Genomic DNA, 144179 nt, shown 5'->3' on the forward strand with positions numbered 1-144179 from the left:
AATAGATAGATAGGTAGATAGATAAATATAAAAGGTACAATATGACAGATATATTGCTAAGGCACTAAATACTTTTTTTTGTTCCCAGGGTGAAATTTGGCTTTTTAGAGAAGCTCTTTAAATAAATACATAGATACAGAGCTTCTGTAAAGTTAGTGTCACCAATCCACCTAACCTGCTTGTCTTGAAGGAAACATTGGCAGACAAGGGGAGAACATGCCAACTCCATGCAGGGTGCACCCTTGATATTAACCCGGTCTCCTTACTGTAGAGAGGCAGCACTGTCACTCTCTACAAAAATATGAGATTATATTTTTTTTTCCCTCGCCTACCACTACAAACTACATGAGGTAACATTAAAAGTGTCTCACTTTTGGATGAAATATTCCTTTACATGTGTTATTTTAAATTGTCACGAACAGAAAAAATGGAACAACTGGCTTATCTGGTAACATCAAGTAGGCTTCACTCCTCTTTTTGTTAGGTGTGTTGTTCTTGAAGGCCCTTTATGGTTTTCCAAGTCACATAATTGCCTCTATGTATTCATCAACTTTAAAAACAAGAAAGAAGATAGTCTTTTAGTGATGACAGTTAAGAACAATGCAGCAAACAAAATGCACGCAACTTTTTTTTTTTTTTAAAAAGAATCATTTTTTAATAAATCAAAGTACAGGTATCTACAAAGCTGTAGATGAATAAGAAAGTATAATAGGATCAATTGTAACTTATTTACAATTTTGATTTCAAAATACAGTTCTGCCCACGAAGTGGTCAAGCCCAAGGAATGTCAATGATATGTTTTGTTAGAAAAAATATATATATTTATATAATTTTAACCAATAGTTCCCCCTGCCCACGGATGAGATCTGACCCCAATAGCGGAAATTCCACAGAGTCACTTAATAGCTTCACCAGGAGCTTGTTCACAACCCACCCACCCCCAAACATCTACTAAAATGGTGACGGGAAGGTTAAGAGAAGTGTTAGCAAGAACAGGGCATGCCCAATGTGACTTTCAGCACCTCCTGCAAAGCAACAAAGTGAAGAACATTTACAAGCATGAATGCAACTGATGGCAAACGTATTGCAGATGCCAACTGGCCAAGAAGAAACTGGTTGCTGTGCTTTATCAACTACCCATAATTCTTTTAAAAGCAAAACTCGTAATGAGGATATACAATTCTCCAAGTTATGTTATAACACTGCCCCCTCAAACTTCTTCAAGACAGCAAAGGGAGTATGAAATTGACTGGAATGGATTACTCCCCCCATTAGGTTACAGTAACACAAATACCAGGCAGACCCCAAGCTCTGCAGTGAAGAGTCTCCCAGCCTAGTTGCTCAGATGTTGTACCAATTTGGCTCCTAAAGCATCCCCAGGTATTGGGGTTTCACCTACTGAGCCCCAACGCCTGATCCATGCGTCAGCTTTACATCGTGTCCTATAAAAATGAGTGAAATCAGCGACCAAAGGCATGGACAGGGTACAGAATGTTTTGTTAACTGATCAGAATTACATAAGAAGAAATGTCTACAATCTGGTCTTTTAATTTGGGGTAAGACTAAAGAAAATTAAAAGTAGTTGAAATTTTCAAGAATTCAAGTTACTGTATGCTTTATTTTCAAACGATTCAATCCCCATCGATATGGCAAAAAAAAAAAAGTGTTTTTCTCCAGGTACCATGTGCTGATGATGTGCCCGTCACTGATCTTTACCCAAAATGATAAGAAGTCCTATGCCACTGGCTGTAAAATTGGGCAAGATGACTAAAATGGGGCTGTTGTCCTCCTCTGAGGTTTTTAAGGAAAGTCTGCCCTTCTGGCTGTGATGGAGGACTGAATGGTTTCCTCATCAGGTCACACAACTTAAACTCAGAACCACGAGCTAAGATGAGCAGTGGCTGGTAGCTGCTTGTCCACGTTCCACTTGTCAAGCATAACATGATGTTTTAGATGAATTGGCTGAGACATTTAGAAAAAATAAATACAAAAATGCCATCAAGATCCTAAAGTGCTTCACAGCACCCTGAATTATGACGGACAGTATAGCGCCCTGGGAACAGGTAACCAGCAGCAGAGGAAGACAAATTAAATGGAGAGGGGAATTTGGATATTTAACATTACAGCCACTCGCACCCCCCAACTAGGAACCTGCCACTCATTCTTCAACAGTCTACATGAGGGCACCTGTATTGGGTTGTGACTTCTGGTGTTCAAAAATTGTTTAATGGTGGTTTGCATATTGCGACAATGTGGTCCAGAAGCTGTCAACCCTGACCAACAGAGAGAACCCCCAAGTGTGGAATAAAACCAAAGACATCTGAGCACAATCTTAATTTGGGTTCAGTGCTCTAAAAGGATGATCTTAGCTATGGCTCAGCAGACTGGAAAAGGTTCTACACCAACACCAACATGGAGGAATGTGCCGTTTGTGTTCATTAGTTACATCAGACTACAAAAATAGAAGACTCTTGATCACAGCATAGACAAGAAAAGTAAGCCAGCCGGGTGATACCTGGGTGAATGTGATGTAAAAAATAGAAATACACTTGATAACCTGGTCATGATTGTCAAGACTAGCCATCCAAATTTGGGATAAAAAAAAACAAAAAAACACAAAAATGACTACGGCCTACAGTACAAGTAACAAAAGAAATGGCAGCTTCTCCGGCAGAGCCCTCAGTCGGTGCGCAGGAATGTTGTGGCTGTCCTCTTGGCGGGGGGTGGGAGGTGGTGGGGAGTGAGTGAGGGAAGGACGAGAGTTTGGGTGTGGTTGGTTTCAGACTGGTGAGAGGCAGAGTGCGCACTTGTGGGAAAGTGCAGATCCAGTTGGGAGGACCCCCAAAGGGGGGCTCAGTGTAAAGGCCGTGTCCCTCACAGTAAGGAGCATCGGAAAATGCTGCTTTTCTTCTGGTGCTCGGTGATCTTCACTTCCTGGTTGCTTCCCAGCGGGCTGTTTCCTTCCTGAAAAGCCAAAAAAAAAAAAAAAAGGATGTTAATAGTCATGCAATGGTCTCTGCTAAACTGGAAACTAGACAATACTGATGGGCTGAGGTGTTACATTGGACATTACCTCACTCCTCTGGCACAGGATTTGGAATTAATAGGACTTGAGGTTATCCACCAAACACGTAACTGAGATCCACCTGCACTGCACGCAGATTTACATTAGCAAATGTGTACACACCTTCCTGAAATGCACTGTGTGCTGATACACACAACATGATGTAGTGCCTTTAACCTCAATGGTTGTTTTCACGTTTTATCGTTACACAATGCAATCTCGGCAGAGTTTATTTGACTTTTTTCACAGTGATGCACATAAAAAGACTCTTTAATGTCAAAGTAAAAAAGAGATATTTTTAAAGTGGTCTAAATGAATTACAAATCTAAAGCACTAGGGTGTTGTACCGTGTTAGCCATTACCGATGTAATGAGAAGTCAAGCAAAATTACATCTTTTATTGGCAAACTAAAAAGATTACAATATTGTCAGCTTGCCTACTGTAATCTTTTTAGTTAGCCAATAAAAGGTGTCATTTTTGCTTGACTTCTCACTAAATCTAAGAGACAAAATTACTGATTGCGCAAGTATTCACCCTCTTCACATCAGTATTTGTTAAGTGGCTGCCACGATAGCCTTGTGTCTGTGTGCTCTGGTCTCTCTTTCTCTATCTCCACTCTGCCATTTCTCCCTCATTCTTTGCTAAACTGCTCAGCTCTGCCAGGTGTCATGATGATGGCGAGTGAACAGCCTTTATCAAGTCCTGCCTCAAGTTCTCCATTGCATTGAGATCTGGACTGTGCCTCTGCACGACATTCACATTGTTGTTTTGAAGCCACTCCAATTTAGCTATTGTGTTCTGCTTTGGGGCTGTTTCCATGCTGGAAAACCAATCTTCTCCCAAGGTGCAGGTTTCTTGCAGACTGCATCAGCTTTTCCTTCACATTTTCTCTGTCATTTTTTGCTTTCTTTTTCCCCCCTCGCAAGCCTTCCAGGGCCTGCTGCAGAGAAGCATCCTCACTACCTGACACTGCCACCACCCTGCTTCCCAGTGGGGACAATGTGTTTTTGAGAATGTGCAGTATTCAAAACCCGGTGTCTAGTCTGATGGCGAAAAAGCTCATTTGACCATTGAAGCTTCTTCCAGTTGACTTCACACTCTCCCACCTGCCTTCTGATTAACACTTGTCTAGATGTCATGTTTAAGTAGCTTTTTGCCACTCTCCCATAAAGCTGTGAGGGTTGTCTGCACAGTTTCGCCAGTGTCAACCACTGCAGCTTGTAACTCCTTCAGAGTTCCCAGATGTCTCTAGGTGACCGTTCTCTCTCGCAGTCTGCTCCATCACATTTCCAATTCTGCCCACTCTTTCCATTTCTTCAATAACTAATTTAACTAATTTGTTTTCTCTTCTCCAGCCACTCCCTGACTTGTGCTTTTCATAAGAGTTCCTTGCAGTGTTCTAGATAGATAGATAGATAGATAGATAGATGTGAAAGGCACTATATGATAGATAGATAGATACTTTATTAATCCCAAGGGGAAATTCACATAATCCAGCAGCAGTATACTGATACAAAGAAACAATATTAAATTAAATAGTAATAAAAATGAAAAAAAAATTAAAATAAAATTAATGTTTGCATTTACTCCCCCGGGTGGAATTGAAGAGTCGCATAGTGTGGGGGAGGAACGATCTCCTCAGTCTGTCAGTGGAGCAGGACGGTGATAGCAGTCTGTCGCTGAAGCTACTCCTCTGTCTGGAGATGATCCTGTTCAGTGGATGCAGTGGATTCTTCATGATTGACAGGAGTTTGCTTAATGCCCGTCGCTCTGCCACAGATGTTAAACTGTCCAACTTTACTCCTACAATAGAGCCTGCCTTCTTAACAAGTTTGTCCAGGCGTGAGGCGTCTTTCATCTTTATGCTGCCACCCAAGCACACCACCGCATAGAAGAGGGCACTCGCCACAACCGTCTGGTAGAACATCTGCAGCATCTTACTGCAGATGTTGAAGGATGCCAACCTTCTCAGAAAGTATAGTCTGCTCTGACCTTTCTTACATAGAGCATCAGTATTGGCAGTCCAGTCCAATTTGTCATCCAGCTGCACTCCCAGATATTTATAGGTCTGCACCCTCTGCACAGTCACCTCTGATGATCACAGGATCCATGAGGGGCCTAGGCCTCTTAAAATCCACCACCAGCTCCTTGGTTTTGCTGGTGTTAAGGTGTAAGTGGTTTGAGTCGCACCATTTAACAAAGTCTTTGATTAACTTTCTGTACTCCTTCTCCTGCCCACTCCTGATGCAGCCCCTTGTGTCTTCACTATGTTGGTTAGACTATCACATTGACAACCTGCAAGCTGGCCCTTCTACATTCTGGTGCATTTAGACGACAGTCAAGTGAAACACCAGACAGATGACCTCCACTGAACTAATTAAGTGGCGTCTAAAACCAGTGAGGATTTAAAGGTGTCGTACTAAAGGGGTGAATACTTATGAGATTTAGATTCACGATTAGATCACTTTGTAGAGGTCTGCTTTCACATTAATATTCAAGAGTTGATCACTGCCACAAAAGTCAGTGAAAGGGATTGAATACTTTTTATGGGTGCCATACTCTGTACATACAATGTATTGGAATTCATGTTGTTAAAGCGCACCCACAGTAGACATTTTATAGTGAAACTGACACTAAAACGCATGCAGAGTCTTGCATGTGGAGATTTAAAATGATTCATAACACAACATTCCCAGGCCTGTCTCATCCAATTCAAGGAGGTTGGAGCCTATCCCAAGACATGGGGAGTGGCCATTGCTTTATTTTTAACTGTCACTGCTCTCTTTAGTAACTTGCTTGCTTTTGCTGTGTTGCATCCTGTACTGTAACGTCATTATTTGTTTCTGCACCAGTGAGACAAGTGACAAATATCCTTCCATTGTGCCGCACTCATCTCTGCATTTACAAAGTACAATCTGTTTGTTCCTTATGCCCAGCTTTGTTTTTCAAGCTACAGACTTGTGGCACACAGGCACTTCTTAACATATGCCAAGGTTTTGTCATTCGACTGATGAACTGAATGGCTGTATTTAGAACAGGACAAAGGGTAAGCAAATCTTGGTGCTGCAATATCTAAAATGTCATAGCACCAAACACTTGGGGAAAAAAAAAAAACAAGAGTGTGGATTTCTGGTGGGCATCTCTGAGGTGTGCTGATGACATGAAATAGTCATCTGCAGAAAGGAAGGGTGAGGTATGAGTTCACTTTATTTTCCCCCCAAATATAATGCACATTTTTTGTACACCATAAGCAGAAGGCTTGAATGCCATTGTGTGAAACAGACATTAGTGTGCCAAATTAAAACGGCAGAGTCTGTGGGGCATTTATTTACAATTTCTCAAGAATACAACACAAATGGCATATATAAATGTTAACAGCATAGGGTCTTCCACAGTCACAGACCCTTATAACCAACTGAACATGTGTACAAATCAAAGTAATGCCAAACAGGAGCCAACTCTTGCACGCACAGCCTGATAATTAAAACAATAGTCGGTATGTCTGTTGAGTGATATGGCATATTCTGCTACTCAGAAGTGGAATATAAGATTTGAAAAATGGGTGGATCGTCTAATGATTTTAAGGGTTTATTAAAATCAATGAACCGTCTTTTTATTTTTCCCAGCAAAGCTATTTCATCATGATCAAAACTGTCTAACCTGGTCATAGGAACTCAACCAAGATGCATATTCTACTGTATATACAGCAACTATATAGAGACACCGACGGACAAGAATACACTAATCCTTTTATTAAGGTAGATTGATAAATATTACACAGAATACCAGTTTAGAGTCACACCTGACTAATCAATGTATTCAATGTTTTCCATAAATCTAAACTTAAACGGCCTGAAGAAGGGGCCTGAGTTGCCTCGAAAGCTTGCATATTGTAATCTTTTTAGTTAGCCAATAAAAGGTGGCATTTTGCTTGGCTCTTCCCTGCATTCATAATGGCTAACACGGCACAACACCCTAGTACAACGGCTTCTACTTAAACACTTGAAATTTGTTGCTAAGAAAACTGTAAATACACAACCTGATGTCTCTGTATGAATTTCTTTTAAAACCAAAAATTTTTAACAAAAAATATAAACCCTACTCACAAAAGTTTTCAAATAGACCTTTAGTACACTTTAGAGTTAGAAAATGTTGAAAAGCAACCAATAACACATCCTAATTACTATATACACTTTGCAAATGTTCATTTGTGGCATTTCTTCCCTTATTAATTAATATACTTGAGCTGATCAGTTGTGCTGTGAAAAGGCAGCAAGTATGTAAATAGCACTGTCTGGCAGGAAGCTATTGTTGTGATGTAAGATTTTGCATATAACTTGATAAATGTTTTGTATGTCTTTATTTATAATTTAGGCGAAGCAATGTAATTTAGGGTTACTTTAGTGCGAAGTATTTGTGCCTGCCCCCTCCTTTATGACTAATTTTACGACAGGATTTTGGGGGGGATGTGTTTTAAACCAGTTTGAGGAGTATTTCTTTGCTAAAGTCTTTCTCTAACCCCCCACACAAAGCCAGGTTAGCTTAACATATGGTCTTGGGGGGTTGCAGGTGTTAAGATGTACTATTTCCCCCATTGGTCTGAGATATGGCTGTCTGGATTGGCTGTAGGGGTTGGACAGAAAACCTATACATTTGCTTGCTCAACCACATTCTCTCTCTCTAACCAACATATGATGAAGCAGCATCTCTCTTGCTAACCTGTGATGATGTAGAAGTATCTTTCTCTTGCTAACAACTGAAGAAGACCATCACACCATGAACTGAAGGCAACACAATGAAGAGCACAGCTTGGCAGCCATTTTGAACAGACATGTGGCTAAAAGCTGAGCACCAACGATGCCTTAACTAGAGACATTAAGAAACTACAAGTCTGTGTGCCACCTGAATTACACTTCACCATTTTATCAGGTTGTATGGTTGCCAATATTCAAATGTACTTTGCATTTTGTTATTATTTATGAATATTATCAGTAATACATTATTTTATGTGTAACTTAACTCCTGCTTGTCTTTTTACTACATCTAATTGCCTGAGGTTATAGATACCGAAGGGAAGGTGGGGTTAAGTTATATACAATAATACCTTATAAACAGTGGTAAGTCTGTGAGATTAGGTATTCTAAGGCTACATATTAATAATACAATAGGGGTAAGTAGAGCAAAATATATTACTCTACCAAGATAAAACAGCTATTATTTCTGGTGGTTATAGTCCATGATATGGCAAGGAAAGCTCAACTTGAAAAGAGGAACAACAGTCTGTTATTGATTTACAAAATGAAGGTCAGTCAATCTGGAAAAAGTAAAGAATGTACAAAGATTCTCCAAGAACAGTCATTAAAGCCACCAAGAGCTATAAGCTATGAAAATGGCTCTGATGAGGACCACCACATGAAAGGTAGAACAACAATGATTCACCAAACTTGAGTTTTTTTTTCGATTTAATTTACTATTCAGTTTCACAAGTGAATTATTTCTTAAATGGCACTGCAAACACAACATGGTTTCCACTCTCAACATAATGGGACTTACCATTTTCTTGTCCATTTTTGCTTTGATATCTTTAGCTAGAGACAAAAATGCCTATAAAAATAAAAAGACAGAAAAAAAAAATTGTAAAACAAAAATAAATCATAGACATACCACTTACTGTTCATTTACACATTCAGTTTATTGTATGCCCTGTCTGTGGACACCGCAGTTTTTCTGAACACTGGTATTCCCCCCTCCTGGTCCTTGTGGCCCACTGTGGCTATGCTACTGCTGTTACTGCAGTCAAGTTATACACTGTGTGCACAATTATTAGGCAAGTGAGTATTTTGACCATATAATCATTTTTAATGCTTATATTCCAACTCCAAGCTGTATTAACTTGAATGCTTATTGGATTTAAGCACGTCAGGTGATGTGTATTTGTGTAATGAGGGAGGGTGTGGCCTAAGGAGATCAACACCCTATATCAAGGTGTGCAGAATTATTAGGCAGCTAGTTTTCCTCAGGCAAAATGGGCCAAAAAAGAGATTTAACTGACTCTGAAAAGTCAAAAATTGTAAAAAGTCTTTCAGAGGGATGCAGCACTTTTGGAATTGCTAAGATATTGGTGTGTGATCACAGAACCATCAAACATTTTGTTGCAAATAGTCAACAGGGTCGCAAGAAACGTGTTGAGAACAAAAGACGCAAATTAGCTGCCAAAGATTTGAGAAGAATCAAACGTGAAGCTACCAGGAACCCATTATCCTCCAGTACTTTCATATTCCAGAGCTGCAACCTACCTGGAGTGCCCAGAAGTACAAGGTGTTCAGTGCTCAAAGACATGGCCAAGGTAAGGAGGGCTGAAACCCAACCACCACTGAACAAGAAACATAAGTTGAAACGTCAAAACTGGGCCAAGAAATATCTGAAGACAGATTTTTTTCAAAGGTTTTATGGACCGATGAGATGAGAGTGACTCTTGATGGACCAGATGGATGGACCTGTGGATCAGTAATGGGCACAGAGCTCCACTCCAACGTGGAGGTGGGGTACTGGTATGAGCTGGTATTTTTAAAGATGAGCTAGTTGGACCTTTTGCATTGAAGATGAACTCAAAATCAACTCCCAAACCTACTGCCAGTTTTTCAAGACACTTTCTTCAAACAGTGATACAGGAAAAGACCATGATTTTTATGCAGGCCAATGCTCCATCACTTGCATCGAAGTTCTCCACTGCGTGGCCAGCCAGTAAAGGCCTTAAAGATGAAGGAATAATGACATGGCCCCCCTTTCTCATCTGACCTAAACCCTATCGAGAACTTGTGGGCACTTCTTAAACGCTAGATTTACGGGGGAGAAAAACAATACACCTCTCTGAAGAGTGTCTGGGAGGCTGTAGTCACTGCTCCACAAAAAGCTGATCGTCAACAGATCAAGAAACTGACAGACTCCATGAATGGAAAGGCTTATGACTGTTATTGGAAAGAAGGGTGGCTATATTGGTCATTGATTGATTGATTTATTTTTGAAATGTCAGAGATGTTTATTTGTAAATTTTGAGGTGTTTGTTTATTATTCTCACTATAACAGATGAAAATAAACAAGTGAGATGGGAAAATTTTCATTTTTCCTTTAGTTGCATAATAAATCTGCACACTAATAGTTGCCTAATAATTGTGCGCACATATGTATTCCCCTGATGATGTTCACACTCACATTTCCGTTGTGAAACATTCAGGTTTCAGGTTTATTAACATTTTGGATTGACTGATAGCACTGTGTTTGTTCTATATTAAAATTAATCCTCAAAAATACAACTTGCCTAATAATTCTGCACTCCCTGTATTATTCTTGGAACTTCTTGAAATGTGTCCTGTCCAGGGTTTGGTTCCTGGAGTCGGTCTGTTAATTAGCCAAAATTATCATTACACAGGAAATAACCAAGGTGACTCCTGGCCAAAGCAATCTGCGCAGAACTGCACTGATGAGTGCATCAGAAAGCTGCACGGCACAACTCTGAATACGAGCGCAAACATGAGTCAGACTCAGTCGACACAAACAAAGTTGAAGGCTAACTTGCAAGAAATATCACTTAGAATGTATTATATAGTTTTATTCACTAGATAGCAGCAAAGACCATGAGATAAAACGAGTTGCCATTCATTTTCATTACAGCATGGCATTAACTCCCAGTAGCTGCTCTCATTGAAAGAAATCCTCTGCCAGAGATGTGTTGTGTGTTGTCAATGACTCGGATGCTGCACTGTCACTTGAGGATTCTGAGCTGTTAGAGGAAAGTGACAAAGAGAGTGCTGCTGAAAAACCGTTTTGTTAGCTTTATGTTTTTCACATTCTAGGTAATAAAAAGGAGTTAAGACAAAACAAAAAATGAAGCCTCCAAAGAGTTAAATGTACCAAGTACATAAGTATTCAGACCTTAAATTTAGTACTTTGTAGAAACCCCTTTGGCAGTAATTCCAGCTTTAAGCCTTCCTGTTTGACTCTCTATAAGCTTTGCGCACCTGGACTTGGGCAGTTTATCCCATTCTTCTTGGCAGACACTCTGAAGCTCCAGTAGACTAAATGAGAAACCTCTATAAGCTGCCATCTTCAAGTCTCCCCACACATGTTCTGCGGCGTTTAAGTCTGGGTTTTTGCTGGGCTACTCAAGGGCAGACACAGACTTGATCTGAAGCCATTCCAGCCTTGTCCTGGCTGTATGCTTTGGGTCACTGCCATGCTGAAAGGTAAACCGTCGCCTCAGTCTGAGGTGGTCTGCACCCTGAAGCAGGTTTTCTTCAAGACCTTTCATGATTTGGCTGCAATTCATCAATCTTTTGGAGTGTCACACCAAAGGGTCTTAATAATTATATAAATTAAATATTTCAGCTTCAATTGGTGATCTGTCTTTCTGCGTTAACCGCATATTTTTTCATACATCTCAAACCAAGGGGACGCGAGGGTAAAATAAATCGGAAAGCGCGCGTACATACTCAGTGCACCCCCTCTCGGGAATCGAACCTCAGACGTTGGCGCTAGAGGCGTTCGACCGTGTCACTCGGGGAATCCTGTGGGGGGTGCTCTGGGAGTATGGGGTACTGGACCCCCTGATAAGAGCTGTTCAGTCCCTGTACAACCGGTGTCAGAGCCTGGTCCGCATTGCCGGCAGTAAGTCGAGCCCGTTTCCAGTGAGAGTTGGACTCGCAGGGCTGCCCTTTGTCACCGATTCTGTTCATAACTTTTATGGACAGAATTTCTAGGCGCAGCCAGGGTGTTGAAGGGGTCCGGTTTGGTGGACTCAGGATTGGGTCACTGCTTTTTGCAGATGATGTTGTCCTGCTTGCTTCATCAGGCCGTGATCTTCAGCTCTCTCTGGAGCGGTTCGCAGCTGAGTGTGAAGCAGCTGGGATGAGAATCAGCACCTCCAAATCCGAGACCATGGTCCTCAGCCGGAAAAGGGTGGAGTGCCCTCTCAGGGTTGGGGGCGAGATCCTGCCCCAAGTGGAGGAGTTTAAGTATCTCGGGGTCTTGTTCACGAGTGAGGGAAGAATGGAGCGGGAGATCGACAGGTGAATCGGTGCGGCATCTGCAGTGATGCGGGCTCTGCATCGGTCTGTCGTGGTGAAAAAAGAGCTGAGCCGTAGGGCAAACCTCTCAGTTTACCAGTCGATCTACGTTCCTACCCTCACCTATGGTCATGAGCTATGAGTAGTGACCGAAAGAACGAGATTGCGAATACAAGCAGCTGAAATGAGTTTCCTCCGCAGGGTGTCTGGGCTTTCCCTTAAAGATAGGGTGAGGATTTCAGTCATCCGGGGGGGTTTCAGAGTAGAGCCGCTGCTCCTCCGCATCGAGAGGAGTCAGATGAGGTGGCTCGGGCATCTGACCAGGATGCCTCCTGGACGCCTCCCTGGTGAGGTGTTCCGGGCACTTCCAACCGGGAGGAGGCCCTGGGGAAGACCCAGGACACGCTGGAGGGACTATGTCTCCCGGCTGGCCTGGGAACGCCTTGGGATTCTCCCGGAAGAGCTGGAAGAAGTGGCCGGGAGAGGGAAGTCTGGGCATCTCTGCTTAAGCTGCTGCCCCCGCGACCCGACCTCGGATAAGCGGAAGAGGATGGATGGAAATATTTCAGTTTTTAATAAATTTGTAAACCACTTTGTCATTGTGGGTTATTGAGTGTAGATCGAGGGGCAAAGATAGCAAATGTAAAACAGAAATTTAAAATTAAATACACAGCACATTAAAGTGTGCAGAAAACAAAGGGGTCGGAGTACTTTATGAATGTACCATACACATGATCTGAGGCACCAAGGTTATGTGAAAATGACATATTTCTCATATTAGGGAGATTTGAACTTGGTGGATACTGTATTTGTTATAGTTTTCAGTAACAGAGACCCTAGAGCCTCTTGTGCTCCAGTTCTGTTCCAACTAAGTTGTTAATTAGTGCTTGCCAGGTGATCGAACGTCTTATGTCGTCTGTCTTCCCATTTCTAAACTCAGCATATGCACATCCTACAGTGTGCTCATCTTCAGCAAGACATTATCAAATCTTTCACCCTGGCACGCAGCACTATATTCTAACTCTTTAGAGGTTTTATTAAGGCAGCTGTTTCCTCACTTTTGTTTTAATGCTTCTGCTAGTTACAATGCAGCCATTCTTTGACATAAAGACACTGGCACTTCAGGAACGGGATAACATTTTAGAACAATGTCACCATAATTAAGGAATCTTTCTCTCTCTAGTCTATTTTAGAGATGCAAACTATCCAAGGAATGTACGTGTAAACTGCTGGTTCCAGGGTATGTGTGAACAAAGCCAAAGGTCAAAAATAACCAAAAACCCAGCAGAGCCATGTATAATTCCTAGAAATCTAATAAGTCCACTAATGTGTGAACAAAGATGTACACCTGCAGAGTCAATCTAAAAAAACAGTCTCAAATCCGACATGCAGATATTCATAAGAACATTAGAACAATCTGGACAAGAACAGGCCATTCAGCCCTACAAAGCTTACCCGTTCTATCCACTCAATTCTTTTAAAATAACATCAAGTCGAGTTTTGAAAGTCCTTAAAGTCCGACTCTATGATTCTCTGTGTAAAGAAAAACCTTCCTAATGTTTGTGTGAAATTTACCCTTAACAAGTTTCCAGTTGTGTCCCTGCACTTAAACTGAAAAAGAAGATTAACAGGAGACCTGACTGAAGTGTTTAAAATTATGAAGAGAATTAGTGCAGTGGATTGAGACGGTGACTTTAAAATGAGTTCATCAAGAACATGAAGAGAGTGAAACAACTGTAAGAGACTCTGACAGTGACATACAGTATCTAAGTGTAGGCAAGTGTAACCATTCCACTAAAATTGGCTTGGGGACAGTTCACTACCTGAAAAGTGCCTTAACTCTGAAATAAGTCAGCTACCCACCAGTAAAGCCGGGGGTTAGGGGTGTGTGTGTGTGTGTGTGTGGGGGTGGTGTGTGTGGGGGGGTTGTTGGAACAGTCAGCCCCTTCATAGCCTCTTCCAGTGTCCTACAATCAGTGAAGGGAGAAGTGCATTAAGGCAGCAGCAAAATGGACAGCATGCTGTGATTGCCAGAAAGAAAATGACCTCTGCTCGTCTGACTTTGGCACTACTAACTTTTGCTTGCCCTTCCATAGTTTTATTTATGTCTCAAATGTGCCTTTTTCACTGTAATTTATATCTTAAATGCTTCTTTTTGTTAAGTATTTTTCAGGATCTCAAGTATTTATTTGTAAATGTCATGACTGAACTCATACTCACCTATTACACTACAGGGTCGTTTTCAAGCGTGCTAAAGATCAAATTCACAAGGAAGCCAACTGGTTTGTGAAAATGGTTATTGAGTCAAAGAATCCATCCATCCATTATCCAATTCGCTATGTCCGAACTACAGGGTCACGGGGGTCTGCTGGAGCCAATCCCAGTCAACACAGGGCGCAAGGCAGGAAACAAACCCCGGGCGGGGCGCCAGCCCACCACAGTGAGTCAAAGAATGCTAAATATAATTTCTTAATAAAAATTCAAAATGAAATGCAAACAGAGCAAATACAGTGCTTCTGTCCTTGCTGACTACTGGAAAAACAGAAACAAAAGTAAGCAAGCCATTAAGAAAAACAATAATAAAACTTTAGACACTGTGTGCCCACAATGACATTTCAAGGGGCTGACTTTCTCCCCTCAGTTTTAAGATTGCCTTTTCAGTGTGGGAAAAAAACAAACCAGCATGATGCCTGAATAAAAACTGAAAAGGATTTTCAGTTTTCTACTAGCGGCCAAAGGCAATGATGCATTTTTTGTCCACTAACATGAGGAATCAGTATATTAGAACAATCTAGATGAGAAAAGGCCATTCATTCCCAACAAAGCTCACCAGTCCTATTCACTTCATCCTTTCAAAATAACATCCAAGTTGAGTTTTGAAGGTGGGCGGCACGGTGGCGCAGTGGTAGCACTGCTGCCTCGCAGTTAGGAGACCCAGGTTCGCTTCCCGGGTCCTCCCTGCGTGGAGTTTGCATGTTCTCCCCATGTCTGCGTGGATTTCCTCCCACAGTCCAAAGACATGCAGGTTAGGTGCATTGGCAATCCGAAATTGCCCCTAATGTGTGCCCTGCGGTGGGCTGGCGCCCTGCCTGGGGTTTGTTTCCTGCCTTGCGCCTTGTGTTGGCTGGGATTGGCTCCAGCAGACCCCCATGACCCTGTAGTTAGGATATAGCGGGTTGGATAATGGATGGAGTTTTGAAGGTCGTTAAAGTCCTAATGTCTACCACACTAATGTACTTGGTCACTTATTTTATGTGCCTGAGGTTCTTTGTGTAAAGAAAAACTTCCTAATGTTTGTATGAAATTTACCTTTAAGTTTCCAACTGTATCCCCGTGTTCCTGTTGAACTCATTATAAAGTCACCGTCTTGATCCACTGCACTAATTCCCTGAAATAATTTTAAACACTTCAGTCATGTCTCCTCTTAATCTTCTTTTGCTTAAACTGTAAAGGCTCAGCTCTTTTAATCTTTCCTCATAACTCATTCCCTGTAGTCCTGGACTCAGCCTTGTTGCTCTTCTCTGGACTTACTGTAGTGCTACTATATCTTTTTATGCAGCATGGAGTATAACAGATGAGGTCTACCCAGTGTGCTACTTTTGATATTCGTTACATCGTATTAATCACCGAGGAGAAATGGTCTTTTTGCATTAGAAAGTTTCAGAATAACCTCCTGTGACTTGTACTCTATACATCAGGGTGTTATATAACCTAACAATCTGTTAGCCTTCTTAAAGGCACTGTCTAGAAGTTGATGGTGTCGTGTTCAATACAACATCTAAATCTTTCCAATAAGGTATTATCCTCTTCATAAGCCCATTAGTTTGTTCCTGGATATTTTTTATACAGTATATGCAAGAGCTCTTCCAAAGCAATTAGAACAAAACAACATGGCAGATAATTAAATAAATACAGAAAGGAAGTGGCACTCACTGTCTCAACATTTATATTGGACTTAGCACTGGTCTCCATGAACTTGATGCCGTATTCCAGTGCAAGCTGCAAGAAGAACAGAAAGTTCATGTTAAGGTACAGTAAATTATCCGTTTGTAGTCAGGACTATTCAATTATCAAACATTGTTAAAAGTATCTGACCAGTGTAAGGGTGTGGATGAGTGACCCATCCATGCCTTAGACCTGATGCTGCTGACATAGACTCTAGGAAACCTGCAATCCTGGCCGGAAAAAGCAGACTAGTAAATGGATGGATTAACAGCATTCAATAGAAAATATCGCCCCTGATTTGAAAGCAAGAAACGCAAAAATGATTAAAAAACTAAAATTTTCAACCTCCAAGTAGTTCTAAAAGGAGATTTTTAGAGACACAAATAATCAGATACACCATGGATTTTTTTAATACTAAATATATCTGCCTGACCGCATTTTTTCTGTTGAAATTGAGGAGCAAAGTACAGTCCAAGTACATGCGATGTAACGCTATTAACTCATCTTACATGCATGAACTGGAACTCTGGGAAGAGGAAGAAATGATGCACATACTACATACAAGGTTTCATTCCTACTACTTCATTACAAAATCAACTAAATCCACAGGGTCGGGGCATTACATGTTGATCATTCTCCCATTACCTGGATTTCATTGTTTGGTTGCCTTATAGTGAAGAAAGTTTTCAAGTAAATGCATGCTTGGATAGACTATATACAGTAGAATGGAAAGCTGAAATAACATTTAGAAGTTTCTTAAAATGCATTTTAAGATATCCAGAAAAGCATTTAAGATATCTTAAAATGAATTACAGATATCTAAAAATACATCTATTTCAAGCTATCTCAAATGCATTTTAAAATATCTGAAATATGAGGGGGGAGTCAAGCTAAAGCTGGAAAATAGGATTTATTAGAAAATGGAATGAACCTTCACAAAACTGATCATGTCATTTCTCAATGTAGTCTCCATCCTACGCAATGTACTTGCACAACCTGCGTGGAAGTGCTGGGATTCCAGCAGAATAAAAGGTTTCGTAACCACTCGTGCACCACTTTCTTCACGTCGTTATCTGTCTTGAGTCGACAACTACCCAGATGTTTTTTTTTTTTTTTAGAGGTCCAAAAAGGTGGAAATCACACGGTGCCAAATCTGGTGAATGAGGAGGATGTGGCAATACTTCAAGTGTCAGTTTCTCCAGACAAGTCTTGGTGTTCTTAGCAGTGTGTGTGTGTGTGTGTGTCATTGTCTTGCAGCAAAAGGACTCTCTGAGACAGCAGTCCCCCGCTGCTTGGATCAAACAGCAGGCTTCACAGTGGTCTCCAGCAAGTCACAGTAATCTGCACTAGTGACTGGAGTACCCCTTGGCATGTTAGGGGGGTGCACAAGTGGCTGCGAGGACAAGACCAAACCTTTTATTCTGATGGAATCCAGACAGGTGGCACAAATGCACCGAGAAGGGTGGAGACGGGCATTAAGAAATGACAGCACCAGTTTTGTTAAGGTTCATTCCATTTTCTAATAAATCCCATTTTCTAACTTTAGCTTGACTCCCCTTTGTAGATTTCCAGGTATTCTGACATGGTATACTGTTCGTTTTGAGAAATCTCACACATTTCAAGACATTTTTAAAAAAGACAGGAAGTCTATTTTGACAGAATAGGAACTTATACAGGAAATGATTATGAGATATCTTAAAATGAATGTTAAGCATCTTAAAATACATGCAAGGTCAATTTGAGATAACTGCCTCTGTATTTCAGGGTATTTTGAGAAATCTGAAAATGTGTTTGAGATATCTTGAAATGCATTTGAGCTACTTCAAAATATATGGCAGATACCTTTAAAATACCTTAACATTTAAAAGGAACATATTTTGAGCTATCTGGAAGTTTCAGATGTATTAAAATGTGACTTGTATTTTAAGATATCTGAAATTCATTTTGAGATTTATGCAAGTGTTCACTTGGCTTACCATAACCAGGGGTGTCCAATTCCGATCCTGGAGGGCTGCAGTGGCTGCAGGTTTTCATTCCAACTATCTTCTTAATTACTGACCAGTTTTTTTGCTGCTATTTAACTTATTTTGCTTAATTTTAAAGTGACTTGCTACTTAAGACTCAGACACCTTAACTGTTTATATAACATTTACCGGCATATGACCAGCTACGTTGTGTCTAACATGCAATATCTGACAGCAAAGAAAGCAGAAGTTCACAGTAATGTTGATCTTCTCAAATCCACAAAGCATTTTGACAGTGCTCTTAAAAAAATGAAAATCAACCATTTTGTTAATGTTTGCTGTGGCAGAATGAAAGCACCAACAAGCCATTGGAATTAAACAATGGACTTAATCAAAAAGAATCAGGTTTATATAAAAAAAAACTGGTGGGAATTTGAGCCCCCAACTTAGCTGGTCATCTTTTGGCTCACTTCATGTCTCTCATTTGTTTGGCTGCCATGTAAGAAAACATGAAACAATTCAGAGGAACAAGTCTTGAAAAATAATTAAAATGAAGGGAAAAGAATTCAATTAACTGCAGAAATTGGCCACCGATTAAGGAAGTGGCAGGAGAAAAAAAAACCCAACATGCCACTGCAGTCCTCCAGAATCGGAGTTGGACACTGATCTAAATAAAAAGTGACCCTTTTCAGGGATGACTACTAAAACCAATTCTGCACAATTTTTTCCAGGTAAAAACACAGCCGAAAATCAGGGTACTGTGTACTGAATAGAGACCCAAAAGCTTTGGGAAAGGGAAACAAATCACCGAATCGTAGAATGGAACAACAGAAAAGGATACCAAGATGGCTGGATGAGACAAATAATCAATGTTTATTAAATTCCCTGTACTTCACTGCTTTACAGATCAGTGTACCTTCTGTGGATTATTTGTACCATCAATATAAATTAGCTGTCAACATTTTGATTTTAGGTGGCATGGTCGTGCAGTGGTAGTGTTGGTGCCTTGCAGTAAGAAGACCAGGGTTTGTGCCCTGGGTTCTCCCTGTGTTGAATTTGGATGTTCTCTCCATGTCTGTGTGGGGTTCATACAGGTGCTCCAGCTTCCACTCACTGTCAAAATCGGCCCTAGTGTGCGTGTGTGTGTTGACCCCGTGATGGACTGCAGTGCCCAGTCCATGGTTTGTTTCTACCTTGCATCCTGTGCTAGCTAGGATAGGCTCCAGCCCTCTTTGGGACCTTGGTCTGGATTAAGTGGGTTATAAATTGACATGATATTTTGATTTTGGAATTGTAACAATTAAATTATTATGATTGGCTATACAGTATATATTTTGGTGTTCTTGTTGCAATTTGTTGGGTTTTTTTTGGAAAAATTGGGAGCTTTCTGGAAATGCATCTAGTAACTTTTAGTGAGTCCCCAAAATGCTTCGTACATTTACAAACTGTTTCTTAAAAGAAAGCTAACTGTTTCTATTGGATAGGTAAGAGGACAAGGACAAAAGAGTAAATGAGCAAAAATGTGATTTTAGATTTTATCATTTCCATTTCACTTACCAGCTGGGACAGTCCGGCTGCAAAGATCTGAATGGCGACTCACAAATCCCAGCATTCCGCATGTCAATTTTCCACTATAAGTGGCTTGGTGGCACAGAGGTTCGTGTAGCAGCCTCATAAAACAGCATCTCCCCACTGTGTGTGTCTGTGGAGTCTGCACATTGTTCCAATGTTTGCACAGGTTTTCAGCTACATCTAAAAGATGCTACTCTAAGATTTTAATGTAAATTGGATGTTCTGAATTGACCCTTTGTGGCTGTGGGCCCTGCAATGATGCCTCATTCAGAGTCGGCTCCTGTCAGGATATGTTTCAGCCCCCAGGAACACTGAATTACATTAAGCAGATTGAAATATATGTATTTTCACCATCACCATCCATACTTGAAACGCTTAAAAGCAGCGCAAGCTCAGTGACATTGACAACTGTTAATAAACATTGCTTACTGAATCAACACACTGTGTCCTAAATATGAGAAAGTTGTGACACTTTATTTCTTAGGGCTTGTTTATAATTCACCCTCAGAATGCGGACGCGCACGCATCATGGCTGCCACGCGTTAATTTGACACGTCCTCTGAGCAGGTCCTCAGAAATTAACGTGACACGTGCGCGAGTTGCAATACCGGCAAAAAGTCAGGGGGCACAGTGTTCTAAAAGTCGAAACGTGACGTCAGAGTCTCTGTTTACTATCTACATGTGACAGAAAGCTGCTTTGAGGATCCTGGTAAGACTGATGTGCGCGCTTCAATGTTTGATGAATGGTTCGATGTGGTGAAGCAAAATGCTGACACACAGATGCATTTGTGGTGCTTTTATATTCAAGAGTCGCATATTCCTGATCGTAATGACAGGATACCTTTAAAAGTCTCACATACCATCTTTTCTGCGGTCTTTTTTTCTGGGGCTTCCTCCTGACCTGACAGCAGCGGCAAACAGCAATAGATCACCACACAGAACACATTACATGTATGATATTCAAACTCTCTGCACATTTAGAATCCTTAGATTTATACTTGATATCACTTTTATGATGAAATGCATTAAAGTATGTATGTTACATTTTACAGATAGATCATTTATTTCATTTAAATGGTGAACACTGTTAATTACACACATGGAGATGACACGGTGGCAGAGCGGTAGCACTGCTGTCTTTGCAGGGAGTCACGTCGCTGATATTCCCTGCCTGGAGTTTGCCTGTTTTCCTACTGGGTTTCCAAAGTGTGCTCCGGTTCCCTTCCAAACATATGCAGATTTGGTGACACTAAAATGACGCCAGCGTGTGTATGTGAGTGCTTGTATTCACCTTGCGATGAGCTGATGCCTCGTTCAGGGATTGTTTCTGCCTTGTGCCCCATGCTTGCTAGAATGGACAAATCCCTGGATTGATGCGTTTAATCAATAAACATCCTTTTCAGAGATATTGCGGGAAGGTGTCATCAGAATTTAATTGGTGTTCTAGACAATTCACAACACAGCGAAGCCAAACCTGTTCTCACCGTGATGATATCTCGCACTGCCACCTGGTGGATTCCTCCACATTTACGTAAAGTAAGCACGCAAGTATAAACAGTAAAACGCTTGCGTAACAAGTGCGTCACCTGGAGCCTTGCATCATGTGAAGTATAAATCCGACATAAGTCTGAAAACTCATACTACACATGCCAGTGTCTCATTCCCACTAGTTCGCTTTATTACTTCCTTGCCTGTGTTACAATCGGGTTCAGATGCCAGTGAAGGAGCACACACTAGATTAATATGTTCTGATCTGATTGTGTGCGTGTAAAATGGGGAGGACCAGCGAGGAAGGCTTTTAAAATACGTTCAACTAGAGCAGGGGTGTCAAACTCCAGTCCTGGAGGGCCGCAGTGGCTGCAGGTTTTCATTCTAAAGATCTTCTTAGTTAGTGACCAGCTTTTGATGCTAATTAACTTTTGTCTTAGCTTTAATTAGCTTGACTCAGGCCCCTTAGTTGTTTTTTCCTTAATTACCAGCTGGACAGTAATGAGACATAAAGCAAGCAGGACATGAGCAGCTCACCTGTACCCATCAAACTAAATCTGAAAATAAAGATGAAGGTCTCCGTAAGGTTGATCCCTCAGGTTACCAAAACATTTTAGGAGTTCTTAGAAAAAAACGGAATAATCAACAGTTTTGGAAATGTCTGCTGTGGCAAAAAGAGAGCAGCAACAAGCCATGGAATTGAATAACGGGTTTAACTAACAGCAAGAATGAGCTTCTCATTAAGGAACTGGTTGGAGTTTGAAGCCCCAATTTAGCTGCTCATCTGTTGGCTCGTTTCACGTCTCATTTCTGTTTGGCTGTTATTTAATGAAGAAAAGAATCAATTCAGAAGACTTACTCCTTAAAAACAGGGCTATTAAAATACAGGGGAAAGGAGTTAATGAGCAGTGAAAACTGGACACTGATTAGGAAAAGGGTTAGAAAGAAAACCTGCACCCACGGCGGCCCACCAGGCCTGGAGTTTGACACCTGTGAACTAGAGAGTCTTTGAAGAGGTTGCTTGGTTGTTACACTGATTTGATTTAAGCAAATCTGATGGACAGAATCAGACTCCTTGTTAAATTGTAGGTCATGAAAGTTTATTTTCTTCGCAAAGTGCACTGTGATTTGAAGTGATGGGGTTCATGCACAAACTTTTTTTTTCTTTTTTCATAACCTGCTTTCAAATTGGTTAAATGTTTTTTACTCACACACCTGTGAAAAAAGGCAAGGAAGTAGGTGTTTGGATGGAATTCATTCTTAAACACAATTGAAACACAACCAGGGCGAGCCAAAGCTTTGTTGAAGATGTATACTGATTGACTGTAAAAGAAAGATAACACTGTGGTATTATGTTTAATTATCTTTAAATGCAGAAAATAGAAAAAAGAATTTATGCTGAATGAAAATCGGTGTATTTAAGCGACCATAGAAGAGAAGAGGTTTTACAAATGAAAGGAGACCACTCAATACATCAAGTTTGTTTGGTTAATAGAATTTTCCCAAAAGCTCAGATGCATTGTTTTTACACATTGTTAGACTTTCTATATAAAGTCAAGGACTTTTTTCTTTTCCAGATTGTCAAGGCACTGTTTATGACGATAAGCTTCTTGAGTTTAGTCTTTTTTGTTACAACCAGTGCTCTCACGTATGTGAATCGTTGTTTAATTGAAAGAAATCTGATGGATTAATTTTATCAGTACCGCTGGTAAAATTAGGTTGCCACACAGCCTTTACAGCTCTAGACTGAAGAAATTTAATTCAAACGGAACATATTGGCACTCTGCAATCTACTGTCCATAGTATTAATGTGATTTCTTTAATTTGATTAAAATGATCTGCTCTCTTTTTAATAAACTAATCGGAAGTAAAGTCCATCTTCATATTATTAACTAATCAGTGCAGATAACAAGCAAGCACATGCCACTGTGCTAAAAGGAAACCAAAGTGACAGTCTTGTTGCATCTTTTTGTGTCAACGGACTGTACATAAGGTGGCTATAAAACATGTAGCACTCGAGAAGTTCCTATAAACTGGAGTAATCAGAGAACCAAACAACAGCTGAAGCAAAAAAAGAATAATTCAATCTGCTTCATTGGCTCTAGAGTAGCTGCTTTCATTCATAGACAAACAAAACAATGACTCTAAGTCTGTTTTTAAGGGAAGAAAAAAGGGTGGGAAACTTTAAAAAAAAAAAAAAAAACGTCAATGCAACAAAGTCTGCACAAATTTTACAAAATCAACGTGAACATTAAAATCAGACGGAAATGTGGCATCAAACATTAAAAGAGCTCACTCGCACCTTTTCTCCTCGTTCCTTGGTCACTTGCCGTTTTTCATTTATATCGCACTTATTACCGAGGATCATCTTCTCTACATCTGCTGAGGCATGCTAGAAAGAAAGGAAGAAAAAAATATATATCAAAGTGTCCAGTATAAAAATGACACAAGGGTACAAATAAAGAGAAGCAGGGAAATGAAATAACACACCTCTTCTATGTTTCGTATCCAGTTCTTGATATTATCAAAAGACTTTTCGTTGGTAATGTCATATACTAACATGATTCCCTGGAAAGAGAGAGAGAAAAAAAGCATCTTTAAAAGAAAACAAAGTGATTCATTTCTGGAGGTAAAAACCAGGTTTTCAGATTTTCATTACACCATTTGACTGTGTGTGTGTCTTTATAAACATATACATACACACACACAGAGACACACACACATATACACTAGTGGGTTCCCCCCAGCTCGCTTCGCTCGCCAGCCAGTTCACATCTGTGCCGCTTGTGTTGTGAAGAGGAAGGCTGAACGCACCCCAAGGAGACGCGGTCGCTCATCCAAAACCCCTCTTAAACGGTAATACAATGGGAAACAAATAGGTTTTTTTTTTACATCCTCTCGCTCGATTAGCTGCTGGCTTGCTGCCGATGCCGTACCAAGTGATCTGCATCTTGTGCGGTGCTTCAAATATTTAAAAGCCTGTACAGAAGCTGTACTATTCTTTGTGTTTTATTTCCGGCCCTGGGTGTGGTTACATTTTTTTGAGAAAGACGCAAGTTCTTGATATTTTTTAGTTTAGAATTTAAAAATGGAATAAGAATCTGAAAATCTAACGATATCACATTAAAGTTTGATAAATTCTGAAAAGAATGATACCAAACATATACAGGTATATGTAGGTTTTAAAATAAGCCTGATTTAAAACTTGACAAAAAACGTGACACTTCCGTTGCACTTTCAGGCTTTTTTTTTTTTCAGGGATTTTACATAAATATACAGTAATCTCTCCTCGATCGCGGGAGTTGCGTTCCAGAACCCCCCGCGATAGATGAAAATCCGCAAAGTACAAACCATATGTTTGTGTGGTTATTTTTATATATTTTAAGCCCTCACAAACGCTCCAACACTGTTAACATTATTAGGGCTCTCTAGGCATAAAATAACACCCTTTAGTCAAAAGTTTAAACTGTGCTCCATGACAAGACAGAGATGACAGTTCTTTCTCACAATTAAAAGAATGCAAACATATCTTCCTCTTCAAAGAATGCGTGTCAGAAGCAGAGAATGTCAGAGAGAGAGAGTGCGAGAGAAAAGCAAACAATCAAAAAATCAATACGTGCTTTTGGGCTTTTAAGTATGCAGAAGCACCGCGATAAAGCAGCATTTTTTAGAGGAGCTTCCGTATCCTCTAGGCAAACAGCCTCTGTGCAAACAGCCCCTCTGCTTACACACACTCCGTCAGGCGCAGAGAATGTCAGAGAGAGTGAGAGAGACAGAGAAAAGCAAACAATCAAGCAACGCACGGGAAGCATATCGTATATCATTGAGGAGTTTTAGTTAATACGTAATACATGCTCTGATTGGGTAGCTTCTAAGCCATCCTCCAAAAGCGTCCCTTGTATGAAATCAACTGGGCAAACAAACTGAGGAAGCATGTACCATAAATTAAAAGACCCATTGTCCAGAGAATTTGCGAACCAGCGAAAAATCTGTGATATATATTTAGATATGCTTACATTTAAAATCCCGATGGAGTGAAGCCAAAAGTCGAGCCGATATAGCGAGGATCACTGTATACATACATATATATATATATATATATATATATATATATATATATATATATATATATATATATATATATATATATATATATATATATATATATATACACACACACACACACACACACACACATACATACAGTGCCCTCCCCATAATGCTTGGAACACAGACACATCTTTTCTTGATTTCCCCCTCTGTTCCACAGTTTAAAGTTATAAATCAAACAATTCAGATGTGATTAAAGTGCACATTGCAGACTTTCATTTAAGGGGATATGCATACATTTTAGTCACACCATGCAGAAATTACAGCACTTTTTCCCACCAATTCAGGGCACCATAACTTTTGGAGCATAGGAATGATGGGTATATTAAAGCAGTCAGTGTTGCGTATTCCTTGCATTCAATAACTGTTTGAAGTCTGCGAGTCACTGACATCACCAGGTACCGAGGATCTTCCCTGATGATGGTCTGACAAGTCTCTAAAGCAGCCATCTTCAAGCTCCTGCTTGTTTCAGGGGGTCTTGTCCATTTAAGTTTTCTCTTCAGTATATGGAAGACTTGCTCAATTGGATTTAAATCAGGTGACTGGCTTGGCCATTCAAATTTTCTATTTTATAGGTTTGATAAACTCCTGTGTTGTCTCAGTAGTATATTTAGATCATTATCTTATTGTAGGATGAAGCACTGTCCAATGAGTTTGGAGGCATTTACTGGAACTTGAGCAGATCAAATGTTCCAAAATTCATTGTGCCACTGCCATCGGCAGTCACATCATCGATGAAGAGAAGCCATACATGCCCAAGCCATAATACCCTCAACCACCATGTTTAACAGATAAGGTGGTATGTCATGGGCAGTTCCTTGTTGTCTCCACACTTTGCTCTTCCCATCATTCTGATCAGGTTCATCTTTGTCCTATCTATCCATAAGACCTTGTTCCAGAATTCTGTAGGTTATTTTAAGTATTTTCTTGGGCAAACTGTAATTTGACCATCCTGTTTTTGTGGCTAACTAGTGGTGTGCATTTTATAGTGTGGACTCTATTTCTGTTCATGACGTTCTCTGCAGAAAGCTGTCTTGGACATATCCACATCTGCCTCCTGAAGACTGTTTCTAATCTGTAGGACAGGCATTTGGGGCTTATTCTTTACCATAGTGAGTTCCTCTGTTCTCAGCAGTTGAGGTATTTCTTGGCCTACCAGTCCCTTTGTGATTACGGAGCTCGCCAATGTGTTCTTTCTTCTTAATCATATTGTAGTCATCCTAAGGTTTTACTAATGTCCCTAGTGGTTTTATTCTTGTTTATCAGCCTCCTAATGGCTTCTTTCATTTTCATTGGCACAGCTCTTGCCCTCGTTCTGAATAATGGCAACTGCATACTTCGAGGGCTAGAAGCAAGCCGAGGTATCTTATGAAACAATAAAACACACCTGAGGAACCATAAACACCTGTGACACCAATTGTTTGAAATGTCATGGTGCTCTTAAATGCAATTTTTGGGCATAACCATGTAGAAAAAGTCTTGTCATTTCTACACGGTGTGACTGAAATTAGGCTTTGATCGGGGCGCTTGAGTGACTGAGCGAGGAGTCTGAGTGTCTGGGCATGCGAGAATCCTAGATAAAAACCAATATCCAGGACACTTTAATGACCTCTTGGGCACAGCCATCAGCAGTGTGTCTGTCTGCGGAGAGAGCAGTGACCTCATCGAGAGGTTTACTTACCTCGGCAGTGACATTCATGTCTCTGGTGACTCTTCCTGTGAAGTCAGTAGATGTATTTGGAGAGCATGGGCGGTCATTAGGTCACTGGAAAGGGGTGTGTGGCGCACCCGATATCTATGGAAAAGGACAAAAGTCCAAGTCTTTAGAGTCCTAGTGCTTCCTGTCTTGCTATATGGTTGCAATACATGGACACTATCCAGTGACCTGAGACGAAGACTGGACTCCTTCAGTACTGTGTCTCTTCAGAGAGTCCTTGGGTACCGCTGGTTTGACTTTGTGTTGCTCAAGGAGTCCCGGATGAGGCACATGACCTGCATTGTGAGGGAGCGTCAGTTACGGCACTATGGCCATGGGGCGCATTTCCCCGAGGGTGATCCAGCTCATAAGATCCTCACTGTTGGGGACCCGAGTGGTTGGACCAGGCCAAGGGGTCGCCCACGTGACACATGGCTGTGGCAGATAGAGGGTCATTTCCGGAGGGTGGGACTGGATCACATGTCTGTCTGGGAAGGTTACCAACCGGGATCCCAAGCTATTTCGTCGTGCAGTGGGTGTGGCAACGCTCTGTACCAGTGCATTCTCCCCAACTTGACTTGTGACTGAAATGTATACCAATTCTTTTAAAAGAAAATCTGCAATCATATCTAAATTGTTTGATTGAACAGAGGGTGAAAAATGTGTCTTTGCTACAAACATATATACACACACACTATATACAATATAACTAAATATCCTCCAAATAACCCTCTTTGTCCTGATAGTTCCTCTTTTTAAAAGTACTTTCAGCTATAAATATAAAGCCCAATGAATCGTTATACAAGTGTGTTATAAAATTAAATTGCACTATTACTGCTTTAAATAGATGCAAAGTTGATTTCTAGGGAGAAATTACACAAATGTTTCTTATAATGCGTGATTTTATTCCATTCACTTAACATTGCAACAGTTTGGTCAGAGGTTTCCAACATCTTACAAATTGCGATCCACTTGAATAACTTTTAGTGTCCAAATATATGTATGTCAAAACAGTTTTGAAAATGAAATACGTTTTTCCTGATACCAGTAGTTTGAAAAAGACTAGAGTTTGCCTATTTAAAAGCTAATAATCATAATGAGAGCCATAGAAGCAATACAATAAAAACAGAAGCTAAAACTGGCTCTTACTATTACTTATCTGGGATTTTAAAATTGTCACTTTAATTTATAAATGTGATTCGTATTTTATTAGTTTCTGTCCCTATATGTTTTGTCATGATAACTTTAAAAACAAAATAAAATTCTAAAATTAACCTGAAAAAAGTAAGCTGGCACATAGCCATTACTATTCCAAGATTAACATTAATTATTTTTTCAGCACTAGATTAGCATTGGCATTATATTATAAGAAAAATCCTTCTTTGATGCCCAGAGCTTGGAATCTTTCTGTTCCCGGGACCTCAATAGTTATGAAACTGAGGATGGACTAGTGCAAAGACATCAAAAACAAGAAGACTGGCGTAATAAAAAGTGCATTGTGCATTTTATTCGAATGGACAGTGTGCAAATAAATAGTGAGGTGCAGTTCTTCAATCAAACAAATAATCCATAAAGATAAGTGCTCTTCACTTGCGTCAGAAATCAACAAATAGGTTTAAAAATCAAAAATCTGAAAGCAATCCTCCAGCCAGCCACACACAGGAACCATGAATGAGAAACATGGCAAAGCCGTCAGCAACCTTCCTCAGCCTGGGGGCCCCATTACCGCAACACTGTTCCCTGGTGAAGACCCCAGCAACTTCCGTCTTCTTTTGGCTCTCACATTCCATTACCACATCGTCTCAGTTCCCCTTCATACATCTCCAATACTTTTGTCAGTACCCGCAGAGTATGCCACAGGTTCTAGCAGCAACAATTCATCTTGTCCTGATCTTTAAAGAGTCTGAAGTAGACTCGCCCTCCTTGCTCCTACAGCAACCTGATCTTATCCTTTGGCCCTGCTCTGTTCTGTAACAATCAGCAGGACTAAAACTGCCTTTCCTACACTCAACTAGATGGACCCAATCAACCAATTCTCCCTTTTTTTGTTTCACATTCTTCCAATTTAAAGTCATCCTCTTCTCTGTCCTTCTTCAGCTCTTTATATTTTGTGGATGCAGGTACTTTGCTTAATGACCTGCCAAGTGTCAGTGAAGAACAGCTGAAACAATCACGCCTGCATTTTAAAAAGCAATCAGCTAGTTTACTCCTAGAACACACTGCGCAGCACAGTTTTCAGGCTGCAGTGCCACAGACCTTGAACAAGCTTTACCACACCTTCTGCTGTGAGAATGCTGCTAGAGTTTCTGCCCTTACTGCATACTAGACACACCACTCTTTCAGAAATGTGTTATTAAGATACGATTTCACACGGTCTGCCTGTAAAAGCTGTAAAAACTGTAAAAGCATGGCAAGTATCTGCTGTAAATGATGCAAAATTCAATTAAGCAAGTCCAAGAAAGAACATAGTAATAAAAGGAAATAAAACATCTGGTCGAGAACATTTAGAACATCAGGACAATCTAGACGAGAACAGGCCATTCAGCCCAACAAAGCTTGGCTAGTCCTATACACTTATTTTTTCCAAAATAACATCAAGTCGAGTTTTGAAAGTCCAAAAAGTCAATCTGTCTGCCACACTACTTAATCACTTATTCCATGTGTCAGTGGCTAACTGTTAGAAGAAAAACTTCCTAATGTTTCTGCAAAATTTGCCCTTAACAAGTTTCTAACTGTGTCTCCGTGTTCTTGATGAACTCATTTTAAAGTCACCGTCTCGATCCACTGGACTAATTTCTCTTCCTAATTTTAAAGACTTCAATCAGGTCTCCTTTTAATCTTTTGGCTTAAATTGAAAATGCTCAACTCTTTTAATCTTTCTTCATAATTCGTCCCTTGTAGTTTCGGAATCAGCCTAGTTGCTCTTCTCTTGACTTTTTCTAGACTATGTGTAGAGTCTGCCATTTTCGCCTCTGTGTTGGAAGGATTTTCAGGATCTGATGATGTTATCTCCCATCTGTCCGTCGGCTTCAAAAGGTGTGCCGGGCAATTTTTCATGGCTTTATACTCTTTTTTTATGTGAAGACCCCCACTTTCGAGAATCATGCTATTCCAAACAAGGCAAAGAGGATACAATTTCATGCTGAGTTTGCCACACAAAAATAGTATACAATAGCCCTCAGTGTGACTGCCCATTTTGTAGTTGTCCCTAACTTGTCTTGTCTTAAAAATGTTTGCCTAGCAGTTCTTATATGGTGAACTCCTGTGCTAAATCTGGCTCTGTGTCAACTGTGCATGTGAGCAGAAAAAGAGATTTATAAAATATATTTGCACATAGCACAGTGACATATTAAACTTATACACTTATTACACCTTGTTAAAGGCTTCTAAACACTGTCTGGAAGTTGATAGTCCACTAAGACTCCTAAATTCTCCTCATAAGATGTACTCACAATTTTTAGATATCCCACTGTGTTTGCAAACCTAACAATAATACTTTACAATTACTAACATTAAATTTCATCTGCCGAAAATGAAATTTCATTGGCAGATTTAAGTAAATGTAAAGTATTAGAGGAGCTCAGAGGTTGACGCGCTTACTGCTTCCTGAGCAGCTCTTCTTTTCGCCACCCTAGCGGCCTGTTTCTTCTCTTCTTTCGTTGGCATCTTTTCGCATTAAAATTGATTAAGTCAGTGTTTGTGTTGCAATTACTTAGTACGATTTCTTTAATTTTTCATTTAAGCTGGCACTTAAGTCTTCAATCTGCCTCAAGAATGATTGAAGATATGAAGAGGTAGGGGAAGCGACGCTGAAGGTGGTAGGGATGAGAACGGCGCCCATACACAAGCGCCACACAGCTGCCCTGCTGGCCGCTGCCGAGAGTTGATTCTACAATAAAATAAAAATAAAAAAAGTGGAATAACCTTGGAAGTCAATCATCACCCCGAAAGCGGATAGCAGACGTCACGTAGTATATGTGTACCAGATTTCAGGTTAATAGTTTAAATGGTTTGCCAGCTAAAGGTGATTTAAAATCCTGGACAGACTGACAAACAGCCACTGTAGCGTATTATATAAGAAGATAGAATAGACAAATAGAAAGACAGATCTGTATTTGTTCCTAGGGAGAAATTAGGCTTTTTACAGAAGCACTTTAAATAAATAACACAAGTAGGTAAGCAAATAAATAAATACACACACACTTTGCTCTGAACACATACCAAAATTTCTATAAAGCAAGAAAATCAAAAAGAAAAAAAACTTCTGACTTGGCTGTCACAGTCACAGTGAAGCATTGTGCAGGCGTATCGCAAATGGTATTGACACATTTCTGCTGAATAATTACATGTGGGTGTTAAAAATGTTAGGTTTGAAAGGTACAATTTAATGTAAGGAAGTAAAAGTAACATATTACAGGTAGGAAGTAAAAATGTTAGGTTTAAATACACAATGATAGGTCTAAAAATTGAAAGTACACCTTATGGAAAGGATTTAGGAGCTGTTAGAAGCTGCAATTCTTTGAGTCTCCATGCTTATCTGTTCTCTCTGTCATATTTCTTTTTTCACAGAGGCTTAATACTGCTGCACTCAGCCTTGAATTAAAGCACATATTGCACATTTTGATATTTGAGACTGCTAAAGAACAGTTATTGAGGTTTATATGAACAACTGAATATACTAAAACAGAAAAAATGTGAAAAGGACATTGGGTCTGAGGTTAGCACTTACGCTGCTCTGTAGTTCTAAAGTGCTGGTTTGAAACTCAACCTGGGCACTATGCATAGATTTGCAATATTTTATACTTGTCTGCACTGGATTCTCTCCATGTACTCGTCCTTCAACATTTCAAAGACAAGCATCTTAGTTTAAATGGCAACTTTAACTTGCCCATGTACAGTATGAGTGAATGTGGGTAGGTGGGTGTGCATACGGGTGTATGCCTTGTAATGGACAGGAGATCATCCAGGATTTGTTTTTGCTTTGTTTCCAAAGCTGCTGGAAGAGGCTCTAGGCCCTGGTATACTTAGTTAAACAGTCACCTTATAAAATGGATGGTTGGATGAAAACAACTTTTTCCCTAGGATCTCCTGTCTTACAGTGAAAAGTCATTCTTGCATGACCACTTCATTAATATTAATAACCTTCTCAGAAAGCTGACTGTATTTAGCAAATGGCTTCTGAAACCACCACCTCAAAAAACTCAAGAGAGTACTGGTAGATGAAGGTGACATTTTCAATAATAATTTTAAATTGCACAGTTTACCAGAAAACAAAACTATTTAGTGGAAATTTCCAGAAGCAAAAGCAAAAGGAGTTACAACTTATGGTTATAAGGCTTTTTTGTAAACAACATTAATCATAGTTACTACAGCAGAAGATGTACTTTTTTTTAAGGAACTGTAGACAGTTTGAAGGAGACTTCAGAATTTTAGACGTTCAATGTTCTGCATGAAATGTCTTGACACTGCACTGTATGTGGGAGAAATGGGACAAACACTCCGCCAGAGAATGAATTTACAAAGCTTTCACATCAAGCATGGCAACACAGATGTTCCTGTAGCAGCCCCACTTCAACAGCCATGGACACTGTGAGAGGGACTTTAAAGTCACAGTGCTCATGGACAACTTCAGAACACAGCAAGAGAGAAGAGAATGGGAAGTTAAACTCATGCTAAAATTTAACACATTACAACATGGTTTAAATAGAGACAAGAGTTTTATGGCCAGATATGAGGATTGTTTGCATCTCTCGACTGACACAGACAACCTGACTTCAGACCCACATTGTATTGAAAACCTCATCAGAAACAGTTATCTTATCCAAAGATCTTGACTATACACTGTTCTCCTCTCATGCTTAATGAATCTTAGCCTGAAGAGGCCTACTATTTTTTTATATTTAAGATGACTCACTTAAAGGTTTTCTAATGTTGTATCTGTCCTGGTGTCTATATAAGCACAGGGAACTCCAGTTTCTGTACTACATCTTGCCTGAAGAAGGCAAAACTTGCATATTGTAATCTTTTTAGTTAGCCAATAAAAGGTGCCATTTTGCTGGACTTCTCACAATGTTCACCCAAATCTTACAAAACACGAAACATCGTCCACCCTGTGTTTGCGACCAAGGAATGACTTTAATACCAGTGTCTAGGGTCAGGGTAGACCTCACCATCAGTTTTCGTTTATGTTAAACCCAGGGAGTCCTCACTGGAATATCATATTTTAAACCTAACTCACCATGGCGCCTCTGTAGTATGCCGTTGTAATCGTTCGAAAACGCTCTTGCCCAGCTGTATCCCTGGAGGGAAGAAGCAGAATATATCAAGTTCTGACCAAATGTACTGTGAACTATAACTATTTAACTTGGGACTCTACAAGGCCTGGAATGTTGGATTCCAATTATAAAATGCTCCAAAACAGTAGATGAGTTAACGTAATAACTTTAGAAGTCTTGTAATTAACTGCTTTAATTGTAATGGGTGGAATTGAACTTCAAACTGAGAATACTGAATTCTCAAGTGGTGATAAGTCATGAGGACTACACAACAGTGGCTATGCTTTGGGATATTCTCAGCTCAAAGAGATTATGGAGGAAAGAACCAAGTGGACTATCCACAAACTGCTGGATTTCACTACCATATTGAAGGAAATCATAAGCAGATCAAACGTATGGCAGCATTAGAAGTAGCCATAGATAGAAGCACAATAATAAAACAAAATTAAAATCTCAACAAAGTCGACTCAGCTCATGCCAAACATACTGAAAACACAAGTATGTCACCATTAACTGGGAAAGCTCAAATGGCTAACTAACATTTATGGAAAACATAATTGGAGACTTACCATATCTGGAGTTTGATCTTCTTTCCTTCTAGCTCTATAGTTCTAATTTTAAAATCAATACCTGAAAAAAAAAAAAAGGATATGGTGTCAAACATTTTAGCAGGAAATGAGGTATGGATTCTGGAAAAGAAAGGGGAGTTAACAATTGGAAAGATTTAGCTAAAAAAACACCAAGATGTACTTATCTGGTACACATTTAGTTGAGAGCATGGCTCACCTATGACAGCTTCAATGTAATGAGCCTAACAAGGGATGACTACTCACTTCATTAAGGCCATTTGCTTAGCTAAGGTGTCCCATTATCTCCTCCATACCTCTGCTAAATATCAGGCACTGTGCCTCATCCATAGCATAACAATACAATCACGATTTCCATCAGTCCTCATGTGTAGACATTCTCCAGGTTTTGTATCTTAAATGTACTTTCAGAATATCTGAGTCACCATTTAAAAAAAAAAAAAAAATATATATATATATATATATATATATATATATATAAATCCTGCCGTATCAATTTCACTGATGGCTTTGAAAGTTTTAGCCACTGGAATTGGATCCCCCATGGTCTTTTTTGTTCAAAAATAAAGAGGTACAGTTCAGAGAATGTCGCATTCATTTAGTCCAGGAATACACTCAGCTGCTCTTCTTTACACAGCTGCTAGCACTTTTGCCCCTATTTAAATTTACTACAATGTGATCTTATATTCTTATTCTTATTATCCCATTATATAAAAAAAGGTGACAGGGCAGATCCAAGCAACTATAGGCCAGTAAGCTTAACATGCATCACAGGAAAATTAACGGATGGAATTGTTAAGGACAAGATTGAGCAACACCTGGCAAGGGCAGGAGACTTAGTGAACAGTCAGCATGGAGTCAAAAGAGGGAGGTTGATTTGTTTTCAATCCTATTCTTTTAAAATAGATCTATTTGTATGGAAAGTTGCGTGATTTCATTAAAATCAATAAAATTATTATTATTAAAAAAAAAAAAGAGCGCGGTCATGTTTTACTAACATACTGGAATCCTATGAGGAGGCAACAAAAGGATACGATCAAAGTGGAACAGATGAGATTATTTATCTTGACTTTCATTAAGCATTTGATAAGGTGCCACATGAGAGGTTGGGCATCAGATTAAAAGAAGTGGGAGCTCAGGGTGATGTGTGTAGATGGGTGCAGAATTGGCTCAGACACAGTAGGGTGGTGGTGCAAGGAACCTCATCTGAATTGGCCAATGTTAAGAGTGGTGTTCCACAGGGGTCAGTGCTGGGGCTGCTGATATTTTTAATAAATATAAATGATTTAGATAGAAATATAAGTAACAAGCTGGTTAAGTTTGCAGATGATACCAAGACAGGTGGATTAGCAGATAATTTGGAATCCATTATATCATTGCAGAAGGACTTGGACAGCAGACAGGCTTGGGCAGATTTGTGGCAGATGAAATTTAATGTCAGTAAATGTAAAGAATTACACATAGGAAGTAAAAACGTGAGGTTTGAATACACAATGGGCGGTCAGAAAATCGAGAGTCCACCTTATAAGAAGGATTTAGGAGTCGTAGTGGACCCTAAGCTATCGACTTCCAGACAGGGTTCAGGAGCCATTAAGAAGGCTAACAGAATGTCAGGTTATATAGCGCCTTGATGTGTGGAGTACAAGTCACAGGAGGTTCTGCTCCAGCTTTATAACACACTGATGAGGCCTCATCTGGAGTCCTGGGTGCAGTTTTGGTCTCCGGGCTACAAAAAGGACATGACAGCACTAGAAAAGGTCCAGAGAAGAATGACCGGGCCGACTCTAGGGCTACAGGGGATGAGTTACGAGGACAGATTAAAAGAGCTGAGCCTTTACAGTTTAAGCAGAAGAGGATTAAGAGGAGACATGATTGAAGTGTTTAAAATTATGAAGGGAATCAGTCCGGTGGATCAAGACTTATTTTAAAACTAGGCTGACCCGCCTTTTAAGGCGACCGACTTTTAAGTTGACCACTTCTTAAGGCAATTCAATATGTAGATCAATTTGATATTTTATACAAACTCATTAATTTGGTTATATTGCATTTGAGTGGTATTACTTTAATACTCGTAGTTTGTTATTTTTGTGATGAAATTTAAACTTTTTTCTATATTGAGGTCACCCCTTTGAACCCCCCTGATATTTACTACGCGGTGAGGCATTTGTACTCCATCAACATTAATTATTTCCAGAGACATAATTTTGTCTATTTTTCCAGCGCATCGCGCACAAAAGCAAGGGAACGATGGGAGCACCAGAACTCTGCTCACATCATGTCGCTTCGTACTGCAAGCTGCAAGTAAGTCTGTGATAAGCAGAATACCGCTACGCTTTCCACTCACGGGACGGAAGGACAATCCCGACCGCTTTTATATAGTAAGAAAGAAGAAGAAGATATCGCACAGTCTGGAGTAGAAAATCATCTTTACCTGGAAAAACGAAACTACAAATCCCATCGTGCAATGCAAAATGGACGGGGCGTGTGTGAAACTCCGCGCCTGCGTAGCACTCACGGGATGGAAGGACAATCCCGACCGGTTTTATATAGAAGGATGAGTCCATCAAGAACACAGGGACACAGTTGGAAACTTGTGAAGGGTAAATTTCGCACCAACATTAGAAAGTTTTTCTTTACACAAAGGAATAAGCGACCAAGTAGTGTGGTAGACAGTAAGACTATTAGGGACTTTCAAAACTCAACTTGATGTTTTATTTTGGAAGAAATAAGTGGATAGGACTGGGGAGCTTTGTTGGGCTGAATGGCCTGTTCTCATCTAGAGTGTTCGAATGTTCTAATGTTCTATTCATCCCACCATTTTTGCAATAATTCAGTGTCACTGGGGCAGGAGCTTATCTCAACAGCAGCTATTTGGAAAAAGGCTGGAAGCCACACATTACAGAATAATGGTTTGAAGCACAAAGTAAACCACTCCAATTGTACACCATGCAAAGTTTTAAACAGAAGATGATAATCTTGGAGAAGTGGAATTAGAGGGGCTAGTGGTCACTGAAATGGCATGCTTAATTACTAAAACAAATCAGCAAACTTCACATTCATAACATCTACCGTGTAGAAAAAAATGTCATTTCTACCTGGTGTGATTGAAATGTCTACAAATCCTATTAAATGGAAGTCTGCAATGTGCACTTTAATCACACCTGAATGGTCGGATTTGTAATTTCAAACTGTGGAGCAGAGGGGGAAATCCAGGAAAAATGTGTCTTTGTTCCAAACATTATGGAGAGCACTGTATGAATGGTACAGGAGGGAATGAGATGTAGAATTGTGTCATAATTAGAGACAACAATTACAGTCAATCAAATTCAATGATTAATTCTACATTAATACACCAGCATAAGCAACAGCAAAGACTGATCACTTATCTGGGCTAAATTGCAAACAACACAAAACAAAACAAATGCTGGTTTATAGGATTTCTGAAATAGGACGAATAATTACAGTATCAGGTGTGTCAGTCAGTCAGTCATTATCCAACCCACTATATCCTGTCACGGGGGGTCTGCTGTGGCCAATCCAAGCCGACACAGGGTGCAAGGCAGCAACATATCCTGGGCCGGGCGCCAGCCCACCGCAGATCAGGTGTGTAATATTTGAAATTTGAATTACTTTGACTTAACTATCACTCTTCAGTAATTGTTAACTAACCAGACAATGGCTCCTCCATACACTGAAGTCACACATCAAATGATACAAACCTGACAAAAGTGATTTGAAAAGTATACTCAAATCAAATGCAGCTTTAAAGAGTTTGAGTAAATGAAAGTATTCAGAGCTGTACTGATATTCAGTCATTCATGCAACAATAACATAATATGTCTGAATTTGTTAATGTTGGTTTTAAGCCACATTTTATTTTTTTCTTCAGTTAAAGCATAGAAACTGAAAGTGAATAAATGTAGAACATGATCATCGTGGACTGCCTGATTGTAGTCCCCAAGGAGAAGATAATTCTTTATAACTACCATGCTGAAATCCCTCAAAGCCTAAAAAAATATCCCCCCCCATCTGTTGATACCTCACTCTGTCACAGGTGAAATCCAAGCTCTTGTAAATTAAAAACACACTAATTTAAAACTTTTTATTTAAAAATCAAACCACATTACTGCTCATACATTAAAAAAGAAAAAAAAATCATAAAAAATAGTATAGATCAAAAAAATTAAAAGACCCATACGGGCTCAAAAACATTTCCACAACACCGTGATAAAATCCCCAAATACAATAACTTTGGGGCAGATAAAGAAATGTCACCTTAAGTTTTTCCTAATAACAGTTCAGTACTTAAATAAAATTTAAGACTTCAGAATATTTAAATTCCTGTAGGTGGTATGCCAGGACAAAAAAAGTTGAGAACCCCAACCCATTTCATTTGTTAATAATTTGTGCAGACAACAGTCCTTCTGGGGCTTGGAATACTGATTTTAAATATTCACTCCTGTCACCACAGGCATCTTAGTTGCGGTCTGTAAAGAAGAAAATTGCTCATAATCACCACATCATCTTTGGTACACATTTCTTTTTCTGCAAAGCAAGCTTGCATTACCTGAGTAACTAGAAGTCACTGGCCTGTAGCAAATTCCAGTCTCTTAATCTCTGGAACATGAACTACCGTATATGAATCCCATACAAATATGAGACAGTGATTCAGACACCTCCCCTACGTTTTTCTGTTATGCTCTCAAGCCTGGAAATGAATACTATTTTAATTTTTGCTTGCAATGTGTTTGTATAGCATTAGTCTCACTGAAGCCAGACATATAACATACACGTTTGGAGACAACCATAAGTGAAATGTGCTTAAAACTGGGTGAGAACAATGAAACGGCCCACTGAGTGTCACATTTCTAAACCAATCCAATGCCTCATGTGGGCACCGCATGAGGGTGATTTTTATTCTGTAAAGATCAGAGGTGCTCTTTGTTAACCTGGCAGACGGTAAGCTTCAGTTTGCAACGAATCATTTAAAATTCTCCTAAACATACCCTATTAGACAAATACATGTGTGTCATGTGTGCAGAGAGCAACTTGCACATTTTAAACACAAATATAACATTTTCTAAAAATAAACAACCTGTTGCAAGGGAAAATGCTTTCTAAAGCATAGAGCCTCTCACTGATGTCTACGCTCCTCACCCTTTTTCAATGGTAGAGCCCAGCCAGCCTGTGGAGCAAGCTCATTTCAGCCACTTGATCTCATTTTATCTTTCCACTAGCTGTGTAAGCCCGCGCAGTAAAGAACCCGAGGTCCTAGAAACTATTGGAATCGTCAGAGAAAAAATTAAAATGTAGAAATGTGGTAAAGTGGTGAGGCGGCCTTCTGCTGTTATGCACCTAAATTCTAGAATAGCCTGCCATTAGGAATACGCCAGGTTAATACAGTGGATCACTTAAAAAAAAACTGCTGAAAACTCATTACTTTAACATGGCCTTCTCATAACTTCACCTTAATTTAATCCTGATGCTCGGTATATTCAATTCATTATAATAACTATTCATGGTGGCTTTAAAATCCGTACTGACCCCAACTCTCTCTTCTGTTTCTTTTCCTGGTTTTCTGTGGTGGCGACCTACACCACCACCACCTAATCAAAGCACCGTGATGTTCCTACATTGATGGATTAAAAGCCAGAATTCTACATGACCATCTTCATCAAGTCCTTCCGTGAGAACCCTAAATACAAAGAGGACTGTTTCATTTATGTTAGGTAAAATACCCAGAGGGGACTGGGCGGTCTCATGGTCTGGAGCCCCTGCAGATTTTATTTTTTCTCTCCAGCTGCCTGGAGTTTTTTTTTTCTGTCCATCCTGGCCATCGGACCTTACTCTTATTCTATGTTAATTAGTGTTCTCTTATTTTAATTCTTACTTTGTCTCTTATTTCTCTTTTCTTCATCATGTAAAGCACTTTGAGCTACATTATTTGGATGAGCTATACTGTACAAATAAATGTTGTTGTTGTATTCCAATGCTGATGTCAGATAATTGAAAGGAACTACTCCTTGCTAGGAGGTTTTGTTTTGCCAACGTGCTTGCGTCACTTGTGTTATTAGTAGCTAAGCGAGTGACTCTTTCTTCAGAGGTGGAACCCTTACCCCGAATCCACCTCTCACTTACAGGCTAGACAGACAGACACACACTTCCACGCATAGACATTTATATATAAAGATAGATGAGGGCAGAGACATAGATCAACTGATAAATCGAGAGCTTCACCTTCTGACTCAGCTCCTTCTTCACCCATTACAGATCAGTATACCACCCCAATCCGACTGTGATTTCACCATACCTTGGTGAACAAGACCCTGAGGTACTTTAACTCCGCCACTTGAGGCAGTAGCTCATCTCCAAGTCAGAGAGGACATTCAACCTCTTTTTTTTTTCCTATTGAGGACCATGGCCTCAGATTTGGAGGTGCTAATCCTCATTGTTGCCACTTCACACTCGGTCGCAAACCATCCCAATGTATGCTGGCGTTCACAGCCCAACGATGCCACATCGTGTGCAAAAAGCTGTAATTCAGTTCTAGGACCACCAAACTGGACCCCTCTCCTCCTTCCCTACTGATATGCAAAAATATATATATATATATATACATATATATATATATACACACACACACATATACACATATATATTAATTATATTATATATATATTTTGCAGGCTTGCAGAGTGTGTCTGGCATAGAACAATAGTGAAATCAGCATGAGATAAAAATGAAAACCTTACTCGTAAATTCAAATTTGAGGTTTATGCCGTCATAGTATATTTGAATTGTGACATTCAATATGACAGCCCTAGTGATTAGCAGTGTAAATGTGGCATGGTCTAGTAATTTGATTCTTTTATTTAACAGTGTACTGTATTTGTAAATATCTGTGAGTCGTCTGAATCAGTCTCAGACAATAAGGCTATGGAAGGATAAACTGAAGTCAACAGAGTATCATTCAGGTCACGTGAGGTCTTCATGAAAGAATAACGCTCATTTTGCATTAAGCTACCACAGACGTGCTGGTGACAATGCCTCAGCATCGACAGCAAACAGATGATGCTTTGAGACTGCACTATGCAATAGGTGCACATCAACACTCATTTTCACAGCAAAATCTTGACAGTGGACACAAGTTTCCAACTCAACCCTCTACCCCGTGTAGCCAAAAGATATTGCAAAGTAGTACATGCAACTATGAAAAAACACTGTGCACAGATGATATTTAATGCCTGAAGGCCAATTACTGGAAACGCATTCAGCCTTCAGATATGTTATAAGCCCTCCTGGGCTCAGCGCTCTCACCTCCTGCACCTCTCAACAGGAAGCAGAAGGCAGTGTACTGCAAAAGCGTCTAATTTTAGTCAGACCACAAATCTGTACGTCAGGCTGCCGAAATACTGAAAAGATGCTCACATAGTGTTTTAAGATGAAATAAATAGAACAACTGGGAGGAAAAAAAAAACATGACTTGAATCGTCTTGGGAGAGTTCAACATTAATGGAGGGGAATGAAGAATAAAGTGCATGTACTGGGAAGAGCAGTCGGTCTAATTAGAAAAAAAGATCAATATTTACTCTTAAAATATTGCTCTTTTTAAAAGTCTTAACATTAAAGTGGGTGAATTTTTGAGACAATGTTGAGGCTTTGTTAAAAGAAAAAAAGTGTCTAACTGGTTGACTGCTGCTCCTCTTCGACATTTTGAATTCATTACTATTGTTAACCACAACCACACTGACATATCTAGGCAGCTCTGTCAACTTAGAAGCCACAAGGTACCCTTCGAGAGAAGCTGAATTACAGAGATCAGGGGCCAGAAATTGTTAATCCAAATGAACATCCTCTATCTCCAAGATATTGAAGGGCTTTCATGCCAGAGTGGCAAGGATGTGACCTTAATTAATGTTTTTTCTACAGCTATAGAGAGAGTGTGTGTCCTGTCATGGAGAGATGTCAAGGGTGCACCAGGGAGTGCCCCAAGGACCAGTGCTGGGCCCTCTCCTCTTTTCTCTCTTATCTACCTGACTAGACCCTATCATCAGGTCTCCACTGTTTTCCTTATCAATGCCATGTTGATGATATGCAGCTGTACCTGTCATTCCCTTCAGAGGACTGAACGGTTTTCAGCTAGAATTTCTGTATATGAAGAAGCACCATCTCCATTCAGTTCAACCTGGCAAAGACATACCATCTTGTTAACCCAGCTTGTCTGCCAATTCAGCATGGCTCACTATCACTAACTCTGAAGTGGTGACAAATGACCATCTATTCTTCAAAGACCGTGTTACTACAGTTTCTTGGTCTCACAGATTCACTCTGTACAATATGTGCAACGTTAGCCTGTATGTGACACAGTACGCCGAAAGGCTTTGGTCTCATCATGTTTGGACTACTGTAACCAAAATGTGACAGATGACTCAAAATGGAGCTGTAGGTGGGTACAATGTCACGCCTCCTTTCAGATCACACCACTGGATTCCCGTAGCGGCACATGTGCTCAGATCCTTGCCTAAAGAGAAGTCAATGGGTCATCACCTAAATATACAGAGAGACCTGTCAGGGCCCTATGCTCCTTCTCACCCACTCAGGTCTGGTGATGCCACCTCTGCGTGGTATCAAATTTCAGTCATGTGTAGCTCCTAGCTGGTAGAATGAGCCACCCACCTCTTCATGTGAACTGCTGATTCGCTCAATGTGCTCAAGGAACATCTGTACGGTGAATTTCTGTCTGATCTGATTTCATCTCTTAGGTTTTTGTAACCTAGGAATTGTAACTCTCTTGCATTTTGTTCTGAGATCTTCACTTATGGTGATCAATTTTATAACATGTCGGTTAATTTCATTTGAACTTAGTTTTGTAAAATTTGACTTGATTGTATGGAAATGTTATTTGATTTTAATAAATTCAATAAAATGTTGAAAAAAAAAAAAAATTATAACATGTCTTGCAACACTTGTTCCCGACCAGTCCTCCACACTGAAGCTTCCTCGATTGTATTAACCCTTTTGTAAGTCGCTTGGGTTAAACTGTCTAATAACAAAGTACATATACATTTTGTGAGGCCTCACCCAGGTAGTGTTTCCAAATTATTAAAAAGACTTTACAGAGCTAGACACACCCTAGAAATGAGTGCCTGTGAAGTATGAGCTAAGACAAACGTTTGAAGGCGTGGTATTTTTCCAATTTAAGCAACTAACTATTAATGAAATGCTGGCAGAAAAGTTAGTGCTGCTGCCTAACAGATTCAGCATCCTGGCGGGTTTGAATCCCATGAACACTTGCTCGTAGTTTGTAGTCTGTTCTAGCATTACTGATTATACTGTGATTTGACCTCTTGCTGGCTTTTAACAGAAGATATGATGTGATCTGTAGAGACATGGTGGATGAAATATTTGTGTTGCTGTTTTGTGTACACATGCACACTACACTTGCATTAGTATCTGCTTAGTCATATTTACAAATAACCCGTTTTACATGTTGTGATTTCTAGAACCATCAGCATCATGAGGTACTTTAAAAAGATATATATATCTTTTATCTTATATATATCTATATATATATATATATCAAAGGTTTTTATATTAAAAAACTCAAAAAGATATTAAGTGACTTACTCAGGGTCAGACTAGGTTGGACATGGTAATCAAACATGCAACCTTACAGTCACAACTGTAGTTTCTTAGACATGATTCCAAAACTGTCTGCCTACTTCATGTTAAAAACATTTTAAATACCACACTTCATTATTAAAATGAGCGGATAGAATAAACATGAAATATTTAGTACTAGCACGCCGCATAATCAGGCCGGTTTTTTAATGATTTTTAAGCACAGGGAGAAAATTAACATTCGAAAAATCGGTAGTGTAATAAATCAGCAAGAAAAGCAACATTGTAACAAAGCACGGAATGAACCAACACACAGCATCGTAACCGAAAACTCGTTTTTTAAAGACTGCTTACTTCATTGTGTTTTAGCCATCCCATGGGATACCCCTCGCAAAACGTTTTACACGCTGCATATGGCGATTCACCTCCGCGAGAAACACGCCTCTATTAACAGTCAACGTGGCTCGGAGGTGCCAGGAGTTGGTGGGCGTGGCTCCTTCCTGCGTGCGCCATAGGTATCTTACTTGTCGGCGGCTCAGTGAATCCACGCCGCTTTCCATGGTTGTCTTGCCTTAGTGAATTATATATATAGATTAATCATCATCTGAGCTAATGACGTAGTTTACATGTACCATCAAAAATAAACACACAGCGTTTGAATTGTTTCAACTCTTTGAAGGCAAGAAAAAAAAAATGACAACAGAGTACCAAACGCTCACTTCTTCTTACTTGACAAGGACAGTGTCAGCAGATCCCAGCTTCTAGAGCAGGTTGCAGGATATGCATTATCTTATTCACTGGGACTCAAGGAAATGTTCCAGGTTCAGACATCTTCTGACTATAATGTGCCTGAAGCATTCTTAAAAAAAATTTCCACCATAGATCTCATCATGGAATGGTTTCTGTCGAAAGAACGGTTTAGGGTTCTCATTAAATGACATAGGAGAACTGAGAATGATCCGATCAAGTTTGTTTTAGGGCCAAAACTAATCACCAATATCACTGGTTCAGCTAATTCCTATTTTTTTTTTGTTGCTTTACCTCTTTTAAAAAAAAAACAACAAAAAACTGCATAGCCAGATGCAGAGAAACCTTATTTTCTATATTAAAGTGTTACCTTTGGCATTTTAATCATTATACTATAGACTACATGTATGAACTCTTCATTTTTTATTAACAAAATAAAATTCTGTAGGCTTACGGTTCAGTGACCATGAAAATACTAAAATAAATAAAATGTCCTTAAAATGCATATTTTAACATATTAAAATATAGAGACAAAATATTTCCAAATATACAGTACTAGGGGGCTTCACTCACCAATCCCCCGGCCTGCACTACATGCCAGCAACTTTGCATTTCTGCCACTCACGTATGTGGATTTCACTTTCACCAAACAACAACTCTTTTAATTCTCGCGGATAGGCCTCTTCATTGGGAAGAAACACTACTTTTCCCTGATGGCAACATGAATTAGACGATCTACAAGTGTCCGACTTACGAAGTTTAAAGCCAAACAATATCACCATACTTCTGTTATATCACCTATGTCCATATATGCGATCTATATTCACTTTTACCTTTTCGTCAATATCGCATTGAATTTTGACTCTGTGTTTGGAATGACATCGTGACAATGCAACGTATAACTGCCCGTGAGTGACTATCGTTTCTTTCTCTCTATATAAACTGTGTCTGACAATAGCATTCACACAAATGAGGAATGACTAAACCGTGTGCGTGGCTGTAAATGTTTTAGATCTAGGGCAGGACTTTTCCAAATCTCTTTGCATAAAGTCTTGTCTCACACGGCTAGAAATTTTGTCTCATGGGTTTTCATTTTCACCAAACAACAAGTCTTTTAATTCTCGCAGATACACCTCTTCATTGGGCAGAAACACTACTTTTCTCCGATGGCAACACGAATCAGACGATCTACGTCTCTGACTTAAAGTTTAAATCCGAACAATATATTTGATCTCTTTTTGCTGTTCCATTATTTCACCGAGTAATAATTTCTGTTTGTTTGCGCTAATGCGATTTTTACTATCATTTTTTGAGAGTTTTGAATTTTCGCTCTTCCATTATCTCTAACCTGCTCTGCATGTGTATCACACCAACGTTTTTCAATTCTTTACGACGTTGAATTTTGTCATCTACTCTGTGTCTTTTACTTCCGGCCCCGAGCATGGTTAAATAAATTGGCTCAAAGTTTCGTCTCGTGGGACGTGAAAGTGTCTCTCTTAGGGGTGTACTCACTTTTGTTGCCAGCGGTTTAGACATTAATGGCTGTGTGTTGAGTTATATTTGAGAGGACAGCAAATTTACACTGTTATACAAGCTGTACACTGACTACTTGACATTGTCTCAAAGTGTCATATCTTCAGTGTTGTCCCATGAAAAGATATAATAAAATATTTACAAAAATGTGAGAGATGTACTCACTTCTGTGAGATACTGTATATGTATATATATATATATATGTGTATATATATATATATATATATATATATATATATATATATATATATATATATATATATATATATATATATATATATATATATATATATATATATATATATATATATATATATATATATATATATATATATATATATATATATATATATATATATATATATACACACACACACACACACACATTGTGTGTAAATATAAAGAAAGGGCAGAGCAGAATCCTTTTCCTTAGGAGATTGCATTCCTTTAATGTGGAAAGTGACATCTTTCACATCTTCTACAACTCACTAATGGCCTGTGCAATTTTCAATGATGTGATGTGGTGGGCTGGTAATGTCACTTCAAGAGAGGCCCACCAAATCAACAAGCTAATTGAAAGGGCAAGCTCAGCTATAGGACATACTCTGGACCCCTGGAGGTAGTAGCAGAGGAGAGAATGAAAACAAAACTGAGTGCCATTATAAACAAAGCTGCTTATCCCCTCTCTTACACACCAACACTGAGGACTTTCAGCAAACGAATCATTCAGCAGAAATGTGTCAAGAAACACTACGGGGTCTTCTCTATACCAAAAGTAATATGCCTGCATGGTGCCTCATTATGAATGTGACAGCCAAGTGAGAGGTTTTCTTTCTCTTTAATCATTCTGGTGAGCTTTCAGACCATTGTGTGCATGTCTCTCTGTCTCTCTCATAGAATTTATCTACCCAAGTATTTATTTATTTAAAGAGTCTTTGTAAAAAGCCAAATTTTCCCCTGGGGACAAATAAGGTCATATCTATTAATATAATATGCCCACACCCACCCACTCAATCATTCTGTGCCAATTTAGAGCTACAATTTTCACAAACTACATTTTGTCAGTAGCATACAAACCATGAGTACATCATTGCGAGTTCGGTGCTTGGCTTTGCTCCAGCCTAAAGACGTTCACCTTCCATATAAAGGGTAAACTCAAACTAATCTGCTACAAAACTATGTGAGACAAAAAAAAATCTCTATATTATATACCACACCGAGAAAATATATAGTTATCTCCGATGAAGGATGTCACACAAATTACTCCATAATGTGATCATTCTCGTCAGTAGCATGTCTATGACCCACAGCTGAAATGCATAAATAACATAACTAACAGCAGTGCTCCCTTAACAGATTTAAACACTGAATAAATGTTTCATACACACAGGACACGGATAATGAATCAATTATTTCTTGGATACTTCATGTCTTTTTACCAATATTTTAAAATTTTTGCAATGTATTTGAAACAAATACATGCTATAATTAAGCATTTAGAAAAAATAAGACTCAAGACTATTTTGATTTTCAGATGAACGTTGCAGTGTCACTAATAAGACTGATAATTCCCAAATGGTAAAAGTATAGTGATGGCAGATGAGGAACAGTGAGATGCACTGAAATAAAATCCAAGAAATTTAATTTCTGCCACCTTGTTTGAAATTATTTTTTCACACAAAGAGAATGTTTAGAGTTACTTTAGGTGTTGTATAAAAAAATTACATTCAGTAAAAATGTAACTTTGTTTTTTCAAAATCAACGAAGCTCAGGACTGCAATTTCCATTTATTTATTTATTTGTGCCACAAACGCACTTGCCATGCTTAAAATAACAAAACTGTATTAAGGAAGGCATAAAATGTGTAAATTGATGAGAACGTGTACTCCTGTGTTGTAATAAAGATCATCAGGTAAGCTGGTTTGTGTTTTCTATTCATTAAGAGGCAGTTATGTACTTTAAGACATTACTGTTTATCATGACACCAAAGAGTGGCCACCTTTTGCATGTAAGCTGGACATGCAAATAAAAATTTACTCTAGTGTACTCTAGTCTGTACATGCAACAACACTACTACTACCACCTCCTATCTTATAAATGGTGGATGTAAAAACATAAATAAAGATTTTAAGATACAAAAGCTAGGAGGGAATGTGGAGCATAGTGGATTTTTTCTTTTACCATTGGTTACCTAAAATGAAACTTTTAGCAGTACTGAGAAAGAAACTATATAACTTTGAAAATGTACAAAACTTCAATAAAAACACATTTGGACTTTTTAAACTTTGTTTACCCAGTTCAATGTTGTGGGCTCAGATACTCATTAATAAATAGTTCATCAAGTGTCATTTTCCAACATTGCATAGCTTATGAGTGTAGACAGCAGCATTTTAAATGCACAGCCACACTAACAGCACATGGTTGCTGGGCTTATTTAAAATCTTGCATAGGTGGAGTGTTGGCTCTGTGGCTAAGGGTCTATGCCAATATCACGAGGGTTGCCAGAGTGGATCCTACTCCATTGGGCATTTGAGCAAAGCCTTAACTTGAAAATTGCACCTGGAGTGTTGTAAAATGGCTGTCCCTTTGTTCTGACCCCAAAAATGCCTTGAGCATGGGAAAGGTGCTATATAAATAAAATATATTATTATTATTAATATTAAAGGGTCATGCAAAAAAGACAATTTCCCCTCAGGGATTAACATACTATTATCCTAAATACATAAGTACAAATAAATAAATACATTTCTGTGTGTCTGTCTATGTGTTTGTCCAGTTGCTATGTTTCTATCATTCCAAAAGATGGCACATCACAAACAATATTAGTTATAAAATGCATTGTATTTGTCATTCCAACAGATGGCATGTTACAAACATCACTGCTTTTACAAATCCCATACCAAAATGGCATATAACAGAGACACAGGCATCAAACGTGAGCGCTGAGGTCTACAATTATTACTTAAATTTCAAACCGTCTTCGACAGTCTTAATATATTCACACAACATATATTGCAAGCATAACATGTTAGTTTTACTTAATGGCTGCCAGACACACTGGGGGTATCTGTTTTACGGTTTTGTCCTGGCAATGAAGGCTGTGCTAAAGAAAAGGCAATTAGAAATTCAGCCCATTAGTTTTCCTACTTTAATGTATGCAGTAGACAGCATCTTTAACAACACTGGATAAATAATATGGAAGCACTACAGTACACAACTTTTTAAAAAGGTAGTTTAGCACCAAATTATCACACTTATCAGCACATCAAATGACAGAGAGGTGCGTCTTGCACATCAATACTGAACGCCTAGTGGAAAACACCAGCACAGAGGCAGTACAAACTATAAAACTGTGGTAAAACCGGCTCTTAAATACACATGGATAAAGAGATAAGAGCCACCTTGATTTCTCAATATTGTTTTATTCTATAGCCCCATGGCAAGAAAAAAAGGCCCTAACACATTCCAGTTACAAACCAGTCTCAATTAGCACTGATCCACTCTCTCATTTTGTACAAATCTTTCCTGGAGGTGATCAGGTAGTCTCTCTAACTCTCTCCCCAACATTAAAACATTTCAAACTTTATTACATATGGCGTCTTATGTACAGTGTGGTGCACTGGCTAAGAAATCAAGACTGCGGGTTCAATAATTACACTACACCATACCATTTTCTAGCCTGCTTAATCCTGAGCAGGGCTGGAGCCTATCCCAGAAAGTATAGGGCGCACAGCAGAAACAATCCTTGGGCAAGGGTGCCAGACCATCGCAGAGTGAACACATGCACACACACCAATTAAGTAAAACCAATCAACATAACCTGCGTGTCTTTGGACTGTGGGAGGAAACCACTGCAGATACAGGGAGAACATGCAAACTCCATTCAGGAAAGACATGGGAAGCAAGCAGTGCTGTGCCACCATCCTGCACCAGTTCAACAACTATCAGTGACATAATGATCAAGCCGTCCTTACATTTTGGACATTTGGAGACAACCAGACTAATGTAAGGGTAAAAAAAAAAAAATCAAACCAGAATAATTTAAGAAGTTGTTTGTTACATCCATCAACCCAGTCATTTCCTGAACCGGTTATCTAAATCAAGGGTCACAGGAAGCACACGCTGCTCCAAAATGCAATGCACAACGCCTGTAGTTTCATTTTTTGTTGCCAGCTAATAAATCCAGTGCCCTGGTTTTGAAACTTGTTTGCTGGTCAGTTCCTATGTGAAGTTTGCACATTCTCTCATGGTCCGTGTGACGCCCCCCCCCTAAATAGCAGACGCTTAACGCGATTAACATTAACATAACGGGCATTTTGCACGTTTGCCCATTGTTGAGCAGAAGCAAGTCCAGTGAAAACTGCCCGTCACAAGTGCCATATTAAGGATCTGTAAAATCTGGAGATATCTGGGTGGTTAAATGACATGAAGTGAATGGTTGTTGAAAGTGGCCGTTTAAGAATATCATCCTGATATGGACACTTACCTTCCCCTTGTCAACTCAAACTCCTCATTAACACATTTTTCTTTTTTTAAGACCCGGTTTCTTCCTTACTCTAAACAAATTTGAGGAATAAGATCTGAGGGCAATTTAATTCCAATTTCAAGACACAAGATACTGTTGGGATACACTCTGGACCCTGTAACTATAAGTTGGATTAAATGATTTTCACAAAGTATGTAATTAAAAAAAAAAAGACAAAAAATACAAGTTTAGAACACAAAAAAGACAAATAAAAAAAATAGCCAGGGAGAAGCTAGTCACACAGATTATATATCCTAACACAGGGTCACGGGGGTCTGCTGGAGCCAATCCCAGCCAGCACAGGATGCAAGGCAGGAACAAATCCCTGGGCAGGGTGCCAGCCTACCGCAGGGCACACACACACACACACACACACACCAAACACACATTTAGGATTGCCAGTGCACCTAACCTGCAAGTCTTTGGACGTGGGAGGAAACCGGAGCACCCGAAGGAAACCCACGCAGACACGGGGAGAAGATGCAAACTCCACGCAGAGAGGACCCGGGAAGCGAATCCCGGTCTCCTTACTGTGAGACAGCAGCGCTACCACTGAGCCACAATGCCGCCCTACATAAACTACAATATAGAGAAAAACGCTTGTGAAAATGATTACATTTTCTCTTCATACAGCACCAATCAATTTAAAATCCCTATTAACACACATCTAGACTTCCATTTTATAAACCCACTTTATCCTGACGGTTGCAGAGAAGCTGGAGCCTATCTTAGCACGCACTGGGCGCAAGGAAGGAACAATCCCTGGATAGGACGGCAGTCCATCACAGAGTGCATAATAGCATCAGTAGAATTCACCAAATATTTTCCTAGAAAGTCTCTGTACGGTTTAGCCCAGATGAACTTGTTCTCCCCTCCAGTGTTTCAGGGTGCTGTGAAGGCAATGTTAGATGGGTTAGCAGCATCCCCTTTGCCAAATGTATAACACCGATGCTAGTAGAGGGCTAAGAATTAGTGGAAAACTTGGGAATACATTGTAAGGTTTCTAAACTCTCTTGGGACTCCAATAGGACGACATGCCAAAGAGTGTCCCGAAGCATGATCGCCACATCTGTGGAAGACAGTTCATCAGTTGCCGGTGCAACTGCGGGCTCCCAACGCTGCAGTGGCTCACAGCTAACGTAGATCCGAGTCATTCACGGTCACGCTCTAAGCGCTTGCCGTCGATGGGTGATGCAAGGAACATTATAAACGCAGGGAACAGTATTACTTGACCACAACCCTGCCCGATTGCTGTGTCTGTGTATAGGAGAGTGGTAACTCCTGCTACAATAAATAACCGTGTTGTTCCTGTTTCAAGTGGATAAAGTTGGTTTTGCTAAAGTACTGAGACTCAGCCTCATGTTCTGGAGTGCAAGACAGGGACTAAAACGTTAGAACATTTAAACACAAAACACACATGCAGAAGGAAACTGAAAACGTGTATTTGTGTCTTAAGGGTAATGTCTTTTTGTACGGATTGTATGTGACGTGTGTAATTTGTGCGCCTACTCCTTTAACAGCTTTACTCAGAGTGATTGCAGTTGATGCAGACAGAAAGGAGTGAAGAACCAACATGCTACAGTATCGTGCTTTTTGGTAGCAGCGGCAATGAATGAGCAAAAACGTCAGGAAAATAAAAATAAAAAAACAACTAACTACACTTTTCAGTTTGACAGGTATGAGCATGTGATTGAAACCAAGCCTCAGTAAATTCACGCTTCCTGTATGCATGAAATTTTACAATTCTGATATTTACCGCATATACACGCGTATAAGTCGGGTCTTGAAACCCGAAAAATCGATCATAAAATCAGACCCCGACTTATCCGTCCATTCAAAAATACAACACTTCATTTTTTTTTTTACATCTTCTTGCCTCCTCCAATTGCTCATCAGTTTCTCAGACACATCGTATTTTGTTGCAGCGGTGTAGTTACCAATGTCTTTCGCCTCTTCAACGACTATTTAATTTAAAACCTGCTTCATATTTTCTTCTGATTGAACGCTCCACCATAGATAAGGGATGTTCTTATGATAAAGGTGTATGAGGGTGAGAGATACAAAAAACACAAAACAGTGCAAACGTCGCTTCGGAATAGTTCAGGTAATACCATGTGGTCACATAGGCACAATACATAGAAAAAAAAGGCTGTGTGCTCCATGGTTACTCTCTCAGGTGGGCGTTAGCATACCGTAATCTCTTGTACCATTAGCGTGAGTTTTCTGCATCGACTTATATGACCGACATTATAAAATACCAGAAATTATACGGTAAAATCAAGCCCCGATTTATCTGAGGGAGAACTTAAACGCAAGTATATACGGTAATTGTATTAATTTTACCTCAAGCAGGCACTGTGGCATAATGGTTAACAGTAGCATTACACCTTAACAGCTCAAGTCAAATTTTTGGCCACAATAACTGATCCAGCAGAGCTGGCAAATGTTTCTCTAGCTGCCAAGGACACTTAAGACCATTGCACCATTAAAACCCTCCCAAAACTAGTCCAATTTCTGCTTCCCAGTTGACTTCAATGTATTTTGCAGAGTTTGGCAAAGTTCCCAAACATTTCCACGATTTTGGCAATGTGAATTCAGCAGTGTTCGCTCATTACTAGTGAACACATAAGCACAGACTACAATTAGCACACAGCAGAACATAACATGTGCATACCTGCGTAATCCATTCTGCAAACTGCAGAGTGCCAGTACTGGGTACAAAGCAGCAAACAGCCAGCCCATTACAGGGCCAACTCACACACACTCTCACACTCACATGGGGACAACTGAGAGTAGCAAGCTAATATATAATGCACATTTTTGGGAATACGGGAGGAAAACCCCTACACTGGATCCATGACATAGCAGCACTAACCACTTTGCCAAGGTGCTGCCCTGTACACATAAAACATCTTATATTTAAACGTCTACTCGTGGAAGTTTGTGTGTCTGTCTGTCTGTCTGGCCCGGAAGTGACAGGTGGAGTTGGGGTAAGGAATCCACCTCCGAGGAAACAGAAAACTCGCTAGCCCGCTAATAACAAAAGTAGGGCCAGCATGTCAGCAAAACAAAACCTCTGAAGAAAGAAAAAGTCGCTTAGCTGCCAACATCGGCAAAACGGTGTTCATTTTAATTTTCCTCCCAATGCTAATGCACAAGCGAGGCAAGCACGTTGGCAAAATGAAACCTCCAAAGAAAGAGTCACTCACTTACCCGCTAATGCACAAGCGATGCGAGCACGTCGGCAAAACGAAACCTCCTAGGAGAGAGATGCACAGAGTAGTTCCTTTCAATTACCTGACATCTCTGCATTTCAATTTTTTTTCTGATGATTGCAATAGTTTCTAGGACCCTGTGCTTTTTACAGCACGGGCTTACACAGCTAGTAAAATATAATGCAACATAACACACACACACGCACTGCAAGTTGCAGGCAAAATATTATTATATCTACAAGTATATCTCTATAGCCTCCATTCAACATCAACCTGATTTATGCAAAGTCAGGACTGCAGGACACTGGACCCTAACTACAAAGAGGACTATTTCATTTATGTTCGGTAGAATGCCCAGAGGGGACTGGGCGGTCCCGTGGCCTGGAACTCCTGTAGATTTTAATTTTTTTTTTCTCCAGCCGTCTGGAAGTTTTTTTTTCTGCTTTTTCTGTCCACCCTGGCCATCGGACCTTACTCTTTTTCTATGTTAATTAATGTTGTCTTATTTTAATTTTTTATTTTGTCTTTTATGTTTCTTTTCTTCAGTATGTAAGCACTTTGAGCTACTTTTTGTATGAAAATGTGCTATATAAATAAATGTTGTTGTTGTACCTGCTGCACAAGGTAGGAAACAATCCTGGGCTGGGTACACATCACTGGGCACACACATCCATACTCATGCCTTAGTAAAAAGTTTTTTTTTTTTAAATGAGACTCTCGGACCACCCTAACACATTACAGGTAAACCAAAAGGGTTAATGAAAACATCAAATCAGGCCATACAACAATAAAAAACAGCTGACCTCAATTCATTTACTTTCTTAGCCTGCTTTTCTCAATACAACGTCAAAGGGGGCTGAAGGCTGACTTGGTACCATCAGGTACAAAGCAGCAAACAACAGATAGTTTGCAGGTCACTTGCAAAGAGTCACCAGCCAGCCTGATCTGTATGCCATGCTGATGTTTGGAGGGAACAGAAGTACCTGCTTTAAAACCATGTGGAGAACATGAAAACACAACACAGACGATGACTGGATTTGACTTGGGGTTCTGAAGCTGGGCAGAAACTATAGCAGATTGGAGACAGTGTATGGTGGGGCAGTAGTATTGTACCAGTATGGGCACAGCTTGAAGTTGCTTATACCACCCAGCAGTACACACTTAACAAGGGCTTTGCAGAAACCCGAGAAAATAAAGTATTACTAGACAAACACTTAAATAAATTAAATTACAAAACATACTGTCAGCTATTTCAGCTTGCCTGTTGTTGATTGGTTTATTTTTTGCCAAAGACTCCATGTCATTTATGCCTACAAAAGCTGTAAATTAGGATGCCTGCTCTTTTATTTATTTACTAGAGGGCTCCGCCCCCTGCTCGCGTCGCTCACTCGCCCACCACCAGATTTGGTTATCCGGATATACAATATAAAGAGATTGCTATTTTCATGGGAATTGTTACATACTCTTTCGATTCTATGTTGCATCGCTTCTCTGTGATCATAAATGTACACCCGACCAAACTGTGGTTTCTTCGAAAATAAACTTGTTGTGGCTTTAATTGTTGTGGGACCACAGATTCTCATAGTGTATGGTCCATTATTGTGTAAATTTACGTTTTGAGCATTGAATGATGTGAACGCGAAAAGATTATTGTAGACTCGGATATTTTGCCTGTAGTGTTTGTGGATTTCACTTTCACCAAACAACAAATCTTTTAATTCTCGCGGATATGCCTCTTCATTGGGAGACAACACAAATTAGATGATCTACAAATCTCCAACTTAAACTTTAAAGCCTTATAATATCTATATACTTCTGTCATATCACTTATGTCCATATATTCAATCTAATTTCGTTGTTCAGTTATTTCACCGAGTAATAATTTCCATTTGTTTGTGCTAATGCAATCTTTACTTTCTTTTTTTTTGATACTTTCGAATTTTACTACTTTCATAATCTGTAACTTGCTCTGCATGTGTATCTTGCCCAAGTTTTTGAACGTCTTTATGAAGTCTTTTATTTCTGACCCCAATTGAACCTACAAGGTTTTCAATTCCACTTGTTCCGGGCTGATTATTACTTTCTTCAGAATTTGCACATAGCTGCTCTTTCTTCTTCACTTAGTTGTTGACGTGCCATCTAGAATGTATAAAATTTTTAAGAGCTGGGAGCACATGGAGTGTGTCTGCCAAAAGCATTCCAACAACTGAGAGGTTAGATGTCCGTGATCTTGTTTTAAATTGTTTGTAAGTAGGGCGTGACGTGCAAAAGTGACCGTCTCACGGGTCTCGCTTCCAAAGGTTGTAAAGTCTAGTCTCGCGAGACGTCAAAGTGTCTTTCCAAGAAGATCACGTCCCGACCCAAGATTTTGTTATTATAATAGAGAGATTTATTTATTTTTTTTTTTAACAATACATGCTTCAAGATGAATGTGTTTTTACTTTTTTCCCCCCACAATAATAACGTGGAATCAGAAAACAGATTTGTTTGATATTAGATTTACTCAATGAAATGCACCATTATGTTTCGCTTATCTCATAAATCTCATGGACCATGCCCTGTAGTTTTATTTATGGCTATGTTCATGGATTTGGTGAAATATAGCTATACTCAAGACTATTTTAGGAAACCATTTTTAAAGCAGGTTTTGTGTGCATGAAAGAAGCGAGGAAAAATGAACACTTCCAAAATCTTCAATAAAGTAGACAACAGTAACTTCAAAAAAAGGGAATTTGTTGAGGCTCTGGTTCTTTCCTGCTTAATATTCTGATTTCTATATTATGAGAGTTCTTTTAGTGGCATTATTAATCATTTCATCATTACTATGGTGACATCTTCAATGTTTTCTGAGTTTCACGCGTGGTCACACAAATGCTAATCATGTGTATGGAAACCGCAGCAGCCTGCAACTTTTAACATTTTAACATTTTTTTCTCACAAAGTGTTTTTGAAATAAAGAGTCAGGTCTACTAGACTACAGTTTGATTTTTTTGGATTTCTTTTTGTGGTCTCGGCCCTAGGTTTTTGATGGTCTTTTCTGGTGTTTGACCCTTGCCCCTTCTTTCCAACTATTCCTTGACTTTCCTCTTAAAGATGAATCTTTTTGCCGGTCTTCCTTTCACTGCTTGCAGTGTCCGCAGCCCAAAATCACAACAGGATGTGCACGTGTTTCCCACTGGTTGCCAAGAATTGTTAATTGTTTTAAATTTCTATCCTCTAAGTATTTTGAATTGTGATATTTGGGGAAAAATGAGTCAAACTAAAAGACTTATCAGTATCATAAACACACTGGAGAAAAAGAAAACTACTTACATTACAATGATTTAATCTTTAACCTAAAAACAATAATACTGAAGATAAGGTTTTCTTTAGTAGATGGAATATTACAAAAAATCTGAGATAAGTGATAGTTCAGACAGAGCCCCACAACCCTAAATTGAAATAAGCAGGTTTATGAATCAAGTCAAGTCAAGTTGAGGAGCATGCACTGATACAGCGCGTTGCCGCACCCACCACACAACGAAACAACTCGGGATCCCGGTTGGCAACCCCCCCAGGCAGACACGCGGCCCAGTACTACCCTCCGGAAATGACCCTCTATCTGCCGCAGCCAGGTGTTACGTGGGCGACCCCTTGGCCTGATCCAGCCACTCGGGTCCCCAACAATGAGGGTCAGATCACCCTAGGGGAAACACGCCACATGGCTGTAGTGCCTCACAATGCAGGTAATGTGCCTCATTTAGGACTCCATGAGCAACCACACAAAGTCAAACCAACGGTAACCAAGGATTTTCCGGAGAGACACTCAGTACCAAAGGAGTCCAGTCTTCGTCTCAGGTCACTGGATAGTGTCCATGTCTCACAACCATATAGCAAGACAGGAAGCACCAGGACTCTAAAGACTTGGACCTTCGTCCTTTTGCATAGATATCGGGAGCGCCACACACCCCTTTTCCAGCGACCTCATGACCCCCATGCTCTCCCAATCCTTCTACTCTATAGGAAGAGTCACCAGAGACATGAATGTCACTGCCAAGGTAAGCAAACCTCTCGATGAGTTTAACACTCTCAGACACACTGCTGATGGCTGTGCCCAAGAGGTCATTAAAGGCCTGGGTCTTACTTCAAAATGACTGACTGATGGGGAAAATCCTCTTATCTTCTTCCAAATAAAAGTAATCTTTCATAGCTGACCAATGTACTGTATTGTGCAAGAGATAAGGCAGAGGACTTTAAGGAAACACAAAAAAAATACAGCAGTGGTAATATCAATCATTTACTGACATTGTTTAAAACTCGGACATGCTGTTTAATAACACTCCAGAGCAGTTACATCCATTTTGGGGTATGCGATATTCTTGGAAGTCCGATGCTGGATATGCAGTACAGTGAATGAGTTAGCATGTCTTTACAGAAAAGAGCAGACACAGCCAAAGTATGGTTCATTTATTGAATGTAATGAGACATTCTTGCTTTGTCTCTTCAGAGCAGCAACCGTTATAAAAGTGATATACCCAACAACATGTACTCCACCCGTCTAGGGGAGTTTCAAAACTTTGGGGGTGCAGAGCCTCTCTTTGAGCTGCTCAATAATAGACAACAAACTCTCTTATTCAGTTTGTATTTTAACTTACTTTGATCGCGCAACACTTTCATACTTTATGCATCTAACAGAAACTTTGCCATAACAGTGTAACTCCTAATTCCCTGCCCTTTAATCCCTTTAGGCTTCTCCGCCCTGACTGCTGAGATGAATGAGACTCTCAGTTCAGGGATCACATTCAAAATGTTAAAAATTACATAAACACAATTAGTCAGCACTTTTTTTTTAATTCCAGGGAAGATCAATCATTGCCTTGCATTACAATTATGGCTTTGAATCATCTTTATGGAATTTACACATTCATTCTCCATGGGTTCTCCAGCACAAGTTTTCTTCTATATCCCAAAGACATATATGTTAGGTCAACTGGCTATTCTAAACCAGCCCAGTATGAGTTGATGTGTGCACGAGTTGGCCCTGATATTGATTGGCATCCTAACTGAAGACTAGTCCTTGAAACAGGCCCAATGCTACTGAGACAGTCTTCGGTCCAACACAAACTTAAAATGGATTAAGAAGGATTGAGAATGCTATGCTTCCTTTTAACTCTTTTAGGGCTAATTTCTTTTTTGTTTCTTATCTCCCAGGGCTGAATATTTTTCCAAAAACTAACATTTTTTTTTAAAAAGAACACAAAGCAATTGTTTAACATATCAAATCAACCAAAAATATTTACTTTTGACCAATGTTACTGTCTTGCATGTTGTATGAGCCTGCATACTCTATGATTTCACATACATATCACATATATTTTACACAGCAAAGTCCTGCAAAGTCTGATCTCGCTCAAAGCAGCCAATTTCAGTCATTGCCACATTGCACTGCTTACAATACGTGTTGCTTTGGTGCCTACTTTTCAATTGTCTGTTGCTGCACTTTCTCACATATATTGTTAGTATGTACTGTGGAGAGACAAGTCACCCTTTTGCCATTGTGCCATTCCACTGCCACCAAGTTTTCTGCCCGCATGAAAACCGTATTGTCACCTCTTTTCATCTTCTGAAACTTTATGAGCTTTATGCATGGCGTTATAGCCTGGCTCACCCCATGGGATTTGCTTCTGTTTATTACAGAAGTGAATCAAACTTTGCAGCAGCATATTGTACCTGTCACAATGCTGCATAACCTGTCCAAAGCCACCAGGGGACAAAGCACGTTTGGACCAATGCTCCCTGAAGTTATATCACCAGTTCTGTCCCATCTCTATTTGTAACACCACAGCACGCTTCATCTCATCTTTTGTTGTGGGTTTACACTTTGAAAAACGAGAATGCGATGCAAACGCAGCCCCCGATTCAAAAAATTTCTCTGCCTACCTGTTTATCTCATCTAAACGGTGGCTGAAAAGCAGCATCAGGAGAGAGCAGCCTGAAGTATAGCAGGTGGTGATCTGTCGTGTCCAACAGCAAGCCATGCCGTCTTGTGAAGTCCAGCAGCCAGATCGGCTCTCAACGGATCAATGTCTGTGTATTTATCCCACGCAAACCTTGCCGTAGATGCATCGGCTGCACGAAGCGCTCAACTAACTGGCAGCAGATCCGCTGGCGCGGCATCGGCTGGTTTTTCATCAGCTGATGCCGGCTTCTCACTCTCTTACTCGATCTCCTGATCACTGTCAATAAAATCCGATTCTGAAAAATCAGAGTCTGACTCCGCGATAATGCGCAAAACATTGTCTGCCGAGTGTTTTCTTTTCTGCACTCGCTTCGCTCCCTTGTCACATGTCGATGCCATCTTGCCATTGTTTACATTTCACAACTCACGCACACGCTAGGATTAGTTGACGAGTCAACGAGTCTAGCATTCCTCCAAGCACAGAGGGAATGCCTGTGACGTGGCAGTGAGATTTGTCGCCATTAACAGCTGATTATCGCCCTCTATCTCTGGATGTCGACTTTAGTCGACATTCGCCCTCAACCCCTCCTGTCGACAAAAGTCGACATCCGCCCTAAAAGAGTAGTTAAACAGACAACTGGATCAGTGTCATCAAAAATGGATATGTGCTGAAAGGTGGGTGGCAGCCCCGTTGTTGTCCATCTTGTGCAATGAGACACCAGCAATACCGGAACGCAGAAAAGAGATTTTTAAAATGGCTGCATCTCTAGTTTAGATTTGTATTCGGAGACTCAGTGACCATCAAGATCAGAAAGTGGGAAGTAACACAGCCTACGCTACCAAAACAAAATCTCAAGGTAGAACAGTTACATTTTAGAACAGTGAGAGGACCACCTTCTGAAAGCCCTAGCTAATTTAGTGACGACCTATTGGCAATCGAAGGCCTTATCCACACCATTAGATTTTTGTTTAAAAACGCAGACATTAGTCACTATTCTCACCTTGCGTCCACCCCAAAAACAAAAGACTTTTGAAAACGCTGTCCAGAGCCGTATACTTATGGAAACACAGTTACGGCTTTGTAATCTGGACGTCCAACAAGGCATTTTTGCAGACTCTAATTGCACTATTGCACTTTGATTTGCTTGCGCTTAAGTAACCCTTCCCTAATTGGGTCCTGCTCATTACAAAGTCTCAATCCCCGATTGGCCATCCTTCATGGAAGAAAACCAAATTCAACCAAATTGTGTTCCGTGCCACTTATTGTGTTGCTTACATGTATGCATCTAAATCGCATTTTGTGCAGTTTGAGAGAGAGAACTTGGGAGCATGCACCGATTACAGCGTGCTGACACACCTACCACACGACAAACCTCCTGGATGAGGACCCAAGTGCAGCATGCAATGGGTGACGCCTCAGCACCACATTGGAACAGTGTGCGATTTTTACAGTGCCTGGCGTGCCAATCCTGCCACCAACCCAAGAGTTTTCCAAGCTATTTGGAGGACCTGCTTGCAGGGTTGGCTGCAGGTTAAAGTCATACCCAGGATGAAGCAATTGCAGGTTAAGGGCCTTGTAAGAGCCATTTTCCTAGTTCTATAAAATGTATGAACATTTACTAGCTGATAATGCATAAAATATGGGAGGTTCCTAAAACCCCCGTGAATAGAATTGAGTTGGTATTTTGCTGTCATCTCTTAACAGTTTTTGAGTAAACAATGTTCTTTAGTAAGTGTTTTGCCTTACCTTGTGTAAGGTATAGAGGCATACGGTTTTTTAACCGTGTCCTTGAAAGAATTCTTTTTATGCTCGCGTTCGTGCTTACGAATAGAACTGAGCTTGCGATATCTAAGTGCCAACGGCCTAAGGGTCTTTTGAGTGTAAAGTAACTCGTAAATTAAAAGATCTAAGTTTTGAACCGTATGTTTAAAGCATACAGAAGAAGAAATAAATAACCTTTAAGTACAGAAGTAACCAAAGCTTCTTAAGAAAAACTAAGTTTATAGAAGATACATTTTTCCCTTTTTTTGCCTTTATTCTTTGTGTGTAACTATTTTTCTTTTTATACTTGTATGGATTATTTGCCTTTAACTTTCACTAAATATTTTTAAAACGAACTTTTGGACTGAGAGATTTCTTTGACACGCGTCTTACCCGTGCCTGACTTCACATTACGCAAAGCGGCTACAGGCCTCACTCAAGGGCCCAACGGAGTAGAGTCACTGGTGTTTACGGGATTCGAACCCTAGCCTCAGAGCCACCACCTCATCTAGTTTGAATGCTGCATAAATGCACAAAGGCAAATAATTTACTAGTCACTATAGTATTGTGGTAAAGTTAGTAACCCCTCAAGGATTTTTCCAGTGTGACGTGCGCATGACCAGTTTAGGTGAACATTTATGTCATATGCCTTTTTGGTCTTTTTAGTGTGGTTGGAGATACATTCACAAATGAAGTGAAAATGCTAGTGTGGATGAAGTTCATTTTGGTGTAAAAACACCACTAACAAATGAAACACGGTACTGTGGGTGTAGCCAAAGAAACCTGGATAGGTGACAAAATAGTGATTGGCATTCAACCCTTAAACTGCCACATACTTGATGGCAAATACTTTTTTGCTGCACTTTTTAAGTAAACGTCGCAATTCAGAAAGAAAATGTGAAATTTTAACAGAACACCTTTTTTTTTTTCACGCAAACAGCATCACAAATACTGCACCATTGATCATTTTACACAGTGCCAATGAACTGTAAAAAACTATTAAAAAAAGCTACTGCAACAATCTATTACTATGTGTACAAGGTGAAACGGACGCCATTGATGAAATTCAGTAAATCACCGAGCCAACTGCGCTTGAACTGGCTGCTCACAAACACTGAGGCTGGCAGGCCAGTCTAGTGCAGCGGCTGAATCCCAGGGACAGTGATGCTGCAGTGCTGCCGGGGCCGGCAGTGGTCATGAGCTGGCTGCTCAACAAATATACGGCACTGACTGATCAGCTCTGGCGTGCTGGCAAATTCCTCTGGGAAGCGACTATAGCGGGTTGTGGCATTCAATGAATGTACGTCGCCGAATCTACTCGGCCCCTGCGTGCTGGCAATTTGCACTGTGAAACAATTTTAGCGTGTCGCGGAGTTCAATGAATGTACATCGCAGAATGTATGTTGCTGACCATACTCGGCTCCGGCGTGCTTCCGAATTGCACTAGAAACCGACTTTAGCCGGTTGCAGCAGTTTAAGGATTAAAATCTCAGAGAAACATGTATGGCAAAAGAGCTAGATGGTCACTGAATTTCAAATGTAATCTGGATTTTCTTCCCTCTATTTATATGTATCCCATCAACCAAAGGCACACAACTGTAAGCGATCCCTAAGGGCTCGTTTATACTTCACGCTCAGAATGCGTACGCGCCCGCATCATGGCTATCACGTGTTCTCAGCATTCATTCTGAGCAGGTCCTCAGAAATTAATGCGACGCATGTGTGAGTTGCAGTACCAGCAAAAAGTCGGGGGGCACAGTGTGCTAAAAGTTAGAATGTGAAGTCAGAGTCTCTGTTTACTATCTACATGTGACAGAAAGCCACCTTGCGGATCCTACGAGATCGGTGTGCGCGCTTCGATGTTTCATGAATGGTTCGATGTGGTGAAGCAAAATGCCGACATATAGATGTATTCGTGGTGCTTTTATATTTACTCATCACATATTCCCCATCGTAATGATACGATACGTTTTAAAAGTCTCAAATACCGTCTTATGTGCCGTCTTTTTTTCTAGGGCTTCCATCCGGTCCTAAACAGCAGCGGATCGCCAGCTATAGATCACCACATCGAGCACATTAAATGTATGATATTCCAACTCCCTGCACATTGAGAATCCTTAGATTTATACTTGATATCACTTTCATGATGAAATGCATTAAAGTGTGTATGTTACAGATAAATCGGTAATTTCATTTAAATAATGAATACTGTTATTAATTACGCACATTGGGGGTGACATGGTGGCGGAGCGTTAGCGCTGCTGTCTTGCAGGAAGTCATGTCGCCGATATTCCCTGCCTGGAGTTTACATATTTTCCTGCTGGGTTTCCTCAGTGTGCTCCGGTACACTGGCGTCATCGGAATTCACAACACAGCAAAGCCGAACCTGTTCTCACCGTGATGATATCTCGTACTGCCACCTGGTATAAACGCTTGTGTAGCAGGAGCGTCTGCTGCAGTATGCGTTGCGTCACGTCACGTGAAGTATAACCCCGGCCTTAGGAAGCACACTCAGGCATACACTTTAAACAAAGACACAGAGCTGCCACTTTATTGTGGCCAAAATAAAATCTCAACAGAATACAAACAGAATGTACAAAATTCCAAAAGCTCACAGACTCCAAAACAGTAAACAGCAGCAAAGTTACCCAGACAACCATAAGATTTTAACATTTAAAAACTATCAATATCACTACAAATAAAAATGCCTTCTTCAGAACTACTATGCATTTCTGATTTGTGGGATTCTTTCTTAGAAAATGTTTGCTAAAAGTTAAATAAGAACTTAAAGAAAGACCTATTGTGAATCAGACGGTTCAGAGGGGTTAAAACTTTTTTTCTTTGTAGATTTAATTAAGCATAGACAATATTTGTGCGCTGGTCACTTTAGAATTTGACCTATTTTATGTATAATTACTCATAATACTAACTGAAATAAACAACAGCAGTATGATGTGTCATGAATACTTTAGTTAACATACTGGAAAAATGCATCTATTACTGCTTTACTGTACATACAGTGGGTACGGGAAGTATTCAGACCCCCTTGAATTTTTCACTCTTTGTTATATTGCAGCCATTTGCTAAAATCATTCATTTTTTTCCTAATTAATGTACACACAGCACCCCATATTAACAGACAAAAAAAAGATTTTTTGAAATTGTTGCAGATTTATTAAAAAAGAAAAACTGAAATATCACCTGGTCCTAAGTATTCAGACCCTTTGCTCAGTATTTAGTAGAAGCCCCCTTTTGAGCTAATACAGCCATGAGTCTTCTTGGGAAAGATGCAACAAGTTTTTCACACCTGGATTTGGGGATCCTCTGCCATTCCTCCTTGCAGATCCTCTCCAGTTCTGTCAGGTTGGATGGTAAACGTTGGTGGACAGCCATTGTTAGGATTGGTTTTAAGTCAGGGCTCTGGCTGGGCCATTCAAGAACAGTCACAGAGTTGTTGTGAAGCCACTCCTTCGTTATTTTAGCTGTGTGCTTAGGGTCCTTGTCTTGTTGGAAGGTAAACCTTTGGCCCAGTCTGAGGTCCTTAGCACTCTGGAGAAGGTTTTTGTCCAGGATATCCCTGTACTTGACCGCATTCATCTTTCCCTCGATTGCAACCAGTCGTCCTGTCCCTGCAGCTGAAAAACACCCCACAGCATGATGCTGCCACCGCCATGCTTCACTGTGGGGACTGTATTGGACAAGTGATGAGCAGTGCCTGGTTGTCTCCACACATACCGCTTAGAATTAAGGCCAAAAAGTTCTATCTTGGTCTCATCAGACCAGAGGATCTTATTTCTCCTCATCTCTGAGTCCTTCAGGTGTCTTTTAGCAAACTCCATGCGGGCTGTCATGTGTCTTGCACTGAGGAGAGGCTTCCGACAGGCCACTCTGCCATAAAGCCCTGACTGGTGGAGGGCTGCAGTGATGGTTGACTTTCTACAACTTTCTCCCATCTCCTGACTGCATCTCTGGAGCTCAGCCAAAGTGATCTTTGGGTTCTTCTTTACCTCTCTCACCAAGGCTCTTCTCCCCAGTAGCTCAGCTTGGCCGGACGGCCAGCTCTAGGAAGGGTTCTGGTTGTCCCAAATGTCTTCCGTTTAAGGATTATGGAGGCCACTGTGCTCTTGGGAACCTTAAGTGCAGCAGAAATTTTTTGTAACCTTGGCCAGATCTGTGCCTTGCCACAATTCTGTCTCTGAGCTCTTCAGGCAGTTCCTTTGACCTCATGATTCTCATTTGCTCTGACATGCATTGTGAGCTGTAAGGTCTTATATAGACAGGTGTGTGGCTTTCCTAATCAAGTCCAATCAGTAGAATCAAACACAGCTGGACTCAAATGAAGGTGATCTCAAGGATGATCAGAAGAAATGGAAAGCACCGAGTTAAATATATGAGTGTCACAGCAAAGGGTCTGAATACTTAGGACCATGTGATATTTCAGTTTTTCTTTTTTAATAAATCTGCAACAATTTCAAAAATTATTTTTTTTGTCTGTCAATATGGGGTGCTGTGTGTACATTAATGAGGAAAAAAATAATTTAAATGATTTTAGCAAATGGCTGCAATATAACAAAGAGTGAAAAATTCAAGGGGGTCTGAATACTTTCCGTACCCACTGTATAACAAGATTTTAACAAAGAATTCTTTTGGTCTTTACTTAATAACACTTATAAAGCATCAATAAATGACCTAATCATCTCTGTGCTGTGTGGCATATTAAGAACCTTTGATAATCTGGTAAAGGTTACTTGTGAATATGAAGGTTTAAATAGCAGGATACTGAAGTATTCAGTATCAAGAGAAACATTTCTCATTAAGTCACCTCTGACCATCCCAGAGCAGTTCTTTAAGAAGGCCACGTTGCAGAAATGAATACTTTACTGGTGCTTTGTAAGTGCCATTAAGACCAAAAGAAGCCTTTGTTAAGATCTTGTTGTGAAATGGTATATGAGCAACAAATGCATTATTGCAATACCTAAAACTAAAGTACATAAAACTAAAAACATACATGTTTTTTTAGGCCAGTGTCTGAAGTAATACCACAAAGAAACAAAAAGTGAAACTAAAACAAGAAATCTAGAAATGTGACTTGTCATTATTCTTGTGACGTTACCGAGGCAATTCGGCAGTGAACCCTGCCCTGCTGCTTCTCGATTTTATGCAGCTCTTTAGTGCATGTCAAAGTACACTTCATAATTTTGATGTTCTGCCACCCTCATTACCACACTAAACTAACTGCATTTTTGAAAGATTAAAGAAGTTACACATTTTGGACACACGCAAGAAGGGTCCTCTACAGCCTATTAAACGTTGCATAATGGTGAGAGCAGACTCTCTGTTTCAATCTAACGCCAGGTTTATGCTCACGCGATGTGACGCATGCTGCAGCGGACGCTCCTGCTACGCAACTGTTTTACTGTTTATACTTGTGTGCGTACTTTACGTAAATCTGGTTCGGCTTCGCTGTGTTGTGAATTGCTTGGAACACCCGTTAAATTACGATGACACCATACCGCATTATCTTTGAAAACGATGATTAATGATTATATCCATCAATCCAGGGATGTGTCCATTCCAGCAAGTGTGTAACATACACACTTTAAAGCATTTCATCATGAAAGTGATATCAAGTATAAATCTAAGGATTCTAAATGTGCAGAAGAGAGTTGGAATATCATACATTTAATTTGTTCTGTGTCGTGATCTGTTGCTGCTTGCCGCTGCTGTCAGGTCCAAGAAGCTCGTAGCGATTAAAAACTGGGATGACGTTCACGATGGTCTGCATTAATGATAAAGTAAACTATGAGGTTAAAGTGGACATTTCGAGATTAAAGCCAAACTTTCCACTTTAATCACAAAATACACATTTTCACAATGTCCTTAATTTTTTTTTCTCTGTGGGTCAAATACAGCGCTGTACATGTTGTTGCTGTTGTGCAAAAAAAAAAAAAACGAAAAAAAAAAAGACAGCACAAAAGACGATATGTGAGACTTTTAAAACGTATCGTATCATTACGATGGGGAATATGCAATGCTTGAATATAAAAGCACCACAAATGCATTGGTATGTCGGCATTTTGCTTCACCACATCGAAATGTTCATCAAACATCAAAGTGCGCACATCGATCCTACTAGTATCCGTATAAAGGTTTTCTGTCACATGTAGATCGTAAACAGAGACTCTGACGTCACGTTCCGACTTTTATCACATTGCGCCCTCTGACTTTTTGCTGGTACTGCAACTCGCGCATTCGTCGCATTAGTTTCTGAGGACCTGCTCAGAGGACGCATCAAATGAACGCTGGGAACGTGTGGCGGCCATGATGCGTGCGCATACACGTTCTGAGCGCGAAGTATAAACGAGCCCTAACTCCACATTCACCTCCACTGAGTTTTTGGCAATGTCCTCTTATTCAATCCAAGCACATCATTCTTCCATCATGTAAAAATGAATCATCACATTTACACAGCATAGACAGCGGGAGCCACCAATGTGCAGCGTCCACCTAAATGATCCGACGGCAGCCACTTTTGTGCCAGAATACTCAACACACATTAGCTAATAGGTGGTGAAGGTGTGCGAGAGAAAGCCAGTTGGAGACAGGAAATGACAAGAGCGTGATTTTGCCAGGACATCGGGTTTCACCCTACTCTTTTCAAAGGATGGCCAGAGATCTTATATGACCACCGAGAGTCAATATGTCAGATCTCATCTGAAGGATAGAACCAGTTTTAACAGTAGAGTGTGTCCCAGTCACTGTATTGGGGCACTGGGATCCACGCACAGACCAAAGGTAAGCACCCCCTGAGCTGGCCTCACCAACACCTTGTCATGAAGCAACCCAAGCTTTCCTGGTTGGTCTCTCATCCAAGTATTGGCCAGGCCCACATGCTTAGTTAGCTTCAGGTGGATTACCTGCTCTGAAGTGCATGTTGTATGGCTGCTGACCAAGAAGGCATCATCAAACACATTACTTGCTTTGGACACATTAGGACCAATGCAAACCCAACCCAACCTTAACAAACCATGCTCTTCTAAGCCAATACAATGCTATTTATTTGTACTTGTCAATAATATTCCTGTATCATCATCTTTTGCTTCAGCACAGGACCAGGCAGGTACTCAGCAATGCCACTTTATCACTGACAAAACTCTGCCCTATTCTGCATTATACACTCAACGTTAGGGTGAGTGCAAGCCAAGCTGGCACTTAAACAAGCCATGTTATTTCAAATCAACATACTTCTTTGCCTTTAATATGGGTCATCATCATGACTGTGTATCGCATTTGCTCCTGCTACATTCAAAGCATAAATAACCCAAGTTGGTATTTGCTGGATTTACTCCATTTGTAATTAGACACCATACAACACAAACTGGTATTTAGCAACTCAAAAGGTAAGCTCCGACTTTTCAGCTGTACTAGCACTATTCATCAGATTCTGAACATACTCTGAACACATTCGGATCAGTGCCAACCCAAAGGTACTTACTGGTATTCTCATTTTGTGGTCAGGGCCCTCAATCTTGACAGCGGTAGACCGCATAACATCCACTTTAACTCTGTGACGGTAGATGGCGCTATACCAGCGCTTAACAAGGCACAGACAGACGCAGGAGGCACACTTATAAAAGCGCAAGCTTTTTATTTTCTTTTTCTTCCCTCGTGGAGAACATCTTCCTAGTTCCCACGAGCCCACAAGTCCAAGCACAATACTTTTCTTTCTTTCTTTCTTTCTCCTCCACTCCACCTCGGCAAGCTTTGTCTCCCTTCTCCCACCTCTGGCTCCCCGAGTAGTGGCTGCCTGCTCCTTTTATACGTTACCCGGAAGTGCTCTAGATGCTCTTTGACCCAATTCTGGCAGCACTTCTGGGTGTAGCGGAAGAGCTGCTCTCCAAGGCTCAACAACAGCTGCAGCAACCCCTGAGCGGTGCCCCCGGATCCCAAAAGGGCTGTATACAATACAGAGGAACCTCGGTTTGCGAGCATAATTTGTTCCGGAAACGTGCTTGTAATCCAAAGCACTTGTATATCAAAGCGAATTTCCTCATAAGAAATAATGGAAACTCAGATAATTCATTTCACAACCCACAAATATTTATATAAAAATGATTAATACAAAATCCATCCATCCATCCATTTTCCAACCCGCTGAATCCGAACACAGGGTCACGAGGGTCTGCTGGAGCCAATCCCAGCCAACACGGGGCGCAAGACAGGAAACAAACCCCGGGCAGGGTGCCAGCCCACCGCAGGACACACACACACACAAACACACCCACACACCAGGGCCAATTTAGAATCGCCAATCCACATAACCTGCATGTCTTTGGACCGTGGAAGGAAACCCACGCAGACACGGGGAGAACATGCAAACTCCACGCAGGGAGGACCGGGGAAGCAAACACGGGTCTCCTAACTGCGAGGCAGCAGCGCTACCCACTGCGCCACCGTGCCGCCTAAATACAAAATCTTCACTCTAACTAACGGAATCACTATCATCTGTTGGCTCACTGGAATCTTTTCCCTTTTATGCGACTTTAACAAGGACTCCTATCCAATGACAGTTGCTTTTGCCTGAAGAGTCACTACAGTTAGACACAAAATAAAAAAAAATGCTTGACACACTGTTAGGTTTCTAAACTCTTTTGGGATCCCCCCCAAACCCAAACCAAACGGGACAACACGCGAGGATCCCAGCGCTGTAGCAGTTCACCGTAAAAGAGAATCAGAAAAGACCGCGGTCAAGCTATAAGCGCCTGCTCTCGATGGGTGATGCAAGGAACATTACAAATGCAAGAGCACAGTATTACTCAGCCACTAACCTGGCCACAACCCTGCCTGATTGCTGTGTCTGTGTGTAGGAGAGTGGCAGAAGATCCTGCTACAATAAATAACCGCGCCATTTCTGTTTCACGCTGAATAAAGATGGTGTCGCTAAAGTACTGAGACTCAGCTTTGTGTTTTGGGGTACATGACAGGGACTCACACGTTACAACACACACACGTGGTCACCATGCTACAGTAAACAGTATATGTTCGTACAGATGTTGACTATATAAGTGAGGCACGCCAACTGAGAACGAGCATGGGAGACGACTACCCACAATCCCCATGCGACACTCAGCAGACAAAGCGTATACATCCTACTCATATTGCAAGACCTCGCTCGTTTATCAAGTTAAAATTTATTACAAATTTTAGCTCGCCTTGCGAAACACTCGCAATCCAAGGTTTCACTGTACAATACAATTTATTTCTGTACAGCCCAAAATCACACAAGAAGTGCCGCAATGGGCTTTAGCAGGCCCTGCCTCTTGACTCTCTAAGAACACAAGGGAAAAACTCCCAAAAAATACCCTTGTAGGACCCCTTTCCAGGTAGGTTGGGCGTGCAGTGGGTGTCAATACAATACAATACACTACACAGAACAGAACAAATCCTCAATACAGTATGAAAATATTACAAGTATGGAGCAGAATTCAACAGTAGATGATATCACGTAATATGATTTGGATTTGTTCAGAGTCCTGGAGACCTCGGCCATCAAGCTGCCTCCCCACTTTGGCCATACTACAGTTGGGCCAGCCAATCTGATGAAAGGACCCATCTACCCCACAACTCCATCTCCCATGAAGCCCTGCGGGAGTCCAAAGCACCACTACAGCCAATGGGGGCTGCCATCTAGTGTTCTGGCCACACTTGGTCCCCAAGAAGTCCTCTCAGTGAAGAGGTTCCCCAGCCGGACAAGGACCCTGGCCGTCTGTGACACTGCGAACCACAATAATGAAACCTACATCGCACTGCTCCTCCCGTATTACCCTAACACTCTCCCCTTCTCTTCCACAAGTCATCAAACAAATATTTTCCAGTTTTGCAGACTCATCCTTCCATATAGATAGATAGATAGATAGATAGATAGATAGATAGATAGATAGATAGATAGATAGATAGATAGATAGATAGATAGATAGATAGATAGATAGATAGATAGATAGATAGATAGATAGATAGATACTTTATTAATGTGCCCTTTCTCCTAATCCTCTCCTGATTCCCTTTCTGTTGACCACCTAACCTACACAAACCTTTCATCCGCAGCTCATTCACAGAGGAAAGCCACCTTCCTTATCAGCTACTTTGAGCTGTAACAGGGGCTACTGTGTCACCTGCAAAAAAATGTCACCACCAATCCCCTTGTATCTGTTCCCTATGATAGATTCAACACTGAATAACTGGCCTCCAGCCATTCTAAAATTCTTATTTACTTCATTTCATGTAGGAAGTGTCCAGCCATCTACAGAGGTGAAACAGGGAGACCGTTTCTGTGGGCATGTTTGATCCAAGACCTTCTAAAGCCTGGTGAGGAACACTTCACGTCCCTTAAGGCAAAGTCACATTAGTCCATTTTTGCAGTGGTTTTCAGCCGTAACTTTCATTTAAATAATCATTGAGAATTGAAAGCAGTTGGTGGCATGCTCCTGTGAAGCTGATCGTGTAATGTTACATAGCCAGCAACTCACTACAACTAGACCACGACTCGATTAGATAAAATCAAATAGGCTTGATTTTGTCTTTCATCGTTGGGGCGCTCACTGTGCGTATGAGAGCTAGCAGCCAATGAACGCTCATCTGGAAGTACAATGCATACAAGGCAAAAGGAACATGGGGGCTTTGGACCTCACAAATAGAAGAAGAGCTTGCCTGTCTGATGCCTCGCGTTTTATGCATCATGACAAAATGGAAAAAAGAGAAAAAGATGTTAACCTTTCTTACAGTGTGAGTAAACAGCAGGCTCTGTCAGGCAACATACTAATTGGCTATCAGAAAAAAGGGAATGCATGCCCGTGCTGGATGGTTGACATGTGATCACTAAATGCGACTTTATCAGCGATGTTCAGTCATATAAACTGACGTAGCGCAAGGACAAAATCAGCAACTGCAGATGGCAAATCTGACATTCCCCACAACTAGATGTCACGTAATGTGACTTCAGTTTAATGCTCCATCTCTCACACAGGTTTTCAAACAAAATTTCCCCATTTTGCAGACAGATCCTTCCACAGGAGCCTTTTCTCTTAACAGTCCCTTCCCTTGATCTCCTTCCATCAACCTCCGATCCTACATAAACTTCTCACCTGTGGCTCACTTCCCTGAGGAGACCAACATTCTTCATCAGGTACTTCGAAGTGTAACAAGAGCCACTGTGTCACATGCAGTGCCGGTGCTAGGATATTTTGTGCCCTAGGCCAGGCTTATTAGTGCGGCAACCGACTGTTCAGTGACACCCCCACAACACCCCCGACCATGATCTGCACCTTAGGCGAATGCCTAATGCACCTTAATGGTGGCAGTAGCCCTGGTCACTTGCACATATGTCACCAACAACACCTCTGTACCTGGTCACACTGCTAAATTCAATATTGAACAACAGACCACTTGCAGTAAATAAGATTTTTTTAGACTGGCATTTCTTGCAAGAGGGGTCCAGCTATCTACACTGGTGAAACAGGGAGACAGCTAACATGGCGTTTCAGGAAGCACATTTGCACTGCTAAAAAAACAAAGACCTTACACTCGCATCCCTTGGCATGACCACACTGGTCTCTCTCCTCGGTCTGTGTTCTTTCACAGGGCTTCAAAAACACTTTTCAAATGAAAAATAAAAGAAGCTAAGCTCATTCTCAATATGGGATCACATTTTTTTTCCAGATCTTAATAACCAACTACCTTTGCAATCTCTTCCTTCATCATCTCTTCACCTACTCACACCATTCTTTTGTTCCCTCCTATCTATTTTACCTGCTCTTTTCTTTTCACCTGAACACCTGATGAAGGTATTAAGGCTAAACGTGGTACCTTTAACCTTTTTACTTTTAACTGTGAAAATAACCTTTTTTTAATCGGTGTCATACTATTCCAAAACCAACGCACTACATTGCACTGTCGCACACTATCGTCTGTTAGCATCATCCCACCAGATTTGCTGCTGTCACATTTGGGTCCCGCACGGCCCAAACAGGTGCGCAGCGATGTCACGTTATTGAAGGACAGCCCAGCTTTTCCCTTGTGCCACATGTCGCTTTTAGACAGTCCGCTACATGATGACAATTCTAGCTTGTATTTGCGACTGACCTTCGGGAGAGTCAAGTTGCCGGCGGGCGACATGGGCTTTATTATTCAGTCATAAGACTACGGGAGGGGTGGGGGGTTAATGGAGGTAGGAAGCCGGGCGGCGCGCTTGCCACGAGACTCAAACTGAAACCAAGTCTAAACCACTAAAGCGGGCACACTTCCTCTCAAACGGAAAAATGATAAATGTTGCATTAATAAATAAGAGAAGAAACTCTGTCACAAACTTCTTATTAGAATCGCGGCATCTTTTCCTAATTCTGAAGACTGCCGGCTACACTCGGCAGCAGCCACCGGATGGAAGGTGTGGAGAGGATGAAACACTCGACTGGGACACCAGTGCTTTTCGACTTTAGAAAGTCGCCACGTCGCGCTACTTTTGCTCACTTTCACCATAGCACAACTCTGTGCCTATTCACCGGCGGCGAGGATTTTTTTCTTTAAAAACGACAATTAATATTTTGCTGAATGACATGTCGGGGCTCGCTGACTCCCGGAAAGGGCCCTGAAGCACATCTCATCTCGACGTACGCCGCTACTTACCTATAGTGGAGATGAACGTGGAATTGAAGGCATCTTCCGAGAACCTGAATAACACACAGGTCTTGCCAACTCCGGAATCTCCGATTAACAAGAGTTTAAACAAGTAATCGTAAGTCTTCGCCATGTTCCCCCCCAGTCGCGGAAATCCCGCCCGCTCACGGTGGACGGCGAGCTCCGACAAGAATGCCTCCTCCCGATTGGCTCTGATCGACGTCACACACGCTGCGAGTGACGCCCCGCCCCATTTCCGCGGTTGCGGAAGTACAGAAGAGTTCGCTTTCAATCGCCACTACGCTCCGCCCCGCCTATTAAAAGCTATATCTTTGTAATTTAATGCAAAGCAAAATTATTAATGCTTGCAAATTAAGCTTTTTATCTTAATGTTTAACTAAGTCTTTAAGTCTTATGAAATGATTTTCCACCTTTGTCTTTGATGAACTTTTGAAATATCATGAAATGGCATAAAATATGTTATAACAGAAACCAGACAAATAGAGGAACAAGAAACTTAAATAACTTTTGGCACATTTCAGATATGACGTTATAGACGAATGCTAGATAAAAGACATGCTAAAATAATTAGATCTGTCGATTCTATTATTTTTTTGGCTCCTTAATGTCCATGATGCTCAGATTTGCATTTACATTACTTTTATTTGCTTAGCAGACACTTTTATCCAAAGCAACTTACAAAAAAGGTCAACATAATCGAGTAACTATCAGTCTGGGTGGCTGTTTGGGAACAAGTGTGATATGCCAAGGTGACAAAATTGATCACCACAAGTGAAAAACTCAGAACAAAATGCAAGCAAGTTACATGTTCTAGATTATAGAAACCTTGCAGCTAATATCAGTTAGACAGAAATTCACCATACAAGGGGTTTTTGAACGGTTCCTTAGCAATTTGAGGGAATCAGCAGTTAACATGGAAGTGGGCAGCTCATTCCACCAGCTAGGAGCTACACATGAGTGAGATTTGATACAATACAGAGGTGGCATCACCAGACACTGCTCATCAGCTGACCTGAGTGGGCAAGAAGAAGCATTTGACCCTAACGAGTGTCTCCATATACTGTATGTAGGTGCTGACCCACTGAGTACTCTATAGCCAAGAATTAAGGATTTAACCTTAACACATGTCGCTACAGGAAGCCAATGGTGTGATCTGAAAAGAGCTGTGACATGTGCCCACCTCGGTTGGTGGAACACCAGACATGCAACTGCATTTTGAATCATCTTCCATGGCTTGGTGACGCCTTCTGGTACTCCTGCTTGCAGAGACATACAGTACTCCAGACCTGATAAGACCAAAGCCTCGCTGCAGATACTAACTGACATTGAGCACATTTTACAGATTAAACCTGTAAGACCGAGAAACCGTAGTAACACAGTCTTTGAAGAACAGCCGGTCATCTATCACTACCCCAGAGTTAGAGATAGTGAGCCAAGCCAAACAGAGAAAGGGTGCTGAATAGGTGGACAAGCTGGGTTAACAAGAAGGTAGTCATTGCCAGATTGAGCTGGAGATGGTGCTTCTTCATCAAGGTTGCAATATCAGTGATGCAGAATTTCTAGCTGATAATATGTGGTCCTCTGGAGGGAAAGACAGGTACAGCTTAATATCATCAACATAGCACTAATAAGAAAAAAACATGGGACATGATGACAGGGTCTAGTGAGGAGGTTTAGACAGAGAAGAAAAGAGGGCCCAGCACTGGTCCTTGGGGCACCCCCAGGCTTGCCTGGTGCACCTTTAACATCTCTCCACGCCAGGACACATGGTAGGCTCTGCTCTAGAGGTAGGACTCAAACCACCTGAGAGCAGTCCCGGTGATGCGAAGATTAGAGAGGAAGGAAAAGAGGATCTGGTGCTTGACCATGTTGAAAGCAGAGGAGCAATCTCACAGATATGTGCAGAAAAGCTTCCTCTTCTCTATTCTTCTATTTTCAGATACTGTCAGTGGTTAAGGTGTGGCCATCTTCTTCTTGTGACGTAATTGCCTTGTCATTTACAAGAAATGCTAATGCATGTCATTTATGAGATTCATTGTCAGATGCTCAATTATGGCATGCATAATGAAGAGAATGAAAACAAAGCTGATGGCGATTATGACCAATGCTGTACATCCACTCTGTGACACACCAGCAGTGAGGACTTTTAGCTAACAAACTAATCAGCAGAAGTGTGTCAAAAAACTAAGGGGGCGCTCCTTCATACTTAACAGCAATACGCCTCTATAGTGACTCACTGGGACTGGGACTGACCTTTTTATTTTTAGCCAAGTCAGACTCTTTCTTTCTTTTTAGTAATTCTGATGAGTATTTAAGGAGCATTATTTTAATTTCTTGTAATATTTATCTATTTATTAAGCTTCTGTATAAAGGTAAAATTTCCCTTTAGGACAAATCATGTAAATATCTATCTATCTATCTATCTATCTATCTATCTATCTATCTATCTATCTATCTATCTATCTATCTATCTATCTATCTATCTGTCTATCTATCTATCTATCTATCTATCATAAAGTGCCTTTCACATCTATCTATCTAGAATTCATGAGGGTGGCCTGAGGGCCTGACGTCCTCTAGTGGGCCCTGTGCTCACTGCACGGCACTGTGGAGCTCGATTGGCTTTTGCCATAGAATACCAGAATTGTGCTTTTCACAGATGAGAGCAGGTTCACCCTGAGCACATGTGACAGACGTGAAAGGGTCTGGAGAAGCCATGGAGAACGTTATGCTGCCTGTAACATCATTCAGCATGACCGGTTTGGTGGTGGGTCAGTGATGGTCTGGGGAAGCATATCCATCGGGGGACGCACAGACCTCTACAGGCTAGACAACAGCACCTTGACTGCCATTAGGTATCGGGATGAAATCCTTGGATCCATTGTCAGACCCTATGCTAGTGCAGCGGTCCTGGGTTCCTCCTGGTGCACGAGAATGCCTGGCCTGATGTGGCGAAAGTATGCAGGCAGTTCCTGGAGGATGAAGGAATCAATACCATTGACTGGCCCCCACACTCGCTCGCCTGGCCTCAATCCAATAGAACACCTCTGGGTCGGACATTATGTTTCGGTCCATCCGACCTCCAGACTGTCCAGGAGCTCAGTGATGCCCTGGTCCAGATCTGGTAGGCGATCCCCCAGAACACCATCTGTTGTCTCATTAGGACATTGTCAGGCATGCATACAAGCACATTGGGGATTATACAAACTACTGAGTAGATAGATAGATACAGGTGCTGGTCATAAAATTAGAATATCATGACAAGGTTGATTTATTTCAGTAATTCCATTCAAAAAGTGAAACTTTTATATTAGATTCATTCATTACACACATACTGATGTATTTCAAATGTTTATTTCTTTTAATTTTGATGATTATAACTGACAACTAATGAAAGTCCCAAATTCAGTATCTCGGAAAATTAGAATATTGTGAAAAGGTTCAATATTGAAGACACCTGGTGCCACACTCTAATCAGCTAATTAACTCAAAAGCCTTTAAATGGTCTCTCAGTCTAGTTCTGTAGGCTACACAATCATGGGGAAGACTGCTGACTTGACAGTTGTCCAAAAGACGACCATTGACACCTTGCACAAGGAGGGCAAGACACAAAAGGTCATTGCTAAAGAGGCTGGCTGTTCACAGAGCTCTGTGTCCAAGCACATTAATAGAGAGGCAAAGGAAGGACAAGATGTGGTAGAAAAAGTGTACAAGCAACAGGGATAACCGCACCCTGGAGAGGATTGTGAAACAAAACCCATTCAAAACTGTGGGGGAGATTCACAAAGAGTGGACTGCAGCTGGTGGAGTCAGTGCTTCAAGAACTACCACACACAGACCTATGCAAGACACGGGTTTCAGCTGTCACACTCCTTGTGTCAAGCCACTCTTGAACAAGAGACCGCGTCAGAAGCGTCTCGCCTGGGCTAAAGATAAAAAGGACTGGACTGCTGCTGAGTGGTCCAAAGTTATGTTCTCTGATGAAAGTAAATTTTGCATTTCCTTTGGAAATCAAGGTCCCAGAGTCTGGAGGAAGAGGAGAGGCACAGAATCCATGTTGCTTGAGGTCCAGTGTAAAGTTTCCACAGTCAGTGATGGTTTGGGGTGCCATGTCATCTGCTGGTGTTGGTCCATTGTGTTTTCTGAGGTCCAAGGTCAACGCAGCCGTCTACCAGGAAGTTTTAGAGCACTTCATGCTTCCTGCTGCTGACAAACTTTATGGAGATGCAGATTTCATTTTCCAACAGGACCTGGCACCTGCACAAAGTGCCAAAGCTACCAGTACCTGGTTTAAGGACCATGGTATCCCTGTTCTTGATTGGCCAGCAAACTCGCCTGACCTTAACCCCATAGATTTTCTATGGGGTATTGTGAAGAGGAAGATGCAATACGCCAGACCCAACAATTCAGAAGAGCTGAAGGCCACTATCAGAGCAACATGGGCTCTCATAACACCTGAGCAGTGCCACAGACTGATCGACTCCATGCCACTCCACATTGCTGCAGTAATCCAGGCCAAAGGAGCCCCAACTAAATATTGAGTGCTGTACATGCTCATACTTTTCATGTTCATACCTTTCAGTTGGCCAACATTTCTAAAAATCCTTTTTTTTGCATTGGTCTTAATTGATGTTCTAATTTTCCGAGATACTGAATTTGGGACTTTCATTAGTTGTCAGTTATAATCATCAAAATTAAAAGAAATAAACATTTGAAATACATCAGTCTGTGTGTAACGAATGAATCTAATATACAAGTTTCACTTTTTGAATTGAATTACTGAAATAAATCAACTTTGTCATGATATTCTAATTTTATGACCGGCACCTGTAGATAGATAGATAGATAGATAGATAGATAGATAGATAGATAGATAGATAGATAGATAGATAGATAGATACTTTATTAATCCCAAGGGGAAATTCACACACTCCAGCAGCAGCATACTGATAAAGAACAATATTAAATTAAAAAGTGATAACAATGAAAGTATAACAGACAGACAATAATTTTGTATAATATTAACGTTTACCTCCCCCCCCGGGTGGAACTGAAGAGTCGCATAGTGTCAGGGAAGAAAAATCTCCTCAGTCTGTCAGTGGAGCAGGACGGTGACAGCAGTCTGTCGCTGAAGCTGCTCCTCTGTCTGGAGATGATCCTGTTCAGTGGATGCAGTGGATTCTCCATGATTGACAGGAGTCTGCTCAGCGCCCATTGCTCTGCCATGGATGTCAAACTGTCCAGCTCCGTGCCTACAATGGAGCCTGCCTCCCTCACCATTTTGTCCAGGCGTGAAGCGTGCGTCTTCTTTATACTGCCTCCCCAGCACACCACCGCATAGAAGAGGGCGCCACAACCATCTGATAGAACATCTGCAGCATCTTATTGCAGATGTTGAAGGACGCCAGCCTTCTAAGGAAGTATAGTCGGCTCTGTCCTTTCTTACACAGAGCATCAGTATTGGCAGTCCAGTCCAATTTATCATCCAGCTGCACTCCCAGGTATTTATAGGTCTGCACCCTCTGCACACAGTCACCTCTGATGATTACGGGGTCCATGAGGGGCCTGGGCCTCCTAAAATCCACCACCAGCTCCTTTGTTTTGCTGGTGTTCAGTTGTAGGTGGTTTGAGTTTCACCATTTAACAAAGTCTTTGATTAGTTTCCTACACTCCTCCTCCTGCCCACTACAGATGCAGCCCACGATAGCAGTGTCATCTGCAAACTTTTGCACGTGGCAGGACACCAAGTATGATTCTGAGTTGCTGCAGTGAAATTTCAGCCAAATGGACTCCCCTGCCTGCAGCATCATTTTTTCCCTTTGAATTTCGGGGTGTCTTTGAATTCAGCCCTCTGTAGGTTGATCATTTTCATTTCCATCCTTTCGTTCCTAACACATTACCATATCAGTTTTTGAGCAGTTTGTATATGTATATATATACAGTATATGTATATATATATTATAAAAAATATATATGTTGTCACACACGTGCGAATAGGAGGCAGCTAAAGGGCCTAAGTAATCGTAATACCACCACTAACAGGGGGGTGGCAGAGTGTACTGACTGTCTTTCTCAATTACTTGCAGATCATTCCCGGGAAATCCCACCATGTTCCGGCACCCTAGATGATATCACTTCCAGTCCCGATGACACCACTTCCGGGTCCGGCCACCAGAGAAGACATGACTTCCAGTCATGAGGACATCACTTCTGGTTCTGGCCCTAAAGATGACGTCACTTCCTAAAAGGGCCTTTAAATCTGCCATCTTTACTATATGTGATCAGTTCTATTTTGGAAAATTTCTACATTTGCAGCCAGGATATATTATACGGGTGGCTGCCCCAGACCTTTGTGATGTCTGGTGTGTTTATTTGTGACAATGTATTATAAAAAAATATTATATCCTTCCTTAGCAGTACACCGCTGATTCTAAGATGAAGAAAAAAAATAACATTAAAGAAAGAATACATTTAGCTTCTTTCCAAATTGGCTGGACACTCACAGTAATACAATTTTCAAAAGAGAGCTCCTGGTGAAAGCGTCATGCAGTCATGGTGCTCCTGCAGTCGGCTCTGGCCTGCTTTCAGACTGCGTAACATTTATTTCCCCGGTACAGGCAGAAGTGATGTCTTCCATCCATCAGTAGGTGAGCTCTAATGTTCACAGCATTTTCCAGAGGTTTATACTTTTTTCATGATCTTTGTTTCTAAAATAAGAACATGCTCTTTCCACACATGGGCTAAATAGCAGACCGTTGCCCCCTGACCATATATTGACCATCACCAAACAGGGAGCGCGTCATCACTTTTTAATTGCCTGCGTGGGTTGCCCTCACTTGTCTCTTCCCATCTCAGTTTTGGCTTCTCCCTGTCAGGTTGCTTACATGGCCGCAATGCTTCCTCCCAGTCAGATGGTTTGTGTGGCTTCAGCCATATTTATTTACGGAATGTCTATGGTAAGAGTGCCACAGGAGAAGGATGGGAGATTCCTTGCCAAAATAGGATGCCATGATAAAAGAAAATTAAAGGACAGGCTCTCTGTCCAGATGGGAACAAGAATCCTTATCCACCAGGGAGGCCAGTATGTTGTGAGGACCATGAGAGACACCAGTATCCAGGGAGTATGTCTCCTGATACACTAGAGGGCAGTGTCCCCTTTGGATACCCACATGGGAATTAGAGTTCTGGAGTACAACCCTGTTGGGTGCTGTGGGTGCCACCAGGGGGCACTGCAGGGGGATAGGGTCCCTAGTTTGCCCCTACTTCCTACAAACCATATCTTAGCCCTGAAAGTACTGCCGGGTCAAAGATATAAGGAGCCGTGTCATCTTCACCAGGCAGTCAGAGTTGGGAGGATGTGGACGAAGCTTGACGAGAGGAGTGTGAAGGAAGAGGATTGTGTTCTGGGCTATTTGTAATTGGAAAATTGTACTCTTTGTGTATTTGAACCTGTGACTATTTGGGTGTGATTATGTCTGTGGTTTGGGGCTCAGTAACAACCCCTACTGGTTACAGTCGAATAAACCTCACAGATCACAGTGGCAATTTTCCAAAACCTAAACCTTTGGCTCCGCCCCGTCGATGGTCTTTTGGTCTGACCTGGAGTGGAGGAAAGAGAAGGCATAGTTAGTGACAGCACCCCTTCTCACCCCAGAGTGGTGGTGCTTAACAGTGTCAGTAAGGTGGTCCTTAGGCATACATGAGTGACAAGGCCTTACAATAAAATAATGGCTACAAAATGACTGACCACAGTTGTGGATGCTTCATCTGTCTATTCATTGTGACTGTAGGGGGTGCAGTGGAGCCTCACTTCACCTACATAAGTCTCAGGTGGGACTGAGAGACATTAGCACTAACACCAAAGCAGATATCCATCCATCCATCCATTCTCCTCTTCTCCAATTCAACTTTGTGACAATTGTAGCTGTTGTGGGGTACAAAATCAGTAAATATTGGACTATATTTTCCTTATATTTTGTTCAAGGCAAGACAACAGATGAACTTAATACTTGCATGGGCAATTTAGATAAAAGGCAATGTGTTTTCTTAAATCACAGAACCATTTGTATAAACTGACCAGCAAGATGCCTCAAGCTAATGATTACTTTAAAACCTGAGATCTTGGACAACAAGTTACTAAATTGGTTTACAGCCTGGGAAAGGAAGACATGCCAGTAGGTACCAAACAACATTAAAAAGTTTTATTGTTTGGGAGAACAGACAAGTGAATTAATCCATCATAATGACAGCCAGCTAATCGGAATATCTAATAATCACATCTTGTAAAGCCCTCCAGTAGAATTTTTTAATAAACTTATTTATAAACTAAACTACCACCTGCTCATTTCCCTTGCCAACCCCGGGTGGGTGCTACGTGCTAGCCTCTTTGCGGCTCTGCCGCTCGCATATGGGGAAGCGGATGTACAATTTAAACAGATTAGTTATTTTCATGGGAATGTTACATATGCATGATAGACCTAACTATTTTACATTACAGCGAGTAATTCATCCATCCATTATCCAACCCGCTATATTCTAACTACAGGGTCACAGGGGTCTGCTGGAGCCAATCCCTGCCAAAACAGGGCACAAGGTAGGAACAAATGCCAGGCAGGGCACCAGCCCACACACCAAATACACACTAGGGACAATTTAGGATCGCCAATGCACCTAACCTGCATGTCTTTGGACTGTGGGAGGAAACCAGAGAAACCGGAGGAAACCCATGCAGACACGGGGAGAACATGCAAACTCCACGCAGGGAGGACCCGGAAAGCGAGCCCAGGTCTCCTAACTGCGAGGCAGCAGCACTACCCACTGCGCCACCGTGCTGCCCTACAGCTAGTAATTAACCATAGTAATAAATACTAAAATGTAATAAATTGAAAGAAAATTATGTTTCATGTTGTGTTAGAGGTATTCTTTGCATCATACATTTTCATTCTGTCTGGGTTTGAAATTAACACGCAAATACTTTTTAAACTTACACTTTTACTGTAAAACTTCAGTAAAAACAATATTTTTAATTAACTTTTTATTAATATTGCATTAAATTTTGATTCAGTGTTTGGATTTACATTGTGACAACGCAAGATATAACTTCCCGTGGGTGAATTTTGTTTCTTTTTCTTTAATAAATAAACTTTTTTGAATGTTTGTCCCTGTGATTTGTTAATTGTCATAGAAAAAGCTATTCTAACAGGAAACAGTAGCCGTTTTAATATGAATGGCATATCAAGATCTCCTTTGGTGTCTCATGTTATCCACAGAAGATGTACTATATTACCTTTCTTGTTAAAATTCTACATGTCAGAATTGTTCGACCAATTTTGAATACAACTAATCTTGTCCTATTGCATAGCCCATCACTCATACATAAATTACGCAGTAACATTACGATACATCCTTCTTTCAACAGTAAATCATCTGATGGAAGACTGGACGGTGTTAACAATTGTAGATATTCTATGGGATATTGTAAGTTGATGTTTTCATCTTCCGCAACAATACCACGAACTGTTTCAGCATATTCTATTGATACAAATTAAACCAATTTGCTGTGTAACCAATCGACCATTTTCACGTTAATAATAAGTGAGGAAAACATAAAAATTTATAAGAGCTGAGGCCGCAGGAACTGTGTCTGACAAAAGCATTCATACGAATGAGAGGTGAGAGGACCGCGGGTGTGGGCTGTTTTACTGTAAATGGTTGAGAGGAGGACGGGACTTGAAAAAATCTCTTGACAATAGTCTTGTGTTGTCTGAAGATTTTCTTTTATAATAGAGAGATATGCCACATCTGAAGTGTGATACCAGAAGCAGACGAAAATGTCAGGAGAAGAGAACAGGGCGACGTTAGAAGAGGGCGCTGGTAACGTGCAACCATTTCCATGTAATCTTCAGAAAAGCATCTCATAAACCTTTCTGTTCATGAGTGCTAAGATCACAAACCGCCTGTGACATTCATCCTTGTTATCTTTTAACTTTTTATAAACTTTTTCTAAAGACTATATATATATCCAGACTTTGCTATCCACATTTCCTTTTATGCCTTTCTACAGTATACTGGAATTATTATTATTCCTGTAATAAATATGGCTCTGCTTTTAACTTTCTATGCTTTGGCTTAATGTCTAGTATGATTGAAGTAATAAGGTAGATTTTTTTTGAGTACCAGGTGCAGCCGGAGGTTTGCCATACACTCTGTGGTGTGAAGTTTATTAAGGCTGAGGGTGAGAGCTCCACCCAATAGTAGGGAACAGTACTTAAAGTAAGGCATTCTTGGCTGATAAGTGGCCTATAGTCAAGGATGCTGGGCCTTTGTATGTATAAATGTATTCTTGGAGACCAAAAGTAATATTTAAGTGTGAGATATCTTTAAAACATCATATGTTGTTTGTGCCGATAATAAGTAAGTCTCTTGAAGTGCTGAGAGAGGGACAAGTTGTGTTATTCATAAGGCACTTGTGTGGTTTAAAATGCTAGAGTTTAACAAGCTGTGTGAGTGTCATTCATGGGACACTGTTGTGGTTAGGGTCTATGTGTATGTGTGTGATAATCTTAAGGTGCGACAGTAGACCAATCCGGTAACGAATATGATGAGTACACTTACAGTACTCCTAGGAAAAGGGTAAATAGAGGGAAATACCATGATAATACAGTAGCCTTTCATGGATGCAATGGGCAAACGGCAAGAATTCACTTCTAGATGGGATGCCAGTCCATTGCTGCACACAACAAAAGGGTTGTGGAGCCTTTCCTGGTTGTACAAGGCAGGTACCAATAGGGCACCAGTCCATTACGGGGCAGACACCACACACACACATTCACAATTTAGAATCACAATTTAACATGTAAATGTTTGGGATTTGGGAGAAACATCACACAGACACTGGAGGAGCATGCAGATTCCACACTGGCAGCAACAGGGCGTAGGATTTGAATCGTGGACAAGAATGAAACAACCTGTGTAAAAAAAAAAAAAGAAATAGCAAAATATGCTTACATGAATTTATCACTCAGAAGCTCCTCCTGCACATTTTCTGGCAGTCTCCTTTTGTTTTCAGAACATTTTGCTGGCACCACACCCACATATTGTCTCTATGAAAAAGCACGTGCCTCATTGGAAATTTCTGAAATGCACTGTCGGGATTTTCAGGGCTAAAAGAAGAGTTGAGGGGAGTGGGGACAGGATGGCTGCTTAAGACAGTGAAGTGAAACTATTGTACATCAGTCAGCAGCGGCAGCATTAGATTCGATTAAATTAGATAAACTGTATTACTCCCAAGGGGAAGTTTGATGTAGACAGCAGCAGAAACATAAAATAACAAGAATGCAGACTCACAGGACAGATTATACATCCAATCAATCAATCAGTAAGTAAATAAATAAATAACCTTAAAAGAGTACATCAGGTGGAAGTATTGAATTGAGAAGACCCCCAGAGGTGCTTCTTAGCACACCATGGTGGAATGAGCCTCTGGAGAGAGAGTGCCTCCTCAGGGCCATCTTAACACAAGGGCATGCTAGGCAGTTACCCGGGAGGGTCCCACGCTAATCTATGTATGTTGTGACTTACTAAGTGGTTGTGTAAGTAGGGGTCCCAGTGCACTGCTTTGCTCGGGGTGGCCTATAATGCTGTTAAGATGGCCCTGCGCATCCTGGAGGAGATTTTTCATAATGGCGTTCCATTTTTCCATGACAACTAGTGTATCCAGGGTTGGTCCTGTAATGGCGCAAGGCCTTCCTGGTAATTTTGTTCAGACCTTGTTGTTCTTCTGAGTTCATGTTGCTTTGCCTAGGAGACCACAGCGTAGAACACCACACAGGCTACTATGGACTGGTGGAACATTTACAGCACTAGTCCAGTTTGTTGTTTAGGTTGAACCCCAGCTACTTGTAGCTCTGTACTACTTCCAATGGCGACTGGTTTCAGGGGGCTTCTTGGCATGCTGGACGTCCACCCCCAACTCTTTTGTTTTGCTGATGTTGAGTTGTTGTCCCCCTGAACCACAAGACAAAGTCCTCCACAACCTACTCCGACTGAGCTCCATTATTGATGCACAGTAAAGTGTGTGGGAATTTAAGGGGTTTGAATCCTTTCTGAATTCACTCAGCTCCATAGCAGCCAGACTTTGGAATGACATCCCGAAATTAATTAGATCAGCTGACTCCATTCATTCTTTAAAAAAAAAACAACTTAAAACTCTATTTAGGAAGGCTTTTAACTTAACTTAACATTCTGGTGGTGGCACGGTGGCAAAGTGGTAGCGCTGCCGCCTCGCAGTTAGGAGAATTCCCGGTCTCCCTGCGTGGAGTTTGCATGTTCTCGCTGTGTCTGCGCGTTTTTCCTCCCACAGTCCAAAGACTTGCAGGTTGGGGGCATTGGCGATCCTACATTGTCCCTAGTGTGTGCTTGGTGTGTGGGTGTGTGTGTGTGTGCGTCCTGCCCGGGGTTTGTTTCCTGCCTTGCACAGCAGACACCTGTGACCCTGTAGTTAGGATATAGCGGGTTGGATAATGGATGGATGGATTAACATTCTGCCCTTTCTTTCAGTTTACCTCTCTGTCCAGGTGCTCAGGATAATTTGCGTGTCTGTTATATCACAAATTAGGTTATTTGTTAGGTTTTTCTTTAAGTATTGAACTTAGTATTTTACTCTAGTTTATTGTCCTTTATTCTATTTAATGCTTTGTTATCTATTTCATTGTTCTCTATTCAGGAAAACATTTGTACCCAATGTTACATATACCCTGCTGTTTTTTTTTCTAAGACTCTGTGAAGCGCCTTTAGCATGGGAAAGGCGTTATGTAAATAAAATGTATTATTATTATTATTATTATTATCAGAGACGTGTCATCATGAAAAGTAAAACATGTATAATAATAATAATAACATAAAATAAATGTGTCTACTGGTCTGTGCTATAAATTTGTTTTCTGTATGATTCCAAATGATTTTTGATTATTTTTATAGTCAAAATCTCTGAATTGGCGCATTTCCTGTTCAAATACCTGGAAGAAACACAAGGTGGAGCAGCAATGAGCCTCACCTCACCTCGGACTGCACTCTCCCTCACACACGGGGTTGGTGCCTGCGATTGGCGCGTGCCTGTCGCTATCTCTCTGCATGTCAATGCAATGCCAATCTAATGTGTGCAGACACATTCATTATACACCCTGACTCTCCACAGTCTGGCTAATATCTTTAATGAATGTGTGTGACGTATTTAGTCTTGCTGATCGGACATCAAGCCGCAGTGAGAAGGCACAAGGTGAGGCAGACAGTACCGTGCCGCCCTGAAGTGAGCCCAACAGGTGCTCGTTGCTGCTGTTCTTCTACGCAGAGGCGCCAATAAGTTAGCGACATCAGAAAGTCAAGTGCACTGCAGCGGGCCGTTTATTTTTATTTTTTGGTCCAACTGACTGCCAAAACAGAAGATTAATATTTTTAAAACTAAAGGAAAATAAGGAGGACTTTTACAAAAAATTTACGGAGATTTTCATGATGAAGGATAGGCGCATGGACTTCATTTACTAATAAAGGTAAAACCATAAACGGTTTTCAACTTTATAAAAAATGGGATCAGACTAAGAAAAAAAAAACAATTCAATATTTAAAAACTGAATTTTGACCTTAAATAAAATATTCTTTTGTTTTTCTTGTTATCCTTTTGTTGAACAGCCTGTATTAAAATTGATTAAAGCATCAGAATTAAAAGCTTTTAAAAACAACTAAATATTTCAGTTAAGGTCAAAATTGAAATCCGATTTTTTGTACACCAGTCTGTACTTTCATTTGTATCGAATGAGTATGAATTGTGAAATTGTAAAGGCAAATTTAGAACACATGGAGGGCGAGGAGCAAATGCGCTCTGTCCGCTCTCTCTCGCCGCTATAAATGTGACGTCCTTTCTTTGTCAGATATGCGCCTTAGCTGTCTATGTGTGTGTGAAGAATGAAACATAACCAGTAGTCAATGAGTATGCTGGCTGCCAATTAAATAGTGAATGAGCTACTCTTTCGGTTCATATATTTGTAAATCTGACTCTGAAGGAGCCATGAACCTCACCGCACGTCACTGTCACGTATGTACTGTAGCTGTACAGAAATGATGAATCTAAAGATTATAGGTAGATTAGGGGCAGGTGCTGATACAGCCTGTTGCCGCACCCACCACATGACAAACCACCGTAAAATCCCAGATTAGGACCCGAGTGCAGCCATGCAACAGGTGACACCTCAGCACCACACCAGTTCAGATGGAATGGAACACTGGGAGGTTTTTTTTTATGGCCATCCACCGTCAGGTTTCTCCCTGTAGGTTGTAGGGCCTACATGCAGGGCTGGATGCAGATTAACGTCATGCCCAGGATGGAGCAATTGCAGGTTTTTTTCATTTTTATTACTATTTAATTTAATATTGTTTCTTTGTATCAGTATACTGCTGCTGGATTATGTGAATTTCCCCTTGGGATTAATAAAGTATCTATCTATCTATCTATCTATCTATCTATCTATCTATCTATCTATCTAAAGGTCTTGCTCAAGAGCCCAATGGAGTAGAGTCACTTCTGGCTTTTTCCTTCCAATTGCGGGTGCAGATCTTTAGCCTCAGAGCCACCACTCTGCCCGTATTTTACAATACATATAATAGATGCATTATTCCAGTCATTTCTGTATATAGAGCTCATGAAACTAATAAAGAGAGATGTGAAGCAGACAAGGCAAGGTGTGCGGCGCTAATGCACTCTGTAGGCTTTGCTTGGTGATTTCCACTGAACAGAAAACAGGATATTGCTGTATGCCAGGATGCCAGCTTGCAGATATAAAGTTGTCCATTTGAAACAATACGACTCCCAGGCTCCAACATTCTAAAGATGTTCATGTTAGCTGGCAGTGTTAGATTGTCAGTGTGGGTGTGTGCTTCTTGACTGGGCCCTGAGGTAAATGTGACATCCCATTGGATTGTATAGCAGCAGGAAGGGGGTATGGCTGATGGTGCTGCAGCCCCCCTTACTGGAGGCCAAGAATCTGATGCTTGTGATAGCTAATACTGGAATACAGTAATCCCTCCTCGATCGTGGGGATTGCATTCCAGAACCCCCTGCGATAGATGAAAATTCCGCGAAGCAAAAAACCATATGACTGTAGGGTTATTTTTATATATTTTAAGCCCTTATAAACTCTCCCACACTGTTAACATTATTAGAGCCCTCTAGACATGAAATAACACCCTTTAGTCAAAAGTTTAAACTGTGCTCCATGACAAGACCGAGATGACAGTTCCGTCTCACAATTAAAAGAATGCAAATAGATCTTCTCTTCAAAGGAGTGTGCGTGTCAGGAGCAGAGAATGTCAGAGAGAGAGAGAGAGAAAAGCAAACAATCAAAAAATCAATACGTGCTTTTGGGCTTTTAAGTATGCAGAAGCACCGCGATAAAGCAGCATTTTGTAGAGGAGCGTCCGTATCTTCTAAACAAACAGCCTCCGTCAGGCAGAGAGAGTGACAGAGAAAAGCAAACAATCAAGCACCGCACGGGAAGCATATCGTATATCATTGAGGAGTTTTATTTAATATGTAATACATGCTCTGATTGGGTAGCTTCTAAGCCATCCGCCAATAGCGTCACTTGTATGAAATCAACTGGGCAAACAAACTGAGGAAGCATGTACCATAAATTAAAAGACCCATTGTCCGCAGAAATCCGAACCAGCAAAAAATCCGTGATGTATATTTAGATATGCTTACATTTAAAATCCGCGATGGAGTGAAGCCGCGAAAGTCAAAGCGCGATATAGCGAGGAATTGCTGTATATTAGATCCATCCATTATCCAAACCCGCTATATCCTAACTACAGGGTCACGGAGGTCTGCTGGAGCCAAACCCTGCCCACACAGGGCGCAAGGCAGGAAACAAATTCCAGGCAGGGCACCACTGCAGGACACGCGCACACACACACACACACACACCAAGCACACACTAGAGACAATTTTAGGATCGCCAATGCACCTAACCTGCGTGTCTTTGGATTGTGGGAGGAAAACAGAGCACCCAGAGGAAACCCACACAGACACAGGGAGAACATGCAAACTCCATGCAGGGAGGACCCGGGAAGCGAACCCGGGTCTCCTTACTGCGAGGCTGCAGCGCTACCCACTGCAGCACCGTGCTGCCCCACTTTATTAATCCCATGGAGAAAAACAAAAACCTGATTAAAATAATTCAATGATGACATAAAACTAATCGGTACTGCTGTGGGACAAAGACGTCTTCTTTTAGATAGTTTGCAGAAAGTACATGTAACCCAATAGTTATATTTCACACAGGGTTCCCCCCATGGCTGGGGTTCAGTTCCTTTTTGATCATTTATTCACATTAATGTTATAATGCATTGTTTTCTATGCCTGTGTCTTGTGGGCGGTTCCCCCAAAAAGCGGAACTACCTGTCCATCATGGCCAAGGCCTGCCCATTGCCCTATAAGGCAAGGGTTTCCCACAATTCCTGGCAGCTTATTCGAATGCCCTAGGGCAGGGGTGTCGAACTCCAGTCCTGAAGGGCTGCAGTGGCTGCAGGTTTTCATTCTAACCATCTTCTTAACTTCTTTTGCCTTTGTTTTAATTCACTTGACTCAGGCCCCTTAGTTGTCTCTTTTTCCTTAATTAGCAGCCAAACAGTAATGGGACCCAAAACGAGCCACCACATGAGCAGCTCACCTGTGTGCCCATCACACAATATCTGAAAATAAAGAAAGGTTAGGTTCTTAGTAAGGCTGATCTGCTCAGGTCACCAAAACATTTTGACAGTGTTCTCAGAAAAAAAACAGAAAATCAACAGTTTTACAAATGTGGCAGAATGAGAGCAGCAACAGAGTATGGAATTAAATCCATCCATCCATTTTCCAACCCGCTGAATCTGAACACAGGGTCACAGGGGTCCTGCTGGAGCCAATCCCAGCCAACACAGGGCACAAGGCAGGAACCAATCCCGGCCAGGGTGCCAACCCACCACAGATGGAATTAAATAACGGGTTTAATTAACAGCAAGAATCGGCTTCTCATTAAGAAACAGGTTGGAGTGAAATTGGTTGGTGTTTGAAGCCCCAGTTTAGAATGATCATCTGTCGGCTCTTTTCACATCTGATTTCTGTTTGGCTGCCATTTAATGAAGAAAAGAATCAATTCAGAGGACTGAATCCTTAAAAACAGGGCTATTAAAATGAAGGCAAAAGGAGTTAATTAGCAGTGAAAACTACTCACTGATTAGGAAAAGGGTGAGAATGAAAACCGGCAGCCACTGCGGCCCTCCAGGCCTGGAGTTTGGCACCCCTGCTCTAGGGAGTTGGTGAAGTTATGTGTGTGTTTGGCTGTGCTTGCGTCGTGAGGGGTCCTTTCATCGGATTAGTGCTATTTCAGCTGTGGAATGGCCAAATGGGGGAGGCAGCTTGATGAATGAGGTCTCCAGGACTCTAAACAAATCCAAATCATGTTATGGGATATCATCTACTGTTAAATTCTGCTCCGTACTTGTAATATTTTTATACTGTATTGAGGATTTGTCCTGTTCTGTGTAGTGTATTGTATCGACCGCCTTCTTTTTGACACCCACTGCACGTCGAACCTACCTGGAAAGGGGTCTCTCTTTGAACTGCCTCTCCCAAGGTTTCTTCCATTATTTCCCTACAAGGGTTTTTTGGGTGTCTTCTCAGAGAGTCAAGGCTGGGGGTCTGTCAAGAGACAGGGTCTGTTAAAGCCCATTGCGACACGTCTTGTGTGATTTTGGGCTACACAAAAATAAATTGTATTGTATTGTATTGTGTCTCAGCCAAAATTCCTCCCATGGCTGGGGTCCAATTCCTTGTTTTATGTCCTTTATATTTTTAATTAAAATCAAATAACATTCCACACAAGCAAGTCAAGTTTAACAAAACTAGGTTTGAAACATCAACCCCCACCCATGACAAAGAGCTATGCCAACAGAGGAAAACTTTAAAGTGGTAAAAATAAGTAAATGGATAAATTAATAAATGAATAAAAAATAAATAGAGTAAAAAGGAGAGGAGAGTATCCACTTCCTCAATTAAAAGCTTATTCTAAAATGTTATTGATGAGATCATGTCAGGTTTTGAAAAAGGTCTGCACAGATCCTCTAATTGAGAATTTGGATCCTCTAAGTCTAGTTTCAAATAATAAAAAACATCAGGTACCCACTGACTTAACAGAGGTGGGTTAGGATTCTTCCAGTTGAGTGAGACAAGTCTACATGTCAATAGTGAAGTAAAGGCCATTACAGTTTGTTTGTCCTTCTCCACTTTAAGCCTCTCTGTGAGCCCACCAAACACAGCTGTTAGTGGATTAGGAGGGATTGTGACACCAAGGCCGTCTGAAAGGCATTTAAAGATGTTGGTCCAGACTGATGTTAATTTGGTGCAGGCCCAGAACATGTGACCCAGTGAGGCTGGAGCTCGATTGCAATGTTCACAGGTTGGATTTTGCCCTGGAAACATTTTGGACAATTTTAAACAAGAGAGATGTGCTCGATATTAAATGATTTGCGAGTGAATGCAGACAGAGGCCGTTTATCTGTTCTCATCCTCTTAGATCTGAGTGCTGCATTTGACACCATTGATCACAACATTCTTAGAAATCGCCTTAGTCCATGGGTGGGCCTCTCTGGCAGTGTCTTAAATTGGTTTGAATCCTACCTGGCAGGTAGGAAATTCTTTGTTAGTTGTGGGAAATTACAACTCAATGACACATGATATCCGATATGGTGTTCCACAAGGCTCTATCCTGGGTCCGCTGCTCTTTTCTATTTACATGCTTCCGTTAGGTCAGATTATCTCAGGGCACAACGTGAGCCACCACAGCTATGCTGATGACACACAGCTGTACTTATCAATAGCGCCTGATGACCCCGACTCTCTTGATTCACTAACACAATGTCTGACTTGTATCTCAGAATGGATGAATAGTAGCTTTCTCAAGTTAAATAAAGAGAAAACTGAAATCTTAGTGATTGGCAATAATGGATACAATGAGGCTATTAGAAATAAACTGGATACATTAGGATTTAAAATCAAGACGGAGGTAAAACGCTTAGGGGTGATTGTTGACTGTAATCTGAATTTTAAATCACATATTAATCAGATCATTAGGGCAGCATTTTTTCACTTAAGAAACATAAGTAAAGTTAGACCTCTTATATCACTGAAAGATGCTGAGAAATTAGTTCACGCGTTTGTTTTCAGTCGACTAGATTACTGTAACGCACTCCTCTCAGGACTACCCAAAAAAGACATAAATCACTTGCAACGAGTGCAGAATGCAGCTGCTAGAATCCTAACTAGGAAAAGAAAATCCGAACACATTTCTCCAGTTTTGATGTCACTGCACTGGTTACCTGTGTCATTCAGGATTGACTTTAAAATACTGCTTATGGTTTATAAAGCCTTAAATAATCTCGCTCCATCTTATATATCGGAATGCCTGACACCTTATATTCCAAATCGTAACCTTAGATCTTCAAATGAGTGTCTCCTTAGAATTCCAAGAGCAAAACTTAAAAGCAGTGGTGAGGCGTGCGGCCTTCTGCTGCTATGCACCTAAAATCTGGAATAGCCTGCCAATAGGAATTCACCAGGCTGATACAGTAGAGCACTTTAAAACACTGCTGAAAACACATTACTTTAACATGGCCTTTTATAACTTCACTTTAACTTAATCCTGATACTCTGTATGTTCAATTCATCACAATAACTATTCATGGTGGCTCTAAAATCCGTACTGACCCCAACTCTCTCTTCTGTTTCTTTTTCAGGTTTCTTTGTGGTGGTGACCTGCGCCACCACCACCTACTCAAAGCTTCATGATGCTCCAACAATGATGGATGGATTAAAAGCCAGAAGTCTACGTGACCATCATCATCAAGTCCTTCTGTGAGAACCCTAAATCCAAAGAGGACTGTTTGACTTATGTTAGGTAGAATGTCCAGAGGGGACTGGGTGGTCTCGTGGTCTGGAATTCCTACAGATTTTATTTTTTTCTCCAGCCGTCTGGAGTTTTTTTTTGTTTTTTCTGTCCACCCTGGCCATCGGACGTTACTCTTATTCTATGTTAATTAATGTTGACTTATTTTCTTTTCTTACTGTGTCTTTTATTTTTCTATTCTTCATTATGTAAAGCACTTTGAGCTACTTTTTTGTATGAAAATGTTCTATATAAATAAATGTTGTTGTTGTTGTTGTTGATATATAATTTTAAGCTGAGTAATTTATATGCTTTGCACATATGGAGCTTGAGTGAATTCTGTGCATGGCTGCCTTCCACTCCTTTTCTGACATGTTGAGTGAGAGATCCTTTTCCCGCTGTCCTCTGGGATCTTTGAAAGGGAGGGACTGTAAAATGGTTTTAAAGAGGAAGGTGCAAGATGAGGGAAATCAGGCAGTTCTGTTTAACAAAGTTTCTAATTTGGCGATAGTAAAAGAAATGTGTAGCTGGAATATTAAATTTGGAATATAATTGTTCATAGGATGCAAAGATGTTGTCTATATAAAGATCTTTGAGCAAATCTTTTCCAGATATTAAAAACTGCGTATGTTTGCGAAGGTTGAAAGAGGTGGTTCTCTTGCAGAGGTGCCACAGATAAAAGCTTCTCCATCTTAAAATGCTTTCTGCATTGGTTCCATATTCTGAGTTAGTGAAGCACAGTTGGGTTATTAGTATATTGCTGATAACTTACATTTATAGGGGCATAAAGCAGGAAATATAAAGAAGTACTGCAGGATTTTACTTCTATTGCGGACCAGGCCTGTGTATTTTCATCTATTTGTGTCCAGGTTTTTATAGCTTGTATGTATGCTGCCCAGTAATAAAAACTGAAAGTTGGGTAGAGCCATGCCACCTTCTGCCTTTGGTCTTTGTAGGGTCTCTCTTTGGATACTTGGATGTTTTGAGTTGCAAATAAATGAGGTTATGGTTGAATCTAATTACTTAGAAAGGATTTACTGATGTATATTGGAATGTTTTGAAATAAAAAGAGGAGCTTAGTAAGAATATTCATCTTAACAACGTTAATTCTTCCAGCTAGTCTGAGATGAAGGGTTGACCATCTATGCAAGTCTTGCTTAATTTTTTCCATACAGACGGCAAAATTTTGTTGATAAAGAGCTTTATGTTTACTTGTGATGTTTACTCCTAGAAATTTAAGCTGATCTGCGATGATAAAAGGGAAGGTGTCCAATCTAATATCAAATGCTTGAGAATTCACTGGAAAGAGTACACTTTTATTTAGATTAATTCTGAGACCAGCGATCTTTTGAAATTCTGTGAGTGCTGCTAAGACTGCAGGCACAGTGTTTTGTGGGTCTGATACAGTGGTGTGAAAAACTATTTGCCCCCTTCCTGATTTCTTATTCTTTTGCATGTTTGTCACACAAAATGTTTCTGATCATCAAACACATTTAACCATTAGTCAAATATAACACAAGTAAACACAAAATGCAGTTTTTAAATGATGGTTTTTATTATTTAAGGAGAAAAAAAAATCCAAACCTACATGGCCCTGTGTGAAAAAGTAATTGCCCCCTTGTTCAAAAATAACCTAACTGTGGTGTATCACACCTGAGTTCAATTTCCGTAGCCACCCCCAGGCCTGATTACTGCCACACCTGTTTCAATCAAGAAATCACTTAAATAGGAGCTGCCTGACACAGAGAAGTAGACCAAAAGCACCTCAAAAGCTAGACATCATGCCAAGATCCAAAGAAATTCAGGAACAAATGAGAACAGAAGTAATTGAGATCTATCAGTCTGGTAAAGGTTATAAAGCCATTTCTAAAGCTTTGGGACTCCAGCGAACCACAGTGAGAGCCATTATCCACAAATGGCAAAAACATGGAACAGTGGTGAACCTTCCCAGGAGTGGCCGGCCGACCAAAATTACCCCAAGAGCGCAGAGACGACTCATCCGAGAGGTCACAAAAGACCCCAGGACGACGTCTAAAGAACTGCAGGCCTCACTTGCCTCAATTAAGGTCAGTGTTCACGACTCCACCATAAGAAAGAGACTGGGCAAAAACGGCCTGCATGGCAGATTTCCAAGACGCAAACCACTGTTAAGCAAAAAGAACTTTAGGGCTCGTCTAAATTTTGCTAAGAAACATCTCAATGATTGCCAAGACTTTTGGGAAAATAACTTGTGGACTGATGAGACAAAAGTTGAACTTTTTGGAAGGCAAATGTCCCGTTACATCTGGCATAAAAGGAACACAGCATTTCAGAAAAAGAACATCATACCAACAGTAAAATATGGTGGTGGTAGTGTGATGGTCTGGGGTTGTTTTGCTGCTTCAGGACCTGGAAGGCTTGCTGTGATAGATGGAACCATGAATTCTACTGTCTACCAAAAATCCTGAAGGAGAATGTCCGCCATCTGTTCACAACTCAAGCTGAAGCGATCTTGGGTGCTGCAACAGGACAATGACCCAAAACACACCAGCAAATCCACCTCTGAATGGCTGAAGAAAAACAAAATGAAGACTTTGTCAAAGTCCTGACCTGAATCCAATTGAGATGCTATGGCATGACCTTAAAAAGGCGCTTCATGCTAGAAAACCCTCAAATAAGTTTGCATTTTTTTTTCTCCATAAATAATAAAAACCATCATTTAAAAACTGCATTTTGTGTTTACTTGTGTTATGTTTGACTAATGGTTAAATGTGTTTGATGATCAGAAACATTTTGTGTGACAAACATGTAAAAGAATAAGAAATCAGGAAGGGGGCAAATAGTTTTTCACACCACTGTATATACAATATCATATCATCTGCATATAGAGAAATGTTCTGTTCCAGTCCTTCTCTGATAATCCCCTTTATCTGATCAGCATTTCGACAGTGAACTGCCAGTGGCTCAATGGCGATTGTAAACAGCATCGGTGACAAGGGGCATCCTTGTCTGGTACCACGTTCTAGTTTAAAGTAGTCTGAATTAATGTTATTAATACAAACTGAAGCATCTGGATTGGTATACAGTACAGTAGTTTGTCATTGCACAAATGTTCGGGCCAAACCCAAATTTCTCTAATGTAGTAAAAAGGTACTTCCATTCAATCATGTCAAATGCTTTTTCTGCATCCAATGATAATAATATCTCTGGGGTGTTTGTCTTTGCTGGTGAGTATATTACTTTAAACAGGCATTGAAGACTGGAAGCTAAGTGTCGGCCTTTAATATATCCAGTTTGATCTTGTGATATTACCAAAGGCAGCACTTTCTCCATCCTTCTAGCTAAGATTTTTGAGAGTATCTTAACATCACTATTCAGAAGTGAAATTGGTCTGTATGATGCACATTGTAATAAGTCCTTATTTTGTTTAGGAAAGACGGTGATTAATGCTTGACAAAAGGTTTGAGGTAGAATTTGATTGTCTCTAGCTTCTGTGAATGTTGCTAATAAAAGGGGAGGTCGCTGAGTGGAGAATTTCTTATAAAATTCTACAGGGTAGCCAGTCTTGTCTCCTTTTTTGTCAGCTTTGAGAAACCACCCCTTGAGGGCAACAAAGCCAAGGAAGCCTCGCCCCTTCCAGTCCACTCGATATAAAAGGGAGCGGCTCCTGGAAGGTGGCATCTCATTTCAAGCATGACCACAATAATGACCACTAAAGTTATGGTAGTGGCAAGGAGAGCGAAAGAATGGAGAAAGTGTGACCCGGAGAGAGCACTGATTCTAGGCAATTGTTCCTAAGAGAGTGTGTTTTATGTTTTGTTGGAATTAAATGGGATTTTGCCCATCTGGCACTCCAAGCATTTGTTTTTTGCCCTACCTCATCATTCACCCTGCTACACCCTCTAGTGGGCATTATTGTAAGTGTTTTGGACTACATGCTTCGAAACTCTTTCATGCAATGGGAAAGGGTTGTCTACATTTTGTGAAGAGTTTCACGATGGGTCGCTGTGGGATCTTTAAGCCATCGATATTGATCTGCTGTGACAGTGCTGTGACAATTCTGCAAGGGGGATTCACTCACTTGTAGGTGCCTTTGAGGAAGGACAGGCGTCCTGGCTGGGATGGAGGATGATTTCTTGCCCAACCAGGAGGCCATAATAGATTGACTGGCTGAACATGCATGCCGGGAGCAGTTCACTTCCTCACACAACAGTTGGCAGTGTTCCTCAGGGTTTAACCCAATTAAGATGCCAGTTTGGCATTGGAATTGGGGTCTGGAAACACAGCCCTGTCGGGGTCTTTGGGTGCCGCTAGAGGGTGCTGCTGGGCGAGGGCTGTCATGGTTTCCACATGACCCAAAAGTGTCTGTGACAGCAGAACCAGTTCCTGGGTCTGGTTCAAAAGGATGCCTGCAACCTCACCTAGAGGAGTCAGAGACGGGAGGCAGTGGGCGACACTCTGACAGATGGGAGAACCTGTCAGAAGGGCAATCATCTGAGCAGCACTCAATCAATCAGGTGTTTATGGTAGACGGGCCACTCTTGAATAAAAGACATGTCCCAGTTTAAAGAACTCTGAGAGCCTGAGGGAAAAGACCAACTCTCTGGGCAGACCTCCACGCACTATGTCTGGCAAAGACCAGGCTGGTAGGTGTTCATCATCTGCCTAATACAATCCCTATGGTGAAGTGTGGTGGTGGCAGCAACATTCTGTTGGGGTGCAGAGACAGGGAGACCAGTCAGAATGGAGGGAAGGATGAGTGCAGCCAAAAACAAGAAAGGGTCCTTGAAGAAAACCTGCTCCAGAGTGCAGGCCACCTCAGACTAGGCTTATGATTCACCTCTCAACAAAACAATTAGCTGAAGCATACAGCCAAGAAAACGCTGACGTGGCTTCAGGTCAAGTCTCCGAGTGACTTTCAGGGGGCCAACCCAAGCCCTGCATTAAATCCCATAGAACATGTGCATAGACCTTAAGATGACCGTTTACATTCACTTTGAAGAGATCTTCCAGGAAGAACAGGATAAACTGGCCAAATCTAGGTGTGCAAAACTTGTACAGACTTAGCCAAGAAGACTAAGAAATGGAAATGCTGCTAAAGGGGCTTCTACACAGTACTGAATGGAGGGTCTGGATACTTATAAGAAAGAATGATTTCAGTTTTTAGATCTTTAATAATTTGGCAAACCTTTCTGTTAACCCATTTTCATTTTGTCACTGTGGGTTATTGAGAGTAGATAGATGGGCACAAACGACAATAATATCCATTTCAAATTAAATCAGTGTAAAGGGGTCTGAATACTTTTTGAATCCACTGTATCCATCTATATACAGTTAGAGTAAGTAAAAACTTCAACTCCCTGCAGTTCATCTGATTGGATGCCTGCTAAGGGTGCAGGGGCTTCTGGGGACAAGAAGGCCAGCATGGGTTTTAAAAGGAGCCCAGTTATACAGAGAAGGCAGGTTGTGTTGTGTTGTGTCTGGAGTTACCCATCTGTTTTGTCTTCCCATTCTTTGTCTATGGATTATTGTTCTTGTCCTGGATTATCTCCTGTTCGTGTGTATGGACTGTCTGGTGTCTGCCTGCTGCGTGAGGACTGAATTGGAATGTTTGTCGAGCTTCGGAGAAGGAGCGCTCCCGATCCCATCACTCTTAATCGACAGGATATACCGGTAGGACTGTTCTTTACATTTAATTACAGCGAGATGATCTCTGGATTACTCAGTCACCATCATTTCACTACAATGGTTGCCATTTTCTATGGACTTTGTTATGGACTTCAGTGTGTGTAGTTTTTGTTAGTTGGTCATGTTTATTGTGTATTTGCTGGAAAGGGAACTGGGCTGGGATTGTTTTAGTTTGTGTAATTAGATTTAATTTGTCTATTCTTTAATACTCTCGCCAATTTCTGTTTTAATTCCGTTTGCTTTTTGTCTCTGTAAGGGAGTGTGTGTGAGTCGGGCCAAGGCTGGGTGCGTTCCTGGGATTCCCACCAAAAAAATAAAAAAAACACTGCCATTAGGTGGTGTGAATCTTAGCTGGGTTTTTCAGACTGCTACACTGTACATTTGAGCTACTGTAAGTAGTGGCATTCTAGATTGGCCCATGGGAGTATGTGTTTGTGTGCCCGACTATACCCCTTTAGATAGATAGATAGATAGATAGATAGATAGATAGATAGATGTGAAAGGCACTATATAATAGATAGATAGATAGATAGATAGATGTGAAAGATGTGAAAGGCACTATATAATAGATAGATAGATAGATAGATAGATAGATAGATAGATAGATAGATAGATAGATAGATAGATAGATAGATAGATAGATAGATAGATAGATAGATAGATAGATAGATAGATAGATAGATAGGCACTATATAATAGATAGATAGATAGATAGATAGATAGATAGATAGATAGATAGATAGATAGATAGATAGATAGATGTGAAATGTGTGTGTGTGTGTATATATATATGTATATGTGTGTATATGTTGTGATGGACAGCCTGCGTTTCAGTCCGGCCGGGACGTCCCTCTACAGAAGAAAGCAGCCATTTCAGGGCATTACATCCCCCGGGACGCTAGATGGCAGCTCCCCTGGATGGAAATGGTTCCTCGGATTCCAGCAGGGCAGCATGGGACATGGAGTCTGTCACTTCAGCCCTGTTGGATGCCGTGGGTGCCGCCAGGGGGAGCTAACCAAGAACCCGGGGACTTTTACAATTACGCCACCCCGGAAGTACTTCAGGGTCATGAGTACGGAAGCCCGGTACTTTTGGGGCACTTGACGAAAGAAGATATGGTATTGACCCAGAGAAGGAATACTTCCGGGTCATGGACTTTTAAAGGACTCTGGGAAGCCTTAGCAGGTTGAGCCAGAGTTGGGAGGAAGTGTGACGGAGCTGCTGGGTGGAGTGGAGGATTATTATTATTATTATTGTAATTTTGAGTATAGTGGAGGTGGAGGTGCTTGGTGCACACTTTTGTTATAATAAATTCACTTCTTGGACTTTTACCTGGTGTCTGACGTGTGGTCTGAGGGTTCAAGGGTAAAATAGCGCCCCCTATCTGTCACAATGTATATATGTGTGTGTGTGTATATATATGCATGCATAGATATTTATAACCCTAAATCAGAACAAGTGGGGGCAGTATGGAAAAATGCAAATAAAAAAATCTGAAATAAAAGTCAATGGTCTGTGCTATAGATTTGCTTTCTGTATGATTCCATACTGCGCTCTCCCTCACACACACGGGGTTGATGAGTGCGATTGGCACGTGCCTGTTGCTGTCTCTCTGTGCGTCACCAATATAAGGTTTGCAGAGACGTTTATTACACACCCTGACTTTCCACAGTCTGGCTAATATCTTTAATGAATGTGTGTGCCATATTTAGTCTTGCTGATTGGACGTAGAACCGCAGTGAAAATGCACAAGGTGAGTCAGACAGTACCGTGGCATGACAAAGGGGGCGCATGTGAGCCAAACAGGTGTGTGTTGCTGCTGTTCTTCTGCGTAGAGGCGCCAATAAGTTAGCGATATCAGAAAGCTGCACTGCAGTTTATTTTTATTCTTTGTTCCGACTGATTGCCAAAATGGAGATTAGGATTTTTTAAACTAAAGGAAAATTAGGAGAACTTTTACAAGAAAGTGATGGAGATTTTTGTGGAGAAAGATAGATAGATAGATAGATAGATAGATAGATAGATAGATAGATAGATAGATAGATAGATAGATAGATAAGACTTTACTGTCTGTGCCCCAAAGGGGTCACAGAAATTTCCCTTTTGACACGCTCATGAGACAAACGGACCAAAAAAAATACAAAAACAAACCATAGAAAAAAAAACTACTTCATCTGATTCAGAACAGATACTGCTGAGGGTACAAAAGATTTCTTGTATGCATTCTTCCGCGCCAATGGGGTTTTATACCTCCTACCTAATGGCAGCAATCTAAAGAACGCATAAAGAGGATGAGAGACATCCTTCACAATCATGGTTGCCTTCCTCAACAGTGCACGGTTGTGCAGTTCAGAAAGGGGACTTTGAGGTAATCCAATTATTTTGGAAGCCTGGTTAACTACACGACACAGTTTTGTTCTATGTTTAACGGTTAATAAGTTGTACCAAGATAAGTAATTAAAAGTGAGAACAGATTCAATAAGTGATCTATAAACCAGAGTTAAAACCTCCTTGCTAACATGAAAGGCTCTAAGTTGCCTTAGTAGATGGAGGCGCTGCTGTGCCTTCTTATCTACAGCATCTGCATGCTGCATGAAAGACAGACGGGTGTCAATCTCTGTCCCGAGGTGTTTAAAAGTCTGAACCTGCTCCACCAACTGACCCTGGATACTAAGTGGCTGGAACAGCAGTGATGGAGCCCGTCCTTTGGGGCCACAACACAATTCCTTAGTTTTAGAAACATTTAACTCCAGTGAATTTTCTGCCAATAACTGAAGGATAGGCGCCTGGACTTCATTTACAAATAAAGGTAAAACCATAAACAATTTTCAATTTTATAAAAAATGGGATCAGACTAAGAAAATTTAAATTTAAATTTAAAAACTAAATTTTTACATTAAATAAAATATTCTTTTGTTTTTCTTGTTATCCTTTTGTTGAACAGTATTAAAACTGATTAAAGCATCAGAGCTTTTAGTCAGTCAGTCATTTTCCAACCCGCTGTATCCTAACGCAGGGTCACAGGGGTGTGCTGGAGCCAATCCCAGCCAACACATGGTACAAGGCAGAAACAAACCCCGGGCAGGGCGCCAGCCCACCGCAGGGCACACATACCCACACACCAATCACACACTATGGACAATTTTAGGATCGCCAATACACCTAACCTGGATGTATTTGGGCTGTGGGAGGAAACCCACGCAGACACGGGAAGAACATGCAAACTCCACGGAGGGAGGACCCGGGAAGCGAACCCATGCTGTCTCCTTATTGTGAGGCAGCAGCGCTCAGAGCTTTTAAAAACAACTAAATAGTTCAATTACGGTCAAAATTGAAATCCGTTTATTTTGTACACTACTCAATACTTTTACGAGTATGAATTGTGGAATTGCAAAGGCAAATTTAGAACACATGGAGGGTGAGGAGCAAATGCGTTCTCTCTGATCGCTCTCTCTCGCCGCTATAAATGTGACGTTCTTTCATAGCCAAATGTGCGCCTTACCTGTCTGTGTGTGTGTGTGTGAAGAATGCTGATGAGATATGAAACATAACCAGTAGTCAGTGTGCATGCTGCCAAGTGAATAGCGAATAAGCTACTCTTTGGATCAATATAAATCTGACACTGAAGGAGTCAGCGCCTCACCAGCCATGAACCTCACTGCACGTCACTGTTACACTGTGACACGGCTGCACTCGGGTCCCAATCCGAGGGGGTTCGTTGTGTGGTGGGTGTGGCAACGAGCTGTAAAATCAGTGCGTGCTCCCAACCTACCTTACAGAATACTACTGCTCTGAACCTTCAATCTGAATTGTATTCAGACAACTCAGAAATGGATGGACGGACGGACAGACACATTAGCATCATCTCAAACCGCTTTTCCTGGTGAAGGTCGCCCAGACAAACTTGTACACACCTACAGATTCCAGGGGCCTCATGTATAACGCCATGCGGAGAACTCGCACTATAACATGGCGTAAGCACAAAAGCCGAAATGTGTTTACGCACAGAAAAATCCAGATGCAGGAATCTGTGCGTACTCCAACTTCCATGTTCTTCCACTACATAAATCCCGATCAGCGGGAAAACTAACGCTCGTGCACGCGCATTATGTAACGCCCCAAACCCTCCCAGAATTACGCCTATTTGAATATGCAAATCAATATAAATTGCCCTTAAGCTCAGCCTTCTGTGAAAAGACAATGGGAAAAGCACGGGGAAAATATAAGAATTTCAGCGAATACCAAGTGGAGGCAAAGGAAAAACATACTATTTGTTCAAATAAACCGTGGTATAATCAACAAAAGGAAGTTGATCGAGTGACATAGTGTGTTGGAGAAACTTGAAAGCTCACGTTCACAAAATCGCACAGTGCCGGAAATAAAAAAGAAGTCACATATCAAAGTCGCCGTGAAAAGAAGAGTTGTAAGCCCACTGTCTGAGTGTCATATGAAAGCTTATTAGGGTACAGAGAAAAAAGGCACACGGTGGGGAAAAAACACGAAATGTCAACTTCAATCTCGACATTTCCACTTTAATCACGTAGTTTATTTTGTCATTAAAGTAGAACATCATAAACTTCATCTTAAAATCGTTTAATTAACCAGTTTCTCAAATCACATCGTAATTAAAGTAGCACGTTAAATGCTTTGTTTTGTATTTGATCTTCTGTATGCTCTGTATGTGTGAATCACTACTTGCTTCTTAAACCGGCTCTCTTCCTCCAACTGAACACAGAGTCCATTACATTTGTGATATTACAGCTCTCTGAATAACTAAAATACTGAGATGTATACGTGATGTCATTTTCATGATGATAGGAGTTAAAGCACGTTATTAAACATGTTTCACTTCGATGAAATAATTTATTGCAGCAGTACTCAGGGGCGGCTCTAGGCTTGTGGTGGCACTGGGCAGAGGAAGAATCGGTGGCTCCTTCGCCCGCCAATGTCAGTAAGGTAGCTTATCACGGTGGATGGCCTCGTCCGTTGCAGACACTGCATAGCTGCCTCGTGCTCATGACACAAGCATTTAACTTTTGCCGAAATTTGTCGCTACGTTTTTAGCTGTGTTGTTATTTTCTCTTTCTGTTTTATATTCAATATATATTGGCGTAGCCGTCACTGCAGTCAGTGCTTTTCCTTCCCCAAGTAACCGATCGCCACACAATCAGCTCTGTAATAGAAGTTAAGCCATCTGTAAGCTTAGCGCCGATTCTTCAAAACGTTTAAAGAACATTGAAATATCTTCGTAGTACATGTTTAATTATTCTATCCTTAACGACACTACCAGTGAAGAATATAGATTATTTAAATGAAGTTAAAGTTTTATGTGTATAATTTAACAAACATATTTTGCTGCATTTCACCTTAAAAATGATATCGTCATCATATGTAAATACGCGCTTTATAAAGTGGCTCAGGTTGTGAGATATTATAACTGTAGTGCAAGTTTACAGTGAGGTGATTGTACTTATAAGTACAAACAGTTCTACAAGGAGCAATTGATTGAGTGCATTTAAAGTTCTTGGGATGAAACTGTTTCTGAACCGCGAGGTCTGTACAGGAAGGGCTTTAAAACATTTTGCCGTGGCTGAGGTAGCGTGTGCCTGATGCTGTATTCCGATAATTCTCTTTCCGATCAGCTGCTGCTGTGATTCACACTCAGATACAGTGATGTAAATACTCCGAGTGGTGCAGAGAGAGTAATATGGAAAAAGATGATCCGCTGTGGCAACTCCTAAGGGGAGGAGCTGAAAGAAGAAGAAGAAGAAGAAGACGTGAGAGTAACAACGCAAAAGCAGTTATGATATTTGGAATACTATGGCTGTTCCCTCTACCATTATATTGTTACAAGTTAATTACAATCAGATGCATTACACTAATAAACAATATGCGGTTAGTTTCTATGTATTTATAAAGCCGCGTCATGAAAATAAAAGAGTAACCACACAAGAACAGTAGCACTGCTTTGACGCTGGGTGCTGCCAGTCTGCAAAACCGAGAGGAGAACTTGCGTACGACAAGGCATGAGGTACAGTGGAAAAGTGCGTGGCTTTACGCCAAGTGTAGGTTTTATACATCGCGATTTGAACGTGGAAAAGTTCTTACGCAACATTCTGTGCGTACGCACCGTTTATACATGAGGCCCCAGGTCTTTCTGTGGAATTCCTAGGCGTTCCAGATACAGTAGCATGCACTGATATGGCGCGTTGTCACACCCACCACACTACAAACCAAACCACCTCAGGATCCTACTGTAAGAGCGGTTGTTAAGAGTCCGCTACTCTCCTTACCAGTATTCGGTGTCGGTTCTTCATGGCTTGAGGGCGACCTCGGTAGCGTAGCTGACTGAGTCTCGATGTGTGGAATGGCATAAAGAAATGGCCACCCCAGTTTTGTGGACTATTTGCCAGTTATATTTATTTCTTTAATAATACAACAGTGGAGATACAGCACTGAGCTACACCTCTTTTTTTTCTATCCCCCTACTCCACCCACCAAATTTCTCCTCCCTGAAACGATCTATCAATTAACTTTATTGGAATTTCCTGACATGAACTCCTGCTTACATTACTCCCTTACCCCAGACGAAATGTCCTCATTTCAATAACATTTTTCAGAAATACAGTAAAAGCAACAACAATGTAGGTCAATCACTATCAGACCTCACCTAAACAGTAATTAAACAGTAATAATTAATTAAAGGCAGATTTCCCCATAAAATGAGAGGGGTGTTCTAATAAAGTCCAAAACATCAACAAGTAATGCTTGCACATAAACACTGTGCGGATTTAGCATAAGACCAGAGAGCATTTAGCTCTACTCAAAACAATACTAACAATAATACAACTTAATATAACACAAAGTCCTTAAATCTTGTACTACATTAGGACTCGACTGCAGCCGTGCAACAGGCGACACCTCAGCGCCACACTAGTTGCAATGGAATAGAACATTGAGGTTTTTTTTACAGCGGCTAGAGTGCCAGTCCTGCCGTCAACCCCGACTTCTTCCTGCAAGTTGGAGGGCATGCTAGCTGGGCTGGATGCAGGTTAACGTCATGCCCAGGACGGATCATTGTAGGTTGGTTAGCCTAAATATTAATCGGTTTCTGAAAAAAATATAAAAACATCAGGTATTATCTTTTTTTCCTTTCTTTTCTTTTCTGTGTTAATAATATGGTCTGTCGTGAGAAGTGCCGAACGCCAGGCTAGCAGATTAACGTGATAGCTTTTTGACAGTAATGCTTAATCGATAACAAAGTTATTTATTGGTTCCGTCACTTCTGGGGGTGGAGTTCGTCTGGGGAGGGGCGTGGTCTCCTATGTAAGCGCGCACGTGTCCATGTTGACAGAGGGCAGAGACCAGCTGAGAGTAGAACGAGAGACGCCGAGAGCTGAATTACCCAAAGTCGTTAAACTGAAGAAACGCAACATTTAAAAATGCCAGTAAGTTGCACTGTTTTTTTTCTTTCTATTTGATACAAACAAACGGACCGATGTCGTTGTGCGCAATTCATAATTAGTAGTGTTGTTATCCTTTTTTTTTTTTGGAGCAAAAATATGTCGGAGCGTGTGGAAAAAAACGAAAGTACGGAAAGTTGGAAGGTTGACAGCTTTTGCAGATCACTTACTTCACCTATGTGCTTCTTTCCCCGAGATTTTGTTTTTTTGCTGGTGAAATGTGTGCATTGACATTGATTGTAATCTTCAACGGCGTCTCTGAAAGCTGTGGAGCGCAACAGGCACCCCGAGTTCATGCCCGGGCATGTTCGCCGTTCTGCGCAGGCGTCGTGGTTGGTCGCGGCTGGCACTTTCAGTAATTCGCCTTGAGCCTTTCGGAGAGCCACGATACCATGACGGCGACACTTTCAGATTTTAAATGGATCTCTCCTAATATATAATTTGGGAAATACGATGTGATAATCATTTTCTTGCTATGCTGTCGCTTCTCGTCAACTATTTGTGTCAATTTGTCAGGTGGCATCTTTGTATTTATTATGTACATGTGCCTAAATCATAATGTCCCCTAACTACTAAATCAATTGTCATAACATTTTTGCTAAAATGAATTCCTGGATTTAAAAATGAAAAGATATATAGCTTATATAGAGTATATGCTGGATGACACTCCCTTCCTGGCACCATGGTGCCACTCTCACCAGAAAATAAAAGCTTAAGGACTTAACAAATACATCCAAAACAGTTGTTGAGTATTGATCCTCATTTTGCTATTAAAAAACTACTATAAAAATAATTGACAATCCATTTTTGAAAGAAAATAAACAGTATTATGATATCTGTGGTGGGCTGGTGCCCTGCCAGGAGTTTGTTTCCTGCCTTGCACCCTGTGTTGGCTGGGATTGGCTCCAGCAGACCCCCGTGACCCAGTAATTAGGATATAGCGGGTTGGATAATGGATGGATATCATGACATGCAGCCATTCTAAAAGAAGACTTGTGTACCCCCCCCCCATTTCAGCGTTTCTCTTTTTCTGCAATGATCTTTCACACCCCATGCAGGGAGGAATCCGGAAAGCAAACCCAGGCCTCCTTACTGCAAATCAGCAGCACTACCCACTGCGCCACCGTGCCACCCCAGTTATTGAACAACTGAATGAAAATAAGTAACCCACGGCGTTGTCCAAATGGTTGTGCTGGATGGACAGTCTTGGTGATTACGGCTGGGCCTGTCCCAGCTCCACCACCATGCTTGCCTGACATTTAGTTGTTTTATATTTTTTGCCATCTAATTCTGCAGCTCTTTGTAGACCTGTTGCATCCGCCATTTGAAAGAGAGAGGCAGAAGCACAAGAAGAAGCGTCTGGTGCAAAGCCCAAATTCCTACTTCATGGATGTTAAGTGTCCTGGTAAGATTTTGATAGAAAATATAATCAAGGAGGGAAAATTTTAGAACTGGTATGTCTGTCTGTCTGTCTGTTATATAGTACTTTATATAATGTGTTAATATCTTTCATTTTTAGTCATGGTCCTTCCATAGAAACACATCTTACACACTCTGTAATGGCAAGAAACATGATATGGCCCTTTCTGGATTTTAGATCTGCATTACTACATATTTTTTTACAGTTAATGTTCTGAGATTTTTCCACCAAACTCTAATATAAAGAACCCTAAAGAGAATTCACAGTTCATTCAGTGAAGGCAGGCACTCCAGTATAATCTCCAAGCTATGAAAAGGTCCCTCCCAGCCACTGTTCTGGATAACTTGGTTTGAAGAACTTACTGTGAAATGCAGTGTGAAGTTTTCCTTGGATGTGACACAACTTACATGGGCCAGATGGCTCCATTTTTAACTTTCTTGGCATGCAGGGGTGCATTAAACCCCCCAAAGTATGTGGCATTTTAAGGGTTAAGAAAAATAATTAAGACTTGTTTTCTTTAACTATTGTTTCCATTAATCTCATTAGTAAGCTACAGCTAATATCCTATTATCAAGACCAAGCTAGATCAGTAAGACCTTTTCAAGCATGTTTTTAAACGGAAGCAAAATATTGTCTAATTATCATTATCAAAGTCCCTGAAAATATCGAGATTTAATCTTTTGCCAATAGCGCACTCCCTAACTCTTATCCAAGTCAAACAAATTTCTGCAGATCTCCAAATTTTGTTCAAGACTTTTATAATTGCCAGGCAACTTTCACACCGCAGGACTCTTGACTGATCACTGCACTATGCCGCAATCTTGAGAGCCTACCAACCTTTGTAAAATATATAGAGTGATATGAAACATCACCTCAGCATTGGATGGTGCCAGTTTGAAAGCTCCTTGAACTGAAAGTCTGAAACTTTGGTAATCCTTATTGTCATTTGTGGCATCTATGCCAGTTGTGTTTGTCATAGGTGAAAATGCTGTCTTCCTGCTTATCCTTGTCTTTCATTCTCTTTTTGATTTGCATGAACTCTTGTGACGGGCCCGTCCAGGCTGCTACAGGATCACCACAGTGTTCAGTCACTCGCAGACAGTGGTACCTTGTCCTGGCTGCTCTTATGTGCTGTGCCAGCCTACTGGAGGGAAATGCCACTTAACGGAAGGTATGGGGACTGCATATATTCGATAACATGAGTTATTTGTTGGCTTAACTTGTGGAAAAAATCTTGGTCTCAATTTGCTTCAACAGGTTGCTCATTCAGAAGAAAACAGCATTGATTGAGTCTCTTGAAGCAGCAGAATCCTTGAATTGGGTTTAAGGGACACACTTGTACTCTAATCAGGAAAATGACAGGCAGTTCTATTTTCTCACATCCTCCTAGCAGTAGAGATGTTCCTGGGGTTGGAGATCCCCTTCAGACAAATTTTTTAAAATGTTCCTACATTGTCTTAAAGAGGAGGCTGAACTAATTCATTATATTGTGGAAAAGCCAATCAGACACAAGAGTCAATAGAAATGAAGCTTCATGTTCCTCCCGAGTGTTCAAATTTAAACACAGTGGAAAACCATCCAGCAAAATATTATTAATTTACTCCATTTTTTAAAAAAAAACAAGAAAAGCTGTTTGACAAATGTCTCTCGGCATCAGGCGACTGTGTTCCCCCCAATGGAAGTACTAAATCGAAACAGTCGGAGAATGAGATGTCATTCATTGGTTTTGCTCATTAGCTTTTTCATTTATTTTATTTACCAGTTGACCTTTTCTGCCTGTAATAAAGATCAGTATATTAACACATCTTGAAATAATTATTTAGAAAGACAATAAACTAAGGAGTGGGTTATAAATATATCTTTGGGGAGATGTTTTATAAAGTAAATTCTAATTTGTTTAGTGCATTCTGCTAATATTCTCTATGATATTGGCTATAAAACGTATAGAATAAATTATGAAATTTATCTATTGGGCTGACGTCTTACAGCATATATATGATTATATATACACCAGAATATGTATAATCGGACACCTATCTGTCTGTCCGCTTTTCATGAGAGAACTATTTAATGGACTCCGGTTTCCTCCTACACTCCAAAGACATGCAGGTTAGGTGCATTGTCCCTAGTGTGTGTGTGCGCCCTGTGGTGGGCTGGCACCCTACCTGGGGTTTGCTTCCTGTCTTGTGCCCTGTGTTGGCTGGGATTAGCTCCAGAAGACTCCCGTGAACCTGTAGTTAGGATATAGCGGGTTGAGTAATGGATGGATGGAACTATTTAACGGATTTAGAATGGGTCTTTTTCTATAATTTACTTGAACATCCCCGTGACCCTGTGTTAGGGTATAGTGGGTTGGATAATGGATGGATGGATTCCGGTTGATTTTGCGACTTCTGTCATCGTGCAAAGTATCTCAGTTCGCTTATGGTACTGATTTATTGGGGCGAATCAGAGAGGGAGGCTGCGGGCCGAGGAAAGGGGGGCGGGACCCTCCTCACTCACGCGCCAGCCTCCGTTTGAGTCGCTCTACCTTTTGCCATGTGTTGGAGCGTATCTTGCCTCTGCTTAGCTAGAAATACTTGTTTGTTCAATAGACTTTATCATCTAGAGATTTGTAAGGAGTAATGTTTGACGTTTTTGAGAGAGGGAGAGACATCAGAGCTATGTGTGTATTAGAGGGTAGCTGCTCATTGCCAGAGATGAGCTTTTCTCCCCACACGGAGGATGCTTCCCCGTCCGAGCTGAACACGATCAGATACAGTGCCAACGTTTGATGCTTGGCCTGCTTGGCCAGAATTGCATTTATTTTTAATCCTTGATTTTTAAAGTTTGTCCTGTTTCACTACTATGTGGGGGTAATTGGTTACATTTCTTTTATTTTTCCAGTTGACAGACAGGCAGGTGAAGTGACTTGCTCAGGGTCACACAGTGTCAGTGGTGGGATTTGAACCCACAACTTCAGTGTTTCAAGTCCAAAGTCTTGACCACTACATCATCACACTGCCTGAGTGGAAGGATTCACAGTTAAAGGCCTTGTTCAAAATAAAGCTAGGTTGATTTTTAAGCTACCTTGGGGAAATGCTTACCATTAAGTGTGATATATTCGAAGAAGAAAAAAAAAAACCTGGAGTACCGGCATGCATTTTCCTCCCACATGAAAGGTGTGTATTAAAGGTTATGTCTACACTACTACATTTTCATTTAAAAATTGCAGACACTAGTGTCCATTTTTCCCTTTTAGCCACACTAGTGTGGTGTTTCTAACCTCTGAAAAAGGAAACGGTTTTCGAAAACAATGGCCTATCATTGCAGTGTGGACCGGTGAAAATGTAGAGTCTTTAAAAACGTAGACTCTAATCCTGCTATGATTGGTTCATGCTTATAATATATATTATATATATATAATATATGATTGATATCCTGCTTGTTACAATGTCTGATTGTATGATTGGACACCCTTTGTGGAAGGAAATCCTATTCCAACATAGCAGACATGCAGGATTTGTTTACCTTGGTGCTTTTTGTGATGCTTACCTGTATGCATCTAAATTGTGTTGTGTCAGCTTGAAAACTGCCTAATGTACATGTGCAAAAGGCATATTGTAATCTGTTCAGTCAGCCAATTAAAGGTGCGATTTTTGTCTCGCCCCTCATTTATAGCTGCTCCTGACATTAAAAAAATCAGACTTCAACAAAGCTTTTAACTGTCCATTGTATACTTCTTTCAAAAATTGCATCTTTTAAAAAACATTAACTGCAATTCTCTATAAACCCTCCACTAGCCACAGCAATTTTTATATCACTTGAATTAGAATCTACAGTCTGTGAAAGCTACCGAGCCACCCGAGCCCATTTGGCTATGTCATTGTCACATCATTTTCTAATCTGCGTAATCCAGACCAGTGCTGTGTGTTGGTGCTGGAGCGAAACCGAGCTAGCAAAGGGCACAAGGCAGGAACAGAAACTGGACAGAGCGTCGGTGCATCAGAGGGCAAACGCACACCACACACTTGGGCTAATTTAACGTTGCGAATTCTCCTAACCTGCATGTCTTTCTTTGGACAGTGGGAGGAAACGGTGGGTACTTGGAGGGAAACCATGCAGACACAGGGAGAAAATACAAACTCCACCAAGATAGGACCTGGGATGCAAACCGTGGTGGTCTTACTGCAACGCAGCAGTGCTACCACAATGCCACTGTGCAGCCCCCATTTAGCTATGATATTGACACCCGGGAAGCGAAGCCCGGTCTCCTTACTGAGAGAAAGCAGCACTACCACTGTGCCATCGTGCACGCACACCACCGTGACCCTGTAGTTAGGATATAGCGGGTTGGATAATGGATGGCTGTTATAAACCTGGGTGTTTTATGTACTCTACTAATACATGTGATTATATTGTTACCACCATATGAATCATTGGTTAAAAAAAAAAATCAACAAAAGAAAATTGATGTCTCTAAAGTACACATGAAAATGAAACATTTGACTAAGTTCTGAATGTTTCTTTATTTTCTAATTTATTTGTGTCCGATTGGCTGCTCTGCAAGTGTAGCTTAGTTGTCCAGTCTCCCAGAACACACCTTGTGTGCCTCTTTGGCCAAAATGGCTCCCAATAACAACTTACTGCTAGCTCCTCCTACTGGAAGACTTAGGTTTAATTTTTTTTCATTTTTTTTTTTCCAGCAATGCATTTTTCTCCTTTCTTTTTTAAAAACAAGAATTGTCTCTTAACTGTTTGATTTTCTTAAAGAAAGCATTGATCTTTTTCTCTTAAAGGGAATACCTGATTGTTTGCAATGCACTAACTTCTTTTTGTAGGCCTCTCTGGAGACACGGTGACGGTGATAAGCACTTACTGTATAAACGAAAGCCGTTTTAACGGCCATTCTTTAATCTGTCACACTTTTTGTCTTACTTTCCTTAATGTTCTGTCATATTGAATGTGCCGAAGTGTTCGTCATTTTCCAGCTCTGAATACATTGCTGGATTCACTTTGGAATGGTTCTGTAACACACGGTTTTTATTCCTACTGCTGTAAGTGGCATTATGTAAAATAAAAAATTCATATTAATTATTCTGAATTTTCATTGTTTTGTTTTTCAAAACTTTATTTTTAAAATCTTTTCTCTGTGGATAAATTCTCAATTTTTCACCCACTGTGGGCTTATCGAACAGTAGTCATTCACCCTCACTAACACACAAAAAAAAAACATTCTCTCTTGGCTCACTTGCCCCAGGGTTGTCTAATTTGGTACCAGGAGAGCCTATTGTGGACAGGAGTTAGCCATCCAGGTTGTCTTAACCGCCATGTCATTGTACTACCTTGAAACCCCTTGTCCAATTGCAGCCTTATAATCCACTGATTGCTTAAAAAAGGAGCAGCTTTGCTGCCTTCCTGGTTCTTCTTCCAGTCTACATTCAAGTAGAAACAAAATGGCTACTGCCCCCTAGTGGCATCTCGGTCTAATGCTTCCACTTCATAATAACAAAATCGGGGCTTTTTTTACTTGCTTCTATACGAAGTATAGGGAAAGTATTGGAATCGTCCAAAAATTCGATTTCAAGATGTTAATGAATCTCGACATTTTAGACCTCCTCGAGTCAGAAAATACCATTTTTGGAATTTTGTCCATCTGTGTGTGTATAAACACGATGACTTGAGTACGCTTTCACTTAGGTCAACCAAATTTTGCTATTTCTGCGAATAGGAAGTGGTACTGTTTTATTCATGCAGCGGCAGAGTCCAATTTATTCAACTTTTTATAGTAATTAGATAGATAGATACTTTATTAATCCCAAGGGGAAATTCACATAATCCAGCAGCAGTATACTGATAAATTTTTTTATCAAATTGTTCAATATAATTAATTTGATTTGTTGTTGGTGGTTCTTTACTGTAAATAATATTAAAAATATAATCCTCGTCTTGTGGTTAGTAGTTCTTTATTGTACATAATATAAAAATACAGTGGTGTGAAAAACTATTCGCCCCCTTCCTGATTTCTTATTCTTTTGCATGTTTGTCACACAAAATGTTTCTGATCATCAAACACATTTAACCATTAGTCAAATATAACACAAGTAAACACAAAATGCAGTTTTTAAAATGATGGTTTTTATTATTTAGGGAGAAAAAAAATCCAAACCTACATGGCCCTGTGTGAAAAAGTAATTGCCCCCTTGTTTAAAAATAACCTAACTGTGGTGTATCACACCTGAGTTCAATTTCCGTAGCCACCCCCAGGCCTGATTACTGTTTCAATCAAGAAATCACTTAAATAGGAGCTGCCTGACACAGAGAAGTAGACCAAAAGCACCTCAAAAGCTAGACATCATGCCAAGATCCAAAGAAATTCAGGAACAAATGAGAACAGAAGTAATTGAGATCTATCAGTCTGGTAAAGGTTATAAAGCCATTTCTAAAGCTTTGGGACTCCAGCGAACCACAGTGAGAGCCATTATCCACAAATGGCAAAAACATGGAACAGTGGTGAACCTTCCCAGGAGTGGCCGGCCGACCAAAATTACCCCAAGAACGCAGAGACGACTCATCCGAGAGGTCACAAAAGACCCCAGGACAACGTCTAAAGAACTGCAGGCCTCACTTGCCTCAATTAAGGTCAGTGTTCACGACTCCACCATAAGAAAGAGACTGGGCAAAAACGGCCTGCATGGCAGATTTCCAAGACGCAAACCACTGTTAAGCAAAAAGAACATTAGGGCTCGTCTCAATTTTGCTAAGAAACATCTAAATGATTGCCAAGACTTTTGGGAAAATACCTTTTGGACTGATGAGACAAAAGTTGAACTTTTTGGAAGGCAAATGTCCCGTTACATCTGGCGTAAAAGGAACACAGCATTTCAGAAAAAGAACATCATACCAACAGTAAAATATGGTGGTGGTAGTGTGATGGGCTGGGGTTGTTTTGCTGCTTCAGGACCTGGAAGACTTGCTGTGATAGATGGAACCATGAATTCTACTGTCTACCAAAAAATCCTGAAGGAGAATGTCCGGCCATCTGTTCGTCAACTCAAGCTGAAGTGATCTTGGGTGCTGCAACAGGACAATGACCCAAAACACACCAGCAAATCCACCTCTGAATGGCTGAAGAAAAACAAAATGAAGACTTTGGAGTGGCCTAGTCGAAGTCCTCACCTGAATCCAATTGAGATGCTATGGCATGACCTTTAAAAAGGCGGTTCATGCTAGAAAACCCTCAAATAAAGCTGAATTACAACAATTCTGCAAAGATGAGTGGGCCAAAATTCCTCCAGAGTGCTGTAAAAGACTCATTGCAAGTTATCGCAAACGCTTGATTGCAGTTATTGCTGCTAAGGGTGGCCCAACCAGTTATTAGGTTCAGGGGGCAATTACTTTTTCACACAGGGCCATGTAGGTTTGGATTTTTTTCTCCCTAAATAATAAAACCATCATTTAAAAACTGCATTTTGTGTTTACTTGTGTTATATTTGACTAATGGTTAAATGTGTTTGATGATCAGAAACATTTTGTGTGACAAACATGCAAAAGAATAAGAAATCAGGAAGGGGGCAAATAGTTTTTCACACCACTGTATAATCCTCGTCTTGTGGTTTACTTTTCAAATATCCATCCCCATATCTGAGTATACAAGAAAGTCTAGGGGGAGTCCACTCCCGTTAGTTTTGTTAATGACAGTACTGCGTATTGGCACCTTGCCGGCAATAACCACTGTACAGTTATCTGAAAAAGACACGATTCACAGATTCCATCAGTACCTCATCAAAAAACTGCATGCTTTTAGTTGTATTCCAGTTTCATCAAGTGGGTGTAAATGTGGGTTTTCACAAATTAATCTAATTGTCACTCCAATGAGAGCCTCATTACTAACAAGCACCACCTCCACACGTCTCTTCATACGATTGGCTGGCCTTCCACTCCCACGCTTTGATTCTGCGAGATGCGTTAATTCATGGCTGTTACAAGGTGGACAACCAGCCATTGACACTCAAAGCAAAAACATAATTCTTTACGTTTATATAGCACTTTTCTCACTACTCAAAGCACTTGGCAACTCCACACAGAGAGGACCCGCAAAGTGAGACCATGATATTCTTACTGCGAGGCAACAGCACCACCACTGTGCCACCATGGAATTGATGAAAACATGCAAAAAAGTGTGGAATTTTCTTTAAAACTCAATCAAATTAAGCATTGGTTGCTTTGCAGGAGTACATAACTTTTTCTGTAGAATGTAGAGCTCGTTATTAACTTGTGTTTGATATTGATCAGCTTTGGAATTTCTCTAATTTTAGATTGTCAAGCACAATATTACGCAATACGGTAAACTTGATGATTTGTCAATTTCAAACTTTAAACATTATGTTTCACAAAATAAACAAAATGTAGTGCTGGGACTCCATATACCTTAACAGTACCTCACACTTGATCCAATTGCAACATATGTGAACCACCACTGTAAGAGCCATTTGCTAGTTATTTAAGTTACATTAAATGTTTGCCTAAATATTAGTGTATAGTCTATGGGAGGTTCTTGCAACCTCCACAAGTTGAATTGAGTTGGTATATGCTAACTATTTGTGGCCTCTCTGACTATACATTATACTCAAGTTAGTGACCTGCCTGGCCATGTGTAAGGAATTGAGGGCACATGGTTTTCAACCGCAGCTTACATACCAAGTAACATACCATACCATATTTATTTGGTGAGCGCTTAAAAACACAGCATTATACACTGTGTGCACAATTATTAGGCAAGTTGTATTTTTGAGGATTAATTTTAATATGGAACAAACACAGTGCTATCAGTCAATCCAAAATGTTAATAAACCTGAAACCTGAATGTTTCACAACGGAAATGTGAGTGTGAACATCATCAGGGGAATACATATGTGCACAATTATTAGGCAACTATTAGTGTGCAGATTTATTATGCAACTAAAGGAAAAATGAAAATTTTCCCATCTCACTTGTTTATTTTCATCTGTTATAGTGAGAATAATAAACAAACAAATCAAAATTTACAAATAAACATCTCTGACATTTCAAAATAAATAAACCAATCAATCAATGACCAATATAGCCACCCTTCTTTCCAATAACAGTCATAAGCCTTTCCATTCATGGAGTCTGTCAGTTTCTTGATCTGTTGACGATCAGCTTTTTGTGGAGCAGTGACTACAGCCTCCCAGACACTCTTCAGAGAGGTGTATTGTTTTTCTCCCCCGTAAATCTAGCGTTTAAGAAGTGCCCACAAGTTCTCGATAGGGTTTAGGTCAGATGAGGAAGGGGGGCCATGTCATTATTCCTTCATCTTTAAGGCCTTTACTGGCTGGCCACGCAGTGGAGAACTTCGATGCAAGTGATGGAGCATTGGCCTGCATAAAAATCATGGTCTTCTTCCTGTATCACTGTTTGAAGAAAGTGTCTTCGAAAAACTGGCAGTAGGTTTGGGAGTTGATTTTGAGTTCACCTTCAATGCAAAAAGATCCAACTAGCTCATCTTTAAAAATACCAGCTCATACCAGTACCCCACCTCCACGTTGGAGTGGAGCTCTGTGCCCATTACTGATCCACAGGTCCATCCATCTGGTCCATCAAGAGTCACTCTCATCTCATCGGTCCATAAAACCTTTGAAAAAAATCTGTCTTCAGATATTTCTTGGCCCAGTTTTGACGTTTCAACTTATGTTTCTTGTTCAGTGGTGGTTGGGTTTCAGCCCTCCTTACCTTGGCCATGTCTTTGAGCACTGAACACCTTGTACTTCTGGGCACTCCAGGTAGGTTGCAGCTCTGGAATATGAAAGTACTGGAGGATAATGGGTTCCTGGTAGCTTCACGTTTGATTCTTCTCAAATCTTTGGCAGCTAATTTGCGTCTTTTGTTCTCAACACATTTCTTGCGACCCTGTTGACTATTTGCAACAAAATGTTTGATGGTTCTGTGATCACACACCAATATCTTAGCAATTCCAAAAGTGCTGCATCCCTCTGAAAGACTTTTTACAAGTTTTGACTTTTCAGAGTCAGTTAAATCTCTTTTTTGGCCCTTTTGCCTGAGGAAAACTAGCTGCCTAATAATTCTGCACACCTTGATATAGGGTGTTGATCTCCTTAGGCCACACCCTCCCTCATTACACAAATACACATCACCTGACATGCTTAAATCCAATAAGCATTCAAGTTAATACAGCTTGGAGTTGGAATATACGCATTAAAAATGATGATATGGTCAAAATACTCACTTGCCTAATAATTGTGCACACAGTGTACAACTGACCGAAGCGCTGTACAGTTACAACAAGCAGGACTAAAAGCAAAATATTAAAAACAAACATTAAGAGAGAATTAAAACAGAGATACTAAAACAGGTCAGGGGACCAAATAAAATAGAAAATAGCAAAGGCAAGTGGAAAATGAAACAGGTTAAGAATTAAAAGCCAATGTGAAGAAGTGCGTTTTTAGGCGAGATTTGAATGAAAGATAATGTACAGTACTTTATTGACTGTACAGGGCCGTACATTTAAAGCATACAGAAGAATAAGTAAAACATCTTTAATTATAGAAACAACTAAAGTTTGACAAGAAAAGCTTAAGTTTAGAGAAGATACGTTTTTACTAATTTTTTTGCCTTTTATTCTACATGTGTAACAACCTTTTTTTCTGTATTCTTCTGTGGATTATTTGCTTTGAATTTTAACTAAATATTTTAAAATGAACTTTTGGACTACCCGTGCTTGAAACCTGCCTTACACACCCGCAGCTACAACCACCTTTTTGTATTACAAAAATCGGGAGTGCGCGCCCCTCGACTTTCTCGTATACTGAGATGGAGGAAAAGGTCATCAGAGCCACTTTCAGTTGCGCAGTATTTTCTCAAATATCATATCTGTTTGTTTCTCATCATAACTAATTGATAATATTCATACACAATCATTTATCTCTATTTACAATCAAACTTTATATTAAAATGATATTTTTGCACTTAGGGAGGTTGAAAACGGTGGCGTAATTTATTCATGATAACATATGCATTACTTAGATTACATGCAAAGTAAAAAGAGTTAAAGTCACCTAAAAACACAGAAAAAGTGTTAGTTATATATAAACGTCTACTCATAAAAAGTGTGTGTGTGTGTGTGTGTGTGTGTCCAGCCTGGAAGTGAGAGGTGGAGTTGGGATAAGAGCTCCGCCTCCAAGGAAACAGGAAACTCGCTTAGCTACTAATAACACAAGCGAGGCGAGCACGTCAGCAAAATGAAACCTCAGAAGAAAAACTCGCATGGCCGCTTAATTGGCAAAATGGTATCCCTTTTACTTTTCCTCCCACCACTAATACAGAAGCGAGGCGAGCACGTCAGCAAAATGAAACCTTCGAAGAAAGACAAAGTCGCTTAGCTGTTAATGCTCAAGTGATGCGAGCACATCGGCAAAACGAATCCTCCTAAGAGAGAGATGCCCAGAGTAGTTCCTTTCAATGACCTGACATCTCTACATTTCAGTTTATTTTCTGACAATTTCAATAGTTTTTAAAAAGCCCGGGCTTACACAGCTTTATACATTATATAATATTTGTGCAATAAAATGCTGTGTGTAAAACTGCATTAGCTACATGTAATTATGATAATGGTAGCGGAACAAGACGGGGATGTAGCAGCTTGTTGTTCCCATTACATCTTTATATTTACATGGTATGTTCAGTGTTTACGTGTTATTGATGATGTATAAATTAAAATAAAATTAATAATAGTTATTGAAAGAATACGTGTTATATTGAATAGAGTTTTTAATATCCATCCATCCATTTTCTAACCCGCTGAATCCGAATACAGGGTCACGGGGGTCTGCTGGAGCCAATCCCAGCCAACACAGGGCACTGGGCAGGGTGCCAACCCACCGCAGGTTTTTAATATCGTGCACACATTTATATTTCAATGATACAGAAAATTCAGATGGTGGAGTTATTTTTCTAAAATGTGTTTGTTTGCTTTTTATCATTAAATCTATACAAAACTTGAAGCATCTATCTGTAATTATAACTGTAGTTTGCTTGAAAATTCACAAAATTACTCATTTAAAGTACCACTTCCGGTTGCCAGAAGTGGCCCAGAAGTTAATAGGATTTGTTATTTTTGATATAAAGCAGGAGTACAAAATGTCACTGAGCAGGTCAAAGTGTTTTTGAGTTATCTATCGTGTTTCCACACAGATACACAGACAGACTGAATTTCAATAAATCAGGAGTGCTCTCCCCTCGACGTTCTCATGTACTCAGATATGGGGATGGATATTTGAGGAGTAAACCACAAGGCAATGATTCGATTTTTATATTACGTACATTAGAGAACCATCAACATCCAATCAGTATATTGAACAGTTATCATAAAAGTAAAGTTGAAAAAATCAGTAAAAAGTAAAATTCCACTTCCGGTTAGCAGAAATAGACCAAACGTTGGTAGAAATCTATATTTTGTATGCAAAATTTGGTTGACCTGAGTGAAAGCGTACTCAAGTTATTGTGTTTTTGTACATACAGACACACAGAAACCTAATTTTAAAAATGGTATTTTTGGGCTTGGGAAGGTTTAAAACATTGGGATTTCATCAAAATCTTGAGGTCATTTTTTTTTTTTTTTTCCCACAATTCCCATACTTGTATATGAGAAAGTTACAAAAAAAAAAAAAAAAACCCAAAACACAGATAGCGGTCTCACATGACAGAGGCAGATCTTACGCTTACTGACTTGTGGCAAAGGTGGCATCCTATGATAATGATGCGCTGATATTTGTCAATGGAGTTTGTATGGATAAGCACTCGAGTTTATGCACCTGTTAAGAATGAAACATTCGCATGTAATCATTTGGAAGGGTGTCCACATACTTTTGTTCATATACTGCACCTCACTTCCTTAGCACTGTCACCGTTTCTCTCACAGACTGCTCTGCAGATCTGCTTCATCCCAATTTGGTGTTGTTTCAACACCCTAATTGTCATTATACTGATATCAGGAACATTTACAAAGATGGTTTGACCTGCAGTCAGAGAGTCCTTTATTCTGTGTAATCGTACAACATGATTTGCTTGCCTGTCTAAAGAATTGCTGTCTTTTGTCCAGCATTGCACACTTTGACTTGCCTGCCAGCTAGAGGTTTTCTTTCAGTTTTAAAAAACATACAAGTTTATCGCTACTGAGTACAGTCACTGAAGTGCACTGTTGAGAATAGGTGAACTGTACTTCAGGGGTCCCCAACTCCGGTCCTGGAGTGCCTCAGTGGCTGCAGGTTTGCATTCTAACCTTTTTCTTAATTAGTGACCCATTTTTGCTGCTAATGGACTCTTTTGCCATAATTGTAACTAAATTGCCATTTAAGACTCAGACCCCTTCATTATTTCTTCATTACTTATTTAGCATATAAAACAATATTAATATAAAACAAGCCAACACATGGCCAGCTAACCTGCATCCATCATATAATATCTGAAAATAAAGAAAGGTGAGGGTCTTGGTTATGTTGATCTGCTCAGGTCCTCGAAACATTTGGATGGTGCTCTTGGAAGAAAAAAACGCCAACTGTTCTGGAGAAGTGTACTGTGGCGGAATGAGAGCATGGAATTAAATAATGGGTTTAATGAACAACAAGAATCTGTTTCTAATTAAGAAATTACAACCAATTTTGCTTCATCTTGTTTCCTAATTAGAATCCGATTCTTGTTAAACCTGTTAATTTAGTTCCATGGCTTGCTGGCTTTCTCATTAACCTTGCGATGGTAGCAACTAACTGATAGTCAGTAGGACAGGTGCATTACTATATTGTGGCCACCAGAGGTCCCCATCACCTTGCATTTACAATGTAGTTTTCAAATTTGTTCGATCCTAAGCTGTTATCAACACTCATTTCAGTTAAGTTCAGTTATTCTAATTCTTACTTCCATCCATCCATTGTCTAACCCACTGAATCCGAATACAGGGTCACGGGGGTCTGCTGGAGCCAATCCTAGCCAACACAGGGCACGAACCGATCCTGGGCAGGGTGCCAACCTACCGCAGGACACACACACAAACACACCAAGCACACACTAGGGCCAATTTAGAATCGCCAATCCACCTAACCTGCATGTCTTTGGATTGTGGGAGGAAACCCACGCAGACACGGGGAGAACATGCAAACTCCATCGAGGGAGGACCCGGGAAGTGAACCCGGGTCTCCTAACTGCGAGGCAGCAGCGCTACCACTGCGCCACCATGCTGCCCTCTAATTCTTACTTTGTCTCTTATTTCTCTTTTCTTCATCATGTAAAGACCGTTGAGCTACATTATTTGTATGAAAATGTGCTATATAAATAAATGTCTTTGTTGTTGTTAACAGTTATGGGATCTGATTTTTTTTTAGCCTTATCTTAGATTCAAATCCTGAATTTGCTCATTACATGTGTGCAGTCTGCATAGGTTTTTCTCCCTCATGTGTAATAATATACATGTTAGATTAACTGGAGATTTCATAATGGCTCCATTCAGGTGCAAGGGTGTCCATGTTTGAACCCTGAGTTGGACCAGTGTCCTGTCTAAGGCTGATTTCCTACCTTGTGCCCAAAGCTGACAGGAAAGTCCCCAGCTCTCCACCAACCCTGAATTGGATTAATCAGATTTAAGAGTGAGAGTACCATTTACGTTATAAAAGTGTGCCCACAGTGCAATAAATGGCGTTACAGGCCCCAGTTTCAAATCCTGCCTGGGATGCTATGCCATGTTCCTAATTTGTTTTTAAGAGTTCCTTCCTAATGCCATGATATATTAATTAGCAATACTGTGTTTGTGTGTGTGTGTGTGTGTGTGTCTGTACCTGCCCATACAATAATGATTCATTACATTTGTATAGTGCTTTCCTCGCTAATCAAAGCGCTTCAGTGAGTCAGGAGCCACTTTAACCACCACTAACGTGTAGCATCCACAGGGATGACGGGATGGCAGCCATTTTTGCACCAGTACACTCACCACAGTGAAGTGCTCAGACAGTTAGCCAATTAGAGACTGGGGATGATTACAGGGCCATAATGACTAGGCCTAGGTGGGAAATTTAGCCAGGACATCAGGATGCACCCTGCTCTTTGTGAAGGATGCCCAGGGATGTTTAATGACCACAAAGAGTCAGGACCTCAGTTTTATATCTCATCTGAAGGACGGTGCCATTTTTACGGCACAGTGTCCTTGTCACTGCAGCTCTACCAGCAGTTAGATGGTTTCTCATCCAAGTACTGGATGGGCCTGAACACACTTGGCTTCAGGTGGATGACCTGTTATGAAGTGCCTCAAGTCCTCAATCATTGTTCCGCTGCCGAAAAAATCCATCACGAACAGTCTGAATGATTTCCGCCCAGTGGCACTCACATCTGTCATCAAGAAGTGCTTTGAGAAACTGGTGCGGAGTCATATCATCGCCTGCCTGCCAGCAGACCTGGACCCATTTCAATTTGCTTACAAAGCAAAGAGATCCATGAAGGACACTGTGGCCACAGCCCTTCATGCTGCCCTGACCCACCTGGAGCAGCAGGGGAGTTACGCCAGACTGCTCTTTGTAGACTTCAGCTCGGCGTTTAACACCATCCTCCTACAATGACGACTGGTGTCCAAACTGGCAGATCTGGGACTTCCATTACTCACCTGCAGTTGGATTCTGGACTTCCTGTCTGGTCACTCCCAGAGGGTCAGGCTGGGTCTCCGCACATCCACTGCTCTCAGCCTCAACACTGGGATGCCACAGGGTTGTGTGCTCAGCCCGCTCCTCTACACCCTCTACACATATGACTGTGTCCCCACTCACCATAGCAACAAGATCATAAAGTTCGTGGATGACACGACGGTGGTCAGACTCATCTTGGGCAAGGAGGGTAGCTGGCATACAGGGATGAGGTGGAGCAGCTATCAAGAGTGGTGCACAGTCAATAACCTGCTCGTCAACACCACAAAAAAGGAGCTTATTACTGACTTTAAAACAAACAAAACTGTCATCCAGCCACTCATCATTGGCGGGGCCTGTGTGGAGAGGGTCCTGGGGCCTCATGTATAACGCCGTGTGTAGAACTCGCACTATAACATGGCGTGAGCACAAAAGCCGAAATGTGCTTACGCACAGAAAAATCCAGATGCAGGAATCTGTGCGTACTCCAACTTCCACGTTCTTCCGCTACATAAATCCCGATCAGTGTGAAAACTAACGCTCGTGCACGCGCTTTATGTAACGCCCCAACTCCTCCCAGAATTACGCCTATTTGAATATGCAAATCAATATAAATCGCCCTTAAGCGCAGCCTTCTGTGAAAAGACGATGGGAAAAGCACGGGGGGAAACATAAGAATTTCAGCGAATACCAAGTGGAGGCAAAGGAAAAACATACTATTTGTTCAAATAAACCGTAGTATAATCAACAAAAGGAAGTTGATCGAGTGACATAGCGTGTTGGAGAAACTTGAAAGCTCACATCCACAAAATCGCACAGTGCCAGAAATAAAAAAGAAGTCACATATCAAAGTCGCCGTGAAAAGCCGAGTTGTAGCCCACCGTCTGAGTGTCATATGAAAGCTTATTAGGGTACAGAGAAAAAAGGCACACAGTGGGGAAAAGCACGAAATGTCAACTTCAATCTCGACATTTCCACTTTAATCATGTAGTTTATTTTGTCATTAAAGTAGAACATCATAAACTTCATCTTAAAATCGTTTAATTAACCAGTTTCTCAAATCACATTGTAATTAAAGTAGCACGTTAAATGCTTTGTTTTGTATTTGATCTTCTATGTGCTCTGTGTGTGTGAATCACTACTTGCTTCTTAAACCGGCTCTCTTCCTCCAACTGGACACAGAATCCATTACATTCGTGATATTACAGCTCTCTGAATAACTAAAATACTGAGATGTATACGTGATGTCATTTTCATGATGATAGGAGTTAAAGCACGTCATTAAACATGGGTTTCACTTGATGAAATAATTTATTGCAGCAGTACTCAGGGGCTCTAGGCTTGTGGTGGCCCTGGGCACAGGAAGAATCGGTGGCTCCTTAGCCCGCCAATGTCAGTAAGGTAGCTTATCACGGTGGATGGCCACGTCTGTTGCAGACACTGCATAGCCGCCTCGTGCTCATGACACAAGCATTTAACTTTTGCCGAAATTTGTCGCTGTGTTTTTAGCTGTGTTGTTATTTTCTCTTTCTGTTTTATATTCAATATATATTGGCGTAGCGCCACTGCAGTCAGTGCTTTTCTTTCCCCAAGTAACCGATCGCCACACAATCAGCTCTGTAATAGACGTTAAGCCATCTGTAAGCTTAGCGCCGATTCTTCAAAACGTTTAAAGAACATTGAAATATCTTCGTAGTACATGTTTAATTATTCTATCCTTAAAGACACTCCCAGTGAAGAATATAGATTATTTAAATGAAGTTAAAGTTTTATCTGTATAATTTAACAAACATATTTTGCTGCATTTCACCTTAAAAATGATCTCGTCATCATATGTAAATACGCGCTTTATAAAGTGGCTCAGGTTGTGCGATATTATAACTGTAGTGCAAGTTTACAGTGAGGTGATTGTACTTATAAGTCCTAACAGTTCTACAAGGTGCAATTGATTGAGTGCATTTAAAGTTCTTGGGATGAAACTGTTTCTGAACCGCGAGGTCCGTACAGGAAAGGCTTTAAAACATTTTGCAGTGGCAGAGACAGCGTGTCCTTAATGCTGTATACCGATAATTCTCTTTCCGAACAACTGCTGCTGTGATTCACACTCAGATACAGTGATATAAATACTCCGAGTCGTGCAGTGAGTAATATGGAAAAAGATGATCCGCTGTGGCAACTCCTAACGGGAGGAGCTGAAAGAAGAAGAAGAAGAAGAAGTGAGAGTAACAACGCTAAAGCAGTTATGGTATTTGGAATACTATGGCTGTTCCCTGGACCATTATATTGTTACGAGTTAATTACAATCAGATGGATTACACTAATAAACAATATGCGGTTAGTTTCTGTGTATTTATAAAGTTGCGTCATGAAAATAATGAGTAACCACACAGGAACAGTAGCACTGCTTTGACGCTGGGTGCCGCCAGTTTGCAAAACCGAGCAGAGAACTTGCGTACGACAAGGCATGAGGTACCGTGGAAAAGTGCGTGGCTTTACGCCAGGTGTAGGTTTTATACATCGCGATTTGAACGTGGAAAAGTTCTTACGCAACATTTCTGTGCGTACACACCGTTTATACATGAGGCCCTGGTGTTCAGGTTTCTGGGCATTGAGCTGGAGGATGACCTGACCTGGAACGCCAACACCAAGGAGCTGCTGAAGAAGGCGCAGCAGAGACTATTTTCTGAAAATCTTCAGAAAGAACCATCTCCCCAAAAATCTGCTCCTTGCCTTTTATCACTGTTCCATCGAGAGTGTCCTCACATATGGACTATATGTGTGGTACGGCAGCTGCACTTCCTCAGAAAGGAAAGCGCTCCACAGGGTCGTCAGGACAGCGGAGAGAACAATTGGCTGTACCCTCCCCACTCTGGAACAAATCTACACCTCCCGAGGCTGCAAAAAAGCAATAGACATTTCACAGGATTCATCACATCCTGGTCATTGCCTCTTCCAGCTTTTGCCATCGGGCAAGAAATACAGAGCAGTGAAAACCAGGAGAAACCGCCTTAAAAACAGCTTTCATCCAAAAGCAATCATGGCCTTGAACTCCGAATTAAACTGCTCCATATCATTCTCTCCCAATGTGCAATATAGACCTTAAGTCAACAAGTGCAATTTGTATATTTTTAAAGTACTTTTATTACTATTCGGATTGTTATTAGGGCGGCACGGTGGCGCAGTTGTAGCGCTGCTGCCTCGCAGTTAGGAGACCCGGGTTCGCTTCCCGGGTCCTCCCTGCGTGGAGTTTGCATGTTCTCCCCGTGTCTGCATGGGTTTCCTCCGGGCGCTCCGGTTTCCTCCCACAATCCAAAGACATGCAGGTTAGGTGGATTGGCGATTCTAAATTGGCCCTGGTGTGTGGGTGGGTTTGTGTGTGTCCTGCGGTGGGTTGACACCCTGCCCAGGATTGGTTCCTGCCCTGTGTTGGCTGGGATTGGCTCCAGCAGACCCCCGTAACCCTATGTTCGGATTCAGTGGGTTGGAAAATTGATGGATGGATGGATTGTTATTATTTTCTCTCTTCTTGCCATTGTAACTCTTATGCCTCACACTGAGTCGACTGCACCTTCAATTTTTTTGTCCCTTTGTAAAAGTGACAATGACAATAAAGATCAATCTATCTTTTACCTTCTTGAAGCAAATCCAGGTTTGCTAGGCTATTACTGTCCGCCAATGTATTACAATGAACCAAACAGACAAAACAGGGTCAGCAGATATACAGTATTTTCTACATGAATTTTATGGCAGCCCTCACAAACTAACATGCATTTTACAGTCAACACAATAAAGAAAAAAGTGCAGTTATACTGGGTTAAAAAACAAAAATATACGTGAGGACGAAAGAAAGATAAAATCATTACCTAGTCTGATGAAGTAATCCGTCCTTCTTTTATTCTTGTTCTTTTGGCTGCTCCCGTTAGGGGCTGCCACAGTGCATCATCTTGTTCCATATCTTCTTGTTCTGTTACACCCATCACCTGCATGTCCTCTCTATCACATCCATAAATCTCTTAGGCCTTCCACTTTTCCTCTTCCCTGTCAACTCTATCCTTAACATCCTTCTCCCAATATACTCAGCATCTCTCCTCTGCACATGTCCAAACCAACGCAATCTCGCCTCTCTGACTTTGTCTTCAAATCGTCTCACTTGAGCTGACCCTCTAATGTCCTCATTTCTAATCCTGTCCATCCTCGTCACATCCAATGCAAATCTTAGCATCTTTAACTCTGCCACCTCCAGCTCTGTCTCCTGCTTTCTGGTCAGTGCCACCATCTCCAGCCCATATAACACAGCTGGTCTCCCTACCATCCTGTAGACCTTCTCTTTCACTCTTGCTATTACCCGTCTGTCACAAATCACTCCTGACACTCTTCTCCACCCACTCCACCCTTCCTGCACTCTCTTTTTCATAATCCCCATTACTCTGTACTGTTGATCCCAAGTATTTAAGCTCATCCACCTTCGCCAACTCTACTCCTTTCATCCTCACCATTCCACTGACCTCCCTCTCATTCACACACATGTATTCTGTCTTGTTCCTACTGACCTTCAATCCTCTCCTCTCTGGAGCAGATCTCCACCTCTCCAGGGTCTCCTGAACCTGCTCTCTACTATCATTACAGATCACAATGTCATCAGCAAACATCATAGTCCACAGGGACTCCTGTCTAATTTTGTCTGTAAACCTGTCCATCGCCATTGCAAATAAGAAAGGGCTCAGAGTCGATCCCTGATTTAATCCCACCTCCACCTTGAATGCATCCATCACTCCTACTGCAGACCTCACCGCGGTCACACTTCCCTCGTACATATTCTGTACAACTCTTACGTACTTCTCTGCCACTCCCGACTTCCTCATACAATATCACAGGTCCTCTCGAGTCACTCTGTCATATGCTTTCTCCAGGTCCACAAAGACGCAATGCAACTCCTTCTGGCCTTCTCTATACTTCTCCATCAACACCCTCAGAGCAAACATCACATCTGTGGTGCTCTTTTCTGGCATGAAACCACACTGCTGATCACTAACCATCACCTCACTTCTCTTCCACTACTCTTTCACATAACTTAATGCTGTGGCTCATCAATTTTATCCCCCTGTATTTACTACAACTCTGCACATCCCCTTATTCTTAAAAATCGGCACCAGTACACTTCTTCTCCACTCCTCAGGTATCCTCTCACTTTCCAAGTGAAACAATCTGCTTAAAAACTCCACTGCGATCTCTCCTAAACACCTTAATGCTTCCACAAGTATGTCATCTGGATCAAAGGCTTTTCCATTCTTCATCCTCTTCATAGCTGTCTTTACTTCCTCCTTGCTAACCCTTTGCACTTCCTGATCACATCACAACCTCTTCACTCTCTTGTTCTCTTCATTCATCAGCCTCTCAAAGTACTTTCCATCTGCTCAACACACTCTCCTCACTTGTGAGTACGTTTCCATCTTTATCCTTTATCACCCTAACCTGCTGCTTGTCTTTCCCAGCTCGGTCGCTCTGTCTGACACTCTTTTCACCTCCACATTCCTTCAGAATAACTCCTACCCCATTTCTCCTCCCATCCACACCATGATAGAACAATTTGAGCCCCCCTCCGATCCACCTGGCCTTACTCCTCTTCCATTTAGTCTCTTGAACACACATTTTGCTTTAGACCATTTCTTAATTAGAAGCCATTTATTGCTGCAAAGGCAACAGCCTTTTGTTGGTATTCATTTTCATGAGCTCCTTTGTTACGTTTCTGTTTTTAAGCAGCTGCATTCAATTTTTGTTTTCTTAATTTTGTAACCAACCACCAATTAATAATAAGACACAAATGACAAAGGGACCACCAGCTCCCCAGATAACTCTGTCCCATTCACCTGATCGATGCCTCACCACAATCTGATGGCAGTGGTCTACAGAGAATTCCTTGGACTTCATGGGTTGGTGTTTGTCCATACCTGCGATGTGAATTGTGAACCTTCGATACACAGTGTGGACACCAGGGGGCGCTCCAGCTCCCCAAACCACCAACACAAACAGGCATGGACACAGGCATAAAAGGCAAAGAGTCGTTGTTTATGGCAAACTCTTCTTTATCACACATTTCCCACCACCACAGCAAAAGTATAATAAAGCACAAGCACAACTCTTTGTCATCGGCTTCCTCTCTGTAACTGCCTCCTCCACTCTTCCTCCCAAGCATTGTCAACCTTTCTCCCGACTCTGGCTCATCCCTGTGAGTCAGGCATCTCCTTTAATCTCCCACGCAGGAGTATTTCTAGTCTTCTGTACATGTGGTCTGAAAGCACTTCCAGGTGACATTGCAGCCCCATGATGTAGGGCTCTCCAATCCCTGCAGCACCCCCTGGTGGCACCAATGGAATCCAACAGGGCTGCATTGAAGAACTCCATGTCCCATGATTCCCTGTGGGAATCTGAGGCACTACTGCAACCCAGGCGGGGATGCAAGCTAGCAGTCTGGGGGAGATAATGCCCTGTGCACGCTCTCTCTCCTGGTCCTTCCACCCCAAGAAAGTCCCAGCTGGGTAAGGGTGAGGACGCAGGCCATCTCCCACAACATGTACACATGAACCTTTCTAAATGATGTCCAATCAATGAGATTTACCAAATGTGGGCTCCAATCACACTCTAGAAACATTTAAATGAGACATAAAGCAAACAGGATGGACTTGAGCAACAACAACAACAACAATTGATTTCCTGTATAGCCCAAACATCACATAAGGAATGATTCAATGCGCTTTAACGGGCCTCCCAGGCTTGACTCTCTAAGAAGAAAAAGAAAAAGAAAAAAGTAGGTAAAAAAATGGAAGAAATCCACACAACTCTGGAATGTCACAGCAAAGGGTCTGAATACTTCTAGGAATTAGACATTTCAGTTTTTGTTACTTAGGAAATCTGCAAACATGTTTTAACTTTGTCATTATGGGCAAACAAAGCAGATTAACCATTTAAAATGAAACTTATAACATCATAAAATTGTGAAGAAAGTGAAAGGGCCTGAAGGTTGTCACTTCAGAGATCTTCTTAATCAGGCTCAAAATAAGTTTATTATGAAAAGCAATTAAACAAGAAGACTAAGGAGTCAGCCAAAATGGATAAATAGGAGTAGTAGTTAAAAAAGTAAAACTGAAAAGATTACTGTTTAATAAAAATAAAAAAGATAATTCTGACATAGAGGAATACCAGAAACTACAGTGAGAGATGAAAAAATCAGGAGTGCTCTCCCCACGTATACTCAGATATGGGGACGGATATTTGAGGAGTAAACTGCAAGACAATGATTGTATTTTTATATGATGTACATTAAAGAACCATTAGCAACAAATCAAATGAGTAATATATTGAAAAATTATTATAAAAAGTAAAGTTGAATAAATTAGAATAAAAGGTAAAGTACCATTTCCGGAAATAGCCCAAAAGTTGATAGAAATCTACATTTTGTACCCAATACTTGCATGCAAAATCTGGTTGACTTAAGTGAAAGTGTACTCAGGTTATCGTGTTTACACACACAGGCAGACAAAAAGACAATTCCAAAAATGATATTTTCAGACTTGGGGAGGTCTAAAACGCTGAGATTCATCAAAATCTTGAAATCAAATTTTGGGACAATTACAATACTTTCCCTATGAGAAAGTAAATCAGATTCAGGGAGGTCTAAAACATTGAGATTCATCAAAATGTCGAGGTCGAATTTATGGACAGTTACAATGCTTTCTCTAGATTTCGTGTACGAGAAAGTAAAAAGCATTTAAAATGTCAAAAGAGAAACCAAAATAAAAATGGCCAAAACGGCAAGTGAACAGCAAACATTTTTTTCAGTACTACCCCAGTTAAAAAAAAAAAAAAAAAATTGAACTGAACAAATATTTCACCCAAGAACTTATAAAGGGAGACACAAGCAGAATACCTTATGCAGAAGTAAAAACAAATTCTCAGAATGCTGACAAAAAATCGAAGCCCTGGACCGGATGGGATCTTGCCAATTGTAATGAAATAAATCAAAAATGTCATCTATAAACCCTTATTAGGCATATTGGAGTGGCGATTTTAAAAAGAAGAAACATCTGGGGACTCCAATCTTCAAAATGAATCCTGCTAATTACAGAAATAAGACGTATTAGTATACATCATGCAAAATTTTGGAAACTTACTGTACAATAAGAACCAAATTAGAAAATGACCTAAACAAAAATAATATTCTAAACAGCAGCCAGCATGGGTTTATGAGAGGAAGGTCCTGCCAAACCCATTTTCTAGATTTTTTTTTTAAATCAATAGTTAACAAAAATGAAACATATAACAAAATTTACTTTGACTTTCAGAAAGCCTCTGACTCTGTCAATCCCACACCAAAGATTCATTCTGAAATTAAAAGCTGTAGGCATCAGAGGTCACCTGCAAAACTGGATCTCTAGTTGGTTAACCTGCAGGAGATAAAAAGTACAGGTAAGAGGAGCATGAAATGAGGTCATCAGTGGGGTCCCTCAGTGGTCTGATTTTGGACCATTGCTTTCTTCAATTTATATTAAGGCATTGAGTTTGGCCGAGTTAATAAACTTGTGAAATTTGCAGATGACACTAAATTTGGACGAATGGCAGACACTGAAGAGACAGTAAGAAGAATTCTAAAAGAACTGGACAAGCTTCAGAATTGGGCAAACACCTAGAAAATACAGTCTAATGTAGAAAAGTGCAAAGAGTTACACTTGGGCAAAAGGAAAAATCAATTACAAAAGGATTTAGGGGTCTATGTTGATACATTTTCACCAACAAGGCAATGCAGAGAAGCAATTAAAAAGGCAAATAAAATGTTAGGTTACATCATAAAATCTATTGAATTTAAGTCAAGGGATGTTACGCTCAAACTATATAAATGCACTAGTGAAATCACATCTGGAGTAATGTGTGCAGCTCTGGTCACCACAGAACAAGAAACACATAGCAGCACTTGAAGCTGTGCAGAGGAGAACAAACAAGTGCATCTCTCAGAGCTTAAGGACGTGTCCTAATGTGACAGACTCGGGGAATGAAACTTGTTTAGTCTCGAGTGGAGGAGACTGTGTGGGGACCAAATCCAGATATTTAAAATCCTCAAAGGCATTGATACGGTTGATCCAACAACATTCTAAGGGTGATTCACATACTCTAGGACATCAGTGAAAATCAAGGGGAAGTGCATTTGCTATAAAACTGAAGCCGAACAGCACTTCTTTAGCAGAGCCTTGTGACTCAGGAACAAACTACTGAGACATGGAGTTGAAGCAGAAACCTTGACAACCTTTAAGAATCTCCTCAATGAGATTTTGGGACAGCTTAGCCATTAGCTAAACAAACAGGCTTGATGGACTGAATTGTCTCCTCTCATTTGTCAAATTTGTAATTTTCCTGGACCCACTCTATTTGGAAATGAACGCTTTCCCCCTTGGAATGTAGAATGGGCAGAGTGATGGCTCTGTAGTGAAGGATCTATGCTGGCATCTAGAGGATTGCCAGTTCAAATCCCATTGCAGTTGGGACATCACAAGATGTTGTTGCACATCTCACATCATCCCACACAAACCTAGTAAATTTAATGGCAGACTCTCAGTGCCAAAATTAAGTGTACCACAAATTTGCTTTGCATTTCAATGTAGTTAACACATTGGATTGCATTTAATTTTTGGTACAGCTTTTCCATGTCAAATAAAAACATTAAAGAAACACATTAATGTTAAAATATATCAAACCATTGTTGGATTTCTTGTCAGTTTGTCTCCAAAGGGGAGTCAAAGGGTATCAGCAGCTGGGGTAACAGAACAGGGGTGGGCAATGTCAGTCCTGGAGGGCCGCAGTGGCTGCAGGGTTTTGTTCCGAGCCAGTTTCTTAATGACAAGTCAATTATTGCTGATGAAGCACTTAGTGCCCAAGTGACATTTTGAGGCTTCATTTTAGTGGTCTCACTTGTTAAGGTTCCCCAGCCTTAATTGCTTATTTCACTCAAACATCTGCAATCCCTGTTTTAATGGCTCCTTATTAGCAATAAGATGCAAATTATAAAGGTGCCAGCAGTTCTCCATCTAACTTATTTCCATTTACACCTCTGTGGATTCATTAGACACTATTTGGCTTAATAAAACACGAGAAAAATGTGACAATCTGAAAATGATCAGTTCTAGGCTTCAAATCATTTGGATGATTTCCTCGGAATGGAAAAAATCCACTATATAAGAACACAAAACTGCAGACTAACAAGCCATAAAATTAAACAAAGTTTGAGATTGGCAAGGATTGGTTCCTAATTAAGCAAATGGGTTGGAACAAAAACCTGTAACCACTTCAGCCCTCCAGGACTGACATTGCCCACCCCTGTTCAAGAATGTTAGCCATATTCACATTCCCCTTTGCTGCACGTTTGGACAACCCCGTATTAGGGTGTTCAGAGGGAAAAATACTGGATCAGATCAATTATAAGCAATCAAAGGTTTCCAAAGTAATCATTTTGTGCCTGCTATACTGAATCGCCAATAGAGGGCAATCTTGAGTTATCCCTTAGTTTAAAGTGACACCAGACAGGCCAAATTTACTAAACATAGATATCTGAACATCACACAACTCACACACACACATTATATATAGAGATATATATATAAATAAATATATTATACACACACAACAGTGTTTTATTCACAAGAAGAAACATAAGGTATAAAACCTCTGGCTGCACCACATAGCCTAACTAGCATGGCCCCTTGTCCTTGTCTATTGGGTGGGGTTCCAAGTACACATAATAAGCCAACAGTTACACCTACCACACCTTCTGTACTTTTCTCCCACCTGCAGTCAGACATTAATCCAGCTGACCGCCACACTTAACTTTCAAAAACACCACTGAGAATAACTCCTGAGTCAGGACTTTGGTGTATGGAGATCCTTGTGCTTGTTCTCCTGACACTACACCAAGAGCAGTCCTGTAATTCTGGACTCTTGCAACCTTTAAAAGGAGCCATTTAACTGTCCCAACCACAAAAACAGGTAGCATGGAGACATTATCTTTATAATTACCTGTGCTTTTGTGGAAATTTTATTATCTATATCTTGGGCTTTTCGTATGGACCATTACTTGTGACAGCCCATCTACATTGGCAGGGTTGTACAAATCTGTTCTGCCAGTGGGCAATCCACTAAGGCATCTTACACCGTCAAGTATTGTCCACAATTGCCCAAGATCATGATCTTCACCTGGACTGTGTCCTCCTCCATAACTACTAGTCAAATTCAAATCTCTGCTCCTTGTTTTTATTGTACAGCAAAAGGTATAAATATACAAGCAAAGGTGAAACAACTGAAATATAAAGTACTAGAAGTAGATTGTCGTGGACAGAATATTCTCAGTTCCAACATGTCAAGTGAATCTAAGTACACAGTTAAATTACAGGAGTAAATGATTTTAAATGGCAGAACACAGATGGTCCAAGCCATCTAATGAATCAAGTAAATGTAAACAATGTTGACCAATAAAAAGCTTGTTGGGTTTGTTTCTATATACACTCACACTTTGTTCTTACACATATAAACTGTAAGCTGCTTTGGATAAAGCTACTTTTAAAAAAAAAAAAATTTAAATGTTACGGCCAGAGTTGGAAACAGGAATGGACTGCAGATTAAAGATAAAAATGAAAAGCAGAGACCAGATTCAGGAACAGGCACTAACCAATAATCAATTATCTTGAATAACAAACCAAAGACTGGATTGGAAGCAGAAGCTAAAAACAAGAATAAACAAACAACTTTTTTGTAAAAATTTATTAGATAGAAAGCTAAGAAAGGTGAAGTCATTTTTAAAAATATAAATTTTAAGGGATACAGGCATAAGACCGTCTGACAAACTCACAAAATGACACAGATGAACAATATCAATGTAGACTTTGGTTTTGAAGCTAGTTTCCCCAATTTTGAGCTGATGAAAATGAGGGCCTGCCACAACTACACACCAACAAACAGGTTAAAGAACCACAAGGATAGTCGTCCCCCCCATTATTTGATGACAACTCTCCGTGAAGGCCTGCACAGTTGAAATGAAAAAATTCTGAATGAGCCAACTAGCAACTGGAAACATAAAATGTAATCAAATTAATCACCACTTCTGGGTTTCATTTCAAACTCATTTTGGAACCATGGAAGATATAAACTTCATTTAAATGTAAAGCAAAGTCAATTACAACAGGCTTTCCTCCAACAAACCCTTTATATATTAAAAAAAAAATAAACCTGTTACAAATACTGATCTTCAACTATAATGTACAGTTGCATCTGTATTTACACCTGTACAAGAAAATGCCAGACTTTACCCACCCACTGCTCAAATGACTCTTTCATACATCAAAATTATGTTTAAATTTCACAAAATGAAGGGAATACAATGGGGCAAATAAGGGGTAAAAGCAAATGGTGACAGCACAGGAGGGTGGCAGAAACAGAGCGTGACTTTCTTAAAATGTTGCAGTGGCAGGCAAAAAAAAAAAATAAAATAAAGAGCAAAATTGCAGGTTCCTTCACTCCACCGCCTGTTGTGGTTACAGGAACGAGAGGCTCCCTGGTGTGGAATAAATGGAAATATCCATGGAATGTTGACCATTTGTTTGGTTTTGGTTTATAAGCTATTGAGTTCTTGTAGTGTCTGGTCCAGGACTTGATGCATCCCCAAGTTCTCCTCTTTGGCACTTGATAATTTTTCTGTCATGAAACAAGAAAGAGCAACATTTTTACAAAATGCATTCTTATTGGTTACTCACATGCTGCTTTTCAACTGCAAAATAAAAATGATAGACTTCATACCAATTAAAATTGACAGCAATTTCGAAGACCGCAAACAGATTGTATTTTTAATTTCACATGACTTTGTATAAATTATCAGGTATCATGAAAGATGTACTATGAATGTATAAAAAGGTTTTATGAATGTTCTGCTTCTGGTGCCACTCAAAACATTCATCATAAGCTATGTGGTGTATATTAATAGATTTTAAATCTCCCAATCTCTCTTCAATTACAGTTCTTCCCAAAATGCATCTCTCTCAAAAGCTTGATTTTTTTTTTTTTTTTGTACTACTTTAAAGCATGTTACACTAAATAAAACTGCCCTGGTGAGTTCAAAGGCTCCTTTATGTTTCATAAAACCCTACCAGTTTTTTGGCCAAACAAAATGAATTCCAGACACCTTGATAGATTGTATTTAAACTGCCCTCTTTAATATCTGGGCTGGCAGTTTTTTTTTTGGTGCCAGAATCTATTTTACAAGCTTACAGCTTTCAAGTTCTAGGAATCAAACACCATGCCGGTTGAGCTAAGAAACCTTTCCTTGAATTGTCATCATTCACAAATGTATCCCTTTACAACATTTATCACAGATTGTGCTATTATTCGCAGTATTTTCCTCCTGTACATAACTTAACTCTTTCAGGGTTGATGTCGACTTTTGTCAAAAGGAGGAGCCAACTATGGTAATCGACTGTAAACTGTGACAAAACCTACTGTTCTGTTTTAGTTGGACTCTTGTTATCTGAAGGAACGTTAGATTCATTGGTTTGAACAAGATTTCTTGCGCTCACGTGACATCTGGTGAGACCCCAAAGCGAATGCGTAAAGCAAAATACTCCACAGACGACATTTTACGTATTATCTCTGAACTGGACCATGACTTGTCGGACTTCGATTTTGATACAAGTAATCGAAAACGAATGTGAGGTTCCAGCCTCAGCCGATTGGTCCCCAGATAATCGTGGTACTGACAATGTTCACCAGGTAGAAACCACATTGCAATGCACTGCGACCGTGATCTCTGCTGCTGCTGCCCCAGCCACATGAAGACAGCCTGGCAGCAAACCTGCTGCACATTCTTGGAAAACTGGCAGCCATAGCATGTAGCAACAGACGTTTTATGTTGATTTCTGTGTGAAACCATTGCTTTTCAGAAACTTTTTTTGAAAACATATTCAGCCCTCAAAGAGTTAAACATACATTTCACATGTTGGTGAAACAGGATCGTGTTGTGTGGTAATGGTTGACAATGCTTACTCTACTGGACTACTGTACCAAAAATTCTGCTGATGCTGTAACTGCCTTGAATTGTAATTTGGAAAAAAAAGTCACTGGCCATCTTTATATTGTTATTTAAGTTTGGCCACAGTATAATTTCAAAAGCTCTTGCAGTGATATACTATACAGTGGTCACTAAACAGGCATGTGAAGCCCTCCGATTGGCTAAAAGATTGCAGATTTTTCATTACACTCATGTACATTTTTTGTTTTAATGTTGAAAGATCTGGGCAGCACTCTGAACATTTGTGCAACGCAAAAGATTTGTTGTGCCAACCGAACAGAGTTTGGATTATGATTATTTTTTTATATATATATATATATATATATATATATATATATATATATATATATATATATATAAGTTACCAAGAAGCACCATGTTGAGCACTGTCATGTGTATTATTAATAGGCTGAGAATCTTGTGAAGGTCAGAACTCTCTAAAAGATATCAGAACTGTATGGATATGAGAACTCAGGGAAATTTTTTTTTTTGTGGGTTTCATCAGTTTATTATAAAATGTATGTAATAATAATTTCATTTACATAGCACTTTTCTACTGTTCTCAAAGTACTTTAGACAAGTAGTGGGGTTGGCACTTCAACCACCAGAATTGTGTGGCATTTTCCCTGGATGATAGGACAGCAGCCATTAATACCCACATATGTTCACCACCCATTTGCAGTTAAGTAGTGAAGGGATAAAAAGGAATTGGTCAATAAGGGACAGAATGATCATCCATGGTAGGCAATTTAGCCAGGACATCAGAAAGAACCTTACTCTTTTCAAAAAATAGCCAAAGATCTTTCATAACCACAGAGAGTCAGGACCTCAGTTTTATGTCTCATCCAAAGGACAGCAACATTTTTTTGTTTGGTTTTTATAGCAGATTCTCTCCATCACTGCACTGAGGCAATAAAATCCACGAATAGACCAAAGGGTAAGCATCCCCCTGCTGGCCTTTCCAAACACAAACCTTCAGCGGCATTCCAAGCTTTTTCTAGTTTGTATCCCATTCAGATACTGATCAGGCCCAAATATGTTGAAATTCAGGTAGATTACCTGTTCTGATGTGTATGAAGACTGGCAATATAAATGTTAATGTACACACAGGTAGCAAAGAATTTTAAATTAACTATAGGTGTGTGTAGTGTTAGTAATGTGCAAACTGCAAAAAGCAACATAAAACACATAACCGATAATCCCTGAACAAAATACATTGACAAAATTCAGTCAAAACCCTCTATTTATAAAACTTTCAAGTTTCCACCGGCCAGATTTTCCATCAGCTCATCCAGGCCACACCCTCCAGACACACATGAACCTAACCTGCAGCTGGCTGCATGCTTCAAATTTTATGGCTGCGCCTATCGTATTGTTGATTTTACATACATGTGGATACAACCTTGAGAAACATGTTTACTTGCAGATTAGTCTCTTCACAAATGTAAACCAAAAACAGGAGTACAACTGAAATAGTGCTGGAGAGCCAAGGAGTGGTTAGTGAGTCAGCAATCCCAGCCACAGGGCAGTCTGTCACTCACTTTCTTCTCCTCAACCATGACCAATGTCCGCCCTTTCCTTTTTGATGGTAGAACCATTTGTGATTAGCTCTCAAGTTTTAGTCTGCAATTAACTATTAGTCACCAAAATAGACATTTGCTTCAATTTCTATCCTCTGCAAAGCTGCAGTTGTAGACAGGAATTGAAAGTTTGAAGAAAAAAAAGCTTCTGAGCTTTGTCTAGCTCAGCTGTGACCACTTAATACTGAACAGAGCAAAGAGTGCATGAATCTGTGAGTTGGTTTGAAAGTTCAGGTTGGGTACTGCAAAAAGGTTTCTCTGTATACTATCACTTGGGGTCATCAATATCTTAAAACATGAGAAAAATGTAAATATACAGACACACACTTTCTTATTTAGAGCATCAGCTAGATGCAAGATTTATCCTGGGGCATTGTCACATTTGAACGTAACCTTTAGTTTTTGAAGTGTTCTTTCTTATACTTTTGTGCTTGAAACAGCACAAACGTTTCTGGATATTCAGTTATTTAACATCTTATAATAAACTGCTGTGGGATACAAGTCACACTGAGGTGCAATATTTATATGCTTGAGGTAGCAGTTGTAGGAGTTTCTTATTTCTAAAATGGAAAACATCACTTGCCGTATATTATATGTAAGGCTGCAAAATACCACAGTGAAATTTTCAGTTAAACATTCTTAATATTACTCATCTTTACGGACATTATTTCGTACATTTCGATAGTGGCCTTATTTTCAAATACTGTGAACTTCAGTGTGATGCATGATGACTTTCTTTTCTATATGGTTGCAAACTCAAGGAAATATGACAGCAATAAACTATGTTTTTGACATACAGATTACCTTACTTAAACATTAAAATTTATACTCCCTCACTGTTGATGGTATCCACCCGCTACATACAGTATGTATACTTCAGCAACGCATGGAATATAGAGGAGCAAGTGGAACAAATATTCCCACTTAAGACACTTATTCCAGAAGTGTAAAGACGCTCTTGTCAAAATGCCATGTAAATTATTTCAACTACAGAGGACCCTTTCCACTAAAGACTTACTCCACTGTTTTCTATTTGCACCTTTATTTTTTTTAAGAGAAGGGAGAACCTTTAATGATTCCAAATTTTCACGTGCATTTCTCATTTTTCAAAATAAAGATTAAGAATCTTAGAAAACACATAAATAAGCACAGAGTTAGAAAAATAAACAGTGATAAGGATGTTGTGACAATACTGTACCTGTAATTATATTCATCTCTTAATTTCAATGCAAATTAAAGCACAAAACAAACAGTTGACAACGTAAACCAGTTTTGCAACTGCTGTCTGAGCTGTGCATGCCTTTCCACATCAGTATTAAAACTGATTTTGTTTGACATTGTGTATGTATTCACTGTATCTGCATGTAAATGCACACTTGACATAAAAGCTCAAACACCCTCCCCCAAAGTTATGATGCTTACTGGATCGATGTGCCATTCTGATATGTTACATTCAGGCTGCAATGCACTTCAAAGAAAACTTATTCTTGTTTGTGCTATTAAAGGAGAAATGGGGCCCAAACCATTTAAAATTCTCAGAATAATAATAATAAGAGCACACAGGACTAAAGGTGTATTAGAGAGGAAAGGTCAACAAACTGAATGCATGGTTTCACTTGTATAATTTAGTAGACATGACTTTAAGGCAGTACACATCTAGTTAATACAAAATATTTTGTCACCATAATATGAGAAGCAGTTGAAGAAACAAACAAGCTATGCTGAAGCATTGTAAATATTTTGGAAGTCTCTATTTTGTAATAATAATAATAGTTTTTACTTTTGATTTAGCTTTGTATCATCTTTTATAACACACACTCCTACCAATTTATTAATTTATTCAACTCACCCAGACAGGGAGCCCCAACCCATTTCTAAAAATATATACAAGGTACACACCCACCCAGGACGAACTACCAATGCAATCTAGGATATACCCAAAGGGACACACTTGCACTCACAATGGGATAACTGCATGGTCAATTGAGCTAATAGCATTATCTTTGGAGGTATAAGCATGGTTAGATTGTATAAATGTAACATTTTGATCATCACAGACTGGAGATGAACATGAAACTCCAACACTCATATCTCTAAATCTTCCGTAATAACCCAATTTACTAAATTATTTATTATGCATTAATGAACAAGTACCTTAAGCATCAAATGTACTTTATGGTATAATTAATGCATATTTATACAGTTAGACAAGTAAATAAAATACCTTCAAATAAATGCAATAGATATACATTATCTATTGTTCATTGTTATATTGTTCAAAAATACTGGCACAAACCATAAAGCCAACTACTTTACCATTGTGGTGTTCAAAACAAAAACAACTTTAACAAACACTACTGGTTTGATGAAGCCTCATGCATATGTAACTAAGCATCCACTCTCCTACCCACACAATCAAAGATCTGAATATTGGAGGGCCATTATTTGCTCTTTAAATAACACAGCCATCTATCCACCATTTACAAACCTTGGAGGAAGCCTGTATTAGAGGTATTTTGCCCTGTTCATGACACGTGTGCTGTAAGGTGCACTGTCTCACACACCCACACCAACTGTTACTTAAAATAACAGGTCACTTGAATGCAAGAGAAAAAGGTTTGACCATACAAAATTTAGTTGAATTTATAATAAGACACAGTAAGGAAAGCTACAATGGAACAAATTAGTACTTTATTTTTCCTTAAAATATAATTCAGTTTTTTTTCTTTTTTTTTCCTTTTAAAACAGAGACAGAAAAGTGAGCCAGAGAGGAAAAAGGCACAATGGTTAACAGCCAGAGCCCTGACAGAATTGGGAACTTAGAGAAGAGCTTCACAGGGTATGAGAGAGAGGCAGAGACAGATAGATGAAGAGCCTTTACAAGGAGGTCATGTCATTGAGGGCGTGATCCAGCTCCTCGCTGATTGCTTTGTACTTCAGCTTCTGAGCATATAGTTCATCTTGAAATTTGAAGGGAAATGTTCAACAGGAAGCAGGAACAGCGAAGTGACAGAAGAACACATCAGTGAGGAAGGCAGAAATTAAGCAAGAGGAAGAAACAGGAGAGAAACAGAGAGGTTAAAGAGGTATGAAAGAGTCTGTTCAGAACCCCATTCAAAACTACACTGTAAAGTCTGACACGGTTTGTAATTACCAAACTGAATTATTTCAGTCAATATAAATAATGCACAAGGGATAGGAATAACCACAATTCTTGTGCATGGTCACCAACATCTTCACAACTTTAAAATTGCCTTAAAATACTTGAGAGCCACGCTTGGAAGAGGCTTTACAAACAAAACTACTGCAAATAAATCTTCACAAGATATACTGATAAGTATAGGTTTTCAATTAGGCAATATAAAGACCATATATAAATTGCGACAATTTATCAATTGTTGGATATATGATAAACACTCTAGAGATGACCAAGTAGCACAAGCTCAGCAAAAAAAAAAAAAAAAGTGTCTCATACCTTCCAGGTCATCAATAGTCTTTTCCAGTTTGGCTACTGTCCTTTCTGCAAACTCAGCGCGGGTCTCAGCCTGCAAGGTAATTTAACAAGATTAATGCTCTCTTAAATAGGTATTATGCAGGATTCTCAGAAAGTTATATGACATAGCTGACGCACCTCTTTTAGCTTGTCACTGAGGACTTTTATCTCCTCTTCATACTTGTCTTCTTTTTCAGAATACTGTGAGGAAAGTGAAGAAGCAAATGCACTGTTAAAACTGGTGGTGGCTCAATACTAACTGAACTACTAATTACATCAATAGAAACTTCTAAGATATCTTCCACCATTCCGGTGTGCTCTTACTTTCTCAGATTGGGCTTCCAGGGATTTCAGGTTGTTGGTAACATTCTTCAGTTCTTCCTCCAGGTCACTGCATTTCCTACAGGAAAAAGAAAAATTTTATATATGTTAAAAAAAAAATTAAAAAAAAAAATCAAAAGAACCTTACAACACTAATAATTGGGGAAAACTGTTAGGAGGTTTTTTGTGATGCGTCAAAACAAAAAAAAACAAAAAAAAAAAACCTGCACAGATTAATATGATTTTATAAGCAGCCTACATACACCCTACCATTCCATAGTTCCCAGTGTCTACAATATTCCTCCAACTTCGTTCCTTAAACCAATCTGCTTCATGGTGTTCTGCTGTCTAGCCAACTGTTGAATGCCTTGGGGTATATTCCACTAAAGCTTGCTAGCTTTTTAATAAACTTGTGTCAGTCTTTTTCTTCAAAGGAAGCTGACCTAAGTGATAACATTGTGCCCTGCAGAGATGGGCGGAAAGTCTGCAGGAAGGAAAAGTGATGCTAGTCCTCTGAACAAGAGTTAATATGTGCATATCATAAAACAGTCACAACAGTTTAGAGAAGTACCTTTTTTCTCTCATATACAACACTAAAACAAATGCACATATTGATCAATGACCAAAATGGTCATATACTCAAAATACTTAAGCTATAATATTAAAATATTGAGAGCTATTCATGTCATTTCTAT

At 40.5% G+C, this 144179-nt stretch overlaps 3 protein-coding genes and 1 long non-coding RNA gene across 7 annotated transcripts in view; 1 reads left to right on the forward strand and 3 right to left on the reverse strand.

Annotated features, from left to right (window-relative positions):
• Nucleotides 1-1612: 1612 nt before the first annotated feature.
• rab8a (RAB8A, member RAS oncogene family) lies at nucleotides 1613-73962 on the reverse strand. Its single transcript, XM_039766995.1, has 8 exons — nucleotides 73783-73962; nucleotides 33746-33806; nucleotides 33140-33200; nucleotides 23586-23663; nucleotides 23398-23487; nucleotides 16060-16125; nucleotides 8618-8668; nucleotides 1613-2964 (listed from the first exon to the last, which is right to left on the reverse strand). The coding sequence occupies exons 1-8, from the start codon at nucleotides 73904-73906 to the stop codon at nucleotides 2875-2877; spliced, it is 621 nt and encodes a 206-aa protein (XP_039622929.1). The 5' UTR covers nucleotides 73907-73962; the 3' UTR covers nucleotides 1613-2874.
• Nucleotides 73963-106771: 32809 nt separating this feature from the next.
• On the forward strand, nucleotides 106772-110120 carry LOC120537797 (40S ribosomal protein S27-like). The gene is made up of 4 exons (XM_039766998.1): nucleotides 106772-106883; nucleotides 108195-108303; nucleotides 109379-109489; nucleotides 109576-110120. Exons 1-4 carry the CDS (start codon nucleotides 106878-106880, stop codon nucleotides 109602-109604), a joined length of 255 nt encoding a protein of 84 aa, XP_039622932.1. The 5' UTR covers nucleotides 106772-106877; the 3' UTR covers nucleotides 109605-110120.
• Nucleotides 110121-129608: 19488 nt separating this feature from the next.
• On the reverse strand, nucleotides 129609-133306 carry LOC120537798. Its single transcript, XR_005635391.1, has 3 exons — nucleotides 132323-133306; nucleotides 131920-132107; nucleotides 129609-130774 (listed from the first exon to the last, which is right to left on the reverse strand). It is a non-coding gene; the product is annotated as an uncharacterized LOC120537798 (long non-coding RNA).
• A 2911-nt stretch (nucleotides 133307-136217) lies between these two features.
• tpm4a (tropomyosin 4a) overlaps nucleotides 136218-144179 on the reverse strand; it is a 62169-nt gene continuing 54207 nt past the window's right edge. For 2 of the 4 annotated variants that reach the window (XM_039767000.1, XM_039767002.1), the window contains 4 exons: nucleotides 143488-143563; nucleotides 143302-143364; nucleotides 143146-143215; nucleotides 136218-136724 (listed from right to left, as the gene is read on the reverse strand). In XM_039767000.1, coding sequence (XP_039622934.1) covers nucleotides 136642-136724; nucleotides 143146-143215; nucleotides 143302-143364; nucleotides 143488-143563 — 292 coding nt within the window. In that variant the 3' untranslated portion in view covers nucleotides 136218-136641. Of the gene's footprint in view, nucleotides 136725-142387; nucleotides 142631-143145; nucleotides 143216-143301; nucleotides 143365-143487; nucleotides 143564-144179 lie in introns of those variants that run through there. The other 2 variants (XM_039766999.1, XM_039767001.1) reach the window with 1 other exon arrangement.

The sequence above is a fragment of the Polypterus senegalus genome, chromosome 10 (genome assembly GCF_016835505.1).
Source record: "Polypterus senegalus isolate Bchr_013 chromosome 10, ASM1683550v1, whole genome shotgun sequence".
Classification (NCBI taxonomy): Eukaryota; Metazoa; Chordata; class Cladistia; order Polypteriformes; family Polypteridae; genus Polypterus; species Polypterus senegalus.

What these genes read in the sequence shown, in the direction of transcription:
- rab8a (XM_039766995.1), bottom strand. Translation starts at nt 73,906, where the DNA reads ATGGCGAAGACTTACGATTACTTGTTTAAACTCTTGTTAATCGGAGAT. An exon ending in CACGTTCATCTCCACTATAG is followed by an intron (nt 33,807 to 73,782) that starts GTAAGTAGCGGC and finishes TTTTTTTTTCAG; the next exon opens with GTATTGATTTTAAAATTAGA. An exon ending in AAGATCAAACTCCAGATATG is followed by an intron (nt 33,201 to 33,745) that starts GTAAGTCTCCAA and finishes TCTTCCCTCCAG; the next exon opens with GGATACAGCTGGGCAAGAGC.
- LOC120537797 (XM_039766998.1), top strand. An exon ending in CATGGATGTTAAGTGTCCTG is followed by an intron (nt 108,304 to 109,378) that starts GTAAGATTTTGA and finishes GGGCCCGTCCAG; the next exon opens with GCTGCTACAGGATCACCACA. An exon ending in GAAATGCCACTTAACGGAAG is followed by an intron (nt 109,490 to 109,575) that starts GTATGGGGACTG and finishes TTGCTTCAACAG; the next exon opens with GTTGCTCATTCAGAAGAAAA.